Genomic DNA, 119261 nt, shown 5'->3' with positions numbered 1-119261 from the left:
CTGTGCCACCTTACGTGGCTGGTGGTGTGTGTTACCACAATAGTTGTCGTTAGACGTTTTCGCCATACATGATCCTGTTGTTGCTGCGTTTACATCTGTCACTCTGCCATTGTGTCTGTGTCACTCACTGTACTCACTGTTTCGAGTCCCCATCTCTGTGTCATTGTATCTGTATGTGCCGCTCACCGTTTCCTCCTCTGTGCCAAATTCCGCCGATTCCGCGTCTGTGTCGTAAAGAGTCGAATACCAGTCAGAGTCTGTGTTGGAGTATATATATATATATCTGTTTCCGAATTTCTGTTTGTGTTTGTGTATCAAGAAACGTTCCCTTTCTGGTGGCAATTCCGCATATCCCGTCGGTTGTTTTTTCGCTTGTCCTGCGAAATTATGCATGATATATCAAAATTTTGTCCGTGCTGAACCGCTCTTCCGATCTATAAATACAGTAAATAAATGAACCGGGGTAGATGATAAAATCTACAACCCTGCCTATTAACCCTCGTATAGTGATAATAACGGCGGGTTTATTCCCCACACAACATGCACAATGCTTGGCTAAACAAATGAAGAAAATCATAAAAGAAAAGTGCCCTTCCCAAAACCACGAGTTTCCCCGATACAGCGCCGGAAACGACGAATTGAACCCTGAAGACTGGCGCAAAAAGTGATACAACAGATAATTAGCGCCAGATGCTCAACATGAAGTAGTTCATGTGCTATTTGAACAAAAGGGAACTCCCCAGAGCACTTGAGTCACACGATAAGATGTTTCAGAGCACTTGAGTCACTGTTTGAACTGGACAACAGTCCACGGTTGATTGAGTAAGGCTGATTTCAACAATAATCTAAGGCCCAAAGTCAACAGATTGACTCTCTTTTTTTGTTTTCGGGTACTTTTTTTTCTCTCCCTGACTTCCACAGATAATACCAACTCCAGAACCAGAATCAGAACCAATATCTTCACCGAACTGGAAACACCTTCACCAATCAAAAACGATAAAATGATTAATCAACTCATATAAGCCGTCTTTTGCTCAATTCCAACCTCTTGCTCCGCCTCCCTTGTAATCTCGTGCTGACTAATCAAGGACAAGAGGAGTCTGTTGAAGGTGAAGTAGACACTAGAGGTGCTGGATTTGGAGCCGAAATCAGATATGGAGCTCTATAAAGACACTTCAATCATTCAGATAGCTTTTGACCTCTTCTTCCCTCGTCTATCATCCTCAACTCCTCCAGGGAAAACCAGACATTCGCTTACAAGCAAAAGTACAAGTGTAGCATCGTTGCATCTACAGTATTGATAAATCTCCATTCCTAAATTTACCTTGACGACTCTAAAACAAATCATACTTGTGTATCAGACCCTTGTTTTCCTTAGCTCTCTTCGTCCAGGGATGTAAATGGTGGAGTGATTGGAATGCACTTTTGGACACGGTACAAACTGGTTTTGGAACATCTCAAAGTCATGCTGTGAATTGAGCTTCTTGTGGTGTATTTAATATCCCTTTTTGCGCCAGTTTAATGGTCATGAAACACATGTAGGAGAGGTTCCGACTGAGTCACAGTTTGACGACACTCTGAAAGTAGTATTGTGAACCAAAAACTAAGTAATTATCATCTTTTGCAGTCCCCTGAGTCCGTCTAGACTGGCTAAACACCAGTATATCTTCCACCTATGGAGCAGTCTGGATCCCCCAAATCCATGGGTAAAAAAATGAACAAGGAAACCCACCCCAGCAGTTTGTACTTGTTGTGAATCGTACAAACAAGTCTGAAACATTGCTCCAAGCTTTAATTAGCCAGTTGTTAGCTTCTCCATCAACTTGCCAAAGACCCACATCCCGTTTCAGGCGCACTAGAACGCACTTGTACGCCTTATTAGATGCATCGACGCGCATATATGTATAATACAGGGAGGCATTCGACGGTTTGACAAAGCCGGGGACTTGATGATGTGATTTTTGGCATTTGTTTCAGGCCACGTAGACCTTTTCTAGATAGCTGGGGGTATTTCCGGCCGCGTTGGATCCCTATTTGCTTTTTTTATATTTTTTTTTAATTTTGCCTAAATTTTTCAGAACCCGAACAAGAACACAATGAGAGCAATAGAATGACTGGAAGAAATTGGTGGGGATTTTAATCACTTTTCGAGACCGATTCAAACACTCTCCACAACCTCCAAACCAATTCTGACCTCCTCAATTCTACCTAAAAACCCTAGTCGCGTAAGTGAATTTTGTACGACATCAAAGAAGCAATCGAGACGTCGGAAAGTCGGAATTTTTCGTGTCATTATTTCAGGGTGCGTTGATAAACCATCCTGTGCAAATTTCACCGCTTCAAATCCTTAATATCAAAAGTTATGCACCCATCACGTTTTCGTTACGTATACACCCATTTCTTGACGTGATTACAATACTAATAAACCGATTCCGAGGTCAAATATAGTACCATTATCATCATCACGGCTCTGTCGTTCCATTGCTCAAGTTCTCAAAGACGTATCTATACTCTACGCTTCTCAAGATGGTGATTTTTGGTATTTTTCCTCATTTTTTTGTTGTAACTACCTGTACTGTACTCAAAACATTATCGTTAGTATAAATTAAGACTTATGTATCCATCTCCTCATCCGTGTCCTTGTGCCATCCCCTTTATCCTCCACGTCAATTTCCCTTGGACTTTCGAGCCCGTCTAATTCGTCTCAATCGACCCTGCATCAAATGATAACATGCCCGTCGAATGACCACCTCAATCATATATTTGGAGTAGCCGTATTCCTGGACGGTTGAGGCATGGATAAAGTCGACGATTTCCTGTCGAACTGCCGGCGTAGTGTCTCTGATCCAAGTCTGTTCTCCGAGCTTGAACCCACGCGACTTGAGTAGAGATAGGACCCTGTTCTCGCGGTTTCGAGCCTCCTCGGGGTCGTGAGAAAGACCCATGCGTGAAAAAAGCTCGGGTTGCGACATGCGAGACTCGGGCTGCTTGCGGGAAGCCACCGAAACCGAAGACGACGCCGAAGAAGATGCATTGTGAGGGGTGTCGTAATCGGAGGGCGACGTTGTGGCCGACGTAACCGCCTCCATGTAGGGCTGAGTCAGCAGATAATCCGAGGCCGCTGCCGAAGAGGAAGTGTCCAGATAGACGTCTTCATACGGGACTTGCACCGACGAATACAGCTGATAGTTAGACGGCGGAGGCTGGATGGCCGCCACGGTCTGATTTTGAGAATGAGGGGTGGTCATGTGATGATGACTGTTGGTCACGTGAGACGATGACGACGACGCGGACGACGTGGAAGACGAAGAGTTTTGATGATGTTGTTGCAACGGCGAGGGCTGGTCAATGGAGTAGTTGTGGTGGGTCTGGGGTGTCACATGGCCGTGCGAGTGGTGATGCTGCTGCTGTTGCTGCTGCTGGGGCTGCTGGGGCTGCTGGCCAAAGTGCGACAGCATGTTCACGTGACTCTGGGGCTGACTAACGAGTTGCTGCTGGTGCTGGTTGTGGTTGTGGTGCTGGGTCAGGTCATCGTAGGGCAGGTTGTAGGCAAACGAGTTGGTGACCGGGTACTGGATGGAGTTGCCGTATTGGGCCACGTAGTCGTCGCACCAGGGCTCGGTCGCCATTTGGAAAAGGTCAGAGTGGGGATTGTGGTAGTCCATTGTGGTCAACAGGAGGATGTGGTTGGAGATATATATATATGGAAAGTGTGGGAGCAGTGGGGGGGGGGTGGGGGCGTCAGAAATACCGCTGTGGAGAAATAAAGTATATCATTATGTTTGTCAAGGTGTGGAGAATGCACTGGTTTACTTCAAATTTTATTTTGCTTGCAATCTTGTTCTCTGGTGGAGAATTACTACTCAGGGTACACGGCCCGGTTCTGCAGAATCGCTGCATCCAAAACCTAGTTTGTCAAAGTCTATTTGACGAATGCTTAAAGATAATTGGGTTTGTCAAACTTTGAGCGTAAAAATCAGGGTTTTTAAAGGCTAAGAGAAAAGTTGAAAAATTGCAAAAAAGTGAAAAGTGGGAAAATCGAAAAATGAAAGCGGAAAAGCGAGCGAAATCGGCTTTCGCAAAAAACACAAAATAAAAACACAAAAATGGAGAAATGAAATAGAACAAATCATTACCCAACCCTATTTGTCGTCTAATCTGCATGGAACGAGTTCACACTTGTTGCAATCCAGCCCACCATCCCGAGTGGCGGTGGTCCATGACACATAGACCCCGAGTAGGAGAGCAGCAACACGAGTCGAGAACATGTTTTGAGATCGATTTTGAAGATTCCACAAGCCCCACAAGCCACCAATGTAACAATAGAGTCGCCACAGACTCTGCGCAAGAGCCAGTCGGATCCAATCGGTGGCAATCGGCTCCCAAAGCCCTCTCCCCGACTTGCCGTATCTAAGTTCGACAAACAGGGAAACGCAAGGCAAGAAAAAGCAAACCTCTTTCAGTCTTTCAGTGTAGGTCCATCTTACTCCATTGGGAAGAATTAGACGACTCACACGGCCATTTCCACTGGTAAAGTTGTACCACTGCCGTCGTATGTATGAGAGAGATGGTGATAGGGGATTGACTACGGAGTTGGTGAAGTTGGGTTGAGTTGAGTGGAGACACGTGGTGAGAGGGATGATGAGGGTAAGAAATGGAGGTGGAACGAGTTGGGGTGTTGTAGTGTGCTTGTATATATTGTTGAGTACAGATCTCTGTCTGGTAATGTTCCAGTCTGTCGATGTTCCGTCAGTCTGTTGATGTTCCATCAACGGTGCTTTTCTTCCGTCAATGGTGTTTTTCTTCCGTCATCGCGTTTCTTCCGTCATCGCGTTTCTTCCGTTATCACGTTTCTTCTGTCAGCCCGGTGCATGTCCTGACAGTTGATTTTTACTCCGGTTTTTTTCACCACCGTTAGAATCGCTTCAATCGCCTCTTCAAAATGATATTCGTCGGGCCAGTGGTAAACCCTCTCTAGATTACCGTCACGTGATTGAACTTCTACACTTGTACTCTTTGTTGCTGTACTCTTTTGCTGTACTCTTTTGCTGTACTCTTTTGCTGCCTGTCGTTTTTGTTCCCTCGTTTTCCCTCGTTTTTTCCTCACATTTTCCGGACTCGCTTTTTTTCCTTCTCAATTACCCTGCTTCTTGTGCCGTTTCATGTTGGTATCACTTAGTTCCGGCGATTGCAAAGAGACCGAGCGCCGAAAAAGCAGGGTCCACGGAAAAATACTGACACAAAAAAAACACAAAACAAAGAGTCTCCCTGGCTCCAGTGACAACCTCCGACCTGCACAAACCGACCCGTTTTTTTTTGGCACATATTCCCGAACCCAATAGTCCCCCTCCACCAACTATTGTGCTGTACAATCAGCGCCCTGGTGTCATCCCTACCCCCCTCCCGCTGATCCCGATGTGGGCATCTCGTGGTGGGGTTTGGAAAAAGTTAGAATGGGATACTACTCGCTTAGTAAGAATGGGAGTGGTACGAGTAGGGAGGAGATGAGACACCATGGTCTAGGAAAGGTCATCATGGGATGACAACACCATACTCCAGAAATAGGGAGATACGCGGGATATAAAATCAAACCGCCGATCCCTCCAACGGTAATGTCTGATATGTCCATTATGTCTGAACTGTCCATTAACAGTTCCCATTGTGTGTGGACAAAAATGGACGACATAGAGGAAGATCGCAGGACCCTGAGTCAGTCTGATTTAGAGGTCTTAAGTAGGTCTATGCACAGACAGTGAACTAGAAATCCGCCGAGACTTCCTTAACGGCACAGCTCCCATGTCAGCAGGGCCCCGTGCAACTATTGACATGAAGCTGTGTCGACCAGAAATCTGAGGTAGAAACGGCAGTAGGTTGCGTGCGATCAAGGCGAGGGGAAAGTGGGGAGATGCAGAGATGCAGAGAATGTGTACCGTCTCGTACTTACTGTTTTAGATCAGTGCAAGGCTGTATGTGGCGTTTTTTCTGCACAATACGGGTGACAGACACCGCCCCACGAACGTCCGATACTGCACCACAACAAGGAGATGCACCTGCCAGAAGATGGAACCCTTCGAAGCGGCTGCTGACACCTCGTCGAAGCCCTCAAACAACGCACCCTACCGTCTCTCCCCCCTGTCACCTTTTGAGTGTCCCAACATCGATTAACTTTTGTCAAGCCGGGGATTGCGACAAAATCTTCAGATGGCGTTTGACCGTGGAAAATGTCAAACCGGTCATGGAACAAGGGACTCCGAGCAACCGGTCATCCATCCGCCTCAAGACGCCAGTCCGCGGATAGCAGAAAAATGTGCGATTTCACCCATTCACACGGTTTTTGCGTCCACTTAAACCGTCTCCCCAGGCCCAGTAAATCGATAGATAAGCTACACCTGACGCACAGCTCAGCTTCAGAAAGGATGGGGAGGACCACGTGCCTCCTCTTGGCCGTTTCTGTCATTGGTCTCGTATACCCTGGTCAGTTCTTTTAGTGTGTGTCTTGCAGTTCATTCGTTTTTTTTGTTTTTTGTTGGTGTCTTTTTTTGTCCTTTTTTTCTGATGTTTTTTTTGTTTTTGTTTTTCCGAAAATGTTGACATTTTCTTTGTGGGCCACGCCAGCTCAGTATCTAATCAGTATCATCACAGAGCATGGTTTAAGTTGGACTAACAGAAGTCGTTTCTCTTTTCTGAGACTGTCAAACTTGGAGTTGTAGTTTGCAAAGAAGGGAAAAAAGAAGGGAACAAGAAAAGGAAGGGAAACCTCGGTCATAGCACGGCCAGAATTTGTCCAGTCGCCCTTCATCGCCCCACCCCCATTCTCACATGAGCTCGTTCTTCACCCGGTTAGTTATCTGGAAAGAAGATGGCAGAATAAACCCGGGTAGCTCGAACTTCGTCGTGGCTGCTGTTGTTTTTTGACCCCAACCAGACAACAGGATCCCATTCGCACACATGTTTACAACTGCCCAACCTTAGCTGTGCGTATATCCGTGGAACACAGACACTCCAACGGTGACCCCAGTTGCTGTTGGGTGGGTAATCCAACACCACCGTCTTTCTTTCCCAAATGATCCAATTCGGATGTTACCCAAATTGACCCTAATTGACCCAACTTGACAGCATTTCATGAACGAACTTACCCCGGCTTGGCTCATGTCATGTGCCGTCATAGTCCACGTCAAGCCCAACTCACTTGCGAACGGCTCTTTTCGCCACGACGCTAGCCAGCCGGTTTTGTCATACCCGTATCTTATCCGTTCCTAGTTGGTGAACCTCCCGGGCGGGTAGTTCACGGCCCGTATGGTTGCCACACTAAGTCGCTGAGTATCGATACTAGTTGTGATAAGTTGTAGGCTCTTGCGGGCCGCCAGAACGGATGGAGACTGGAGGAAACGTCCACTGATGTTATAGTGGTGTTGCTGTTGGAGAACGTCCTCCACTGACAAACACAGTGGTCTTGTTGTTGGAGAAACGGACTAGATCGAGAAACTGGCCAGCTGGACTTGAGCAGAAGGTGTCGTTTGGTTAATTGTTAGATACACCTGGTTTTGTTTGTGTTGACAGTCTTGTCTGGTCCTCAAATTATTATTTTTTCTGATGTTCTGCCTGTCCTTTCTGAATGCCAAGTAGAGTAACAAAGTGCAGTTGACAGGAATGCACCATTTTGTTTGGTTAGCAAATCAACATTTCAAGTAAATACAATACTGTCAGTATATTTCAGAACGGCACGTAGAGAACAGAACTACTTAACTTGACTCAACTAAACAAGTAAAAAATCCAGAGTCCCGTAAATCACAATTATCCCCTCATCTGCAATTCCCTCAACCACAACGCCGACACAAAGAAACACAAACCCATCATTCCTTGTGTGCCAGCGTCTTATCCTTCTGCTAGGGTCCCAGCCGCTAGTTCCGAATCTCTCTCACGATGCGGCTATCCACGGAGGCTCTATGGTTTCTTCACATAGCTCGCGGCTCGCGAGATGGCGGTTAGTGCCATACTACACTGTTCTTGTAACACTGGCTACTAAGTCGGACTGTGCCTGGACTACGATCCACGTGTGTTGCTGGCAACATACACGAACTGGGCACAGTCGACGATATGGCGCCTTAAGCAGAGAGCCAAGCCGTCGGAGACGCATTGTGAGTCGATATTGCGGCCCGCAAAATACGACGGTGACATGATTGTTTTCGAAGCAATCATCTCAAGCACAATCTGGGGGTCCGGATGCGGAGAAGAGTTATACGTCTTGCATGGTGGGTACAGTGCAGTACGCACAAGGACATGTACTTGTAACGTCGGTACTCAAGTCGGATCGGAACATTGTTGCAAGTTGGGAAAATGAGATTCAATGTTCCAGCTACAGTACAGGCGGGGTCTCATCTTGTCTTTCAGTCGTTGTGTAGTTAAGGGTCCGTATATAGTTAGGGTTATAGCTAGCATTAGATGGGGCTAGTTGGAGATGTAATGTAGATTGGCAAAAATTCGTCACAAGACGGTGAAAACCGGGTCAAACTCTGTGGAGATGTATTGGTGTATTTTTTGTGCAATATTTGTAATACCTTTTTTTTTTTCTTTTTTATGACGAAACTAAAGGTGGGGTTCATGTTTTCTGTTCAACCAAAAAAAAAAAAAAAAAAAAAAAAAAAAAAAAAAGTCTTATTTCTCCTAAATTATATCCCATCATTCAACTTTAATTATTCTGTCATCCCGTTGGATTGAAATTTCTTCTAGTGTTTGTGGGAAAAATCGCACAAAATCTCAATTACAAGTCGCTCCAATCCGTCCAATTTTGCGCCGGAAAAGTGGCTATTTTGGTCTTGGTACCACCCCAAGCTCCGCCGATCCACCCACAACTGTCGCCCTAATGAAGACAGTAGACCCGAATCCCCCAACTCTATCGATCCATCTCCAAATAACGTGATCATCAGATGTAACATTCCGCCAATGTGACAATTGTACGTATGTTCAACTTCGACTCAGCGCTGGTAGGAGCCGGAATGTCCCCCTGGCTGGTTTCTGTTTCGAGCCAGGTCTCACTGCACTTGTTTCTGTGCTCAAACCTGTGGTGAAAAGTCTCGTTTTGTTCAGAAGTACATACTGTACAGTACATACTTGAATGGGACCAGCCCACAATCACCAATCACCAGATGAAGCTATTACATCCGAGATAGGGCTGATCCGTAGCGTTCCACTAGTCCGACTATCTGCTCTTAGGTCGCCGCATAGGTTTTCCAGAGACGTCTAGCGTTGTTTAGGGTGGTGGAGCTAACCAGAGCCGAAAGCTGGGGGAGGGTGCAACATATCATTCTTGTTGATCCAGTGATTAGTGATGGGATTTGGCGGGCTCATTTTACTCAGGAGAGGGCTCCGAATGAAATGATAGTAGTTTGAATCGTGTACCCTTTCTGGATCGCGATCTAGACCCAAAAAAAGCCGATTTGTCCGACACGACTCTGCGAGATTTACTCAGACTCAGGTCTAACAATGCACAACGGTTCTTTCGCAGAAACTAGACCCTACCTGGTGCACGACAATGTCTTGTCTGTCTCTCATTTTCTCCAGCAACGTAACAATAACAATAGCTATGTGACATGGACGGTGTAAGACAAGACTGGGCTTTTGCTTTTGTCGGTCGGGTTTTTGCAGGTCTGGATTTTGTTTTTCTGCCCGTGTAAGACACCTCAGGGCTATTTTTATCGTCGCACACGGCACTCTTGAGACATAGGGCAGCATCGGTGACTTGAATGGTACGACTGCTGCTCTACGATACTGATTATGTCATCACAGATGGTGTGATAGTGGTGCAGACCCAAAATCAGCGCAGAATGACCTCCACACAGATACCACATGGCGGCACAGAAACTGGTATGTATGTTAAGTACAGTATGTACGAATATTTGTACTTGTTTTTATCTAAAACTGGCTTGGCGAAAAAGAAAACTCGACTCTTGAGTTCGGACTCAGATCTGCGTATGGGTGACTATTTTCTCTGGTCTTTTTTCCCCCATTTTTCCCCATTTTTCCCCATTTTTCCCCCATTTTTCCCCATTTTTCCCCATTTTTTTCTATTTTTCCCCATCTTCCCCATTTTTTCAATTTTTTTATTTTCTTTCAAGTGTTTCTTTCTCCCCATTCTCCTAAATTTTACTTCAATTGATCAACTAAACACACAACTCTTCAATCTGCACCAGCAGAGACTAGAATGTCGCCAATCTCGGGCACCTCATTTATCACGACATCCTGTCGCTATAATCAACAACACCGACGTCATTAACTGCCACTAAATTCCTCCAACATCTTCCAAACACAGAGGCTTATTCGGATCAAGCTCATCGGCGTCGGAGAGTGAGGGATAAGTACAGTATCTTGCAACGGTCTCATATTGATCTCCGCTTGGAACTGGGGCACCATATGAAAAAGTGTGGTGGACATTACATAAAGAGCGTGGTGGGCACTACATGAGTTGTGTAATGGGCACTACATGCACTGTGTGGTCACTACATGAGCGTTGTAATGGACACCACATAGCTGCGTGAGCACCATCATACACCCACCGTGAGCACATCCAGCCTTCGTGGTCATCCGTATGATCACGTGCTTCTTAACTCGGCCGTTAATAGTTGCCGAACCCTCTTTCCTCTCTGCCCTTTTTTTTCGCCTTTTTCGTCCATTTAGTCCACTTCCCCGTTCTCACGTATAACGTCTCACCTCCAATGAGCTTAATGCAAGACAGGCACCGACAATCGCCGAATACATGCCAACACCTGTATGTACGGTCAACGTGGACAAACAGTCATGGCATGACCAATGTGATATCCGCCACAAGACCCATGTCATGCCAACCACATGCCTCATGTAATGCCACAACCTGCCTCGTGTAATCCCGCAACAAGGCTCAAGTGTTGGGGGGAGGAGGGACAAAAAATAAAAAATAACAAAATACATCTCGTCCGACATGGGAGTGTTTCATGAGATGGCACGGCACGCCAAGACTTGCTCTCAGCGCCCTGCTTGCTCTGCCTCCATGCATACTGAAACGCATAATATCTTCTTTGTCCGATAGCCGAGATGGGTAGCGGATCCGACGAGCTCAAATCGATATCTGAAATACAAATTGCAAAAGGGAAAAATCAAATATTATCATAACCTCCTCCAAATGTCGATTCGCTTTTTCTCTTTATTTTTCCAATTTTTCTCGATTTTTTCGCGATTTTAATTGCCACTTACTGGTGGTATTTTGCTCGTGCAGGCTCCCTGCATATCAGCAGACTTGTTCCTTTTTTCGATTCGTCTGATCTGATTGTCAAGCGGCGTTTTTTCCAACCAATAATTCGGCATGGTCACTTCCGCAGGTACGAGTACATTACGAGGATGTAAACAAACTGGAATGATGGGGTTTGTGGTCTACGTGCAATTTTTTCTGCATTTTTGTTTTATTGTTTTGTTTTTTATTTTCTTTTCTTCAATTTTTTATTTTGGACCGAAAATGGATCCCTACTTGCCAATTTAGTTCCTATCGGAGTTTAGACCTGATGTCAAGCACCACCCCACCATCCATCATCTGGTCCAACTCCGACACCCCTCATCTGATCCAACGTCTTTCATTTCTTTCATCTGTTTCCGGCTCGTATCTGGGTACTCGTACAGTGATTGCGGTGAAAGTCTGAAAAATGAAGAAAAAAAATTAAATTAAAACATTAAATATTAAAAAAAAATTAAAAAATTAAAAAGTCAACAATGCAAGGCAATACGCATAGAAAAAGCGGAGTGGTTAGTAGAACATGATAAAACGTGTCATTCCAGCAAAACAAATTATGGATCTCATATCCAGATTCTATATAGTTTTTGCGGCCTTTGGTTTTGCAGGGTTTTTTCGTGAGTTTCGAAAAACTATTATTTCCAATTATCATCATTTCATTTTTTTGCCGATCTTTATAAGGAAATTCACAGTACTCTTCTGTACTGAAAATCAAAATCAAATTGTAATAATAATAATAAACTAATCTTCTTTGCGAGGGGGCTCTTCGGTTCCATGCATAAATCGGACAAGTCCTGCAGCCCTAACCCACCGCTGTGAAGTTCCTTTGTTTACCCCAAACCCACAACTATAACCGAAACGTGTATTCAATTTAGACTTTTGATCCACCTAAAATCTTATCTTGTTGGAGCAAAAAGTATTATTATCAGACCCTGGAACCTAAAACACCAAAACGCGATATCATTTTCCAACATTTTCATTGTCGGAACAACGAAATAGACGAGAGTGAAGGAAAGAGCACGTTAGAGAGAATGACATTGTGGGTTTCACAACCGCGGGTTGATTTTCGCCATTGTTGACGGAACTTTAACTGTGTGGCAGAAATCAGCTCTAGGCAGTTATAGATGGCCAATAGATGGCCCTAACCATTTCTGGGGAACAACCGACATTAAGTACGAGTTGCAGGAGCTTTCTAAGGTGATTGATAAGTTGACCAAAATAGTTTTCTAGTTGACGATAGGGAGGACAGATTTTTATTGTATTTTTTCATTATGTTTATTATCATTTTAGTATTATTTACAATTTTTAATTTTTGTCATTTATTTTTGTCATTTATTTTAATTAATCCATTTATTTCATTTATTATTTATTATTCCCACAAAAAAAACCCTGACTCATTTATTAACTTCAAAATTCCCCCAACCAAACCCCCTCCAACCCCACCTGTCATAATCTTGTAACAGCCGCCCAAATTACCCGCGCGTCCGCGGACTCGACGCTCACCTGTCTCTCTCTCTCTCGGCTTGTCATGGTCTTCATGCTGACACTCGTACTCCAGCTGACACTCGTACTCCAGCTGACACTCGTACTCACCTTGTCACACGGACTTGGGCATCACGTGACATGCATATCGGATGGCTCCAAACTCAACACTAAATGTTTCAGAGTCAAAGTCCGAGAGTTTGCTTTAGACACATGTGTGTGAGAGTGTATGTATGGCTATGTGCAGTTGTATACGGCTTGCACTGGGGACTTGATAGTCTTTGGTGTCGATCTTAGGAGTTTATTTGGTGTAGAAATGGAGCGAGTAGCGAGGGAGGGCGTAGTGGGCGGAGTGAGGGCGGAGTGAGGGCGAGTGAGGGCGAGTGGGGGCGAGTGAGGGCGGAGGTATGGGAGGAACTAGGAGGGTCACGTGTTTGGGGTGTGTGGTGGTTGTTCATATTAACTTGACGCTATCTCTCTCTTGACGTTTATTATTTGTATTAGATGTTCCGATGGTTCTACATCCACTTGTAGTAGAACTCGCCTTTCTGAACCACAATTATCTCATCACTGGTACAGCGAAATGCATGGAACTTTTGGGCCACAGTTGAATGCGTCTGGTCGGTGGGCTTCAGCCTCTTTGAAAATAACAAAAAAGCAATCCAATTTCCAATTCGGAACCGCCCCTGTCCCCACTCCTTCTTGTATGGTGTCGGAGGATTGAGTCTGGTGTAGAGTTTGACAGAGGAAAAATGTTAGACGGTTGATTTGTGCTGTTTCAAGCGAGTCGAAAAATGTAGAAAAGAAGACATGAAGTTGATCAGAGTAATTGCAGAGGTCTAATTGACCAATTTTTCAACTTTTGGGTGTCTTGGATCTCTTCAATCGTGCGTTTTGGATGATTCTGTAGTGACCCTTTTTTTTTTTTTTTTTTTTTCCTTTTTTTGCTCTTTTTCCTTTTTCACCTTTTTTTTCTGACAGCCGTCGGAGGGACTTGGGCGCGTCCATTACGCTTCGGAGATATGCCGGAGAATACCCGCGGCTCGAAAAAGCCGTGGTTACTGCTCAGCCGGCATTTGTTCCTCGATTCGCTTGAGCAAGTCGTTTTGAGACAAGGGAATGACGGCTTGACGAATACGCCAGACCAAGAAAAGAGCTGCAGAGAAAATGGAAGAATTTGGGGAATTCGGGGTAAATCAAGGATTGAGGGAAAATAAGGGAGTAGGGAAAATTGAGCAAATTGAGCAAATTGGGGGAAAAAAAACAAAATTAACGAGAAAAAAAAAATTGGCCAAAATGCGGGAGACAAAAAAAATTAAATTAAATTAAATTAAATAATAATAAAAAAATCCCGGTTTGGGCAATTACACAACTGACTGTCGGTAGGATTGCTTGATTGCTCTGTCACGTGATTCCACTCTCTCCGGCAATCAAGATTTCGGCATTTCCTTTTTTTCTTTAGGTTGGTGGAAATCGTTCATCGGTACGATTCAGATTCGGTTGGACTTCATTTGTCAGCGATAAGAGAAAGTTATTTTTTGAGTCTGCGAATGGGAATAAAAGATAATTAAATGATATTTACATTGAAAAAATAAAAAATCAATAAAAAATCAACAAAAAATCAATAAAAAATCAATCTTTTAAACCCACAGTAGCCTAAAATTTGATACTAATTAACAGGTATATTTGTATCTTATTATTTCCCTTCGGTTTTTTCATTTCATCTCATCACCTTCGCTCAAATACTCACGTGAATTCTTGTTTGATCGCCAAAACTTGCCGCCCATTTTCCTCTTTGTGTTTTCGTTTATAGCTTCCTCTTTGGGCTAATCCCGTTTACAGCTTCCATTTCGGGGGCTTGGGTTCCACCTTCTGTTTTGGGACGGCCCGCACAATAAACTACAGCTGACTAAAGAAAAAATCTGACTAATGTGTTTTGTTCGGAATAACGTGACCATTTCAAGGGTCTCGTCGACAATGTCATATACTGTGCCAAATTCCCCCCTGTCACACTGAGTCTCATATCAATTGGAACCGTATTTGACATATACTCAATGTTAATCAGATCAGACAAGCTTAGTTGTCGTGAATGACGCTGGCAATGTCATGGCCATCACATGGGGGACGTGGTTAGTGCGTTCCAGATCTATCTATGTCAAGAGTACGTCATGCCAACGGTTTTTCGGAAAGATTTTGGCCCAAACAAAGTCAGATCACAACCAGATTCTTACTACCGTATGTACGTGTGTATTACTCAGGGTATGTCGGATTCCGATACCAACATTTGTGAAGTGGTGCCCACCCGAACAATGTCATGCCCACCACAGAGCCGATGTAACGCTACCAAAGAGGATTTCGGGTATTGGTCGATCGAAATGAGCTTGCAGACATTTAGGTGTGTTTGTCTGAAGCTATACCATGTGTTCCGTGTAGATCCCTGGTTGGTTTTTGTGTTGCTTATGTAATCGGATGGAAAGAGCGACTGGAATTTTTTGCTGTCACTATGAGCATTGGATTGAGAGTGGTTGATATTCTGTTCGTATTGTCTTAAATTGTTGTTGTCGTCTAGTTTGATTATCTCTTGATGGCTCTTAGATGCTCCTGGAAAGAGGTGGTAACTTGGAGAGTTGTTCATGGAACGAGATTCGGAGTCGCTATGGACGAGAAGTTGATAAAAGTTCTTTTTGAACCAGCTCGATTCGCTATTAGGACTTTCTCCCTCGGTTTATCACAATAGTCAACGATTGGGCGAATCGGATTCAAATCGACGCGACTTTTGATGTTCATCTTCTCGGCAAAACTGAAAGCCAGGGTGTCGTGAAGGAAAGAAATGTTGATCCTTGTTGTCCAGCAGACGAATCAGATCAGACTTGTTTTTGGTCCAGTAATATCTTATAACAGTGTGAGAATGCTGTCGGTTCGTTGTTCATCTGTTCTAAGACGAGCCACCCGAGCAGAATGAAAAGGAGCTGGGTTCTCTACAAGTTGAGTTGTCTATGCGTTGAGTTGTCTACAAGCACAGATATTTATTACGGATTTACTTACCGATATTGCCTTCTTTTTGGTGGGTATAATCTGGAGGCAGTTCTATAGCTCACACTTTGTCTGCAGTCCTCCATCAATCTGCTGAGAATGAAGACATCAACTTGATAGAGACCTGAAGAACGTAATGATAGTAATTTTGATGTTACAAGGCTCTCTTTGATACTCCCCGGTTAGGACGTTTCTGTTTGAACTTGCACTTGTACTTGTATAAGTACTTGTACAGTAGGACATTCACACCCGGATCAGCTCACACTATTTTGTGCACTCTGGAAACACAATAATTTCGGGTTATAACCACCATCTCAGCCAAATAGCGTCAGATAGAACTTGAACACTTGCTTTGGTAGATACGTGTACTTGTACTCCATTACTTGTGCTTGAACAACTTGGAGTCCCTACTTGTACTTGCACCTTTCTTCCAGGACCCTATCAAAGGAAACCTCAATCACTGCTAGAGAGAATGGACTAGTCAACTTGGTTCCGAAATGGAATAGCCAGGTTGGTTCCACGCTCAATCGAACCCTCCACTAGTACATAGTCAGATATTCTCTTGTTGAGTCTTGAGTCTCAGATAGGAAAGACACTTGCTATCGGAACCCCTCGATTGAAAGTCGTCATATACTCGTACCAGTGTTCGATTTTCACTTTACATTCGGATCAGCCTTCAATGTGAAACCTGAAATATCAATGTCAAACTCTGGAAAATCCACACGATACTTTTCATCGAATTTCATCTATCGATTTCTAAGACACACACTACTGGTGAGCTTTAGAATTCGAGTTGCTCCGGGGGGGAAGAAAAACAGTACAAGTACAAGCAAGTTCGGGTGACTCCAAAAAAAGAAATCAGGGTAGGAAAATGAAGAGAAAAAAGTCTAGATGTATGAAATAACAACTCATCATCGCTACCAACAACACAGTCACCAATTTGCCTCGAGAAAAAGCAGTCCTGCGGGTGAAACCAATATACACTATACAAGAAGTAATTCAGCCAACCTAAGCACTAGTACAATATTGCGAAATATCTACTCTAAAACGACAAGAAATATATTCTCGGAATCCCAGAGCTCCAGGAAATACGACAATATAAGTCTGAACACGGAAATGTAACCGATTGATTAGTTACCCTACTTGTTTCACGGGCCAATCACAACTATCAAACCTTATTGAGTCAATATGTGCATATGTTGAGTCAACCAACGAGTCATTTTTGTTTTGTGCATCAACAGATTATCACACTCAATTGTCGTCAGAAGTGGTCCAAAAAAAGAGTGACTGAGACTACAATCGCAAAAAGGCAATATTCGGGATTCTCGTTCAAATTCTGATCATTTTACCGACAGAAAATTAATCAGCCCAACCGAGGTTCGAACACACAACCAGACAAGCTCAACTAAATACTTGAGATTCAAGTAACCTTACTTAGCAGATCGCCATATTCCATTTCGTCATGCCCTTCAACAAGTCCAAAACAGACTACTCAATCTACCTCGTCACCGATTCTGGTCTCGTGCCTGACAACTTTACACTTGAACATCAGGTGGAGCAATCTATTCTAGGAGGAGCAACTCTCATTCAGCTCAGAGAGAAGACGGCGGACACTGGAAAGTTTCTGGAGACCGCCAAACGGATCCACGCCATTACCAAGAAGCATGGTGTGCCCTTGCTGATCAACGACCGGCTGGACATTGCTCTCGCCATTGACTGCGAGGGAGTGCATGTTGGACAAGACGACATGCCCGTGGTGGAATGCCGACGAATGCTGGGAGAGGACAAGATCATTGGCTTGAGTATCACCAACCGGGAGGAGTATGATGCAGCTCTGGAGGCAGACGCAGCCGGTGCGAACCTCGATTACTTTGGAGTGGGTGCTATCTATGGAACCTTCACAAAGAAGCTGAGAGCCGAGCCCCTGGGACTCAGTGGTGCACGAAACCTGTTTGCTTACATCACTGAGAAGGAGAAGTCTCTCTCCCGGCAACACAAGTTTGTCACTATTGGAGGCATCAAGCCTGACAACACGCCATCTGTGCGATACATGTGTGGTGCGACATGTAACGGAGTCGCAGTTGTGAGCTGCATCATCGCTGCTCAGGATGCCAAGCTGGTGACCGAAGTCCTGTCAAAGCAGTGGCATGACGCCATTACTGAGCCTGTTCTTCAAGTGACGACTGAAACTCTCAGCAAGATCAACTCATATTTCGGCACCCCCACATTTGTGCACCACATCACCAACAATGTGGTTAAAAACTGCTCTGCCAACATCACCATCGCCATCGGCTCGCCCCCCGCCATGAGTGAGACTCGGGCAGAATTCCACGAGTTTGCTGGTATCCCCAACGCTTCTCTTCTTCTGAACATGGGCACTGCCACTTCCGATGGAGTTGAGACGTTCCTGGCTGCTGGTCAGGCTTACAATGCTGCTCGTCGACCTGTGGTTTTCGATCCTGTTGGAGGTGGAGCTTCCGAGGCACGAAAGTCGGCCGTCAAGACTCTTCTCAAGGGTATCCGAATGTCTGTCATCAAGGGAAATGACGGTGAAATCTTCTCTGCTGCTGGACTTGCTGGAAAGATGCGGGGAGTCGACAGCATCGGGGAGTCTCTTCTGGACGAGCGTCTCAAGGCCGCCTTCAAGCTGTCTCGTGATGCCAATACCGTTGTTGTCATGACCGGAAAGAAGGATGTCGTTATTGGTCCCTCTGGCCAGTATGTCCTTGTCGATAACGGAGATGAGTTGTTGACTCAGATTACCGGATCGGGTTGCATGCTTGGTTCTGTGATTACCTCTATCGTTGCGGGACATGTTGGCGACGTTTTCGACGCTGCCTTGGCTGGTCTGCTACTGTACACCATTGCTTCCGAAAAGGCCGGTCCTTTGAGCGATGGCCCCGGAACTTTTGTGCCTCGGCTGATTGACGAGATCAGCAAACTGGCCAAGACGGGCGTCCAGGTGGAGGACATCAAGGTCCAGTTTGGAAAAATCTAGTAAACTGGGGAAATGAGGTCAACTGAGTAAAATCCGAGTGAATCTAATAGTATAATGTGCAGAACGAAAATAAAATATACAACCACTCATTATAGATGTGAAAAGTCGAGTCCAATTATATAAATAGAAGGAACATCCCGTAATGATGTTAGAAAACCGTCTCCCTTTCTATATTCAAGTAATTACTGACACAGCCATCGAGCTTTGGATCTCAAGGTCCCGTGAGATCAGTGTCTATCCACACAGATAACTTGTAAACACCAAACCAATGAGTCGATATTGTCCAAGAATAACGAAACATTCCGCCAGACTATCCAAGGTACAACACATGATTCCTTTCGGCCAAGCGGTTTCTGCTTGAATGTTTTTCTTGACCTTTTTGAAAATCCAGCCGCTTGGGTGGGTCTTGGAACCTTTAAATGTCTTCGGTCTTGGGCTCACTTGGCTAGGTCTGTCTGGTTTTATTACGGTACTGTACCGAAACCAAAGTGGCACACGGGTTAGTTGATGTTTTTGAGTCCTTCGCGACGGTGCTATCTCTGACCGCAACTTGATCGAAAGGGGGGGTCTCAGTGCCGACCTAGTCACTAGAGCTCGGGATGAGGGCATCTGTAGAGTGGCGGAAAGGGTTGGCTCGTGCTCATCAACTCCGCTTCTTCTTCCCTCTTTGCAGATCCAATTCGGCTCTTGTTGCCTCTTTTTCTTGGTCTTTGTCGAAACCAGCAACTGGTTTCTCAAGACGCTAAAAAATAGAATTGCTTCATCACTGCCGTCGCCGAGCACCCATGTCACAGTCACGTCCGTCCCGTTGCATGTTCCGCTTTTGTTTTTCGGCAATGTAAGTGGTTGCTCCGGAGCGGAATTCCCGATCTGTGTTTCTGCCGGGTTCTTTCTCCACCCTTCAATCAGCTACAAGTACAGTAGCCTGTTTCGTATTTTTAGTATCCAACTAATGGTGGAAGCAGGTGGGGCACTGACCTGAAGCTAATGTAATGACACTCTAGTCAGTATTATGACTTGAGGGGGGTATTATAGGGGTAAAATGGCCTAGCAGGGACCAAATTGTGCTTGTCTGTGGCCATTCGGTCGGACCGAGGGTGGTCCATTTGCGATACTGACTAGAAATCAGTCAACTTTTTGAATGTAGACTCAGACAGATCGAATATGAACAGTCGTAGAACCCTAGAGGCCGGGAATCCTAGAAAAACCCCTAGAAACTGAGAACCCTAGTGTGTGATGAGATCCGAAAACAAGGGAGGACCTAAAAACAAGACTAAAATAGAGCTAAGGGGTACAAAGGGCGATGGGGGTAGCATCCACTAGCCACTTGTAGCTACCGCAGACTAGACGTTTACATACAATAGGGAAAGATGGATTAATATTTTTCCGCTTGTATGTTGTACGATGGTACAGGATAGAGTAGTGTGGGGGGCGTCGCCGCAACAAGAAATATAGCTCGTTCGGCTAGAGTTACCTTGGTCGAACTCGGGGTCCTCGAGTAAGTAGGTCTATGCATAATTTGTACCTGAATCTCGTCAAACACCAGATGTGACACAGACGGGCCGTCGTTTGTAGCTGGTTATGTAGGACGGGGATGATATGACAGCCTTGCGCGCAGAATCCAAGCCGGGTCAGATGGCGATTTGAGCAGCCGTCTTCTTTTCAAATCGCATTCCGTGGCATTTTTACCTTGCTTAACGTTTGGTAATGGAAGTGTACGGCTGTAGGATCGCAAACCCTGCCAAGCCACTAGCGGGTGTTGTGTGGTGGAAACGGAGAAACCAATGTGGAAGCCGACAACAGACGACATTAGCCGAGAGATGGTCCAAATCCTGGTGAAAAAAACATGTCGCCACGTGCATTCCGGGTGATGTTTCCAGTTGATGGCCCCCTCTGGTGTTGTTTTACTGGTAAGAAGCGCTCACTTTGGATCGGGCTTCTCCGAAGCTAGCCTCATCTCTGCGCAGCGGGGTTACATTATGACGTGAAGACTTCTTCTTTTGTCCAACAACCACTTGTCCAACAAGGAAATGTCAACAATGAATTGTTACCGTGTTTTTGTCTCGGGTTGTGTTCTTTTCTCTCTGTCCGGTTAGTGTTGTTTTTATGTTCAATCTTACTAGATATTTAAAACCCTCCGCATGCGGCTGAAATCGGCTTTGTGTTGGCCTGCATAATCGTGCAGCTGGCAAAACCAAAACTCTATAGAGTGGTGGTAGCTTCTTGTAGAGACCGTTCCCAGTATGATTGCAGTACTGTAGCTAACTATGCACTTTTTTAACTAGTCGGTAATATTTTGCCGATAATAAATTCCCATGTCACCTGCTATAATGCGGGGAAGATGACATCGCACAACTCCGTGGATACGACAGATACAAGCCTGTCAGGTGGGCATTGGCGTGAGTCAAAAAGTGGGCAAGTGGAGCCGTCGAAAGGTGGTTGAAGGACGAGTGTAAGCTGGTCAAGAGATGCTTATCAAAACTCGAGATGAGTACCACTAGAGAAAGATCGATATTGTTAAACGCTATTTTACCTCAGTTATTAACGGCGTCCTACTGTACGAGTACTACCTGTTGGCAATGAAACTCCCCTTGTATCCACCGTTCTGTACATCTCGATATCTTTTTTTAGTCCGTCACCAACCGGTACATGACCCTTTCCCACCCTCTTTCTTGATGACTTACCTTCTACTTGAGGGAAAAGTCTCAGGATGTGCTTGTCTTGTTGCCCATCTCTTGTGTAGAACCCCGGCTTGTAGCCTTTTTCCAGTATTTGTTTAGTCAACATGAGGAGAAACGAGCCTCCAGGCACATGTGATATGAGATCAGATACGACAAAGGCGAAGCACATGAAATATCATTCATCTATCGAAGAATATCATCAAGCAGAGCGGATGCACCGTGTGTCGGTGTGCACATCCGTCAAAGTTCCGAGGACTGTCCAACCCCCAACAATCCATATACATGTACTGTGTTCATTTGAAGTTACTGATCTCAATGATAATAGTAAGTAACTGTGCTATACAATCCCTTGATGAATAATCTTTTCTATACAGGTACCATTTAGTATACTGTTACATACGGCTTTGATACGGCGTACCTTAGCTCGGTCTTATCTCACAGTTTCCTTCCGCACCCTCCCTCATGTGGATGCCGCAGTTTGTTTCTGTTTGTCCAGCAACTCCCCTCTGGTACAAGTACAAGTACAAGCACAATTGTAATAAGGCAATGGTCAGTTACAGCTGGAAATATTATGTCCAAGACGTGACATGTTTGTGTGCAGCACTTTATCTCTTTGTATTTCTTCTCAAAACAGGACACTCCCTGCCCACGGTCTCTCTTACTCACGCTCGCCACACTAGAGGACTGATCATCAGGACTAAAGGGGCTGCTTTTTATAAATTTAACATTCTAGTAACGCCAACTGTGTCAGATGGTGCGTAGATCGTCAGGTCCTTGTGTCAGATCGTCCTTTCTGTATGTATCTTGGTGTCAGACAGACAATGACCCCAGCTGTCACCACCTTCAAAAGATACAATGCCTGTGTAAGATACACTAACGGAGTAAAGTATGGATCCCACAGGGGCCGCGAAGGCCCGCTTGTCAACCAGGGTCGTATCTTTGACGATCCACTTGGCAGTCAAAGCATCTTGGAAGGTGTAGACGACAGTCGTAGACGCAGAAGCGGGACAGTACACGTGGTAGAGAGACAAGACAAGGGCTCTAAGCATCAGAAAAGCCATCTTTTAGAACAGCCCAGCTGGATATTGAAACCTACAGATTCAACCGGTGTTTTGTTTGCGTGGAATTTTACGTATATAGGTGTTCAAGGTGGGCTAAGAACAATACGGTCATGATACAAGTTATCAATTTGGAAGTAAAGAACTTCAAAGCGACAAGTGTAACCACTTCACCAGAATGAAATACCTCCAGATTTGGCTAATAACTATGGTATCTCTACCAGAAAACAACCAACCTTCCGGCAGGTCCAGATACCGGAACTTATCCATTCAGCATACCCTGATAACCTTCTCAATACGAGAAACACGCTTCAGTTAGCGTCAGACTAAGGCATCCCCCATTTGATCAAGTTTAGCCTATTGTTTAGCCTATTGTCAAGGTGGTCATTAGCCTACTAAACACGAGAGGCACACTAGCAAGACGACAGGGTCTGTTGATCTGGAACATACCCATGGAGGTACAAGTACCAAGCTATCAAGAGAACTTACTTTCCCTGCCTTAGTGGGGCAGCACAAGCGTACTGCTTCATCGACTTGTAGTCTGGGCACAGCAACGAAGAATGCTCCAACACTTTACAACTACTTGTACGCACGAAAAAAAGCGGAGAAGTCCGATCACTCAGACTAATATGGAAAGATGAACTCCGATATTAACGAAACTGAGATCAAAAGAATAGGACTCTTTAAATAAGGTACAATATACTTGATTGGCAAAGCTATTGTAAGACTGTCTCGGATTAGTGAAAAACGTCACACGTCCTGATGACACCCTAGACTCTTGTACTCTGTCAAACACTAAAGTTCCGATTTGCCAGATAAGGCACCTGTTGTTACCAGTCACTACTCACGGGCCGTCTCGGACCGTGTCCACGGCTCCTTCGGTAGTTTTGAAATGTTTTCTAAAGAAGTGGTATCTTGAAACATTCCGTGCGGGTCTCGGGAGGGATCCCAAAGTGTCTGATATCATCACGCCAACTAATGAGAATATGGGATACTATATTGACTGACTTGTTTACATACTGTACATACTCTGCACTTGTGCAGACTATGGTATTGTAGCTGCAATCATAGATGGGGAACAGTTGCTGGATATTGCTACCGCTACTGTAGTGTAGTCTTCTAATCGATTGAGGTGTTCCATAAGTTGATCTACTGCCTTTTAGTTGTAGTATCAACCAGATTACAAGGGACTTGGGTATTTGGAATCGTTGTGAATGAAAAGCAGCACCGCATCGACAAGTTGCGATAGTTTCCGCCAAGGGTGGACAGGCGCAGCAATATGATGCAGCCATGAATACTCGGCGGGCTCAATTCCCTGGTTTGCACTGTTGCTGTACTAATACTAGTTAGTACAAGAATTGTAGTGTAGCACCCAGGGTATCTCCACAAGCTCTAATCTCCAGCTTCTTGGGTCGGCACTGGTGTAGCGTAATACAGTATTCCAACCTCGGCATGGCATTATTTGACGTATTGTCTTTGTTCGAAGCGCCACTTTTTAGCTACTGTAGGAAGCTCAACCTTAGGATTCTTGTTGACGTAATTTTGTCAGAATTATGGTCTAAATACCTCCCTAATTTCTGTCGAATAGATGTTTGACAGGTGCTGCTAGGAAGCCACTGTAGTTAGACTTTGTTCACTAGCTCCCAACTTTACTTTAGGCTGGTCTAAGTAAAGGACTAAGTAAAGCCCCCCCCCCCCCTAAACTCTGCAGGACAAGGATACTTGACATCTGTTAGCTCCGACTACAGGGACCCTCCAGTTTTCTCCCAGACCCTAGTCAAGACCTGATAAAGAGATTGCCCGAGTAGGAGTCGTATTCGGCCACCCGATGGGCCGAAAAAGTGAGTTTGCGGCCTAAAGCACGGAATTTCTGCGGAAGCCAAAAGCAGGTGGGCGGTGGAGACACTTTATTTTCGGCCACAGACCGTGATCTGCAGTCAAAGAAAAAGCGCACGTGTGTGTGTGAGTGACCTTTTTTTTCGAAAATAAAGCTATCAATTCGGATAAAAAATCACTGATGAAATTGGAAAGCTATGTTAAGGGCTACATTACATTTGCGGGGTTTCTGGGGGATCATTCCATCGACATTTACCTCCAGTGGTGGTCCAACAAACAACTCTGGGAAAGGAAAAAGCAAGCACGATTGGCAAATTCTCCCTCGAAGAGTAAAAAGAAACTGGAGACAATATACAAGTACTTGTACATGATTCGATGTTTTCCAGCGGCTTCACCTCGCGTCCAAACTCTCTACCATCATGTGCATCACAGCGTATCAGTGAAACATTGACTGACAAGTAGAATTGCTTTTGAAGACTGTAAGACAGGATCGGTACATGCTTCCCTAGTCTCGAGTGAGATACAGTCCATAAGGGTATAGTAGCGCGATACCAGTACAAGTGCTCTTATTCTTCCCCCATACCATTCTCCTACATAACTCGAACCATATCGGCTCAGCTAGTTACTGTTTTTTTCTCTATGACGAAGAATCTTTCTACTCCCGGGTACAGTAGGTACTACTGTACAGTACTCACGAGTGGCACCCAAAGTTCTCCCTAAGCTCATATACCTACCACATGGGTTAAAAAGACCAACTGTGAGACATGGTTCTGTTTTACTACTGTTAAGTATTAATTCTGCTTTTGTGAGAGGTCTTGTTGACTAATGACAAGAGTAGTTTAGGGAAACCGTTTATAGAGCATGACATTTTCCTCGTCTCATTCATCTGCCCTGGTCTATTACGTTGTTTGTCGCTCCTGTTCAGGTTCACGTTCACTGATAACTTGTTTCACTTTGAATACAAGCCAAGCCTGCATGGAATCCGCGCCAGTCCGGATTAAAAACTCCAGTCGAATCATCACCAGTTGTTTACTGGAGATAATGTTTGACTCTGTCGGAGTTAACACCATTAAAAATGGGGTTTAGTGCAGGACGATCGTTCCCGTATTAGTCAGCGAGCACGTGAGACGCCGCCCGTGTTCAATCGGCCTCAGAGTTGCCTTGATTTGCCTGGGGATCACCAATTGTGAATGATTGCGGCTCTCAAATTGTGGATAGAACATTGAGAGCCATGCACCATTACCAATTCATTAGTACCACCCCGCGGATAAGTGTCCGACAGCTGCCCAGTCCCTGTGAACACTGCACGCACATGTTCCACGGAACAAAAAGCAACTCCTTCTCAGTTCAGGTTTCAGTTCAAAATAAGGTGTTCGGATAGGCAAGATTTACGATGCTAATTACAGGCTTGTGGAGAATTATGTAACCACCCTGGTCCACTTAGCATGAGCCAGGGCATGTCTGAATCATTCATCGCGGCTAACAGAAGCGATAGGAAAGATGAAAGAGAGAAAGATAAACGGTCAAAAGGAATTATCGAACGATTGTTTGCTTTTCCCAAGTCCCCAATAGCAAAGCTCCGATTGGAACATCTAGACAACCAGAATACGCATTGTATTTTTCAGTCCACAACGTGAGGGTATAGTACAGTACAAGCAAACACCTCCAGTAGAGGCAATGTACATGTATTGTGAATTATCATATCCCTACGTGAAAAAAAAGATATACTTGCACTTGTGAGTACAGTATGTACAGTAGTACAGTACACTTCTCTTGTCTCAAGACGGACTCCACCGTTGAAGGAATAAATAGAATCTGGGGTGGGGAAGTCACAAGAGCTATCCGTAACCATAGTCACAAGAGCTTTTGCTTATCCGAGAACTATAGATTTATCGTATTCCACTAGGTTTCGTTCCAATATAACCTCGCTCTAGTTCTTAATATTATACGTGCAGTGACGCGTTGAGCAATATGAGACATTTCGATCCGAAGACAGTTTAAAGGGAATTATCGTCACATCAAGGAGTATTCCGAGGCTGTGCGAGCTTCACTAGACCATAATGGCAGCCATGATACTGTAGCTGACAAGGGACATCACCTGGTGGGCACTGAGTCCAATAATAGTGAGGTTTATCGTTGTAGTCTCTCACCGAAGACGTTTACCATCAGTGAAGAGCTTCAAAAGGCAACTTCCAGTCCCTGGTCGGGCTCCTCTGGTCTGTCATTGTAAATTTCAAGACTAAAAGACTCAGAACTCTGCAAATCATGTTTCTCAGAATATCAGAAGCTCTGAAGAACAAAGGGCAGTGGAGATACAAGGGTCGAAGATACAAGGGTTACTACAATATTGTGCAAAAAGCAATAATAACGGAGCTTACTCTACAGTGGGCGGTTGATCAACCCCATTGACAGCGTGGAATAAACTCCAATATAGGTGAAACCGAATATGGAGTGGTATGGTGATTTTCGGCATTGTATTGTCCTGTAGCTTCTCGGGGGGGCTTCTCGATTGACAGCAGAGCAGTTTAAAAGACATTACAGTCCCAGGCGTCGAGATTCTGTAGTTGACGTAGCGACCACGTGTCTGTTTGAACGAGACAATCGATCAGATCGGTTCTCATTAGCACAGTCTGGGGACTATAAAGGGATACTGTCCAGATATCTCACAGTAGAGCGAGAGCAGTAGAAAACGTTTGATGTAATCAGGGCGAAAATTAACACTCTTGTTGTATTCAGGTACATACCATACTGGTTTTTTTACGGGGTGCCCCGGGTCTGAAAATCTGTTCAACTACAAGTATCTATTACTTGACATCTTACTGAAGAACTGCACACACTTCCCTTATCTTTGTATCATGAAACCTGATGGTCTCTATATTCAATATACAGTAAATCCACCGATTATTTGATTTCACATGACCATGCTGTTCTTCAACAGCATATGGAATTGCACACAATACCTGTCGATGTCAGTGACTAACATGCAAATTGCTAGGAGAGCCACCAATTGCTGGGAAACGAAGCTATAAGTAGCCGTTACTGCGGGGTTTGGCGCGTAGCCATGATACAAACCGTCTTGGCCCAGGTCCATGAGTCCATTTACTCCCTCCTCAGTCGGTAGTAAGTGTTGAATTGAAAACCTTGACGTGGGTGACAAACCACTAGCTGAATTTGTCAACCTGATGGAGTTCTCGGTCGAATCCTCTACTAGGATGCGGAGACTCTCCTAATGAGTCTATCTGTTAGAGAAAAGAGTCTGGTTTACTGGAACGCCTCCCTGCAAGTGATATGTAAGTCGCTAATGTATTTTCTATATAAAAGTGCATTTTATTCCACAATAAGGACCAAAGTCCCGCCAGTAGAAAGAGTATGTACAATGGAAGGACAACCAGAAAAGAGATCAATTGACGTTTCCAAATTGATGTATGTTTTCTCCCTCGATAAGCACATTGCTATGTTATCGTAACACTTGCACCAGTGAATAAATTTTGTCTCAACAAAATATTGAAGAATATCCAGGGCTGGAGAGATGTTAGAGAGAAAAAAAGGAGAAAACCTCCGCATCATGGTTGGTACTGGGCTCTGGTGCTTGACTATGGCTGATCGGACGAAGTCGTCTATATGACAGGACCATGGAAACTTCAGTTCGATTCTCGGTCATGGCAGTATCACACAGTTACTGTAGCATCTATTTTGCTCCCCTATCAGAAGCATATCTGTGTGTTCAACATGGTGCCGCCTCTGGTACCATGATCTTGTCATAAGTATCGTAGAGATAGGCTGTACTTTAGTGAGTGAAACTTCAGCAAAACTCTCAACTGTAAAGCTGCACCTTTTTTTAAGACTAAGCATCGATTATGCAAGCACTTTAAAACAAAGAAACCCAGTCATACAGTAGCTATACGACTTCGAATCGAACGTCACATATAAATGTTATAAGAGCCTGTTTCAGAGATAGTAGAAACGAGTTTCAACTTTTTTTAAGTCTTTGAGGATCAAGCCGTGGTAGGTACTGTACTTATACAATCTGTTCCTGCTTACAAGTATGTACTGTGCATACCGTTGTAGTCTTAACTGTAAACTATGCCGACTGAGAATGGGTACTATATACGGTTTTTTTGTCATGATATAAGGCTATAATCACTTACATCCTCAAAAAATATTGATAGAATGTCACTGTGATATGTCATGATTTGGACCTATTATTTCATTTATACAATTTTTTTTTTCTTTAGTCATGTCGAACTATTTGCTGTTGTGGTATTCCTTTATCATTTCTTTAGTTACTTAGCTAATTTGAGTGTTTTTCTGTCTAGTAGTTTGAGAGTCGGATCAGGGTCACACCAGAATGACAGAAAATGAACTACTGTATGTACATGTACTCTACAATGTCGGTTCTCGTTGTCACCGGTTGGAAATCGTTGGAGGACTGAAATCGGCGTTGTGGAAAGAAACTAACATTCAAGTTGGAGTTCCCTAAGGGCAAGGGCAAGGGCCAGGAGTGGTGTTTTGATGTCAATAGCAAACTTAGTGAAAGAAGGCCTTCGATACCAAGTATAACAACGATGCCCCTTCGACCCCAGTTCCCCAGTTCTCTACAGTAGCTCGAATCGCATAATTCCGCATAGTAACTACTCTACTGTTCTGTACTGTAATGTCATTCAACTATTGTCAGAACACATTGAAATCGACAAATGGATGCTTAATCAGTTGTGTATGGGATTGGTAATCCGCCCTTGCGTTCCTCTTCTTCTATTAAGAGCTTCATGATCCAACAATCAAATAACATATAAACGGTAACTCTTTTTTCCAGCGTACTCCGGAACGGGCTGATAGTATCGTGGGAAAAGAGATACCGGGTGCCCTCCAGGTGTATAATCAGATCCTATTTCGTTGAGGGTTAGAGATTCAAGGTGTACTGCATCTTCAAGGAACGTTACTGTGGCTACTGTACCAGTACAAGTACAATGTGAATCAGGCAGACACTGCATCTGTCTTACGGAACTCATACTTCCATCAGAAAGGCAGTGTGAATCTAAAAGTATTCGACGGGGCTGCTATCCATTGTTGCATAAATGTCCATACCAATATAAGTGCATATACAAACATCGGGTCCGAAACCCCTGACCAACTTTCGTTCAGAGTAAACAGGATGGTATAAAGTGCATAGCTTAGGTTTTACAGAGTTGTGTTCCTCCATCCATCTCTCGTTTACTGCTCCATTCTCTGGTTTTCTGAGGATTCACTACGTTTGCCAGGTACCCGTCTTCGGACTTTAGTCCAAGGGATAGGGACACATCACATGAAAGTCTAGACCATGGGCAATTCCCTTCCAGTGTATACTTAGTCGGTTTTAATGACTTTTAGGGAATTGGCAAATTACTTCGGGTATTGGTCGAGCACATGTTGATATCAGCTATTTGTAGGTAAGACTACTGGGTAATGCGCTACCATGGGTACAGTACTGTATTGTCAAGCGCATTGGGTTACCTGAGTCTCAAATTCAACTGCATTAGCACGCTTAGTCTCCATCGTTACCCCTTCGTATATTACACCCGCCTGAACAGTTGTATCATAGCTGGCATATATAGGTGAGCACGTAACACTGCATCATGCGTGAGCCAACACGTGAAAAGTGTACTAAAAACGTCCGGCAATGCTCCTCAAGGTCGATTTTGTACCACATTAGTACAAAATTTTTATACCATCCTGAACCGATATGGCTTCCCATCTCTTCTCGACAATATCTTTCGTAGGATCTAAGCATGGCTGTACCGATCTTGGAAGCATAACATAAGCATCTATTGACGTACTTTTGGAGAATGTAATAATCGCAGTGAAAACTTATCTAGGAGTATATTTGGCAGTCTCAGATCCCCCTTTCAAGTTTCTTCGCCCTCCCAGATCCCTTTTTAGTGCCAATATCCTACCAATCGCGACTCGGTTGCGCTAGCCCATAAATTCCATTTATGCGTCGTCGTGACATCGAGGCGTTGGAGGGGGGTTCCCAGTCGAGACACGGGAAACAGCGCTGGTATGAACATTAGACAAAGTAATTTTGACGTACTTGCAGCTCCACACAGGTGCAACTTGATAGCCCACGGCCTGTCTTTCTCTCAAACGGTTGTTATTCAATGTCTCTCCCGAACTTTTCCCCTGTTACAAATAGGTACGAGTACAGCACAGTATTGTACTTGTACTACGTTACGTGGATCTATAGAAATAAACATCTGAAGTAAAGTACCGTATTGTAACAAAATGTTGGGCGTTACATGAGGTATCGTATGTTCACATTCCATACGTTGCAGCATTATATCAGACAAGATAGCATGCATGAAACAATTGCGAGGGTTTTGTATAAGGACAATTGAAAGAACATGTGAAAGAATCCTGGATAATCCTGACTTCTTGTAGATGTCCTACGGTGGTCTTGGATGTGCTTTAATATCGTTTCTTTTGATATGTAGTTCTAACCATGTATGAAATGCCCATCCAGATCAGGTATCGGTTTTTGAATCCCCATACTTTTTTCTCCCAAAGTAGATGTAAACATAATGGTTTGAGAAAAAGTTGGTTCGCATTTGGTGCCATCATTCCGGATGTGCAACTTCTGTGCAAGATAATCGTGCCTTGTCCAGGCTGGGTTGCATGGAACGTAAGTAAGAGGAAAGGGTAGTAAAAGTGCTATTGCAGGAAGGCAGTACAAGTTCTCGTAGATAAATTACAGTACCTTCTCCAATACTTTTTAGCGAGGGACAAAGTGGTCTCAATGATCGACAGACTTGCGATGAGTTATAAACAAGCATGTTTCGCTGATCACTCTTCTTCGGATCACGGATAGTTCGTCTGACAGCTAGATACTACCCATGTTAAATAATGAGAGACTTGTAACCTGCCCATATTTATGTAATAAACAATTACATACTGCACTGTGCCCCTCTTAGTATCCATATTCGGTATGAATTTCTAATAGATGGCGAACTATGAAACAAACGCGTCTGAGTCGAGGGACACAGGCTTGGCGGATCAGGAACTTCCCTTTCGGAACTTCACTTTCGGAGCTTCACTTTCAATGGGCGCAAGAACGAAATAAAACAGGGTCATCTGAGTCATCAGAGTCATCAGAGTAATGAAGGCCCAATCACTATCTCTTTGAGACAAAATCGCTATCAAGAGAACCAAACCAACTTTTTGGTTTATCACCAGAAGGGTAACCCCCTAACATGTAACACGCAATGCTACATCAATAACTGTGTTTGAATTACTATTACAAATGAACGTAAAAACCCACTGATAACAATAAATGCTTCTGCCTGAAGCAAGTCCATTAGTACAAATTTGAGCACACTGGCCCCGCTATTAATTGTTTGGATAAAGTATAGGCTTTTCTTCACCAGATATATATGTCTCGGGTGTCTCGCAGTCTTGGGGTCGTAAGCGATGAAGTTCAGCAAATTTGTCCTGTTTGGCTTGGTGTTTTTCACCACAGCCAATTCTCACCCCTCAGAGGCTTACAAATCCATCAAGTCGATTGTCCGTGAGCACAGCTTGAAGTTGGAGCACGTCATTAGCAAACGACAGGTCTCTCCCGATACCAAGTCATTCATTATTTCCTTCCCTGGTGCTTCAATTGACGACATCTCCCAGCACATTTCTTCCATCGACAACCTGGTCGCAGGAAAGTCCGAACAAGGCATTACTGCTGACTTCGATTTGTCTGAGAGTCCTGAAAACCCTACCATTATTGGAGTTGCGGCTGTACTCGATGAGAGTGTGGCTGAAGCAGTGGAGCATCTTCCCTTTGCTCTCGTTGAGCCTGACGGAAAAATTTACTTGTGGGACTCACTAGAGCGAAATTCAGATGGTGTTGTCTACTGTGATCAGCTCCCTGGTTATGGGCAGCCTGGATTTGAGCCCTTCTATGATGATGATCTGTTGGCGGAATTGTCCGCTCCTACTGGTGACAGCAAAGTCCAAGTGGCTACTATTACTACTGAGATCATTGGTGTAACATCCGTTGATGGACAAGCTACGACCATTACATCAACCATCACCTTTACCAGTACTTTGAGTGAGTGTGTGAGGTAATAATGCGTTGTTACGAACACCTGGAGCATGGTCGCTGGTTATTCATCCTGTCTGTTGGGTTCTAAAGTCATCCACTGCTGGTGGCTAGAACAAGCGGTGCATATTTAAGGTTGCGATACCATAAATAAGCTTATCGAGACAGGATGGGTGCAGCACGAAAATTACCCTCTTCACCATACTAACACAGAACACGCCGGATACACCCGTGAGTAAAGCAGAGAGCAGAGAGCTTTTAAGCAAAAAAAAAAAAAATCACATTTTCTGCTTTCGCACACACAATGGAATCCCATCTAACACAGTATTGGCCGAACCCACCACAGCTGGTGCTAGTGAGTACCTCAGCACAAACCCCCGGGCCCACCATCCTACTAACACAGAAGCCGACGCAAATGACAACAACAACGTCAATGTCAACAGCAACAACAACATTGATGACAATGATGTCATTACCGGTGACCGTGCTGAGGCCGTGATCGTCTACACTGACGACCAAGGAGAGCCGTGTGTGGCCATTCGTGAGTATCCGTTATGATGACAGAGAATAAGTTTGGCTTGGCGATGAAGATTTTGAGCTATAAGTGGCGCATTGCTCAGTCGACAGAGCGCTCTAATATTTTGGCAACCCTTCATAGTAATTCATACTGACACAGCTACACCCACATACGAGCCTACTTGCGGCTGTACCAAGACATACTATGTGATTCGAAAGCTCACCGAAGATCACACAATGACCAGCACAAACAGTAATAAAGGTGAGTAAGAACATCATGGTTTATTGAGTTGAAAAAAACCTAACACAGTCTCTCCTACAGGCTCCAACCATGGCAGCTCTGGATCGAACGGAAACACAGCTGTCGACAACGGCAACAATGGGAACAGCAACAGCAACGACAATGGCAACAACATCAACGGAAACGACAAAAGTGGCAACGATGTCACCTCTTTCATCGATGACATTCGTGTTTCTAACTCAACTCCTACCGCAGTCGAGTCCACTCAATTGTCTCAATCATCTGCTAGCTCGTCACCCATTCTTACCAACTCGAGTCAGTCTTTGGATTCAATTGCATTTTCGGATTCTCAATTCATCAGTCCAATTGTGTTATCTACAACGCCCAACTCTGGCAGTACAACGCCTTCTAACTCTGGTACCATTACCGGCTCGGAGGTGACCTCTTCCACCTCTCCCACCTCTTCTAGTGGCTCCAGCAGTTCCAGTACGATTCTCCCTTCAAGCTCTTCCGCTAGCCCTTCAAGTAGGCCTTCAAGTAGCTCCGCCCCAGTTTCCTCTAGCTCTCCAGTTTCCTCTAGCTCTCCCAGCTCTTCCAACCCCGGTTCTTCCAGCTCTAGTTCTCCCAGCTCTTATTCTCCCAGCTCCCAGCTCCAGTTCTCCCAGCTCCAGCTCCCCAGCTCCAGTTCTCCCCACTCCAGCTTCCCAGCTCCAGCTCTAAGTTCTCCCCGCCCCAGCTCCAGCTCTAGTTCCCCCAGCTCCACTCCAGCCTAAGTTCCCCAGCTTCCCAGCTCCAGCTCCCAGCTCTAGTTTTCCCAGCTCCAGCTCCAGCTCTAGTTCTTCCAGCTCCAGCTCTAGTTCTCCCAGTGCCAGCTCAAGCTCTTCCAGTTCCACTTCTCTCAGTTCCAGTTCTAGCTCAAGCTCTTCCTCTAGCTCTAGCGCTCCCCTCCCACTTGTTACGCAACAAGGCATGCCTTGGGGTCTCTCTCGTATTTCTCACCAGTCGCCTGAGATGGCTCCCTACCAAGATCCCATGGTAGGAGAATATATTCACCAACAGTTTGTGGACCCCAATCCCAAGGTGGTCGTGTACGTCGTTGATTCAGGCGTGAATATCAATCACGATAACTTTGCGACCAAACCCATTTGGCTTGCGAATTATGCTGACAGTGACGACTCTGATGCCAATGGCCATGGAACATTTGTGGCAGGTGTTGTAGCTGGCACCAGATCAGGTGTGGACCCCAACCTGCAAGTCAAGAGTATCAAGGTATTTTCTGGCGAGACTACCGACGCGTCTATTCTTATGTCAGGTATTACTCGTGCCATTAATGATTTCAAGGCTGACACCACTCCAGGTAAGAAAGCTGTGTTGAATCTGTCGCTTGGTGGAGACGTATCTACTGCGTTAGATTCTTTGATTAAGCAGGCTGTTGCTGAAGGTATGTTTGTTGCTATTGCTGCCGGAAACAACATGGAAAATGCTTGCAACAATTCTCCGGGACGAGTTTCCACCTCTACCCCTGGTTCTGTTACGGTTGGTTCAATTGACAGAAGCGACAAATTATCTGTTTACGCTGGAAACAACAAGGGAACTGCTTGGGGAACGTGTATTACTGGCTTTGCCCCTGGTTCTGATATTATGTCCTCTATGAATACTCCTAATGATGGATATGGAATCGGATCCGGAACCTCATTTGCTACTCCTATGGTGGCCGGAATTGCCGGCTACTTGATGAGTCAGGAAGGTACCAAAGATCTAACTCCTGCGGAGCTCGAGTCAAGAATCATGAACAGCAATGATGGTAGAATTCAGGGTGATCTGAAGAACTCACCTAACAAGATAGCCTACAACGGCGTATAGTGTATGTAATGGTTTTGTGAGCGTTAATAATACAGAACAGATAGCAAGTGCAATCAACAGTATGATAAAATACAGGTTTTTAAGAAAACATACAATCACTGTACAGTTGTATACTTGTGTGTGTTCTACGTTCTTTGTCATATCGTCCAGATAATATTATTCTAACAAGCCTTCACTACAGTACATACATACTGTACTTTCGTGCAGCTCTCAGATCTGTTTTCAGTTGAAGTCCCCAAATGGAAGATAATAGCAAACATTTACGTTTGTGAAGCTTCGACATTTGAAGAATCTGAGGTGATCATTGGTTTGATTATCGTGATTGGTTGCTCCACTCTTGAAAGTATCTCTTCTGAATATCTAGAGTTTAATATCCGTATGGGCGTTGAAATTTGTCTGGTGCAGTACATACTGTGTGTAACTGTATCGTGATGCGTGTGCCGTAGTGTCTTGGAGCATCAACAAAGTTGTTCCAGAATTCTACGATTGGTGTTCAATTATGACGACAGGGATTGCATGTGCGATACTGTACGTAAGTGCGTTCCTCAAGGAGACACTTGCTCGCGGCTGATACATGAACATAAAGACATCTCTGGCTTACAATATTGCATATAACAGGGCTACACTTGTTTCTCCACTTCAGCTCGTATCCTTGACTCAGACGGTGGCTACAATGACTCAAGTTTCTGCGCCGTACAGCATGACAGTGGCTGACGTGAGCGCTGCAGTAGTTCCGCAGAAACGTTTGATGTTGATAGACGTGCAGAAATTCTCATCTTATTAATCTTTTTCTAAGACATTTTCGCTTGACGTGGACGCGGGGGCCACAAGTGTACCCCGCGGACTTTAAGTTGTGGGCCCATTGTTGTCATCAAGCTGAGTTCACAGTTGCATTGTTTCTTTATAACAGAAAGTTCAACGAAACGTCCTGTTCTGGATTTGAGTGCGTGTCTGCACTTATCTGTCGATGGTGACAGGTTCCTTGGTAATTGAGAGTGTAACAGTGTACTCAGTGACGCGGTAAAAATGAAAAAATGACTCAGGCATGTATTGCTTGACGATTGGACTAGATTTACACCTCTCTACGAAATAACGACCGTAGGCTATCACGCAGGAACAGCCAACATCTGAGACACTCGATGCATTTACATACAGTACACAGTATTATAGATTCAAGACCCAGGTTAGAGGGCTGCTGTGGGTTCTCTTGTGATAAATACGAGTAATCGATTGCTATCACATAATTGCCGGAAGCGCGCTAATGAGTTACAGTACGCTAGTTTTAGGCTTCCCGAGCTTGGCGGACATTAGTTAGTCCGGGATTTGACACATCAAGCTCAATCGTAGTTCTGTAAGCACAATACTTGTGATTAAAAAAAAAAAAAAATTACTGTGCAAGTAACGATATGTACCGGAACTAGGAAGGTGTCAGTTTTCACTTGTAAATGCAGTACAATGTAATGTTGCAGATGTATTATTTGTCATTTTGCGTTGTTTTGGTTGCAGTACAGTAGACATCAAGTGCATGACCAGATGTGTGGTGAACACTATGGTGGAAAACTGGCCCATATATATTAGATCTCGTGGTTGATAGTAGTTTTGTAGTTATTTCCGTTATAGGTGGTTCATGTATCATGCTCCAACAGTTACGTCTACCAGCCAGGCGAGCAAATTTGTATAGTGACTGGGCTTTTCTGTATCGAAGTTGGCATACATTGATAAAAGGTCGATCAAACTGCTGGTATAAGTCCTTTAGTGTATGAACAGTTAGCTTCAAATGTAAGAATCATTTATCTAATTATTCCAACTATCTATCACTGTTACAATATGTACATACTGTACATGCTACTGTACGCAATTGACTGCAGAGTTGTTCTCTTTTTCTAACTGTGCCGGACACAGAACCGTGTAGGAAGGCTGACAGTTGCACCTGGAACTGGGTCTAACTGACTCAAGAGTCATCCCGTAACGTCTTGATTCGTCATCTTCATCAGATAGTGCATGGGAATGGACGTTTTAGACTTGACATCATGAGAGACAGAGCCGTTTGTAAATTGTAAGAGTTCGTGAAAGACCCCTGCTATGTCTGTAGTACACCTGAACTCCTTTGGACCTATGGGTGGGTGCGCTGAAGAAACCATTATGAATCAAATCAAATCGCCCTGTTTAAGGCTACAGTGCCTGGCTTTATGTGCTCTACAGCTACAAATGACTAGCTCGCTACCCATTGAAAGTTGGCACGAAACCAGTTCTCAGTATGTACTGTACTAAAAGTGCTGGTACGCAATACAAGTAGCGATTTCGAACGTGCAATTTCAGTTCGAGATCAAATCATCTCGGTGAGTAATGACTGAAAGAGACGCTCGCTAAAAATTTCGCCAGTGTCATAGGCACGAACTGCGCGACTAACATGTGAAACAATGCAGAGAGCAAACCCAGCTGGGCTACAGTAGTTTGCAGTGGGACATGATGTATATTTGTTCACCGTAGCACTCGGGCTTGAATGTGTATTTTTTTATACATGTTCCATACAGTTCGATAGTTGCTTCAACAAAATCTCCATTCCATGATGGGAGAGAGAAACCAGGGATAGCTATGTACGAGACAACCCAGCTAACCTATGAGCCCGTCAGACAATGTGCTTCTCTAACGGACAGCGTCGGTCACTACAAGTAGTGTGCAGCACTCTACACATCCGGATAGTCTTCACGGAAGGCAACTTTGGAGCGCTTATGACCATCATGGTAGAGATGGTCGGTGTGGTTGTGGTTGTGGTTTGTTATGTGGTGTGAGTGAGTGAGAATCACAGTATGAGTATAATATATTCGCTTTGGACATGCGGAAGATGGCGATGGAGCTGTTCCTCCTCTGACTCCCTCGTTCCAGAGCAACATTCACATTACAGTACTGCACTACAAGATCATGTTTCAGTGTATATTGTAGCTGTTGTCTCAGTTTTTACCGTGATGGAAACTGCGTATCTATACTAATGTTCTTATATTGCTATAATGTACAGTACGTACAGTATTGTAATAATTAGTCACAGTGTGAACCGTCGTGGCATAGCGATACATCTTGGGTATACCTTGGATACACGTGGCCTGCTTAATACCATCATTTGGGATGGGTCAACTGAGAAAGCCAAACGAGACATTTTGCAAGAGCTGTCTGGTTCCGCTATTTTTGCTCTAAACCCTCAGTGAAACAAACCTCACTTCTTCGACTGTGAAATTCGGATTCCGTTAGTGTCGATTTAGCACCAACTTACTTCACATTGCAATAAACGGACCCGGGATTTGAGGGATGAAAAGCAATTTTTAGAGTATTTTATTGCCTTCTCCAATCAACAGCTCTATAGTCACTTTACTAACACTGAGTCATTACTTCACATTCGAGAATACGAGCTGGGTCAAATTGGAAAACCAGTGGTAATACACAAATGATTACTGTCGAGTGATGCTCTGGTAGAACTCTCATATTGCTTGCTATGTAATTGCCGCACGCTGTTATTGTTTGGTTTTTTGATATTGAAACATTTCCATACAGGTTCCTTTGGTCCTTAAAGCCGCGACGTTAGCTGACTACAAGTAGGCCAGACCAACACTGCTCAGTAAATGTACAGTAGATGAATGGTCTTATAATGTGACATAGCGAAGAAGTTCTCGCCTTAATCCTGAGCAATCCTCCACGTCGTACCATGTGGGTACTCGTACAATATTGTATTAATACTGCGGTTCATGGCAAGGGGTGCTCCCCTGGCCTGCTGGCATGGACATGTCTATGCACAAGAGTAACCAAGCAAGTTTTATTGTCAAATACCCATTGTTGTTTCGTGCCACCCTGGCCACTTCATTATCGACAGAGATGTTTCTTGAGTCCTACGTTGTACATACCAGCATTGCCAGCATGGAAGCTCACGTCATTGGTTGGTTCTAAACGACACCTGAGACGCACATCCACGGAAAGGTAACGCGACTTCATCTGTTTGGACGTGAGATGTGACTGCGATACTGTTTTCTTGTCTCCCGGGTGTTCCCGCAACCCTGTCCAGCCTCGAGGTATAGCACTCAACAGTTATGATTCCGTCTGCAACTGCTTTATGCAGATATGCATTATGACGACACGTTGTTCACTTTAGATGGTGAATAAGAACGGGTGAAATTCTTATACGAATACATGCGCTAAAGTACTGGTAACTACTCTTACAATAGATCATCGGATTTGAAGAAAAAAAATTCATGGCATCTAACCGACATGTCAAATCTGTGACACTATTAAGGTTCATATGCGGCTGTTAGAGGCAAGTAGGTCGATGGACACAACGGTAAGCGGAAAACCCTACCATACTGTACTTATGATACCAACATCACAAGCGCTAGAACCTAAGGGCCACGGTACCGGGTGGTGAGTCACATTCCAATGACCCATAGCTAACGTGCTCCAGGCGTTCCCTGTATTAAGGGTGCCAAGTGCGGGGTTTGCGCAGTGTTTGACGTATGACAGCTCCCTCCAGTCCAGTGCGGAGAATTATGTTGGGGCAGGGAGAAAGACTGGGGAAACATGCATCACGGATCTACTTTCTTAAATCAGGGGCCACTGTAGTTACCCCTCATTGTTGTTCCGAAGCTATAGTACTGTACTGTATTTCCCCTCATTAGTTCCTTACGTTACATCCCACCATTCCCGCAATGCAGTGAGCTGGGTTTTCATCATAGCTACTGCCAGACTACTTGCCGTTCCCTTTTCCTCTTCAGGTAATATTTGCCATAATGTCCACGGGAATTGTGGGATGCGTATCCGGATGAGACCTGAGTGAGTACAGTACTTCACACACTCAGTTAGTTATCGGATCAAGGTAACACCGAAAGCGCACCTTTTTGCCCTTTATAGAAAATGCCTGAGCCCACTACATATTGATCATCTCAAGTCTCTTTGTTATTTCCATCCCCAGTGCGCATTTCTCCGGCCTATGTCTCACCTCCCCCCTTGTCTCAATATTCCGAGAGCCGTATCACCGGGTTATTCCTTCCGAGATGTGCCGGCTAAGAAGGGGTTTTGTTATGGCGTAGACATGATTCCAATACAGTACGAGTACAGTACCCAAAAAACGCAAGATCCTCTTGAAGAGCTCCACTCCTCCTCTCCTTAGACCGTAATTGTCACCCTGAAACCTCTCCGCTTATTTGTCTGTCTTCCCGTTGCTTTCCCAGCCTCGCATGCCTATTTCCTACTCTAACTTACAGTACATAGTATGGACGAGGAAAAGAAGTATACGACACAAGTCGAGAGGCGCATGCAGGACCAAGTAAACCCGCTTTTGCACTAGTAATACTAATTCCTTTGTCTGGCATAAGTGGGGAAGCGCTAGGCAACTCAACGAGCCCATGACGGGCAAGAGCGAGCAAATCATAGCGCGGCATCTACAAAATTAGCGGAACTTAATTTGAAAGGTGAAGGAGGGCTGTCAGGAGCCAAGTTCCTAGCCAAGCCAGACACGATACATACGCTGGAAGAGCTCGAAAAGGGAATAATACTGACTCCCCCTTTATTACAACTTCCCTTGTGGGTCAGGTGGACTCTAACAACAACTTGGACAACCCATGTGTTTCTCTTGGAAAATATGGCATGCACGGCTAAACCCTGTACACCCTGGCGCGTTAATCACGCCAAGAAGACAAGCAGTATGGGACCGGAAATTCCGGGGAAAATGCGTCTTCATGTGTCATATTCTCTTAGTTAGACCGTGCCAAGAACCCAAATGCCAAGAATCCAAGCCTTGGTGACAAGAGCCCAAGACGAATACGATGTACCAAGATACCAAGCGATGAGCTTGGGGGACGGGCGCCAGAAAGAGCATCGTGAAAGAAAAAAAATGTTCAACTTATGTTTTAAGGAGAAGAGTCACTCTGAAAACCCGCCCGCTCTTGTGAACTCTGACCTTAGGACCCACCTGTCTCAGTCTCAAAAGAGGCCGGGGTAATTTAGGCTACATGAGAGAAGTGGTTGAGTTAGCTTCATGTTATCTATAGCTGGAGACCATACAGATCTCTTTGTTTATGAAAATGCCTTTAAATATGTATCCTGACGATGGAATATAAATAGCACTAGAAAGACCTGACCTTCTTCGTTCGTTCATTCACCACACAACTATCACCATGGATTTGGACAACCTCCCTGCCCCAGATCTTTCGTGGAAGAGCATCAAGCACTACTTGGCAACTCGAGTTACTACATTGAAGCCTCCTAAGCTCTCTGCGGAGGAGAAAAAGCACATCAACCCTATCCCTGCTCTTCGGACTCTTAACAAGAAGCAATGGCTGTTTGTTCTCTGTGGTCTGGCGGGTTGGACTTGGGACTCTTTTGATTTTTTCAGTGTGTCTCTGGTGGCCTCTGATATCGCTAAGGACCTTAATGTGAGCGTCACAGATATCACTTGGGGTATTACTCTTGTTCTTATGCTTCGGTCTGTTGGAGCTATCATCTTCGGTGTTGCTTCTGATCGTTATGGTCGAAAATGGCCATTCATCTTCAACTGTGTTCTATTTATTGTGCTGGAGCTTGGAACGGGTTTTGTCCAGACCTACAAGCAGTTTTTGGGAGTGCGAGCATTGTTTGGAATCGCAATGGGAGGTATTTATGGTAACGCTGCTGCAACTGCCTTGGAGGACTGTCCCCCTGAGGCCCGAGGTGTTATTTCCGGTCTGTTGCAGGAGGGTTATGCGCTGGGTTATTTGCTTTGTGTGATCTTTACTCGAGCTATTGCAGACACATCTCCTCATGGATGGAGAGCTCTCTTCTGGTTTGGATCAGGTCCCCCAGTTCTCATCATCATCTTTCGATTCTTCCTTCCTGAAACCGATACCTACATCCAATCAAAGCAGAACGCCGAGGCCTTGGGCGTCGAGAAACATTTCTGGTTGGGAATCAAAACTACCTTCAAAACTTACTGGCTCATGTTCATCTACCTTGTGGTTCTCATGGCTGGCTTCAACTTCATGTCCCATGGATCTCAGGATCTCTACCCCACTATGCTAAAGGTTCAGCTGGGCTTCTCTCCTGATCGATCTACGGTCACCAACTGTGTTGCTAATCTCGGCGCTATTGCTGGTGGTGTTATCATTGGTCACTTTTCTTCCGTGTTAGGTCGGCGTCTTTCTATCATGATCTCCTGTATTCTTGGTGGAGCCATGATTTACCCTTGGGCCTTTGTGACTAACTCGGGAATTAATGCAGGTGTTTTCTTCTTGCAGTTCTTCGTCCAGGGTGCCTGGGGCGTCATTCCCATTCATCTTACTGAACTGTGTCCCCCAGCTCTTCGATCATCCCTGGTTGGTTTGGCCTATCAGCTTGGTAACCTCGCATCTTCAGCTTCATCCACTATCGAAGCCCAGATTGGCACCCAATTCCCCATCAAAGATGATAATGGGGTCGACCGACCCGGTGTGTACAACTACTCTTTGGTCATGTGCATTTTCATCGCCTGTGTTTTCACCTTTGTTTTCGTGGTTACCTTTCTGGGCCCCGAGAACAGAATGGCTGAGATGGTTGCTCACGAGCATGTTGAGTACACTAAGGAGATGTCTGATGATGAAGAGAAGGGTGTCCAAGAGACTGTCGAGGTCGTCGAGAGAGTTGACACCAATGCTACTAAGTAGTGTAGCAACTAACGTATTGTGTAATGTTATATTGTGGTAAATCTGTAATACTTGTACGCGATTGATGTCTAATATTATACAGTATGTACTTGTACATTTAATATACATATCCCCATTTACTGTAACACTCGTACAAGGGTACTGAATGTAAGGTACAATGTACCAGTAAAGTGCAAGTACGGTGGATTTGGTCAACGAATGTCCAAGCATGCCTTCAAGTGGGAAACACTACATTACTGTACTATCATCGGAAGTCTACAAGTACAGTACAGTATGTACATACAGTACTGCCATTGGGCTCGTTGCACTACGACGGACACGGAAACAGAGCAGCTTAAAAGCAAGTACTTCTTACATAACATTTGGAGGTTCCCCGTTGCAAATGTGAGCTTCATAGTACAAGTAAGATGTTCCTAAAATGTATTACACTGGACACCAGTTGCGAATTTCAATACCCAGCCCAAAAATTGAATTAAGCTTCAATGCCCGTCTGTGCAGAATTACGAACTACAGTTCGGGCAAACAAAGAAAACGTCGTGATATGAACCCTATTGTGAGACAGTATCTACTGAGACTGGAGGAGTCTAGGTGCTCCCTCTGACGCTACTGGTTCAGAACTGACTGCCGGTGCGAGGTGAAATTTGTTGTCATTTAACCCCATTCTTTATCATTGTATTTTATCAATACGAATCCAGTAACAGAAGGTAATAAACCCCACTCATGGCCATTGCTCACAAACTCCTACGAAGTATATTATCGTACCACCATTTGTTATACATACACATACATTATAGGCTATTGAAAGAATTAATCTCATACGATACAAAAGCAACTGTTGGTATCCTTTCGCAGTTTGTTCAACTCACTCAATTCACTGATAATCGTCAACTAATGGACTACACACAACCCTACACCTGCTACAAGCTCGACGGCACAGATGATCTAGTACAGTCACCTTTTGTTGAAGTCGCCCTTAAACCAAAGAAGGGTATCAAAATCAGAGCTCTGATATCACCCCATTCAAATGTTTCTCTGGTAGACAGAAGGACTCTCGTCGAACACAGGCTCTTTCAGCACCTCGAAATCGATGGAGAGGGCACTGTCATCAGCCGCCCTGGAGGATCTTCGACCAGCACTGAAATCCAAGCCATCGGAACATTGATTCTGAACTTCAACATGGGTCAGTTTGCACTCTCTCATTGCTTCTACGTTGTTAACAACATTACCCCAAAGGTCGTTCTGGGATCTGACTTTCTGGCCTCGTTGAACCTGAAGCTGGATGTCAAGGGCGCGAGGTTGAGATACAAGAACGTATGGGTGAAGCTCGTGAATCAGCATGGAGAAGGTGCATTCGACGAAGTCACAGAGTTGCACAAAGAAAATTCTCCAGACGGTAGGGCAGGACTGATGACAACACAGCAGCCAGTTGCTCAGGGTTTTGATGGAGTCGCTATGGAAACCATCCTTACTGAGCGTGTCTACCAAGACGGCGTCGCCACCGAAACCATGACCAGAGAAACCATCATGAAACCGAATCTCGAGACTTCTGTACGGGAAGAGTTAGCTTCGCCTACTACACCTCACCCGCTTCCCGAAATTCCGCAATACGAATCTGATGGTGATGAAGAGTGCGACTATCTCTTTGATCTTGTATCAACCCCCAGTATTAAGCCTAAAACAGAAAATGAAGTCAGAGATTCGACCAGGGAGGAAAATTGTGGGCAGAAATCTGATGGGGTTCCCTCTGACCATCGCCCTTTTATTCCGTTTCGAATTCGTGGTAGACTCACTTACTCGGCCCTCTTCTCCCCCTCTTCCCCTGTCTCAGCCATCTCTGTGCGTATTCTTGAGAGCACTAACATGTTAGGAATGGTGGATTTTGCTGAGATCGAGTTCGATGACCCGGGTGTACGTGGTGTGGGTTCCATTTTGCTCTTCTTCAAGATCGACAATATCAACCTGCTGACTCGCTTCTACGTTGTTGAAGGTATGGAAGAAGATGCAATCCTGGGGTCCGATTTTGTCAAAAATTTTGTAGCACGGGTTGACCACACTCTTAACGTCATTTGGTGGAAGAATCCTGGTAACGCCAACTTCACAAAGTGGCTGGACGGCCCACTGCAGTTATAGGCATACGAATTTGCGATGCTTGCATAATTCAGCTTCATGCGTGCTTTCTAAAGTCGGTCAAAAGGTCGAGAGAGTACCAGTACAGCTACTTGTAGATAATCCTCATGCCCTGTTTGGCAGCGCTTAGAGTGGAGATTCATCACGCCCGCATGTGGAAGAATAAAGCTTTATTATATATATATATAATATATATATATTATATATATATATAATATATTATATCGTGACAATGAACTTCCCAAAAATCCAATCACTTGTATTCTGATTAGTTCCTACTCACTGGCTATTCCTCAGGGGTGATCGGCTGGGGGTACAGTGTATGTACATCTATTAGTCATCAAATGTCGGGTTTTGCATCACCGAAAACTCTTTCATAATATGGTCCTTTTTGCATTTGTACAAGTGCGTACAAGTACTCGTAACTACTGTAACCTAGATATTTCTTTTGTTGTTTGGTTGATGTTGTATTTATCTCTATCTCTATATATTATATCAGGAACAAGCTGCCATAGTCAATCAAACGCCTTTTGCTTGGCCTTCATGAAGCCAGCAAAGCCTGAGTTGATGTATGACTCAGAAGCAGTAAAACTGAAGCCGTTGAAAGAAGGAAAGTCACCGGTCTCAAGAGATTTGTCCCCAGGGGGAGACAGAACCATATCGGTAAAAGTAGTTGAGAAGTTTTCTGCCAGAATTGGGTCGGTAATGAGGGGTTTAATAGGAGGCTCCAGCGAAGGATCTCGTGCCTCTAGAAGATCCCAATCCAGCTTTCGGAAAAATCGCATCTTCTTCACCTTCTCTAAGTCACGTGAGCCGAGACGTCTATTAGGACACTTCTTGAGGCATCCGTTCAGGAAATCCTTCGCATCCTGGGAGAGATAGAAGGGATATCTCATTGCCTTGCACTTGTCAATCTTGGCCAGAATCTTCTGATAGTCATTGCCGGTAAACGGAGGGTTGCCAGTGAGAAGGTCGAAGGTGACAGCTCCCAGACTCCACCAGTCGACCGAATAGTCATACTCCTTACCTTGGAGCACCTCAGGGGCCATGTACTCAGGAGTTCCAGAAAAGGTTGTGCATGTGTCATTGGTTGCAACCTTCGAAAGACCGAAATCTGTTAGCACAAGGTGTCCATCTTGGTCAAGCATACAGTTTTCGGGCTTCAGATCTCGGTAGACGACACCGACATTCAGGTGCAGATGGGACAGGGCCAGGATCATTTCGGCCACGTAGAAGGAGGCCGTCTGCTCAGGGAGCATATGCTCAGTAGCAAGGTGATGGAACAGCTCGCCACCCTGTGCATACTCAAGGATAAGATAGAGCTTCTCCTGGTCCTGTAGGGCATAGAAGAGTTTAACAATGTAGGGGTGTCGCACGCTCTCCAGGATAGCCCGCTCGGTTTTTGTCTGCAGAGCCTTCTTCTCCACAATCATGGAGGCTTTCTTGAGCTGCTTCTGAGCGTAGAGATGACCAGTTGATTTCTCACGGACCAGCAGGACCTTGCCGAAGGCTCCACATCCAAGTACTTTGATGGGTTCAAAGTCAGAGGTAGTCAGCTTTCCACGAGACGACTGTGTCAACATGTCAGAGCCGCAAGGCTCGACACTGGGATCGTCACAGCAATCACCGGGTACGCTGCTAGGGCTGTTGGAAGAGACATAGTTTGAAAAGATCCCTACTTCATAAGACTTGCCCAGACGGTGGGAAAGGTGGGACGCGCCAAAAGAGCCATTTCTTTGGTGGCTATTAGACTTGTTGGGAGTAAGAATGGGAATGGATGCGCTTGAAGCGTTAGTCGATTCGTTGGCAGACTCGACACAGGCCACAGTCTCTCCAGACTCGGTGGAGGTGATCTTGATAGCATTAAAGTCGGTAATGTAGGACTCGTCAGACGCCGAAGTTGATGCCAGCGGAGCCGATGCGGTGCCAGTGAAATCAATAAACACGCTCATTGTTGGTTAAGTGGGTAGTGTTTTTGGTATGGCAGTACGCTTTGTACCGTCGGGTAGTCAGTGTTAGGTCTGTTTCTTGACCTTAGGGGGGCTCTTTTGGAACCTGGTGAATGACCGGAACAACGATTTGTGGCACTTTGAAGATGAGTGAGAGGGATCGTTGGGGTTTCTTCCAGTGTCGTTGCTATGGAAAGTAGCTTGTAGTGTCGTTCTTAGGAGTCACAGCTAATAGCAGTCGGGAAGTGGAGACGCAGATTAATGCTGACGATACTTGCCACCTTGATGTTGTGTTTGATAACAATAGTTATCAGAGAAGCAGTTTGAGAAGGCTTGGTGTGGATTAAGAGGTCCGACCAGTATCAGTTTCTAGTGATAAGTGACGTTAGGTGCTTGTAGTCTCTGACTCTTGAGAAGAAGTGTGTCCGATATTCCTTAGAAAGCCAGGTGGTAGTTGAGTGTTGTCTGAGGCAAGTGAGCCTTTTAGCGCGAACGGTGTGGAGATAAGGGATTTCAGATGCACTGAGGTGTGAGAGGGAGGACTTGTCGCGTAATAGTGTGTCGGATACCTATGTGTCGCAGTTGTACGGACGCGTTCAGAATATCTTTACCTCAAACTGAAGTACTTCACTTGTAGCTCTTCTCTGCTCATCGCATAATACACACTTCACACCTAAAAAAAAGGGATTTAAGTTCAGCAATTTTCTCTGCATGCACGTGTATTGCTCTGGAACACAGCGCGAAAACGCACAACGGCGTTGCACGCGTGTCACACATACGGTGGGGCTTTTCCTTGTGGGTTGAAAGAATATTATGATTGGGTATCGCATTGTTTTTATCCCCCTGAATGAGCAGAAGCTATATTCCAATGTTCTTTTCCCGGCCGACTAATATTACGCTAGCATTCCCCAAAAAAGCTAATTATTTGTAACATCCGAGAACTCATATATACATGTACGATATTCGTATGTACTTATACAAATATCAGAGATAAAAATACGATACTGTATGTTACTGTTACTTATAGGCTAACAAAACAGAGCTATTAATCGAGCGCGACCAGAAAAAACGTTCACCATGGAAACAGCGCAAGCCCAAGCTTCGGCGGGTAACTCCTTGGGCGCTCCGAACCCCCCACCTCCTGATTTATCGCGAGGTGATGGAGCCACCTCAACCGAAACCCCCAACCAAACCGACATTGAAAAAATCCAAAAAAACGACAAAAACGATGAAAACAACAAAAAAAACGACAAAAACGACAAAAACGACAAAAAAAACGACAACAATATCACCCTCAACGCCTGGAAGAGCAAGGCCGAAGTCAAGGCTCTCCTGACATCGAACCCCTCCACACTCAAATTCAACCTCAACAAGGAGCGAATTTCGGAGCCCCTTGCGGCGCCGAATGGTAGGCATACCTCCGGCCGTTTCAACGTGTCCTATGTAGCCAGCAAGGAAAACTTCTTCCGAAGAGCTCTTGACCGCTCCGCCACCCCTGATTGGAATCTTCCTATCTCCATGTTCCTCGAGCACCTCGATAACGCCGCTGAAGTCGACGAGAAGGACACCATCAGTGTCCTCGAGGGCGTCATCGAAAAGTTCGACGAGATCAAGGGTCAGGTTGGTCTGGCGGAGTTTGACCTGTCCAGGCACAACCTAGACATCGTCCCCCACCTGATCGACCAGATTAACTTAGAACAGGACCCTGAAGACTGCTACCAAGTGGGAAATGGTTGGCACTACCTGACGTCGGACGCCCTCACTGACCCCCACGAACAACGAATGGCTGTCATTCTGGAGACAGTTAGTCTCATTGTTGAGGCCAATACTCAAGATTATCGCATCATGAGGAAGGGCTCGGCTAACCCTGCTGGACGAAGAGTACTTTACTACTTCAACCTACCCTCGTACATGAAGATGGAGCGTCAGACGGAGGATGCTTTCAAGATCCACCTCAACGCTATTCTCAACCAGTTCGACGTAGACATTGATCAGGCCATTCCAGGTTCCTCCCTCTTGAGTGGCACCCTTCTGATGACCTCTGCCAACCATCAGAACATCTCGGGTCCTGTGATCGCAGTTCGTGCTCTCCTAGGCTCCACCCTGCCCCAGACCATCCCCGACTTCTTCGTCAACCTGGATCCCACCAAGGCTAGGCTTACCGGCTCAAAGTTGATCAAGATGCACTTCGCCAACGGCGATAACATCTGTGTTAAGTGCAAGAGCACTAAGCACATCCGGGAGGCCTGCCCCGAGAAAGACATGGTCACTCCCAAGATCTTCCGCACCCGCGCTCACCAGGGTACCCTCCCACAGAGAGGTAAAGCCCTTGCTTCCATCCATGCCCCATCCACCGTGGAGCCCCCGGTCCAAACTCGCAAGTTCCACCACACGCCTGCTACTCACCAGTGGGAGACCGTCGGCACTAAGTCCCCTAGACATAGACGGACTCGAGACACGTCCCCCCAACCCACCGGTCAGAAGCCCCTCCGATCTTACTACAACTTTGAAGTCTTGAGCGACAAAACCGGAGAGGACACACCCGAAGAGACCGAGCAAACTAACCAGCTGCCCTCTACGAACCAGCAGCATGGAACTCAGAATCTACCCATCAACATCCCCGCCTCCGAGGAAGACACAGTTCCCGACGACCAGGAAACGGAACAGGCTGACGTATCCATGAACGGCTTTGACACCCAGCCTGACGCACTTGCTCACCCTGAAGTAGCCCCTGATGTCACCCAGTTTCTTCCCCCCGCTACCCCGCTTAACACCGAGGCCACCAACAACGGCCTTCCCCACGACCACACCAGTCCCAACACGACCAACCAAACACAACCCCCCCCCGGAAGTATCCACGAGGGCCGACCCCGAGGAGGGCACACCACCTCCAGTTTCTCTGGCGAGCCCTCTCACACCACGCTCGGCAAGAAGCACATTGCGGTCTTCCAGACCGCCTCGAGCGAGGTTCCGGTGCAAATCCTGAACCCGGACAGGTCGGAGAACAGACTCTGCTGGCTGCCTTCTCAGGAGGTAGCAAAGTTCATTGACGGGAGGTGCCCGACATTCCTGTCTACATGCCACTTCAAAGTTTTCCACGACGGTGCGACACTCAGCTCGGTAGACGAGATTGTAGAACCCCCGAACAGTCCCCCGAACCCCCCTAGGGTGACCACTCTCCATGAGGTGGACACAATGCTCCGACCGGGGCAGAACCAGTAAGCATGTCTTTCACCTCTACTACCACCCCTTCTAAAGCCCCATGTAAGAGCACCCAGGCCAAAATGAAATCTCCGAATGTTAAAGTCATCACGGCTAACATCGGCGGTTTTAAGATGGCGGAAGCGCTTAACCGATTACCCGACACCATTGTAAACATTATTCGAACTACTCACTACCCCGATCTCGTCCTTCTTCAAGAGACGAACTGGGTGGACTCCTCCCTACAAACCGCTCAACAAATCATTTCAAACTCGCCCTACCCGGGGGGCAGACACTACACCCTCCTCGGCTCCACAGCTGGTGTTTCTAATAGAAGCGTCGGCGTGGGGCTAGTCTATTCCGACAACGTCACCATCACAAACTTTACAACAGTTTTTGAATACTTCCCAGCCCTAGACAACAGACTGTGTTTGGCCGACGTGCACATCAAAGGCACCGACAGACACCTATCGCTGATCAACGTATACGCACCAAACGAGCAGGGAGCCTCCCCCTTCACTAACCGGCAGTTCTACCAGTCACTAGACGACTATCTACGCCTCCATCCCTGCCAATACCCCCTGATAGCGGCAGGCGATTGGAACGCGGTCGCCTCCAACGACGGCAGGATTGGCGAAAAAGTGACGACTCACCTTAAGGACTTCTTAGCTAACTGGGACTTACTAGACACCTACACTCTAATCAGCAAACACAGAAAAGGCCTCTACACTCACACCAACAACAGCCGCGGAGCTGGCAGGCGCCTGGATCAGCTGCACATCTCTTCGACACTCTCACAGTGGATCAAATCCACACAACTGGTAACCAACAAGCAGGGTCACAACATCACGAAGTCCTCTCACCACGCGGTCCAATTCGTCTTTAACTTTGGCAACCTCACCCAGCGACAAGACAGAGGCCCAGGCACCTGGAGGATGCCCTGGTGGGTTTTTGATACAGAGTACATTGCTTGGCTCAAGTTCCACGTCAAATCCATTCTGAAGCGATATGGTCCTTTGAAGCCCAGCCTGAAGCTGCAATGCCTGAAAGAAAACATTAAGGTCACCATCCAACAGGAAGCCAAAAACCGCGCACTTCGAGATTCCAACCACCCAGACAACAGACGCCGCGAGGCCCTCATGGCAACAGCCTCAGACTGGCAAGCCTACCCAGCTAACGAGCCATACCCGATGCTCCATGCTCGGGTCGAACAATCCAAGCAACAGATGGAGATCCACTCCCTACGGAACCACCAAGGCCGAGTGAAGACCGACACCTCCTCTCTCTGCGACATCTCAGCTCGATACTTTGACAACATCTTCGACAGAGCTGCCGATATCAACGACACCGACGACAGCGCCTTTTTAGACCTCTTCCCCGAAGAAACCCGGAGGGTGAATACAGCTAACCCAAGCCTGGACTCGTCTTTTACCAAGGAGGAGATCTTCGATACCATCAAGGCGTCTACGCACAACAGCGCGCCAGGGCCAGACGGCATCCCGTACAGGTTCTACCGCGACTGCTGGGATGAGCTGGGGGACTTGATGACGGACGTCTACAACGAAGCTGGAGCCGACTCGCCCATCAGCACCGAACGCAACACCGCTATCATCAAACTACTGTACAAGTCGGGAGATCAGGCCGACATCTCCAACTACAGGCCTATTTCTTTGATCAACACAGAGGTGAAGATCTACACACAGCTCATTAACAAAGCCATCCAGAACATTCTTCCGGACAGCATTCACGGCGCCCAAAACGGTTTCGTACCGGGTCGACACATCACTAACAATCTCGACACCATGGATCATTTTTGCAACGCCTACTCCCAGCTGAACATGGGTTGGGTCGTAGGATCACTGGACTTCCGGAAAGCCTACGACACTATCAGCCAGAGTTGGGTGATAAAGACGCTTCGAAATGTGGGTGTCTCGGAACTGATGATCAACCGTATCCTAGCTGTACAACAGAACGCAGTAACGAGAATCAACATCAGAGGTGTCCTATCTCGCCCAGTCCGCATCAAGATCGGAGTGAGACAAGGATGCCCTCTCTCTCCAACCCTCTTCATCATCGCAGTAGACGCACTTGTGCGTCGTCTGGACCGAGAGATGTTTGGACTGGCCCCAGGCCTGCCACTATCCCACCACCACACCACTGGGCACAGGCCGCCACAACCCCCTACTCACCCGGAGGCAGTGGCAGCTGGACACATGAAGGTGTCGGCTTTCGCGGACGACATAGCGGTGTTCCTCAACAACATCCAGGACGTGGCCACGGTTGGTAGAGTGCTCTGCCTCTTCCAACGGGTCTCAGGCCTCACACTAAACCCGTCAAAGACGGTGCTTCAGAAGATCGGCCCCCCCGATTGTTTTGTTCCACTAACCTTTATTGACGCAGAATGGCAGCGAACAATTGACGCCACCTGGCCAACCGACAACAACACACGACAGGCCCCGACGCTCCGGACATCTGACAACATTTTCCGGTACCTCGGAGTACACTTCGGAAATCGCGAAAGGTTGGACACGCACTACGCTCAGATCAAGGAGGACCTCAAGGAGTCGCTGCGACGCCTTTCACTATGGGGTCTCCCCTATTACAGCAAGGCGTGGATGATCAACATCTACTTCTTCTCGAAACTGAATTTCCTTGGACCCTACGTCAGCCAGATCGACAACACCTTCATCCGAGAGCTGAACGAACTAGCGTGCGACAAGATCAACAAATTATCACCCGACAAAACACGCAAAACCTTCAGCAATGGTTTCATCCAAACTCCGGTAGGCAGAGGAGGACTGAACCTGCGGGACATGGGACGTTTCATGGTGTGCCTGAAGGCCGCTCGGGCTTACAGGTTCTTCCATGGCTCATCGCCGGCCCTTTGGGACTGCACCTTCCAGTTCTACAGCAGAACTCACAGTCTCACACAGGAAAAGCCACACCAGCGCGTCGACTGCCGCTTTCCGACAGGCCAAGCTTGGGGCTACGCAGCCTCCCCCACCATGCGAGACGCAATCAGAGCTTCTTTCGAGCTCAACAAGCCCCTCACCGCGGAACATGCCAACCCTCGAGAAGATCACGAGCCCTCTACAACAGACACAGTTAATCACAGAATCTGGGAACGAAACCAGGTGAACGTGAGAGCAGCAGAATCTTTCCGGGAAGCACACGTCGACATCGCAGCCGCGAGACGATACCATCCGGTCAGAATGGTGTCCACAGCGGAAATCGACCACCTCCGGTGGAGCATGGGACCACTTACTCTAGAGAACTTCATGTTTCACAAGACCTCGTCTCCCGACTTGCCAAACTTCCCACACACACTTGCACGACCGAAGAAGTGGACTCAACGAAGCGACTACGGGGGCATCTCTGACGACATGGTCTGGCAGGAGGTAATGCATGACCTTCGAAAACACTACATCGCCGACGCCAACAAAGCACAAGTTCTTCACCTCATGCGGATATCTCGACTTCCGCTCGTGAAATGGAGATACCCTGACGACCACGTTTTCACCAAGAAGAATCCAGGATGCGGGCTCTGTGATAAGGCCATCATTCAGGATCTGCACGAGCATATCTTCTGCAAGTGCGAAGTTCTTCTTTCCATGTTGACCAGGATGAAGATTCCGTCAGTGGACTCTCTAAAGGACTGGATCTTTACCGAGTCGAAATGTGGAGTACTCCCCTCTTTCCCAGGGCATGTGAACAGTGACGCCCCCCGGAAACATCAACAAGTCAAGACACGCAAATATCTGCGGGAATTGGCTTATGGGATCTGGAAGATGGAGAGATCCCTCCGGTACTCAGGGGACGACGCCACCCTGGGACATGTCCAACAGGGTTTGCTTCAATTCCTGAAGGAAGCCCAGATGTGTTTCTACGATGGACAACCGCCAGCACTTCACGATGAGCGAGAGTAGACACAGTAGCAAGCGTAAAAGGCGGCCGAGGCCACCGAGAGAACAGCGTAGCAGGGCGCGTAGTCACCACAGGGGACGCAGAACCAAACCAATGACGAAGAAGAACCACAAGGAGAAGTTTTCAAAGGCAATGCAAATGAAGAGGGCAATGGAAGGATTGAGATTAGAGAACTGGAGACTGGAGTGGCGTTTTCCCGATGAACGAACAAACACGCGAAGCTATGTGGACCAACATACAACACGGACTGAACCAGGTTTTTTTATGATTTTTTTACTGGAAATAGGTACGTGCCAAGTTGGACCATGACACTAAACGTGTTTAATTAGTAATATTCGTGTAAGCGTACATTCATTTCAAAGGTTATTCTTTCACGGCAAAGTTATAATTAAATGAATGTATATGCAGAAAAAAAAAAAAAAAAAAAAAGCTACGTACACTGTGTTGTACTAGCACGCACTTGTATTATATGAAAAGTAGCTTCTACAAAGAATGCTTGTTAATACCGTACACTACAAGAGCTGGATACGCTGAGCACACGAAGTGGGACGTCTATGTAGTTTTGACGCGACTTGCAAAGTAGTACATAGATTAATTAGGAAGCCAGAAAGCGATCAAATATGCCTTGAACTTACAGGTGAAATTCGTTACCCACGCTTGCATAAATAAGGGCTTAACGGCGTTTGTCCCGGTCTGAGACCGGGCTTTGCAGCATGGCAAGTGTACCGACATACATGCTCGAATGTATAATACTGTAGGTACAGTACACTAGACTCAAGTGCTCATACAGTACTCGTACATCTGGGGTACAGGTTGTATCGTATCCTACGGTGTGTAGGGCGCCTCGATCGTGCAACACTACTGTACATACTCAGTACCTGCTGTACAGGGATAGTCGTACTGGAATACTGTGATAATAATGACTTTTGTGGAGCACATTACTGTAATAAGGAAAAAATAATTGTACAAGTACTCGTACACACAGTAACTATTATATAATACAGAAAGTAAGGTGTCAACATCCATCGTGTCGCCCGCCGTTCAGTGTACGTTAGTACATTCTGGTACACTGATGTAAGTACAGTGTGTTCCTACTGTACATACATAATACAAACAGTAAGTACACAGTATGGACAAGTATAGTATATATCGTTACTTGAAGTTGTTTTTCTGGGTTCCGCCCGCCCACTCCATGTGTTGTCGTTACTGCCAGTAGTGTTTCCTGTACTGGGTATTCTCTATGGGTTCCTTACAAACGAATATCTCTTTCTCATGTATCGTACAGTATGTATTTGTAGATGTACTACATGTATATATCTTGAATGAAAGAACCAGTGAAATGATAATAGTTCTAGAAGTAAAGCTGTATCAGGCGTGTGCGTGCAAAATGTCCATAGCAACGTTGATTAACATCGTAGTATGATTTCCAAAAACAATGACTGCCTCGGCATGATTATTCTGCTGAATTATTAGGAAGCTCATTGGAGTGTTGGGAAATCATAGTGGTTCCGCATTAGGTCTATAACAGCACTTCAAGGGTTAGGTTCCAATGCAGAAAACTGCCACGTACAAGTACTGTACACTATGTACTATACCCTACTGTACAGTACTGTACTTGTACAAGTACTCGTCCAAACGTTTCGTCCACACACCTCCAAATGCTTTCAACACTTTCGAAATCTTTTAATGTCACATGCGTCAGCAACACGTCTTTAACCAGTTTTCAGAATTTATCTAATTATAACTATAATTATCGTACTGCGTCGGGAAACACCATACCCATGAAGAAGGTCTTGCTATGGACGTTTCTTACAACAACTCAAAAAGAAGGGAAAAAAATTATATGAAAAAACTTATAAAAATAACTGTGAGACATATTTATCATTCGTGGAAGAAGGCGCAGATCCCCCACATTGAGTTTAGAAGAGGTTTTACATACCCGTCGATTATTTGGTTACCTATCTATCTCATCGAGGTACTATTGGCATGTCCAGTGTCAGGTGTCGCGCTTGCAGCTACTTATACCCAGTTATATACGCCCCTGAGTTGATTGAGTCAGCTACGTCATGATGCATTTGGTGCGCCATGCAAGCGCCAGCCCTCAGTGAAACTAATACCGAAATGTGCGTGTCTGGAGGAGCCATGGTCCAAGGTGAACAAATGAGTCTTCACATTGATTCCAATGAGTTGTCACAGTATTACTGTCTATCATAGGGAAGTCCAGTTCATCATCAGGTTCCTCACCCTATCTGTAGACATCTTATGCACAAGATGACTCAGTTGACTCGTTATGCACAGTACAGGTGCTTGTAGCCCAAGCATCTAAAATTGGGCGAACAGAGCAGTCAAAGCCACGGCAGAGAAACTAAAATATTGGTGTTTGAGAAGGCAAATTATTGAACCATTTTCAGCATTCACAAGCGAGCTGGAAATAAAATTCAGCTACTCAAAGCTATACGACCCCGGCTGTCCTCGGTTCGCTTGAAACTGAAGTTAACGACTCAAAAAGTTCCGACCAAAAAAAATTGCAGGTCTCAAAATTCTGAAGTTGAGTCGAGATGGATTGTGGGAATTACGTAGAGTATTTCTCACGGTAAGCGTATAAGTACCTGTGATTATTTCTGCAAGTCCGTCCAGAGGAAAATACAATACAGTACCTACACGTCATCATTGCCATCATCATCATGGTTTATCAGTCAGACACGTATGTAGATATGGAAACAATGCAAAGCCATCAGGTCACGTGCCTCTAGCTCAAAAACAACAACTTCTCCTTATAGCCATACCAAAACCAGCAGTGTGATTGAGCAGGCTGAAGAAATGTTCTCATGGCTTCGGCCTCTCCTCTGTGCCGAGCATTAATTGGAACCTTGCCATGAACTGTAATAACTAAGGTTGATAGCCCACTGCTCAGAAGCATAGCAAGTGTCCTGGCAGATAAAAGTGTGGAGAGAAGGGAAGTATTCATCTATATAAATGTCAAAGGGTCTTTCTTTCTGTTCATTAGGTTGTTCAACCCTATCGACAAGTGGCACAAATTTTGTACACTACACAAGAAATTCTAAACAACAAAACAATGATGGCAAAGAACATGATCTTTGTTATGACCCACCCACGGGCAACAAGCACTGCTTTTGAAAGATGCTTTCTCTCCCGTGACGAGCTCCATTGCATCCACGAACCCTTTGGGGATCCATACTATTTTGGGCCTGAGCGTATGAGCAATCGTTTCTCAGCGAAGGAGCTTGAGGGAAACCAATTCGAGAACACTACCTTTGCTGATGTCCTTGAGACCCTAGACGAAGAGGAATCCAATGGCAAGCGAATCATGATGAAGGACATGGCTCAGTACTTCATCCCTCCTCTGGATGGAGCTGTTGAGGGTCTCACCAACCCTCCAGGAGTGGCTAAGAGCATCCTGTCCAGTGAGAAGTGCAAGGAGATGGTTGAGGGTCTCGAGGAGGTTCCGGAAGCACTAGCCCAGGTAAACCCCACCAACCTCCCAGCTAACGTTCTCTCCAACCTTGACTATGTCTTTCTGATCAGGCCCCCTCATTTGTCGGTGCCCTCGTACTATCGATGTTGCATCCCACCTCGAGTGGAAGAAACTGGCTGGACTCACTACAGATCCTCGGAAGCAGGCTACAGAGAATTGCGACTCATGTACGACTATGTTTGCAAGCTCCGAAAAGAGAGAGGCTTGCCCGCTCCTATTGTTGTCGACTCGACTGACCTCATCGGCAACCCTGAAGTGACTTTGCAGAAGGTCTGCAAAGCTCTTGACCTTGAGTGGGATCCTCAAATGCTGGTTTGGGGCGAGAACCGTGAAAAGGATGTTAAGCTGTTCGAGAAATGGAAGGGCTTCCACGATGATGCCCTGGGATCGTCCGGATTCCGCCCCAACCCCAAGCTGATCCAAAAGGGTGAATATGAGACTGACTTCCCTGCTTGGGAGAAGAGTTGGACTGAAAAGTTCGGACCTGAAGGCTGCAAGATCATCTCTGATTCCGTCAAGGAGCATATTGATGACTACAACTATCTGAGACAGTTTAAGTCTGGTGTATAGTTAGGTGTATATAAGTAGTTTTGAAGCTTCTCGAGACCGATGATCCAACTGGCATTGTCATCATGTATAGACAATGTCTTTATTGCACCCCTGTAAGAAACATTCCTGCGGTACAAGTAGCTGTTAGTGAGTTTGTTGCTGCTGTGTTGTATCGTGTGGACCACTTATACCAGTACATACTTGTATAAGTAGCTCGTTCTCAAAATTTATTATGCTATACGTATGTAACATCCTAACCACTGGTGATAGCAAGACCCAAAACGGGCTTGGCATCCTTGTTTTTCGTATCCTTGTTATTGTCAATGTCAATTTCAGCAAGGCTCTGTGTGAGGTCTTTGAGGTTGTCTCGTGAGGTCAGAGGGGTCGTATCTGCGGTCACGCTATGATCGTCTCCTGCAGGTTCCTCACTTAGGACAGAGGTAGTGCTAGGGTTCACAGAATTCTCCTCATAAATAGACGCAAACTTTCGCGTATGATGTCGGCCAGCTCCAGGAGTGTAATGGAAAGGAGGGGGCTGGTGGTTGTACTGTCGGCTCCCGTTACCATCATCCGACACCGTATCATCCTCACCGGAGTCACCAGATCCGTTCAAACCTACTAGAGTGCCACTGTACGCTGCGTAATGGTCCATTTGGGCCTTCGCAAGATACTGGGCCAACGCTTGGTTTCCGGGCGTGTGAGGTGCCGGCACCTGAAAGCTCATACCGAAGGGGTTCTGCACGGGGTAGAGTCCAGTGTTGTCAAGCACATGCTGGTAATCGTACTGGTAGTGCTGCTGAGGTTGGGACTGGTGTCGCTGGTGGTGCTGATTGTGCTGTGCCTGCTGCTGTGCCTGCTGCGCCTGCTGCTGTGTATGTTGGGTCTGCTGCCCAAGGTGTTGCTGTGGTTGTTGCTGCTGCTGTTGCTGAGTATGCTGAGAAGGTTGCTGCTGGGACTGGGACTGGTTAAGTTGTGGGCCTTGTTGGGGTTGAGACTCATATTCTTCAGAAGAGCCTCGATCCGATCGTGACCGAGACAGGCTTTGTCGGTGCTTGTGGCCCTGCTGATGGTGTGCCTGATTCTGCTGTTGCTGGGGATACATTCGAGGAGGGTTGCCGCATCGATCCTTGCCAAAATTTATCTTGAACTGCTGGTACTCGCTCTTCTGTTTGATACCTTCGATGGCCTTAATGGCATTGGCCAAATTGGTGAAATTGACGAAGGCACATGACTTCTCTTTGAGAAAATTGATTTGCTCGATGTCACCGAACTCAGAGAAGTCAGCACGCAGTTTAGATTCCGGCCAATTGTCGTCGATATCTCCAATGTAAACATTTCTGGACGCGCCAGCAGTGACAGCAAGGGCAATGGGTGTGGGAAGAGGACCTGAGTGTTTTCCCCAGCCAATTTTTAGTCGCTTGTTGTGAATAGTCAATCCCTGGAGGTTGGATAGAGCAAAGAACTGAGCGGCTGCAGTAGGGTCCACAAAAGTCACAAAACAAATGTGACGCTCAGGAATGTACCGAATATGATGCAGCAGACCTCCTCGAACCACATTACAGATCTCCTCCGTAGAGGTCTCAGGATGAACATTTCCCAGATACACAGTTCTATTACCAGCATTGCCGGCTCCACCGGCCGCAGCAGCCACGGCGTTGGCAGCAGCTGACTGCTGGGAAAGCACATTCGTAAGGGCGTCTCTGTCCGTAGCAGCGGCCATCTGTTCATATCCAGGGGCGAGGCCAAGGTACTGAGCAGCGTTCTGTTGCTGGGTTTTGCTGACGTATGCACACCGATCCTTGCCGTAATGCACCTTCCGTTGAGACCAAATCGGATCAGCTTTTAGTTGTTGCACGACCTTGACAGCAGTGGAGATGGACAAAAAGTGCACAAAGCCGTATTTCCGATCGCTAATAAGCTTCACAGTGTCGATAGGGCCGAATTTGGCAAGCTCATCACGGAGGGCGGCTTGGTCCATTTCGTCAGGGAGGTTTCCAAGGTAGACGTTTCGAGAGGCTCCCTCCTGCGAGACAGCAATTGCGATGGAGGGGTGAACCGTTGTAGGCTTGCCCCAGCCAATCTTAATATCCTGGCCATGGATGGTGAGCTTCTTCAAAATCGCGTCCGAGTGGAAATGTGCAGCTGAGTTTTGGTCGTAAAAGGAAACAAAGGCACATGTCTTCTCTGGTAGCATGCGAACATTTTCTACCATGCCGGATCGTACATGATTCAAAAGCTCTTCAGGAGTGCACTCGGTAGGCACATTTCCAAGGTACACAGTTCGAGAGGGCTGGCCTTGGTCGTCAGAAACGCCACCGGAGCCGTTGGCGGTACCGTTTTGTTGATGAGCTTGGTGGGGTTGGTGAGGCATAATATAGCCCATATGACCGAAGCTGTCGTGAGGGTAGTCGAAAGTAGGGTACATGTAGTTAGATCCGATTCTGGGTGAGGTGCGCAGCAGCGGCTGCCGCTGCTGCTGCCGCTGCCGCCGTGGGAAAAGGTCCAAACTGGGGACCAGGAGAAAACTGACCTCCGGTGGGGGTTCCTGGGTTGAAGGGAGACCCCACAAGTAGCTGCGAAGGCAGCAAGGGTGTAAACTGCATGTCCATGGTGAAAAGTAGCGAAGAAGAGAAGTGATGGGAATGAAGGTGTAGATAATGGCGCCGGTATGAAGTGGCCGTGGAAAAAAGAGAAGTGGTGTAAGAAGAGTGAAGAGCTCAGCCAAGTTTATGGCGTCTTGGGGATGAAAGAACACCGGGTTTCAGAAGCCCGGAAGAAACTGGAAAAGCAGAGCACGTCCACGTGAAAAGGCACGTCGTCAAGCACGTTGAAGAAGAAAAAAGAGAACGTCGATGCGGTGAAGGTAAAAAAGAGTGTCCTTTTGACCGTTCGGTGACAAGTGTGAATGTGTACAAAATTTAGTTGCACTAACTTGCACCTCACTCACCCCTATTCCCACGATAACTAAGGTTTCTAAATATAAACGCGGCAGGGTGAATGAGACAAAATGATCGTGGCCCCAACACGCGTCTAAAAGTCCTTTAAATGCTAGCACTAATACTTTTGATCTTTTTATTCATTCTCTTAGGTTACCATTTTGAATCGCATTCTAGAGAATCCATTCATGATCATATTGGACAATGGATCCACTTGTCGATCTAGTTAGGCACAACAGCAGTTCAACGTGTTCAACCGCAGCAGCACGAGCCCAAAAGCCAAAATCGGGTCTAGGATGCTGCCAGCTTGGACTTGCGTCTCTAGGGCCATTACGCAATAAAAAGCAGTTACAAGCACAGTTCCATACATTATCAACTATGCGTGAAAATTTGTTGATACAACAACAGGGCGAGATAGCTTGGTCAGATTTAGTTATACACCTGGTATTGTACCGAACCGACTTATGCGTACATACCATGGTCGTCTCCAGGATTGTGTTTTTCATTCACAATGTTGTTTTGGTCGCGGGCGCATTCCGACTTCGCCCCATCCTTCTGCCTAAAGCCGCGTGTCAAGGGATGCCACATGCATATCTCAGGTGTCTGAACTCTGAACCCGTAACCATCGAGTTTCATATTTGGAACAAGGCTTGCTGATGCAAGAAAACAGACAACCCGTAGACACTCGTACTTCCAGGTACAGGTACAAGTACAGTACGATACCAGTCAAGCAAAATTACGAATGGGATACCACGACCGCCAAGGACTATCCTAATTTAATACAGGTGAAGTACCGGATGTACTGTACTAGCTCACATCAACTCCAAGTCGGGCTCTCGAAACTATTTTTGACCTGCAAGGTGGGGTTTGACAAATTAGACCGCCAATAATACTTGTACTTAGAGCACTAGGAAGCGATGTCCCTTATATGCACTGATATAGCACGGATGTGCAATAGATCTCTTCTGTCACCTGCAAGTGTACATACTCATACTGCTCCAGCATGTTCAAGCACTGTGGACCGTTTTGTGACTGTTGTCGTATGGACACTATAACAAATGATTTTCTTGTACTTCAGCAACAGGTACAGGTACAGAATGTACAGTATGTACAGTACATACCAGTAGTTGTACGAGTATTGTATAGTACATACTGTAGCCGCACGATACCATTGATGCATCTTTTTTTATTCATAATCATCATTCGCACATTTTTTGGCGTTCAATGAAATTAATAGTTGAGACTACAGTACTGTAGAAGTAGTGAAAAGGGTGGACTAGCCATATCAATATGGGCAGAGCGATATCACACTTGTCTGACTTGCTCTCTCCTCCCGTTTATGCACATACGGAAATGTGTTGATTATGGACTCTCACCTTGGCAGGTTCCTCACTCATGAGAGAAACTAGCTGGTCGTGGACGAGCTGTCTGTCCTGTAGATGGTGTATCTGCTGATATAGAATCTATTTCTAGAATGAGCATGCACACTTCTGGTGTGTGCTACTATCGGAACGTGGTGTTCCAAGAAGTGGGTTGTGGAAGTCGTTAAAAAAAAATTCTAATTGATCATTCATACATAGGATCTTCACACCTCCCGTATTATATAGTATTGTATCAGAGATTTAGACCTATGGTCTCTCTACTCGTACCGCGGAGGAAAAACAAGCGGTCATTACTTTTGAAGAGGATATTGATAGAAGAATGTGTAATCCTTGTAGTTGTACTGTATGTACTAGTACATACTTCTCGTATAAGCACTCATCTACTTACTGTACCAGTAAGATGCCCTGTACATACTGTGCTGTACTTGTACAAGTATGTATGTACTGTATTGTACTTGTACCTGTACAAGACAGCACATTAATCACTCTCGACTGTGGCATCGGAATCCAGTTCGATGGGCTCCTTTGGGTCAGGGTTAAGAAGGCCTTCCGAGATCGTCTCTTCCTCCTTCACCATCATTGCAGGTGAGTTGGGTTTGAAAGGCGGGAGATGCTCGACCTTTTCAGCTAACTCAGGAATGACGAATTCCTCCTTCTTCACGTAGTCGCCGAATCCATCGCTAAACTCCCCTTCGAACTGACGCATCTTTCTCTTCTTTGTATTCAAGAGAGCCGAAAACTTGTTCACCAGTTCCTTCTCATATCTCCTCTTCTCTGCTATGAGGCTCTGCAATTGCTTCTCCAACTCCACGCATCGCCCCTTATACATGTTTGTCTGGATACGCGTTTCCCGTAGAGTCTTCTGAACGTTCGTTCTACTTTCGTCGATACTACGTACCCATGTCATGAGATCCGGATCACCTGTTGACGTCTCCTTCAATTCGATATCACCCAGTCGGGCGACAATGCCGTCGCTTTTTCTCCTTCGGATTGATACACTCAAAGATTTGTCCATGCTATCGTATGAGCATTGAGTAATCACGCTTTCTGCTTCAAATCCCTCTCCGGCTTCGCCCGTAAAAACCCACCGCACTACCTTTTCCCAATCCTCGTCAGATTCCTTGTTTCGTCGATACTTATGCTGTTTCAAGAGACCCTTGTTGATTCGCACTGAGAACACATGTTCGCCTTCGGACCCAGTAACCTCGATGTTGAGCTGTGTAAGATCGCCTTTAGACTGGAACACTGCATATCCGTAGCTGATAGATTCCGATGGAATTGTGAATGTGAACATACCGTGTACTGTGATGATGAGATGCAAACCCAGTATAGTACTCGTATTGTAGATTACAACACGAAATACGATCCTATATACAGTAGTCGGAGAGTGAGCCGCATATACCATGAACCCTTACCCAACACTACAGATAATTTTCGACCTGGCACTCTAAAATGCAGAATGTTGCTACATAGATAAGCCGGATGTCGATGATATTTTAACGTGGTGATATAGGAAGCGCTTTTTGAGTCGACAATTGTTCGTGTACTGTACGTAAATGCGAGCCCGAATGTGGTGATTCATGTGTCTTACAACAATACTGTCATGTAATAAGGTTTTATTAAGTGGTCCCAATACCAGAGTATAAGTATAAGTACAAGTACAGTACAAGTGTATGTATGTACATACTGTACAGTACCTACAGTTGTATGTACTTAAAAATTGATGTGTATTGTGTACTGTATGTACTGTACTCAGATGATGACGATTCTCACCGGCAAAACCCATAACATGTTGCGTCAAAGATAATCAAAAACATATCATTAAATTACATCATGCCAAGGTAGCCCGTCCACCAACATCTGTGGAGGCAGTGCCAGGCGGCATATCGCCACTTCGACCACTGACAAACTGGCTATAGATGCCCTTCAGCTTCAGGAGCTCCTTCTTACTGATGGAAGGAGAAGTCTCATCCAAAGACTTATTCATGTGTTGAGGTTTGATTACAACGACTGCCTTCTTCCGGGGCTTATCATCATCGTTATCGACACCCACAGACATGCCCTTAAACAAGGCTTCCAACTTAGCTGTGACACGAGCCTTCTCGGCTACTGCAGCTCGAGCATTCATTACCTCATTTTGGACAGCTGCAGGATCTTTCTTGGCATCTCCAAGGGTCGTCTGGAAAAATTCAAGACGCTTGTCTTCGAGCGCAGGGGTATCAGCTGCTGTGTCATCAGCAACATCCACAACTTCATGAATAGCCTCAAGATAAGCATTGAACATCACAGCCTGCAGATCAGCCCCAGAAAAGCCGTCGGTCCTTGACGCCACGTATTCCAATTCCACTTCCCCATCCAGGTGCATTTTTCCATCCACAATTGCTCGCAGGATATCCAGCCGGTCTTCATAAGAGGGCAGGTCACAGATAAGCATTTTATCCAGTCGACCAGGACGTAACAGTGCGGGGTCGATGAGGTCGGGTCGCGAAGTGGCAGCCAGAACATAAACACCATCGAGTCCCTCAGCACCATCCATCTGCGTAAGCATCTGATTAACCACTCGGTCAGTAACACCAGTGGAATCGTGTCCTCGCTTGGGAGCAATGGAGTCAAACTCATCAAAGAACAAGATGCAAGGTTTTGCAGCCTGAGCTCGCTCAAAGAGCTCTCGAACACTTTGTTCGGATGCACCAATGTACTTGTTCAGAATCTCAGGACCCTTAATAGAAATGAAGTTGAGACCACATTGCGCAGCAACTGCTGAGGCCAAGTAGGTTTTGCCACAACCAGGGTAACCGTAGAGAAGGAGACCAGAACGCAGACGAAGGGGACAAGATGCAAAAATAGGAGCATACTTGGTGGGCCATTCGAGGGTTTCCAAAAGAACTGCCTTGGTTTCTTTCAGACCACCGATGTCATTCCATTTGACGTTGGATTTTTGTAGCTTAACCCCTCGCAGAGATGATGGCACGAAGTCCTCTAGTGCTTTCATGAAGTCCGCGAGTTGGATTGAAGGGTTTTCAAGTCCAATTTCAATCTGTCTGAGAGCCATTTCATGCTGGGCTCGCTCACTCAGAGTCCACAAGTCCCCAGGCAGGTATCCATCGACCTGAGAAGCAATTTCGAGAACATCATTCTGTGAAAAGGAAACATTCTGGTCCATCAGCTTAACCGCCTCTGACAAGATGGCCAGACGAGCCTCCTTATCGGGAGATTTGAGATGGAAAAGCTCTTCAAACACATGGCCAGTCACAAGATTCATATGAAGGGACTCTTTGGCCTGTGCAGAAGCCACAACGGAAACATGGCGAGACTTCATGATGGGCAATGCCAACTCCAAAAATAGCTGCGTCAACTGTCTTGTTCGCGAAGAATCAGCGTGTTCGACTTCGGCAGGCATCAATGCATCAATATCATCCAAGAACAAGACTGAGGGGGAAAACCAGGATGCCTCAAGAAATGCCTTGGTGAGAATCTCTCTCACAGCCTGGACCCTGTCTTGGGCAATGAGACCGCAGGCAATGGAGACCGTGTGAGTGTGTGACACTTTACATTCCTTCTTGATGTGGTTCAGAACAGCACTTTTACCAGAGCCCCTGGATCCGTAAACCAGGCACCCAATAGAGTCACGAGACAGAACCTCGTTAATTTTGTTCAGCATATTGTCCAAGCCAACAACACGCTTGTCCTCAGATTCGATATTTGAAGGGGACAGGGACGATTCTGATCTTAGAATTTCAGAACCAGAAACAAACGGTATGGGCTCCTCGCCGAGGTAGCCTCCTTGGATCCAGCCCTCTGAGTTTTGCAAACCGATGACACCACCCAAAGGAAGCAGCTCGGGAATAGGAGGTAGGCGCTGAAAATTCGTAATAGGCCCTTCAAGCATCTGCAGCTTTTTGAGCTCTTCCAGCAAAGAGAACTGGTCGTCGGCTGAAACACCATCGTCGGCGTTCTTCTCTCCCTTCAATCGGAGTGATTTTTGCTCTGCAGCCCCCACTGTCTTAGTGATGAAACGATGAATCACCAGCGCTCCAGGCTTTTGAGAAAGAGGCTTAGATGCAGATTCAAATCTAATTACGTGGCCCACAGAGCTAGGGATCCCCAGTGCGTCGGCAAGTGCATAACTTAGCTTAGCATGACCAGTGGGAGAAGTAGTATCGTTAACGAGAGTCGCAACGATCTCGGAAGCAGGATTGATGATATCCGGAGGAACCTCAACCTTAGGCTCAGAAGAGGGTGGCTTGTTTTGAGACAAACTCTCCTCTGACTTTTCCTCTACTGCGATAGAGGCTGCTTGCTGAGGGGACGCTAAATTGGGCGGTGTAATGACCTTGATGGAAACATTTTTCAGCTGGTGAAACTCAGGGGGCAGCTGGGAGACATCCAGGGACACCTCCAAACGTAGATGGCCATCGAAGTCTTCACTAATAGCTCGCCTCAGAGCGTGGGGGCCTCGGCCACCTTTTCTCTTCTGAGATCCAGTAGATCTCGCACTTCCGGACCGTTTCTTCACTTGTTTCTCCTCCTTCTTTCGCTGCTTGGGAGCTACCACAACTTCAGAGTCTGGCGATAGCTTGGCGAATCCTGCTGCTCCTAAATCTGGCTCGATTCGAATAACCTTCAGCGTAGCAGACGTGGTGGAGGACGGGTATACCGTGACTGGCTGGTTGGGGGATACAGCTCGAACCTGATTAATCATCCGAGACTCAAGGTATGCAGCATGTAGTTCGACAATTTCCCAGTCAGCCACGGTGACAGGTTCCAAGTGAATGGTGTGTGCGATCTTGGGATTCAGCTGAATGTCAATGACCACCTGAGTATTGGGCAGTAGATCGATGGATTTGGCAAAAACCGGGTCGAGTTCAATCTTGTCTTTTCCAGAATAATCAGACTTGGATGTCATACCAGTCCATCCGACATAGGCAGTCTGTGTGGTTCTGGTTCCGGATACCGACGGTTTAGACTGCCATGACAGTGATAAAATGACATCTTGAATTGACTGCGTTAGTTTTTCCACGAGGCGTTCATTCGTTGGAGACCATTTTGGTTCTCAGATCAGCGACTCGTGTACAGGACCATCCGCTGAGGGCTTCCTCAAGAGTGTATCACTAATGTGATAGGTAGTCACCCAACAATTATGGGATATCTCAGGTCGTAACAGCAACTCTTCTGATCACCACTAAATGGTCTTGCCAAAAGAGACCATAGGATCTAGGATCGCTCTGGCTCTGGCCCAACGGTCTCATGATCTGTCCTTCATAGTTGATACTCACCACTCCACTGTTGAAAATTAGCGAGGAAAGCGATGTCGGAATGTTAACAAGCCCCGACCTTAAAGGCGCGTACCCTACTAGAGCTGAATGTGCCATGGTTCTGGAGGTGCGCGAGATGCTAGGCTTGTGATGAGAAGTGGCACCCCACTTGGGACAGATGTGGGGGAAACGTGAAAAGAACCTTAATTTTCAGAAAGAAATGCCGAGGTAAATTACCGACTATAGAGGGTGGATATTCTGATGAAGTGATAACAAGTACAATCTCAATGAGATTGTTTCTTACCAGATACGCGTAATTCAGAGCGCCTTCCTATAGCGTAACATTCCATTGAAGATCATGGGGCAATATGGAAAAGACCGGGACGACGCTTTCACAATGGACAGTGGAGTTAAACTTTCGGGAATACTTGGGGTCATCTATTTTGCGTTGGCAATTACTCATGATCATGTATCGGTAAGCTACAAGTAATTACTGGTACAAGTAGCTACTGTCCGTACAGTACTCTTACTGTGCTGTACATACGAATGCAGATTCAAGACCATATTGTCAGGTGCTATGGGTCTCCCGAAAAGTATTATCATAACCTGTCTACGATACATGATGCATGCGTGGCCTATGAGTACACCTGTACAGACGGCGAATACCAGTACAATACCGGTACAGTACTGTACTGTACAGTATGTACTCTGTACTTGTAGCATGTTCTACTGATTTATGATCCCAGGCATGCAATACTGTATGTATGTACTGTACTGTACTGTACATACTGTACTTGTCTGGAAATACTTGTAGGCATGTAGGGGTTGGGGGAGGACCCCATTCTGAGTTTTCACTAATAGAATCTGAGAATCTCGTTGTCGGAAGGTGTCCCTTTCAACTGATGTGTGAGCTGTTATCATATTACACAATATAGAATATAATTAGAAGTACCGGTACGAGTACAAGTAAGTAGCTATTGTACCTGTATGTACTGTACATACAGTAACTACTTGTACTACAGTAAGATAGTAAACGGTACGTTCATGATGTACAGTAAGTACGAGTACAGTACACATAGTCTAATCCACAAATCCACAATTAGAAACACTATCCCGCACCCACAGGCAACAGCGACTGAAAGGCACACAACGTGATGCAATTTCTGGTCATAGTGTCATCCGTTCTTGGGTGGACGTATTTTGCACTATGGAGCTTCTCCTTCTATCCTCCGATCTTGCTGAACATCAAATTGAAGTCTGTGGAAGGTATCTCACTCGATTTTCTCTACCTCAACACACTTGGGTACATTTGCTACACGATATCAACAGTGCTCCTCTATTACAATCACACAATTCGGGAGCAATATGCTGCACGTCATTCTGATCCTTCGGGTGTTAAACATTACCCACTCGTCCGTCTCAACGACGTGTGGTTTGGCATTCACGGTTGCTTCCTCACCCTCCTGACACTCAGTCAAGTGTACTTTTGGGGCTTTAGTCGATCACCACTACAGCGGTTGTCCAAATGGGGCCTATCATTGCTAATCTTCGGTATCGGAATATCACTCGGAACGGCGCTTCTTGTGTATCTGTTCGGCAATTCGGACCCCAGCATTGGACTACAATGGTTGGATGTTACATATGTCACAGGATCCGTCAAGGTTCTCATGAGCACCAGTAAATACTTCCCGCAACTTCTATGGAACTTCCGACGTAAGTCCACGAAGGGATGGTCAATTGTTTCCATTTTGTGTGATTTCGGAGGAGGCATTTTATCGTTGGCACAGCTAATCTTGGATGGTTATATCAATCACGATTATGAGGGTATCTTCAAGAATGTGCCAAAGCTTCTATTATCATTGGTAAGTATTGATTTCTACCGAGACCTGCAGAGCTCTCTCAACTAACACAGATCACGTTAATTTTCGACATCATGTTCATGCTACAGCATTACGTCTGGTACAACGACAGTAATTTCCAAGTAAGTCCAGGAGGCATAGAAAGCCAAAACCACCACTACCACAATCAGCATCATCGTCATCATCATCATCATCATCATCATCGCGAGCACAGCAATCACCACCGCCCATCCTCGCAGAGATTGGGCTACGGTTCTGTGAGCGAAGACAGCGAAGAAGAGCCCAGCCGACTGATGCTGGCCTGAATCGGGGGAAACTAACTTAGCTACCAAAGGTGGAGTAGGTACCTCCATAGATTAGAAAGACAATGCGCTTCTCAAGTTGAACTTGCGTGGTGTAAATGGTGTTCGTGTATATTAAGCTATGTTGTCATGCCCTTCGCCTGACGACTGATTTCACTGTGGCACCATCAAGGTGTGATGGCTTGAAATCCCTACTAGAAAGCAGTCCAGCACTCTCATAGATTCTATGATACTCCTGGTCTTGCGGCAACCCCAGGCGAGTCCACATTTCTCGGACATCACTTATGAGTTGTTGGCCACCAGCTGCAGAAAATGTATTCACCATGATAACTTGTCGAGAGAAATACTCAGACAAAACCTTTGAGAAGTCCTTGAGGATCTGATACATGTCTTCTGCAGATAGACACTTCCTCATAATTCCAAGATATTTGTCCATCGTCTGAATAGGAAGAGACAGCTGGGAGCTGGGCGGCACATTTTCGGGGTCAGGATAATCAACGTTCTTGGACCAGTCGTTCAGCTTGAAGTATTCCTTCATTCCATCCTGCATTCGCTTCTCCAAAAATGCCTTTGCAGTCTGGTACACACGGTCCTGTAAAGACGTATATCCTTTGATGGTGTCATCGAACAGGGTTCCCTCGTCGCTTTCATCCGTGGGTAGCGTAGCGGAGGTCTGCATGGCATCATTGTCGATACCACCTTCTTTTCGCGAGGAGTTGTTGAGAGAGGTTATATCGCGCCAAAGTTCCAGAAAAAAGACGTCCTCACCCCAAACTTGGAGGGTCTCTATCATGAACTTCGCACTTCCAAAAATTCTGCACACCCTCCAGATACCCTCTGATCCCCCCGTTTTCTGTTTATCAGCGGCTCCCACAAGAGCCCTCGACAATAGAGATATGTTCGATTCCAGAAGCAGATTTTGTTCATGCAGTTGCTCGTGATAAAGATCCAAAATTGTCGTCTGAATACCTATCAAGAACTTGAGTCTGTATGTGACACTAGCCAGACTTCTGTAGTGGTCAGTGACACCCTCCAGCAGATCTTTGACCATTAGCGCACTCTTCGTTGGTTTGGTCGCACCTCTTTCCACGCCATCAAAGTCAATTTCCCAAGCGTCGGGAAGCTGAATAATAGCGTGAAACCGCGAAACCGCAAAATTTCGTTCAACATTGAGCCAAATATCAAACCTCGAAGGCGTGAGAATAGACCCTGAAATTCCCACCCAGTTTCCTCTGTTGGGGCTGTAGAAATAACGCTCTTTAAGAGCGGTCTCAAACACTACTGTTTCGTAGAGGAGATGGGATAGCTCTGTAGATGTATCACGGAGAGCATCGAACAACACCGAGGCTTTGCGGATTGCCGATGGAATCAATGCACAGATGAACTCATTGAGAGCTACTTTGTCGCTGTCACCCAACAGAGGTTGCATGTGTTCCTGCAAGAAGTTTTCCTGCTCCTCAACAATGTCTAGAAAGTAAGAATAAAACCATTCAGGCTTGTCAGGTTGGTTCGTATCTTTGTTTCCTTCGAAATGGAACCGTAATCTGATATCATAAGGCGCAGTCAAAACCAAGAAAGCCTGCAGCGGCACCCCTTGGGGGTCAGCTGTCGACTGGGTTCTAAGAGAGCTGTCAAGGAATATCATTTCTTCTAGAGTCGATAGCAGCCGTTCTGATGGCTGAAACTCCTTTGAAGGGTACTGGCAGTTCACCAGCTCCTCTTCTGCCTCCTGCGAAAGTCTTTGAAGCTCAGTGTGCGCGGACCTCTGAAGCTTTTTCCTCCATTGCTTATGTAAAGCTTCCACCGCAGTAGGAACATCTCTGCGGTTCAATTCCAGATATTCTTGAATTGCGCTTTTGATCCTGGCACTTGAATCGGTTTCCGTTGAAGTGTTGTAGTTTTGTTGCAAAGACAGGAGGTTGCCGATGTGGTGTTCAGAGGATGCCAGGTTCTCGGCTTTCTTGATTGCAGTCTGTACATCCTTGTTGGTGTCGACCAGCTCATGCTTGCTGAGGTCTTCCAGTGCCGCAATGATTGATTTCTTGTCACCCTCTTCAACCGAGTCGTGGACTGCCTGTGCATGTTGTACAAGCAAACTGGAGGCTTCATTGTGTGCTTCAGTGATGTCAATGTTCAACCGCTCCTCCTTCTCCAGAAGCTCGGATTCAAGCTGGTCCAAAGACTCTAGATCGGCCAACGTAGCAAATTGCCCATCAAGAAACAACTTCCCAGATATCTTCCCAATATGACCGCTCATGTTCTGTGTTGGTGGTTTTGAGTTGTGTCCGTGATGACAAACAGGCCAATCTGGTATGTAACCTTAATCCCGCTTAAAATTATCACACGCATCTTGAACCACCACTTGAATTTGACATCAGATCAGAAGAGAACACAACATGGCTGGTAGGTATTGTTGGCGCCCACAGAAACCTCCCCCTGCTTTACTAACACAGTACGAAGCAAGAACACTGTCATCAAACTCTTTTCTTCGGCGAAAACCGGTGTCATGCGAACCGTTTTCCGACCTCGTGTGGCTCGTCCCATCACTCAAGTGAAGTATGACCCTATAGGTGAGTTACTGGAAAGATGAGGCTGTCGAGGGCTGAGACCCGTTGCAGTGGATGAGGTGATCGCAGTGGTGTCGCGATGCAGCATCGGCTAGTGGGTGTGGCACTGGACGCTCGATTTCTCGTGATCGTCTCCATGAGATCGTGGTCCCAGAGAGCTGACCACGCCAGTTTACTAACTCAGTTAAACGAATGGTTCTTTTCGAGGAGACGAAGACCCGACGAGGAGCCGTTGAGCCTCGAGGCAAGGAGCCTAAGAAGTCCGATGACTAAGCCATGATTTGTACATAGTTAATTATAGATGTGAAGAGGTAGGATGCTTGTATTTCGTTGTACTGTGACTGGGTCGTAGTTTGGTGACCATGCCCTCTGCGTGATAGGTTAGGGATGTGTGGCTGTACGGTGTTTGCTCTCCATTCCATGTGCTATTGTGCAAATGGGTTCGCGTGAATGCTCACACTCCTGATGAATACAGGGGCGACTGGTCGATTCTTTTTGTCTACCTCAACTCCTTCGAGTTTCACTAGAGCGTCCTCACCATCGATCATTTTCCCAAACACAGTGTAATTGCCATCCAGACTCAAGTGCTTGTCGTAAGTTATAAAGAACTGGCTTCCATTTGTGTTGGGGCCGGAGTTGACCATGGAGAGTATGCCTCTGGAGTTGTGTCGCAGCGTCGGCTTGATTTCGTCTTCAAATTTGCCGCCCCAAATCGACTCCCCGCCTTTGCCTGTACCTGTGGGATCACCCATCTGTACCATGAATGCTTGCGTTAGTCACTCTCTCAGAGGTTTAATGGCACCTAACATAATAGAACGTCGCTTCAGGCTGTATGGTGTGGTTTTACTCACTCTTGATGTTCCTGTGTATCTTTGTTTCATCATATGTGCCCGACGCGCACAGGGCCAGGAAATTCTGTGTTAATAATTGCACGACCACACTGTCACAGTGCCACTCACTTTTGCAGCCTTCGGTACAGCCTCGCAAAATACTTCGACCTTGATATCACCGGCATCCGTATGAAGAGTTACGGACATGTCTGATGAGTTTCGTACTGGTGCCGGTTCTCGTATTTGTAAGGTTATTGGTACGAGTACAAGTACAAGTACATTGTAATATACACTACAGTAAATGAACCCTATAGCTTCATGCTGGATCCCAATATTACACCCAAGTAGCATGCATAAGCTAAAAGTAACTCGCAGCGCACACCGTGCAGATTCATAAGTCTATGATTAATTGAACGCCAATAACCCGGCTTACTACAAGTACAAGTAGGTATACATAGCGGTAATGAATCATTAGAAAAAAAAAAAACAAAAAAAAACAAAACAAACTGTTGTGGATGCATCAACAGTAGTACATAGTTGTACGATGTACTTGTACTTGTAAAAGCAAAAATGTACAATATCTCAGGGAGCGCAACTTTTACGTTCGAAGAACAATGTACCGCGTACCGCATTCTGGATTCTGCGGAACGTCTAACCTGGAAATACGATTTTTTTTTTCTTTCATTTTTTTTGCTTCTTCAAAAGTATGGTAATTTCCTACCATTACAGTTGACACTGAACGAGGGGGGATTGAATTTAAGCAAAAAATTAAATCAAAATACCTTTATGTATCCAGCCCATGTAATAAACAAAAGGATTATATAACAAGAAATAAATATATACCTTTAATGGATCATTAGAATAAAAATAATAAATACGAGAAGCACACCAGAGAAGCTTTTTGATTGCCACTATACCGCTACTTTGGTATATTCTTATTATAATTGTTGAATTTGCAAGATAGAATGTGCCATTCATTGGAGAGAAATCCAAGGAATATGTGGGATGAAATGACTAGAAGTATGAACAATGAGAATAGTACATACTTGTACCTGTATTTCTAGAAGAGAGAAAGACAGTTGAGTGTGTGATTCTCGTCCAATAATAATCTCAATAGTAACGTGTGAATAGCTGTTCTTTGATAGTTGATATTTCTCGATGACTATTTATGTTGTACAAGGGATTTTTTTCGTTGCTGTTGATTTCGAATTAGGCAATGCAGATATCATTTATGCTATCCATATTTAAGATTTCCCATACGCATTTATAACATTTATTCTACATAAATTGTTAAATGAACGAACTGCCATTATAAATTGTTTCCTAAATAGGAAGTGTTTTTCATAAAGCAAGTAAGTTGTCTAATAATACTAAGTAATAAAAATAAGTTCATACAATATATTTTGAGAACATCATTTGGAGGCGGTAGATGGAGTCTGTTTATTATTAAACAATATTATATAACACGATTTTTTTAAATTATTGGCCCGAAAATTAATCAGTGTAGACTGGATCACCTTACAATATTGTGTTAGAAATATAATCTAATGTGTTACGGAAGTATGTGGTATGGTATATACTGGTTGCAAAATTTCCATTTTGAGTCATCTCCAAAAAAATTGATTGTAAAAATTAGAGATTTATGTAAGAATATTTCCACTATGTTTATTTTAATAAATATTTGATATTTTTTATATTAGTACAGTAGATATAATAAATAGTTATACTACTGCTAAATAAGCACCCAATATTTTTATGTCATAAACTTCTCGGAAGATCATTGGACCCCACATGCCGCACCCGTAATGAAGTTGGCCCCAATTTAGGTAATGTTAGCCAATTTAGGTTATGTTAGCCCATTTAGGTATTTTGTTTTCTAGTTATGCCTTTTATGTTTCTTTACTTTTAGTCATATTAACCCTAAAACTACTCTGTGTTCTAATTTTTGTTTAAAAACAAATCGAAATATTTTTTCTGGTGGTTTTTCCGTCTATCTTACAACTTATTATTTGAGCTTTGTTATTATGTATTCTTATCAAACTACTGTAGTCGTTTATACTACTCCGCGGTTTGCTACTGCTTTTTTTTATGTTTTTTATATTTTTTTTTTAAATTTTAATTTTCAAGATACTTGTGTGAATAAAATTTGCCTGTACGACTACGAGTACTACAAATTGAAATATTGTATTCTGCTCATACCAGTAGTTATAGTGTTGTGTTTTTGTTGTATTGATATTTTTTGTTGTATTGATATTTTTTGTTGTATTGATTTTTTTTGTTGTATTGATTTAATGTTGATTTGATTTTGATTTTGATTTTGTGGTACAGTTAGTTTTTCGCCGATCTTTTTTTTTTTTTTCCACCAATTGTACAAACGACATTGGCATTTTTTTAGGTTTAACGTACATAAATATAAGTACGAGTGCACTTGTGCATGCAAGCATTTGATTTGTCTTGTCTACTCTTACCAGATCTTGAGTGCATTCGTGAACAACATTGAAGAATGCTGTGTCGTCAATTTATCAGGACTGCCCTGGGATCCAAAGTGCGTTTACGTCCTTTCCACAGCAGCTCAACATTGCTCGCGAAGAAGCCGGCTAAGGCAGGCAAATCAACAGGTGGTAAAGGGAAGAAAGGGAAAAATACTGAGAAGAAACTCCTCCTTGGTCGTCCGTCCAACAATCTCAAAGGGGGTATTGTCGGTCTTGCGAACGTCGGAAAATCCTCAATTTTCCAAGCAATTTCGAAATCCCATCTAGGGAATCCAGCGAACTATCCCTTTGCTACCATCGATCCCGAAGAGGCTCGAGTGATCGTTCCTTCTGACCGTTTTGACAAACTATGTGACGTTTACAAACCAGAAAATGCCGTGCCAGCGACTTTGACTCTTTTCGACATCGCAGGACTTGTGAAGGGTGCTAGCAAAGGAGAAGGTCTGGGGAATGCATTCTTGGCGAACATTCGGGCGGTCGATGGCCTATTTCAAGTAGTGAGAGCATTTGATGATCCTGAGATTACGCACATTGAAGGCTCCATCGACCCTACACGTGACCTGGAAATTGTGACGCATGAGCTGTTAGAGAAGGATATTGAATTCGTTCTTCGTGCTCTGGAAACAGCAGAGAGATCTGTAAAGGCTGCTGCATCTCAAAAGAACTCCATGGTGTTGACCGAAAGGAAATTTGAACAATCTGTTTGCGGTAAAATACTTGAGCACCTTGAATCTGGGAAGAAAGTGTACCACGGGGACTGGACAAACGACGAAATCCGGTTCATCAACACTCTGACACTACTAACTGCGAAGCCAACGGCATATATTGCTAATGTTTCTTTCGCAGACTACAAAGCTTTTATCACGGGAGGCAAAAAACTAGATAACATCAAGTATCTGTCAAGCATTCGGAGGTGGATCGATGAAAACTCTCCTGGCGACCTATTAGTGCCTGTGTGTGTCGAATATGAAGTGAGACTTTTCGAGAGCTCTGAAGCAGGCGAGGAGCTTGACACTGCTTCAACTGTTCCAAGTGCCATCGGACCCGCAATTTCTTCTCTTAGAAAAGCTCTGAACCTCATCTCATTTTTCACTGGCTCGCCCCGGGAAGTTCGAGAATGGACAATTCGACAAGGCTCCACAGCACCTGAAGCAGCTGGTGTCATCCATGGGGATCTTGAAAAGACGTTCATTGTTGCTCAAGTTACAAAATTTGATGATGTAATCTCCCACAAGGGTGACGAAGCGTCCCTCAAGTCTGGAGGTAAAATTGCGAACAAGGGCAAAGACTACGAAATGGAAGACGCAGACTGCGTTATTTTCAAGGCCGCCAACGGCAAGAAGTAATATCCTCTTCATGCTATATCATGTACATAAATAATTCTATCACATTTTCTTTGTTAAGGCAAGTTCCATCTTGTTTACAAAACGGATAAGAAAGTGGGGAGCTACATGGTGTGCTTATACTTGCAATTTGTACGAGCACAGTATATACTGGTCGTAATCGCTCCCAAGAATAATACCTGGTGTAGAATGCAGTATATATAATCGCAAGGGCACAGTTTTACAGGAAATAGGCACTAATCACGACACTGAGAAAAGATAATAAATATTGCTATGTATCGTAAGGCTTCCATGAACAGCCCGCCTTAACAGTAGCTTCGACCATCAGAACCGGTTCCAGATGAGCACGAGTTGGAAGACGACATACAAATTCGAGGAGACCAGTGGTCTTTTCCGGGGATGGAACCAGATACCTGGTAAATAGTGTTTCCAGGGTTGGTGCCCTGGACGACATGCGATGCATCCTGCGTAAGGCGGTAGAAGGCACCAGCTCGACATTTGTTCTGAGTTCTCCCGTTCCATCCATTCTGACTTCTGAACTTACAGTCGTTGTATGTGTAATAGAAGGAGCCGGAGAGGGTTCCATCAGCCCACATGTGATCAATGTAATCAGTGCATTCGCCAAGGCAGACCCAGTTAACACTTGATGTTTGGGGATAGAAGAAGTCATTGTAGTAGTGAATATCCATGGGTTCGAGGCCAACGTCCCCAGGCCAGTACATGCTGCAACCTCCACGCTTCTGAAGATGAGCAGGGCTCTGTAGAGTGTAGTTCTGGGTGGTGTGGATAGTCACATGAGTATCGATGGCTATGTTCTGGAAGGACTGGGCTGACTCCGCGGACTCATCAGCTTGGTCACGCTCAAAATCACGCTTAAGGGACAAGTAACCGGCCAAATCTCCAGAGTCTAGCTTAGCTTTGAGAGTCTCAGCAAGATCGGCTTCGGGCTCTCCGGAGGCACTTCGAATGAAAATAGACAGAGCAGACTCAGTGTCAGAAGGAGTTATCGAGGTAGCATTTTCACAAGGTTGGACAGCCAAGAGTACTTGGTCTCCACTCTTCTGGTGGTCCACACAAAGTGATGCCAGTGCTGTGGACACCAAAACGGTCAGAATCAAGTTTCTGGAGATCATGTTGGTTTGGTGTAGTTGATGCTTCCGAAATAATGATCGACTGGAAAAAGTCACTTATATGTATGGCAAGGGAAAAAAATAATAATGACCGTCTTTCTCCTGTTTAAAATTTGCGCTGATGCTTGAACAGGTTGTGTACATCTTGGTGTCGATCGTTGTTGTCGATCTTAGCAGGGGGAATTGCCGTACAAGTACTCGTCGTAGCTAAGTGTCAGGGAGATCTTACTTTGCTCCATTGAAAAAAATTAAGCCACGACAAGACAGAGCCGTGACGATCAGTTTTTCCCATTAAGTCTAGAAGGCTGATTATTTTTCGAGGGATAAGTCACTCTCTCTACACGGCACCGTGTACAACGTGCGTCGTGGGGTTATTACTTATAGGGGTATGTATATGTATGCAGTTGTCAAAGAGCTTAAATAGTGATCATCACACGAAATGCTGATGAACCGACTCTGAGTGCTCTTAGTAGGGGAATGATCTTCACACATAGCATCTTGGCAGCAAGGAAAAGTGGATAGGGGCGTTTTTTACAAGTCCCTGAGGAGCACTGATTTGTTCAAGTGGGAAGCGTGAGTATTGTATGTACTCGCACAGTCAAGTATTTCCAACTTCAGGGAGGCTTGGAGAGTGGTGAGTACAAGGAGTTCTGTTCCTGTAGTGGTATATCTCTGTGTCATAAACTGGGTTAACAAGGGTTGGAGGAAACAATGTCTCAGTACAACTACTGTACAAGAACGGTACGAGTACCTACAGTACCGGGTATAAGGACCGTATCTATTGTACGCTAAAGCATGACTCAGGTGAAAGGACTTGGCGACATACAAATCAACGTGCGCCATCCTGACAATGTCGACATACAAAGGTCTTTTCAACATCTATATGATGTTGTAGTATTACCGATACATTGTGAACGAACGGGAAAGGGCTGAATGTTTCACGCGTGCCTAAGACGCGATGGACTTGTGGAAGGCAGGTTCAACCTATCTGTGAGTGATGTTCGTATGCTGCACGTTTTTCCTTGGATCGTCTTTTTTAGCGAGTATCTTTTCACGATTCAAGTACATAATTATTGTACATACTGTACTTTTACTTTTATGAGTACTGTACTGTAAGTTGAAAATAAAGAACTTATAAATGGGTGATGCCACGTATAAGCCATCTCCTTGTGTCGCCCCGGGACAAAATGTATACGAGCGAGCCTGAATGGCCTCCCCAAGTGGTACTCTTACGATAGAAGTACGAGTGTACTCGTTCTGTATTGTAAATAATGATACAAGTACTGTCGGAGTGAAGAGCCACGACCTCAAATACTGCTATACGTTTTGCAGTACATGCATACTGTACAGAATACGGTGCAGTGTACTTCTGGTGTTTATGGACGCAAACTCAGGGATAATGAAAACTGGTACAAGTACAATATATAAACACTGGAAGTGCTGATACCACCAGGTATTGAGGTTCATAAGTATTATTTGATTAGATATAGTCAATGTAACGACTTACAACTCACTTCTAGGGACATCACGTTCTGACAGAAGGGTGTGTGCTTGCTCATTTACTAGAAAGAGATTGAACGCCGTGTCCCTAGAAGTGGGTTGTAAGTTGTTAATTAACTATATCACATCAATAATACTTATGATCTTCAATAGTATGTACTCTGTACCTCCTGTAGAAACCGTGTTAAGATGTTTTTTTTAAAAAAAATAAATAAATACATAAATTCAGAGGATTATATCCAAGAATGATCATCGTGGGCAGCCAAATACAGTCTACTAATTAATTACAAACCCCATCTGTTCCCAGGAATGCCACCTACATCGTGAACGTTTCGCGCTCTCGATACTGACGTGTGACTTTGTCTAACCTACATCTATGCACAACTAGATGAGCTGAGGATATATCTGAGCCCCAGGGAGGGATATGTATACTCTACCACACGTATGTGCTTGGTGCTGCCACGAGACAGAGGAGTTGATCGTGATTATCATGCCTGACATAGTTCGGACCCATTCAGGCGCGAGCACGATACAATGTCAGATTTTAAATACTTCACTGATCGTGGTGCACATCAGGAAGCCGTATCATTTACCGCTACTGCAACATCCTGGACGATATTTCAAAAGTGACTAACATTAATTAGTCATGGTGGATGATTTGGGTTAGAACACGATACAGATGAATGTCGATACTTCGAGGATGCCAAACGTGTCATTTGTGCATTATATCTTACCACCACTCACTGCGGTATCGTACGACGGTGAGGTATCATTTCAGTGGCTGTGGAAGTCCCGTTGCTTCCGCATTAACGCCGGAAGCGTGTCATGCTCCGGGGAAGTGCTTTATCAGATTCTTATCTGCTGAACTTACTGAGAGTGCATACCGAGAACTTCACGGAACCCACATTGAAAGGGAGCTTGTGTCTCAACTGATGATTGGAACACAGCGACACAGTTGTAATCGTGTTTTATCCAATGATAAATTCTTAATTTGGATAACTCAAGTAGAAGCGATAGGTATGAGCTACTGAGTATTTACTACTCTCCTATATCTCCAGACTACAAGTAGATGGCCGCCTGGAGTTGGTCATCAGTGTATCGTGTGTAACCCAATTTGGAACGTGCAGTCCGTATTTGTAAGGATTATGGACTCCATATTATTTGCCGCGCTAAGGCTGCAGATATTATTACAAGTGAGGTGTATATTTTTCAGGAGATCAAATTAGAAGTAATATACACGTAGCATGGTGCGGACGGGTCACTCAATTTCATTGTTGCAAAATTTATTACTCAGCGATTACAAAGAAGCAACACGTAAAACACGTTTGCGGAACACAAAGCGCTGGGGCCGTTCATTACAACTGTAACATTATAAACTCTAAGTTGTAGCCGTTTCCGAAGTATAGCTTGGAGATGAAACATTGTGGCTATCTATCTATACAGCAGCGGAAACACTCTTGGTGTGAAACTGGACCCTGGAAGATGCAACATTGTGTGCAGTTGTCCGTCTTGTATCGTTTCCGAGATGGTGTGCAAGTACAGTAGTTCCTGAGTGGCACTTCAGGGTGCGCAAGGACTCGTAACCGCGCATATAACTTTACTTTAGAACATAAAAACTGACATTCGGAAAGAGCTATAAACAACAACTTCGAAGCAAAGATTTCGCCACATTACAAGAGTGAAACACATCGCACCTTATAAGCACGCCAACTTCGTCTCATTTTGCCTGCTACTTTTACATTTTGCCTACACAACACCGTCAAGACTTGAGATCGATACAGCCAGCTTGAACTCGAAATAAACAGCAACTCAGAGCCGTGCTATCTACTCTGAGGATAACCATCTTGCCATTAATCTGGTGCGTCCATCACTGCCAGCTTGGCTCAACCTACACCGACTTCACAATAAAATGGGTCTCCTCGACAAGTTCAAAACTCTGAGTTTGGCCAACACAGCCTCGGAAAAATTCAGCGCAGAAGCTGAAATTTCCAAAATCGTTCCCATCGCAGACTGCTCTCCTACAGATTGTGACTCATGTGTATTAGACACACGTTACCCTCCCATGGACATTGATCAGTCGCCTCTCTACAACACCGCTAAGCCTTTTGGGCTACATCTGGTTGTAGCTACAGGCTTAAGTGACTGGAAGAAGAAGTACTTGGACGACAAGTCATCAGTAGCAGGAGCTTTGGATGATCCGGACGTGGCAGAGGCGGTTGCGACAACGATGAAAAAGTTTTATCCTACAAAGCCTCTATCAGACTTGGGCACCAAGATCTCGAACTCCAGTTTACCACCACCAGACGAGTATTACATGTATGACGACAAACGCCCTTCATCCTCAGAGTCTGTTTCTGCTATGGAACGTGGGAAGGGGGTGATCGAAGATAGCTACGGCAAGCCAAAAGATTCTTCTAACGATCTGATGACACGACCCACAAAGGTCCTTCTCCTTCCTCTGTTCCTTGAGATCACGCTCACTCCAGAAAATGCTAGGAGCGAATTGGTAGAGGCTCTGGGAAATCTCCATGAGCAGCCTAAAAAGCTGACAAAGAATACCAAGCGTGCCTACGTTCTATTGTGTTCCCACAAAACTGTGGATAAACGATGTGCCATTACCTCTAAGATTCTGAAGAAAGAATTTGATGCGCAACTACGTGATAAGCAGATTCACGATGTGGAGGTGGCATTCGTTTCTCATGTCGGCGGCCACAAGTTTGCTGCGAATGCCCTTATCTATCTATCCACAGGCGAATCCATTTGGTTGGCTCGTGTCGGCCCAGAGCACGTCTGTGCGATCATAGACGAAGTCATCGAAAAGGGTAAAGTTTTTCCAGAACTCGTCAGGAGCGTGGCTAAGTGCCAACTTGATTGGTAAACTTATAATCCTGTATAAACCATAGACTACTTAGATTGATTCGCTACTGACGTACAAGTACAAGTAAAAGTGATGAAATGTAATAATAATGGAACGACGGTGAGATAATGTTACAAGTACAAGTACAGTACATACATACTGTAATTATCACCGTTAGAGCGAAAATCGCCACAGGCTTTTATTTAACTCTGTATCCATAAAGCCCATATGACCATGAAGTTTTTGCTCACATGCTGTCTACATTGTAGGCATCCTTGTGTGCAATGAGCATCTCCAGCCCTGTTTCATGATATAGAGAACAGTGTGATTTTGTTTCTCAAATTCGCATATTGATGACTTCATATGAGTTATGGCTTGAACGTCGCGTAAAAGTTTGCCTTCTACAGCATGCAGGAGATAATGTACAGACGGACGTCTCATGGTGTAAACTTGTATTTCGGTAGGATACGATGTGGGTAGTTGACGTCTCGATGACTTTAGGGACCCATCAGCAGCGTTTTCTATTAAGAATGTAAAGCATCGTCGTCGATCTAAGATATATGTCTATCGAGTTATTTGCTCATCGTTGCAGAAAGCTCGCCATTCTCGCGCCTCACTACAAGCGGAGGGGTGAACAACCTTAACCACAAAGGTCCTCCGAAACCCTAAAAAAGCCACTCTTCAAGGAATCGTGTACATATCGCAGAAGCCATATATATAAGACAGCTTCCACAACATCGCGCCAATTTTGGATACTCCCCTGATGACGCTTTTACTTCTGCGCCGACTCGCTCTACGACAAGCTGCTAAAGGTGACTTATAGAGGTCTCAGCATCTCAGCAGCATCGATCACCAACACACCGTATGGGTTTACGAACACCAGGTCTCACCACAATTTCCTCAAGCACCCTCAAGCATCAAGGCTTTCTTAGTTTTCCCATGTCGCGACAGGTGCCAATGTGTTTGGAACGAAGTCCAGCGATGCTGTGAGTATACAGGCTATGACAGTGTGGGTATGGAATATGATCACGTGATTATATCTCTGTCGCCAACTTTATTGATATTTACAAGAACAAGTGGACCTAAGGGCTGCTATGAGCAAGTATCACCAAAATCCCCATCTTCGCAAGAAACTATGACAAACAGTCCTGGCTCCCAGTGGCGTTGACGAGATAATGATACAAATGAAACAGGTTGGGCGCCAATTAAGAAGAGGAATCGGAGAACACATCACCGACACACGCATGGGGGTGCAGCGCCTCAATGACGTCATAGCAAGAGTTGAGGTGTATGGTAAACCCTCCATGGTAACTCAATGAAAATCGAGCGGAAAAACGAGTAAGATATGTCCGATAAACGAATGATTCCAGATACAACCATAATACCCAGCGATACCCGCATAGATCCATGACCATTAAGATCAATGCTATTGGACCATGCATGGATGCAAGACTGCCCTGGGATCTGCAGGATTGGTGTAGTTGCTTGGCAGGGAGACGGCAATTTGTGGAGTTTCTCTTCGTGTTTCCATAACAACATCTCATTTTGAAACCATCATGCTGTTACCAACGCTGCCAAGAGGCATGTTTTTCTAAACTCGGTATGCATGTTGCAGAAGGGTAAGGAAACAGGAAATATGACTCCTAGCAGTTGCAATAGAGAGGCCGGGATTTTAAGGACTCATAACGTGACGAAGATGAACCACTCAGAGACTCTCCGGCTGGGACAACCCTTGGTTATTTTTAGTGTCCTTCCTGTCTGTTCTTTCGCCATTCAATGAAGACCAATACATAGTGTCCCACTTGGCATAAAGGCTATTTATGATGCCGAGCTTCCGCCCAATGGAATACTGGGATACTAAAAGCGAAACCAACCTTTGGTGTGTTTGATGGTGTCGGTGTGATCGCGGTAATTTTGCCTTCTGCTGCCTGGTTTTGTCTATAGTTAGCTGAGCCAAGGAATATTGCGAAGTATGGATGCCCATACCAGTGATCATACACCAAACTGCACTCTGACGTTGCGTACTTTGTGCCATTGGCTGACACGCACGGTGGGGGAGAAAGTGGAAATTCTAACTCGATTACGGTTCGGGGTGGTGACTTAGTTTGTGAGATACACACGAACTTAGCGATAATGCGAATCACTATAAAAGGGACACGAGTCTGCACTTGACAGTATCTTAACCAACACCAACACCAACTACTACGAAATGGCCTGCTCTACCAACTGTTCCTGCCCTAAGCCCTGCACTAACTGCGCCTGCGAGAAGGCTTGCACTTGCTCTCCTTGCTCCTGTGAGTCTTGTAAGTGCGCTAAGGCCTGCGAGTGTGAGAAGTCCACCACTTGCAAGTGTGAGTCTTGCAAGTGCGAGGGCTCCTGCAAGTGCTAGATCGACTCAGTCAAGATAACATGATTCGGGTCGAAATGAGGTCAGATTTTGTACATGACGAGATAGGAAGTCATGGTACAAAATCGCGACTCTCAGTCACTTAATTAATAACAAAAAATGGATTATCAAGTGTACATGAACTGAGTGCGTTTTACTCTACAGTGTATTTCTATTCGACATCATGTGTTTGTAATCATATGGCCGGGACATACTGTACCAGTACAATTACATACCGTACATGTACAGTATGTACTGTTAGTAACAGCTGAGGGCAAGAGAGGGAGACAGGTGGAGAGCTTCATTTGTTCATCTATATGAAAGGACTTCTGATCGTCGTAGAAACCTACAAGTAGATGGTATATCTCGATAATACAAATAATGTACGTACTGTTCATCGGAATTGCCTCCTTCTAGTTATTCAGCTGAGCATATTTGTGTGTGTAGCTCTGTACTTGTACTTGCAAAACCATTTTCCACGGCGAGTTATGAATATGTTTGGTATTTGAATGTGCAACTCTTGTAGCTGCTGTATATCAGGAGCTTGAACAATGTCGTTACATTCAGAGCCCAAAAAGATGGTTACTTGTAGTACAAGTACTGTACTGTAGTACTTTTATATGGCAACAGATGCCATCAACGGACTACCCAAGTCCAAGTGTCAAGCCCCCTGGGAAACATTATTCAAGAATGATCAGGATTTGATTTTCTGGCCCATTCTTCAAATACAGCCTTGAATTTTGGAGGGATATCGCACTTTTGGCTTCCATTAGCACTATCAACGGTCACAAGTGTTTCTTTGATCCGGCATGCCACGCTTCTAGATTGATGAGAAACAATGACACCTTTGAGAACGTATCTGTCAGGTGCAGTTAACGGCTCAATCTTGTGAATAACAGAGATCCTGTCTGGGTATTGAATGGGCCTTCTCCATTGGATCTCAGCGCTGCGAAATACTGAAACGATTCCCTTAGGACTCATAAGATCATTGAAGGCAAGCCCCCTTGATTTAAACATTTCCATAAGGAAATGAAACCGGCCTGTTTCAAAATACTTGATGTAGGTCACGCTATTGACGTGGTCATTAGAGTCTTGGTCGCCCCAGGCAACGGGCTGTCCTAGCAATCCAGCATCGTTCACATCGTACCCTGTACCCTCTGACACATCCAGCAGAGGCTGTAGCCATTCAGGTGGTACCGTTTCCGGAGAGTTGTGTGGTTGAATCGGAGACGTAGTACATCGCAATGCTGAGCGTTTAAACGTATCGTTGAAATGTCGAACCCTGTTTCTCAATACCCTTCCACCATTGCAACGCTTCACTCCGCGACCGATCATGTTAGAATGGGTGTATCAACGGCAGCTCGATGATATATCCGGATGCTTGCTTATGTATTAACAATTTAAGTGCGGTCAATCTAGCTTACCCACGCCGTGGAACCAACGGGGGTGTCTTCTGTGGGGCGGGGAGAAACTTTGATGCACACATAAGCTGGAGAAACAACCACAACTGTTTAAATACTGTACAGTACTGTATTAATCACAAGACGCACATGGCCGTATCTCCTACTGGATGTCCTGCTACACTCCTTGAAAGCAGTTTGTTATAGAATAAACAGTACTTGTAGCAGAGTGTCGCGTGGATCTACTTGTAGGAAAGTTCACCCCTCAACATGCCGAAGAGTCGCCGAGAATCTACTCGTACGTGTAATCATGTATGACTTTAAAATATAAAAGTACAAGTACTTGTACAAATACCGGTATACTGTAGTACTGTACATGTACTTGTGCAGACTAATGGTCATGACTGTCGAACCAGCAAACCTCCTGTAGATTTTTTGAAGCCTGTCGTGCGATGCTCTATTTGGATCTTTCAACTTGACGTGGCTACAAGTAGCTACGAATAGACCATACATGAGTCGCTTTGGCATTCCATCCACAGCCGATTATCCCATTGTTTCATAAGTAGTTATAATCATCTGGTGGTCGCTTCGGTACAATGGCTTCCCTGTTCATTTTTGAGGATTAACCATTCTATGATCAGGGCGGGAAGCAGTAACCCAATGCACTTAGAGGGGAGTTCGACTTACAATACAGTAAGTATAGTACTCGTACTCGTACTGTACTGTAAGGGTAAGGTGGGACTGAAGTGCTGGTTAGGTTGAGACGAAGAGAGCCTACAGTATGTTGTCTACCTTTCAGAAAGGGTAGACAATACTTGTAATTAGTGCCAGTATGGATAATTTTGAGTTTTTCACAACAGTCACTCACAAATGCTATCATTACAAGTTCTAGGCTGACTCCGAAACCTCCTAAAATGCCCTAACCCTAACCTTGCATTGTGAAAAATGGATATTACTCACACGAGACCAGACAACATATACACCCACGATCGCACGAAAAATGTCCCAGACTGTGGAGCAGAAGTACGACTTGATCTCGCGTAACCTCCAGGAGGTTCTCAACAAGCAGATCATTCTTGACACTCTCAAGGAGCGAGAGCTCAAGATCTACTGGGGTACTGCACCAACTGGAAAACCTCATTGTGGTTACTTTGTACCCATGACTAAAATTGCCGACTTTCTGGCGGCTGGCTGTGAAGTCAAGATTCTGCTCGCTGACTTGCATGCTTTTCTCGACAACATGAAGGCCCCTCTTGAGTTGGTTCAGCACCGAGTGCAGTACTACGAGTACATGATCAAGGCCATCCTTCGATCTATTGGTGTTCCCCTTGACAAGTTGACTTTCGTTATTGGTCGATCTTTCGAGCTCAGCGCTGAGTACACCATGGACCTTTTCAAGCTGTCCAACCGTGTCTCCGTCAATGACGCCAAGCGAGCTGGTGCTGATGTTGTCAAGCAGGTTGATAACCCTCTGCTCTCTGGTCTCATCTACCCCCTGATGCAGGCTCTCGATGAGGAGTACCTGGGTGTTGATGCGCAGTTCGGCGGTGTTGACCAGCGAAAGATTTTTGTTCTTGCTGAGGAGAACCTAACTTCCATTGGTTACAAGAAGCGAGCACACATGATGAACCCCATGGTTCCCGGACTTACTCAGGGTGGTAAGATGTCTGCCTCTGACCCTAACTCCAAGATTGATCTGCTTGAGGACACCAAGACTATCAAGAAGAAGATCAACGCTGCCTACTGTGCTGCTGGCGAAGTTGAGGGTAACGGCTTGCTTTCTTTCGTTGAGTATGTCGTTTTCCCTATTGCCGAGCTTAAGAACAAGGGCAAGGCCACTTTTAACATCGAGCGACCTGAGCAGTACGGAGGAAATGTCTCTTTCAACTCTGTCGCCGAGCTCAAGGAGGCTTTCGCTGCTGAGAAGCTGTCTCCTGTTGACCTTAAGACCGGTGTGGCCGCTGCCATCGACGGCCTGCTTAAGCCCATCCGTGATGAGTTTGTTAACAACGAGGAGTTCCAGAAGATTGAGAAGCTGGCTTACCCTCCTCCTGTTGCTGCCCCCAAGAAGGAGAAGAAGGTCAAAAACAAGGGTTCTCGATACCCTGGTGGCGCAAAGCCTGCCGAGGGTGATGCCGCTGAGTCTGTTGCACAGAAGCTGGAGGAGACCAAGCTCGAGTAAGCATTCTGCCCTAGCACATAAACAATATAATTAAAAATCATTAACCACACGCAGTATGACGGTGATACTGTACACTGCACTGAAACTACTACTACGAGACAAGTAATCTTCTAACTAGAAGCCAATCAATAATAAATAGTAATACATTTTACATACAAATTACATGTAGCCTTCTTCCCCTCTTGGGAAGACGCGCTGAATATCATCCACTCCAATTTCAAAATGCCGTAGCCACTGCTCTCCGAGGTCATGGAAGCCATACTCGGTGGGAGCATTAGTCAACTCTGGGAACAGGTCCCAGTTCTTGGGAGACGAGGGGTTGGTGATATTGACCTGTGGAGGCAAAGAAGCAGGAGCCTCGACACCATAAATGGGAGGGTTTGAGAAGCTAGGATATAGAACATTTTTCAACATGTTCAGATCAGTGTCTTCGGCATGAGTCCTTGGGGAGGCCGCGGGGGTGTTGGTCTTTGACACAGATTGCAGAGCTTGAGGCAGAGCAAACGACATGTTGTTGGCTGCGGAGCCCATCTCAGTGAAAACGCTCATCAAAACAGGCGTGGACGGAATGGATGGGGTTTTGACACTGGGTGGCTTGGTCTCTGCCATGGATGCTGTAGCCTGGGACCAAGTGTTTGCCTCCTTAGGTATCCCCGAATTCTCTTGGGTTTGTGTCTTTTGACGCATAGCAGCCGCGGCCACTTTGCGCTTGTCTATCTCCCCAGACTTGAATTTTGCGTTGGTGGGGGTGTAATGGTGGTTGTAAATCAGGGGCTCCTCGGTCTTTCCAGAACGACGACCGCCCTCCACCTGTTGCAACTTCTCAGAATATCGCTCTCTGATAGTCGAACACCACATTGATACCACCTGCCAGTAGTCCTTGAGATTGATGAGTAACCTGAGGTTGAGTGCGAGATTATGCTGGGCGGCAGCTGCTGTCTGCGTATCCTGACTGAAAGTGTTGGCGATGTGAACGGGGGATGTCGAGAAAATGCAGAAGCCGACGAACGGGGCAGGGACCATGTTGTGGTGCAGCAACTGCTGGGCTACAGATGAAATAACGCCAGCTGAGTTGACAATATTGATAGCTGCCGTCTCAATGAAGCATCGAGGGATAGCCTCCACTTGTTTAGTTGTGTACAGAGAGGTATTGAGAGGATACACGGTCTGGTATAGGGTACAAATGGTCTGTTGCAATACGCAATGGACATGCACAAACATGCCATGAATCCCCTGAACTGTGGCAGCCTGCAGGTTCTCAGCACTCAGCTGCAGATGAGGCGGGATCTTTTCTTGGATCTTTGCAATCAAAGATGCAAGGGTCTGGAAATCAGAGCCATTTTGCCAGGGTAGGAGGTCGTCTTTTGTGGGCGTGGCGCTTTTTTCCTTGATGATACTATCGGTGGACTTGGAGTCCTCCTTGATCGCTGTAACATCATTTTTGCCACTCTTTGCACCCTTTCTCAAGGCGCCGTCGTTTGCATACTTAGTAACCCGCGACCAAGCCTCCACAATCAAGATGTGCAGCGAGAAAATGTTGTACTCGTACTCTTTTGGCGACGCCACTTTTGATTCCTTATCCTCATCCAGAGCAATATCGGACTCACGACCATCCAAAAAAACAGTTCGGGTCTGTCGGTTGTTCTCAAAGTCTTCGCGGGAGCAAGGGAGCTGTACTTCGAAATGTTCTGGAGGGATTAGCAGTGTCCAGTTAGTGCCGTGCGCGAGTCTATCAAGAACTACTATGCTCCACCAGGTTCGTCGACGCAATTCTCTCTCCTGCCAAGTGCTTGTCTCAAGTTCCGGACCCTCCAGCTCCTTGAATAATGACAAGTGGGAAGCCATGCGGATAGCCAAGCCAATGTAGATCATAGACTTGGATCCATTGGCCAGAAAAAACTCGTATTGGACGACACAAATTGATGCCTGTACCGTCTCGATATCGGGCTCTTCCAGCTGTGATCGGATCAGCTTCCTCGCTTGTGTGATGTACTGGGCACCCAAATAGTCTTTGGCTCCAGGTTCGATCAACGGGTGGTTTGAAAATCTACAGCAGAGACCACAAACGGCATAGACAAGGGCTTTGTTGACTGTTCCATTGCGTATTCTCTCCTCAAAATGTGGCCTGTAAAGATAAGAGTATGTGTGATTGTGAATATGCTTGAAGTAGAGCGACACAAAGTGGTCCGTCAACTCTGGAGATGGCAACTTAATTGTGAGTGTACTCTCGTCTGAAGCATTGGATTCCGCATACCGGGGGGTTTCGGGCGAATGACCCGGGGGCACAGACGAGGGTGGCTGTGGTGTCGCGTGTTGTGGTGGCGGTTGCTGAGGTGGCGGTTGTGACTGTGCCTGACAAGGATATACTGGGACAAGCTTGATGACGCCGCTCAGGCCATTTTTAGCGTCCTGACTGAGCAAACAATTCTCCAAGCTTCCAAGTCGTTTCTCCAGGTATCCAGAGTATCCAAAACGCGATCCGCGGTTGCGGATCAGCGGGTACTCGCATGGAACACCCAACCTGAGGCAGTTCTTGCATGCCGGTTTGTCCGAAGAGCATTTCACCTTTTTAGCCCGGCAAGCCATGCAGGCAACCACCAATTTTTTCTTCTTGTCATCCTTGCCGCCCTTCTTGTCCACGGACGCGGCGAGGGATGATGGGGTGTCCGACAGCTTCCTGGTTTGTGGCGGTTTCTTGACACTCATTGTGTATGGTTCGGTTTCGGGTTTGTGGCAGTACTGTCACTGATTCTGTAACCTGGTCTCTCAGTCGTGTCTGTCGTTCCTCGTCCTAATCCTTTGTCGCGAATCTCGGCAATCGAGTGGTCAAGTGGCACTCGCGATATTGTGCACGGCCTGTCGTGTCTTGTCGTGTCTTGTCGTGTAGGTCTGTTTGATTGACAGTGTAGCTGAGCTGAGCTGTCGTAGTCTCCAAAAAGCACTCAACTTGATCCTTTTTCGTACCCACCCGTACCACCTTCCCTCACCGTAGTTATATTGCAAACTCGGGTGAACCTTATGTCTGCCTGGAAGCACGGGGTAAAACCAATAGTCTGACACACAGGTTGCATTGCACTGCAGAGAGGTTAATGCAATGAGAGAGAGAGGTGGGGATAGATTTGTTAGGAGAACATTGGACGAAATTGCGACCCACCTGGTAGGATTTATTCTTTCGTTATCGCGAAATCTCGGATATGGTTCATTTCTAGTCTCAAATTTACCTCTCACTACTTGTAGTAAGACTACAGCAGGAGTCATGTCACGCCCGTTGTGTGACAAAAAATTTGGATACCAAAAAAAAAACAAAGTCGAACACTGGAGAACGGAAAAAAGACGTCATGGGACCTGAATGAACCGCATCTCTCGTATGAGTAGATTTTCATCCTCATTCAACCACTTCGAGAAAAGTAACTCAACATTTTGTCCCCCAAGATGAGCCATAAAACATAAATCCACCCCGCACCCCTAACCCCTAGTTGGATCACTAGTGTTGCAACTACCCTTAGCATACGAAAAGGACCCAATAGTGCGAATTGGTTGGTCAGTTATATTGTGAAAATGGCTTCCAGACATCAAGGGCAAATTCGTGACACACCGGAAATTATAACATCATTTTCGTCTTTCCCCAATATGCACATGTGCACGTTGCTGCCTCAATTCTGCAATGTACATTTACCCCACGATTCTGGCTTGGCTCCATGCATACCTGAAAATCATACAAGGCCATCTCCATTTTTGTGATTGGGGCAGGTCGAAAAAAAGTACCCACACTCCCCATTCCACTTTTTATTCAATCATATCAATGTGTTAATGACAATGCTGGGAAGAGATACGGTCGTGTCGCCCTATACAAGTACCTGGCACTCGTATGGGATTGGTGTGCTGCGTGTTATGTTTTTCAGATTCTTATCGAGCCATAGAGACCTTGTACAAGTATTAAACTCCGGGATGATGCGTGGTGCTAAGTGGTAGCCAAGTCCCCACGGGGTTTGACATGGGGCGCAGAGTGGGGCCGTTCTTTGTCTAAGGTCACGTGATGGCATAGGTGGGTGCGTTGTCATCTCAGACAAATGCCGTTTATGGCTGGTTGAACACTAATGACGTTTGTCGCACAATGGACATTGTTGTAGGAATGAATGAAGAGCCACAGATGTGTGCTGACCACAGAGGAAGGCTATGGAAGACCTATTGCGTTTTGATGCTTGTGGCTATATATTTGACCCAGGGGACCAATCTAATCTTCTATATTTATTATCTCCGGAATAAATAAGCTGACAAATGGCCCTATGATTCAGGAATTTACTCATTTTTCGTCATGACGGGTTCGAACTTACAGCAATATTTGAAGATCACGTGAAAACTTTATGACTGGGTGGGGTAATGCCATACATGCCACTCGATGATGTGAACGCCTTGTCTAGCTGTGTGTCACTGTTTTTAGATTCCTTGACTTAGTCGATTATTTAACGATTTTCGTTGTTGTAAAAATGTTCCACATCTCCTTTTTACCCCAACTATCGTACATACATGTGTTTTTATACCCATGTTTTCAATTTAATCAGTAAATAATTTATTTTCGATAACCGCTGATCCGCGTTATCCGCGTTCTGACCCAAACCCTTCCTCCCTCCGAGAATTCTCCGAAGCTTGTCGCACACATCTCGGGACACTTCTAGCCGGCATATTGAGCACAATTCTCTAAAAGCCTGCCCAACAAAATATATTCGTACAAGCAAAATAATCAGGGGTGAGTCATTTTTTCAGGAAGTAAACACTTTTCACCACATTATTTGCTAGAAGACAAGGGAGAGTCGGACGAGTGGACGAAAGAGACCGACGAAATTTCATTTCGTGAGACTGGGCCCAGGTCATCAAACTATTCCCGACAAGGCTGCAATTCAAGTACGATGCGGGTATGTTACTACATGTATTTAATGTGTGGTGCTTGTAGAAATTCCAACTGCGTGTGGTTCTGAAGAAGCCATCCACAACTATGGCCGTATATTGCATGTGTGTGCTTCTACTTGTACTTCTATTGTATCCTACAAGTAGTATGATATGACACCATAACGGGTGTCATACAACGCATGTACCAAGAAATGCAATGTTCTCGTATCTGGGATGCTCGGAAAATCCATACATTACCAGTTGAAAGTGAAATTGATTATGTTACATAGGCGTATGTCCTAAGGAGTCCACAGGACTCCTTCACCTCTCTTGACGAAGTCAGGATCTGATGGTCTCTGCGCATTACGCTTTTTGCCTGGGGTGCCGTGTGAGGATGGGGTACCACGGTCCATATTTGCACGTGATCTATTTGCGGACCGGGGCTCTCCACGTGACTTGCGCGTCGGGGTACCACTGGTAGAATTGCTATTCTTGGTGGTCTTGGATGGTGCAGTGTTGGCTCGTCTCTGCTTGGGAGGTTTATTGGGAGTAGTCGTTGAGATGCTCGCAGTCGTCGGCTCGGCTGCTCCACTACTTGTAGCTCCACCAGCTGTTTCATTGATACCGTCATAGCCCTCCACTCGCAGTACCTCTTTTAGTTGTCTCTCCACACTCTTTATGTCGTCTGTTTCTGCAACATCACCTTCATCTAGGAAATCGAACGAATTGAAATGAGAAAAGTCATTCGTGTCTGCCTGACCACAGTTCGATGTCACTGTACGTATGTCTTCTCCAAACTCAGGTGTAGAGTTCTGTGCCGGTGTGCCTGTCAAGGAATTTGTGCCTTGACTTAAGGTGGGACCAGTGTCAGGGGCGTTTTTGGACTGACCAAAGCCTGTCTGGTGCGTGTATCCTTGGCTAGGATAGGCGTGATTCCCGTAGTTGTAGTTGCTATTGTAGTAAGGGTCATACGGGTCCCATGGTCCGATGGAGTAGTCCATGCCAGTGAAAGGGTCCACCCCTGGCATATTAGGATAGACAGGAAAATTTTGAGGCGGTCCAAACTGGCCGTAGGCGGAATAGTTGTGGTTCATCATATGGCTTGGTGGCACAGGAGGAAATCCAAGTCCTACTCCGCCAGCAGGTTCTTGTTGAAGAAACCCTGACTGTAGTGCCATATCATTCCAGCCTGAATTAGAGTCGCTCCAGATGTTATTTCCACCAGCTAGAGGAGGTGCAACGGCAGTGTGTGCAGTGGGTGGAGGTTGTTGAGGCGAGTTAGTGGGGAGAACAGCCTTTGAGGGACCATCGTGTCCATTTCCCCCCGCAGATGTTGACGAGACCTTAGCGGAAACAGGAATGTTTGTGCTAGTGCCTCTTTGGTTGACTGGCTGGGTAATTGTCTCTGCCCCTGCTGCTCTAACTCTGCGTTCTCGCACCCTCTGTCTGTACTCTTGTTCAACCTCCGCAGGCGAAAGAGATCTGATTCCATAAGCCCTGCACCATATGCTGACAAGAGGATCTTCTGTAACAACCCACCAGTTGCGAGACTCTTCCGTGGATTTGCGCCAAATGGCGCATCGTATGAAAGGCTTTACACTACCCGGACATTCGGTGTTAGAATTCTTGCTTCCCATCTCTGTCTCCTTCATAGTAGCGTTGTTGATCAGGTTGAGCTCTTCCGGTGAAGGCTGCTCCACAAGATGAGACTGGCACATCTTCCACGGCATGAACTCGTCATTATGCTGGATAATGAGTTTCCCAGGGTTGGGGTGATCTGCCCGGGTGTTATTGGAGCGAACCCATTCAATGTAGCTGATCGCTCCACGGGCGTTCATGTTGAGCGGTAGAAATCCATTCTTGCGCTGATCCAGTACCTCGAGGGTCTTTTTTGGGATCAGAATGGTTGCAGCACGTTCCTCCAGCCAAGTCTTGACATTAGGAAGGCTCGAGGAACACAATACGGACGCATCAATGACAAGGGAGAACCGTGTAGAAACAGCAGAACGAGTCTTGGACTCGAGCTGAGTAATGCGAGATTGGAGGTCGTGCGACCTGAGTTGGGATGCTAGGTTCTAGATTAGTCTCGAGTAACGGGAGATCAGCGATGGAACGTAAGGCGATCTGATTTACCACATTATCTAAGCCACAGCGTGGTTTGTCAAACACCAGTTCAGCTATAGGATTGCAGCAGATCTGTCATCAGTTCCATGTGAGAAGTCAACTATACGGCAAACGTCACGGAACTTCAACTGTAGGTAGCTGAGCTCAGGACATCAGACGTAACACGACAAATATGTTTAGTGTGTACCAAACTCCAGGTTCTGAAGACACTTCCATCTATGACACACTTGTTGCCAAGAATAAATCGCTTCATCACTCCAATACTCACTTTTCTGCGGCTGTGCGCATTATGCTCTTCAAAACCATTTAGATCACGTGAAGTCATTTCTCCATTTCACGTGACTGGCTGTATATATGGTCGTTAGCAGCACAGGCTTTCGTTGGCTCCTTGAGTATCAAAACAAGGTGATCTTGTTTGGTGAATATGCCACTAATTAATGGTTACTGAGAATGTTTGTGTGTACTTGCTAATTAGAGTTTTAAGACTGCGGTGAACTTTGTACAGGTTATGAGTGATGATTCTCGACACAACTGGACAAGTTCATGTCAATCATCTTGAAGAAAAGCTTACAGGTTACGTCACTTTGAAAATACATTCGATATTACAGCATGGATTACAGCATGATATCTAGAAGTCTTATGCTGACTCTCACCAAGAATGTTGGTGAAAGGTCTGAGTATCACGGAAACCCAGGATTTTTAGCCCGTAATGCTACTACTTGTAATATGTACATTCTACAAGTTGAGATTATCCTGTTCTCTACAATTCACTTCAACTCATTCACTATCTTAGAGGTATATGTTGCTGTATTGATTTGTTGCTCTTGCCCCTACGCCTTATTGTTTTTGTTTTTATATTCTCGTTATTCTAGAGATTTTATTTATTTATTTATTTAATCACATAGTGATGTGACACTATACACGGCAGGAGAGAGTCCCAGAGTCCATGTTGTAAGTGCGGAGAACACTCAATTAACCCGTCCATCATCATTTCGATCCATAGTTGCCATGCTCGTTGTTTTGATTATTACTCAAGTATTATGCAGTATGTACCAGGTACAGCATAATGTATTACCACGCATCTTTGGGAGGAATGCTTAGTCACAGGTCGAAACTAAGGATGGACGCTCACTCCAGGCTACAGTAATATCTGACGGTTGTCGTTACAAACTTGTCAATGGACCGAACGCAATTGTGGTTGGTCCATACTGATCCCCTCCACTCCGCCGTTTTTGTCACCCTTTCGCATCCGGAGTCAACCCACTCCACTCTTGGAGCCTGCTCTGGAACCGACCCAAATTGAAGTTACCAGACTAACTCAATCCCTGTGGTGCTTTATGCTTGTGAGCCGTATATGCGCTACGCACAGTCCACTTTAGTCATTTGGACGCCCTTTTCGTAGTGATGATCTCTGTGGTTGCCAAAAACAACCATGACCGTATCTTGCGAAACAACAGGTTGGGCAACCGTTAGGTAAGCAGAGTTCGCAGTTCCCCTTGCAGCCATCCCATTTGGGCAAATAATATCCCTTTTACAACCCAAATAATATCTGAAACGCCGCTGAAAGAAGCAAATATTATAATAAAACAGCCACTGGAAATAGCTCACTCCAATTCAGCCCATCCGACCATGGGAACTGTCAATCAGGGGTAAAAATAAAATACACAAATTGGGTGGACTGTCTGCCCCACACCACAACCACGTTAAGACATCTGGGCACATAGCCTTGTGTGAAACGCTCCTAGTCTGAAGTACAGGTATCGTAGTGAGTACGATAGATTTAATATTTCTACTACGTCTTGGCATTGGTCGTATATGAGGTGAGCTATTTAATGACATTTCGTCACGTGTGTCCTCGTATCACGTCTTCTTTCAACATGGAGGCGTTTCCCCCTTGCGTCAGACTACTTTTTTCCTAGTGCGGCCCTCTGTGGTGTCCCATGGCAATGAGTTGGGGCGCAAAGAAAGTCAATAGCTTAATCCCACACCCACGCGTCCATCAGGGTTGGACAATAATGAGAATAATCATAATATAACATGATAATATTGTACGAATTGGGGACAAATGGTGTTATATCCACCTCCACGTCGTAACCTAGGCCTCAATTAGGTGTGGATGGGTCCAATACTCGGAGAACAGAGGGTTTCGGTGGGTCAACATACGTCAGCAGAACCCACCACCACATATATTTCAACAACCTTAGTCTGTCGTAGCAATCATGCTGGCAGCAGCGGTTGTGTGTACCATTGCATGTACGTACTGGTACATACTATTCTCGTACATAGGGCATCGACATTTTCCTGGAAGCAGCGACAACAAACCATAGAGAAAACGAACCTGCGGGAGATTTATATGCTTTTGTGTCATGTCTTGTCATGTCTTTTACTTGTACCGGCTTTTATTTCGCATCTTACGTTCTTTTGACCTCTCTACAGCCCGCAATATCGTAGCTGTGTCGCACACTTTTGATTGCCACCTGTGAGCCTTCGGTCGCTAAATCTGCTGCAGCTTCTCGCACCACCACAAAAAGTGAAAAATACACGCGCCACGCGCATCTACACGCGCATTTACTTTGTGTAAAAAGCACACACACACAACATGTCAGTTTGCCAATAACATGCCGAGGTGGGCTAACACGAAAGGGATAATTGACAAAGGAAGGGTTGATACGGCATGGTATCCAAGAGGAGAGAAAAAGGCAGTTGTTGGTGCCGAAACACCAGGGCTAGTTTAACGGCATTTATCTATTTTTTTCCTATTGGTCCGTTTTTGAGGGTAATTAATAGCTGTCTGTGGTCAACTCAGCAAGTATTATATGTGGGATGCACTTAGTTGTGTGCGTAGGCCCGTTTCTAGTGTGTGTGAAAACGTCGGATGGAAATATTCGGTTCCGGCTGGTCTCAAAATTAGACCCATGGTCTTGACGGAAAATTTTCACTGCGGCGATATAAAACAAGAGCAGCTGTTGATTGGGGTAATAGTTATACCATCTTCTTCCACGCACTTTGCCCACCAAAGCTGTCAAAACAGCTTTTCGTTTACTCCTCTACAGCTTCCATGAACCTCCCCTTCCTCGACGAGATATTGAGCTTTGCGAACACTGTAAAAATAAAGTTCCAATATGTTGCCAGAGTATCGGCCTGACATGTGTGATGCAGAATGATGGTATGCGATAACGAGGTGGTCAAGGAACGCTAGGAAAAAATACAGGCAGGTGGCAGAATCTGTGTCATCTGCGAGAAGAATCTCTTCCATCATTTCCTGACCGGAGATCTCAAGTGCTGTGGGCTAGTACAGGGCTAAAATTATCACATGGTTCTAAACACGAATATACCCGACCCGTCACATCCCTCCCAATGTACATCACAACCAAGGGATAACCCCTTGCCAGCAAAACGCCCATCCAACTTGGAAACCCTAACCCCAAAACCATTGGTTCCCCACAGCCAGCCCATCCTCAGAGTGTAATTTTCGGTCCGCATGGCAAAACCAATCTGTTGTCAAGGTGACGGATCAAGACGAAATCCTGAGATACCAACATTCTGTTACCGGAAAAAGTGGCATTATAATCTAGGGGCGCTCTTGAGCAATCCTATCTAATTATCTCTCCCATTGGTGGCTCAATGGTCCTATTACGGACTGGCCAAAATATCTTCGTTTCAACGTCCAACAAATAGAGTTCGGGGTGGGCAGAGATCTGTGAAAAATGGTTGTACCTGTATCTCGGCTTTGAGAGGAGATATTCGCTCGGTCAAAACGGTCTTATTATATTTTGGGCCTCGACTTGGTTTCCTGTGATTTTCGGCTTAATCGCATCAGTAACAGTTCTCTTTTGAGAGACCGAATCTACCTGCCCCTTCACACAAAACCCACACTGCTAACCCTCGCCCTCGGATTTAAACTCTTGATGCAGTCCGCCCTTTGGTGCAGTCTTGGTTTAAGTGATTGTGCTTGTGTTCTTTGCTGGCCCCTTCTTTTTATACCGTCCTGCATCCTCCCAGCTCCTACTTTTGAGTGCTGCGTACGAGATTGTCAAACATCTCTTGACACAAAAACTTACACCCACCTCTTCTTCTTGCACTACCTTCTCTTCATTTCATTTTTCAGCATTATTTATTTCTTCTTGCACACCGAATCAACCAACTCACTGTGACACTCATCTAGGAAGGAACATTCAACATTCATTCACGACCCTCAACGGCATCACATCATTCATTTCCTACAAGACCACAAGCACACCACACAAAAACACTCCCACTTCGTGTTGACCGCGATCTTGACAATCCACCTTTTTCATTCATAAAATTGCATTTGCATCAATGGCCTGGAGCTGTAAGTATTTTGGTTTTGAGGGAGGAACAGGATGATTCACACGTTTGGCAGGTTTCCAGCCCAAGCCGGTGAGAAATAGTATCGTTGGACTCTTCGTGGGTTCCTCTCCTAAAGCGAGACCTATTTTGTTCCCTCACTTGTCTAGTCGAGCTGGCTAAATCGTGGATGCAAGGTAACTTGGGCAGGACAGGCTGTGTGACACTAAATTCTGCAGCTGGAAAATACAGGGAGCCGTATTTCTGATGCAGCAGAAAATGTCAATGACTTTATGCGGGTCTGCTTTCGGGTGGGAAAAAAAACTTGCACAGCGTGACCTACCCTCTGAAGACGATATGTTTGTCTATATGTCTCACCGGATGGTGAGAAACATGACGAGACATGGAATCATGCAAGGGTATGCATGCGTGAAAAGTTTATTTAGGGTTTTGGTGGTAATAAGAGGGGGGGAAAAGGGGATGCTCAGCAGACTACTCCTAGAGATGAAAAAGCGACATCGACTACAAAAACTGTGTGGTGGGACCATGACGATAAAAGGATCTCAGGTTGCAGTGTTGACATGACTTTCTACAGTGCACTATACAGTGTCTACATACTGCATACACCCTTGCATTGCGTTGGCCTGGATCTGATTCAACCCGACACAATCGCAGCATTGACGTCACAATCATCATACTAGCACCATCATCGTCGTCGTGATCTCTTGGACTCGTTCCTGTCGCACTGTCAGACACGTTGGTGTCCCTGTCACTGACGCTGGCTGTGAGTAACCCACCCCTAGTTGCCGCCACCTAACCCCATATGCGTTTGTCACTGCCTCAACATCGCCTTCATCACACTGCTCAAGTAACATCCTCGTGAACACACACTAACCCAGATTGCTAAACGACATGTTCATGACACCTTCCCAAACTACTATGCAAACTCTTTCGGAGTTTGCTGATCGACACGCATTCCACTCCGCCTCCGACTCTGTGGCTCTCTACCACTCTATCCCCCAACACCAGCGCCCTGCCCAGGCCACACTGAAGCTTCGTGAACGGGCCTTGTCTGCTGACAATGAACACGAGTACGCCGACGACATGATCGCACACATGCACATGCTGGAGAAGGCGTACAGCTGCGACACAGACATGATGCGTCAGCAACCCCACGTGACCTTTGCAAACAGACGAGAAGCTCTGGAAGATGTGGTCAATTCACACAGATACTTTGACCTCTCTTCGGATACCCTTTTCACTGCGGTGGCTCTCTTGGATCGGTACACCAGTAAATGCATTATTGTGGATGGCTACTACCCCCTTGTGGCCCTGGCTGCCCTATGGATCGCAGCCAAGTATGTTGAGAGAAAGGTCGCAGTCCCTACTCTCGACCAGCTGCACCGTTTGCAGCCCGCTTACTCCAAGCGTGAGTACCTCCAGATGGAGGGCTACATGCTCAACGTCTTGGAGTGGTCTGTCTCCGCACCCACTGCAGACGCGTTCCTGGACATGTTCATTGGTACCACGGATCCCATTTTCGACGACAAGTTCCGAACACTTCGTCTGTTTGGCCTGTACCTGTGTGAGTGTGCTCTTTTCAATGAGCAGCTCATTGATGCTCGAAAGTCGTCCGTGGCCATGGCAGCTCAGCTGCTCGCCATGTACTACACTCATGGTATCCCAGACTATCCCGTGTCTCCTCGTCCAGACGTCAACTTCATTATTAACCAGCTTGAGACCCAAGCTGTCCCCGCATGTATTCAGTCAAAATACGCCTCTACCAAATTCGAGTTCATGCGAAATGCAATTGGGCTACGAGGTGGTGAAACCCCCGACCCTGAGGATGTCATGATGACTCCTCCCGTTACTCCTGAGCGAAGTAAGCGATATGGCTTTGTTGGTGCCCAGAACCAACCCCAAACCCAACCCCAAACCCAGGCCATCCCCAAGCAACCATACGACTATGGCTACAACCAGGGGTACTATCATTCCTAAAAAGTTTCAAAAAAGTCCATCGGAGATACTTATTTAGCATAATATATTTATTGCATCCATCCACTGCTTCGTATTTGTAATTTGTGTTCTTTTTGCCTCAGAACCTCGAGACTCTGGGCCAGATCACACAATATACGTCGATATCAAAAATGTTGGAGTGCCAAGCTCGTATAAAAATACTCTATCGACGGGGAAAGATGCTGGTGGGCGAGGGGTGGGAGAAAAATCTTCAGTGAGTGCAGAAAATGATGGGTCGTTCTTCTCCTGAGACGAACTACGCTCTGTGGATAGACTACTGCTTACAGTGGTAGGATATTTTGTTTCTCTGCATGGTGCTGTTACTGTTGGAGGTCACTCTTACCAGCCATGACGTCATGCACAATATGACTCAGGTGCATGACTGGAGTCATTTCCCACAGGATGCTTAAATAATAAGGTTCAATTTGTAATGGTAGGGTAAGCCATTTTCAGCCAATCATGCGGGCTGAAACTAGATAAGCATTGGACATCGAAGCCGTGCATAGAAAACTCACCAGATGGGATGATGTTGCAGATGAGCAGATAAATGTGCACACTGCTGAGCCGTGAGAGAGAATGCCGGGTTGCCGCGCAAAAATCACGGATCACTCCGGATGAACGGGGGATAATTGGGGGATGATTGGGGGATGATTGTGGGATGATTGGGGGAGGATATTTAACGGCTCGGTCGTATCGAAACATTGATTCTATGAGTTTCACTTGCAAGTACATTTTGGACACTGCAAAATAGAGTCAGGTCTGACTCTCGTTGTTATCTTGCGCAATTAACTCTAATTGTACTGGACTGGTACATACTGTAGCGATCTTGTGCGATTTTATATTACAGAAGTGACTGGCGATGGAGTGCTGGGTGGTCGTGTCACGGAGATTTGCCTTGTCTCGACCTCTGGTTTGCAAGTTGACTACTTGTAGTTTAGTCTTTTTTGAAGGCTGTCTAAATCACTTGTATGAGTCTACTACTTATAGTGCCGGTACAGTATGTACAGTACTCGTACTTGTACTTACTCTGTAGCGAGATGAATGACTTGGAGACACTCAAGGTCTCTCGGCACTCTTTAGAGTTGATAATTGCTGGACACATGCTGAAACGATGATGTTTACAGATAATCCAAAGCACGTGACCTGACGGAAGCAGGCGAGTGGTTGTGCAACACTGAGAGAGCGACTCTCAAGACCCGTGGAGCTGTCCGGGCAGAAACAAGAGTAGCAATTGGCTGTATTCCCGTATTATCTACTCAAGTTACAACTCCGGCTTGTTGGTTTTGTGTTAGATCACAATAACTGGTTTTTTACCACCAGAAGGCCATCGATTAAGGACCCAAGTACTGTACCAGAATAAGTACAAGTATGTACGTACAGTATGTACTTGTACGATGTATGTACACTGTGCACTTGAAGAATTGTCCCTGAGAAATGCCACTTGTGCTGCAGAAACTCATGTCAATGGAGAACCCGTACTCGTTGTCAGAGTCGTGTATTTTTCGGTTTCCATTTTAGTATGGCGCACTAGATATCTACTTTGGGAAGTGACTTCTTTTTCCCTTTTCAATAGCGACCTTAGACTGAAAAAATTGTGTGCTAAAATTGAACAACCTTGTCTCCCCAGTTTGGCTCAGCGTTTTGTCTCATTGGAACCTTCGGTGGATAGTTCTGAAATCTGGGGGTCTTACCACCAGTATAATACGGTAGATAGTGGATATTTGCTGGAGCTGTAGGAAATACCACAAAGACATTTTTTGTTCTGAAAGTTCTAAGGTGTATATGTGACAGAAAATAATATTTAGGAATGCGCAAGTCCCAGTGTTAGTCTCAAAGCGTTGTGTGCTCCAGCCGATGTGGAGCTCAATCTGTACAGTCGCCTTCCCCCTAATTTTCTTTTCCTGCGTCATAAAAATAGCCTATGGTGGTTACCCGGCCCCAACGCAAATAGACATGTCGTTAATCTCATTGTAGAGAATGCTATTTAAGGTTCAACTCACCCTTTGGGTTAGTCTCAGTGAGAAGCCAATTCAAGTTCCAGATTTTTATAAGGAGACAGACGGACTTGTACGGATTCCATAGATCGTTTTTTATATACAGTCTCAATGCAACCTGTTCAATGTATAGTATAGCCCTTGTATGTATAAGTTGAAAACGGGTTTTTCCCTTCAGCATGTCTCAAGTCAACCGTATATGTGTCGGGGTGCACGCACTTGACTCGATCGGTTTATCAGGTTTGCAGCTACGGTTTCAGATGAGAGGCGCAGCAAAAGATCCCGTTACTGCTGGTAGACTAAACCAAACAGGATTCGAGCCAATGGCGGGAGCAACTAACTGGCAGGTATGAAGCACAGTCGTCTGCAAGTGTGATGGGACCTGTGGGGGGTAAGAGAAGGCATCTTCAACCCGCAGGATGACTCTATGGGGAGGGCGATAGAAGGACTCCAGGAGGGGACTAATTGCGTAGCAATCATGTGGAAGACTGAGGGGTACTTATCAATAGGGGGTCTGGCTCTCGGCCTGGCCTTACGGGTCTCTGCGACGTATGCGGTCCTCATGGTTTTTGGTTCTGAGGAATTATGGGTGGCTCTACTTGTGGTTGGAGGTCGAGAAACGAGGAACAGTGGCTACTGCACATATTGGCTGAAGAATAGGTCAATATTTAGAGTATTACCATCGTGAGGCTTTTACAAAACAGCCAGGGTATCTGTATTTCTTGGTTTATGACCTGGTCTAAGTGGGCCTTAGTCTAGAACACGCAACTTTGAAGAAAGAGCAGATAGCTGGAGAGCTATTCGTGCTACAGCTACAGCTAGATAACCAGTGGTGTCATGGGAATCAGCTGATGCTCTTAGATGACCCCACTGGTCACATAGAGGAATAATACTCCGGTTCTGGATTATATATGATACCCCGCTTAAGTTGTCACTTTATTTCGAATACGACACGACAAATAAAGCCTGCGAATACGACTCTTTCGTCGCAGATATTTCCCACCGGCTATTGCCAGCACGGTCGGATTCAATGTCTGGGTTAGACCCAATAGCTGAACATGTGGTATCAATAAATTTGTGATGACAGATTATATCCCATAACTGTGGTTTGGTTGCTATTTAGTTTAACATTGATGGCACTGTTACAATTTTCGTCTTTTCTTCCCTCCCCTGTTGCAATACAGAACATACTGTAGTGCGCGGTTCGATCGAACCCCCCCCACGTGTGGCTTAATTTCTGACAATCCTATTGATGCAATTGTGTGCATGCGCATCTTTGAGTTGGGTGGGCATTGCGAGAGAGCATGGGTCCTGTGAGTATCGAAACACACACAACAGGTCGGAGCCCGAGGTGGCAAAAAAGAGCGAGCTTAGCAAGAATTTATTATTTGGCCTTCAGGCCAAGCATTGCGCAATGCTACCTGAAGACCCTTATGTGGCCAAAGATCCTGCTTGCCCAACGTTGCACTAAAAGATGGGATTATCCTACTGTGCGTACATGCGCACCTGAGTCGGTCTACGGTATCATAGTGTGTGTACTGGCTGGCACACCACACTAAGTTACATACAACAAAGTTCTGGAGGAACCACCATATTGTCTATTAATAGGCTTTTAGGTTGGGTTCTGTTATCGGATAGACAGATTATCCAGTGAGAGGGGTTCATTGGAGGTAAGAGATTTTACATGCAATAGATAAGGTAGAGTATAGATATAAATAGTTATATATATTCGAGAGGTACTACACATTAATATCAACTTTTATTTGTTGTATCTGGAAAATCGGCCATTCTATGAAGACTTAAAAAAACATGAATCCCTCCTCTCACCCAAACTCTGAAAGAGCCCATGATATACACTTGTGTAAGTTTAGGACGTCTGAGGGGAATGATAATTGTACTTTGAGCACGTGGAAATTGATTCTGTTATTGTAGCTGTTCTGAGAGATATTGCTCAATTGTGAAAGCTGAATCCTTATCTGTGGCATGGCGAGAATACTTTTGACTGTCTCTGGTTCTCTATGGCTTCATGGAACCTTTTGAATCTGGCCTAGCCTTTTTTTTGCACACACAGCACACAGTACAACAAGCTTGAACCTTGTTGTAAGCGACCAAATGTTTGTATAATTCATGCGTCGTGCAGTTGCCTAAAACGTCCACATTTGCATGAGACAAAGAAAGTGAAATGTCTCAAGGGCGCCTTTATAAAAAATGGCTGATGGCATTTGAAGCGATATCTAAGCAGAACGATCTGGTCTTGGATTTCAGCATCAGACCAGCCATTTCCGACACATCACACAACCATGCTCGACAACATTTCCCAGGCCTGTATCGATGTTCTCAACATCACTAATGGTCTCACGGTCAAGCAAATGATCCACTCGATCGAAAGCAATTATCCAACTGTGGATTTGTCGCCTAATCCTTCGATTCTGGTGGCTGCTCGCATCAATTCTTACATCCGACGGCTGGAATTGGGCCAATTGGACACAGACTCCACGTTTGTGCAAAAAAAGCTGTCCGACAACCACCCCAAGCGAATGATCTACACCATCATTGACCGTCCTGAGCCTGAGGAGATTGAGCGGGAGCGACGAGAGAGGGAGAAGGAAAAGGAGCGAAAGAGGGAGCGAGCTGGAGGACGGGACACTGCGGATGCGACTTCCAACAAACGACGACGATCCTCTAACGAATCGATCAACACAAACAGCGAGGAGGCTGAAGAGGAGGAGGTTTCACCAATCCAGTCTACCTTCCCTAGCCCCTCGTCTCCTCTGTACATGACCTCCCCACAGCGATACTCATTCCACCTGCCGTCGGACGATGATCTCTCTTCTCTGGACGACTCTGATGATGAGGAGTCTCGTCTGGAGGTGTCTTCCACCGCGGCAACCACTCCTATTAATCAGGACGACGAGGATGAACAAGAAGAAATCAAAATGGCACCCATCATGACCCACGTGACCCCCAAGCAGCGTGGGCTCGACCAGACTCTTGCCCCTTCCCCCGATCTCTCTCTGGATATCACCAAACTCTTCAACCCATACTACGACACCCTTAAAGAGCCCCATCATGCAGGTATTGGTCATCTTGGCTGGATCAATGATGAAGAGGATGTTGGATGTCCCGAGGAGATGAGCCTAGGCGACCTGGAGGAATGGGTTAGATAGAGGACGATGAACACCCGCAATCACAATCTCACAAAATCATGAGCGGTTCTGTGCACTGGATGTATGGGACTTGGCACGATGACTCTCAACAGTCAACTAACAAACATTCCAAACTATTTATTAACAATGTATTCTATTTATATCTGTGGGTATCGTACTTGTGCTGTTCGAAGACATTATCGCTTTTGTTTTGTATCCTCACTTGTCAGCCATCACTCCTAATGGAATGGAATGTGACTAAATTTTTTTCCTGCACATAAATGACGTCACCGGTAGCAGCTATCAATGAAGCATGCTGGTGTGACAGTTCCAGACGGTGCGAGAATGTCTCAGATGAGAAGACAGGAGACAGGCTCCGCCACCAATTACGAAATCTACTACGAGTAGTACATACTGTGTCAGTACCAGGGCGAGTACGAGGGCGAGTACGAGTACTTCGTAGAAATCTGCAGAAGAAGACTTTTCCAGACATCAGTTCTATGGACCACCACAGCTACCGTGCATATTTAGTGTATCATACTACTTGTAGTCGGATGCTGTGTGTGTGCCGTTTCTTGGACACATGGTCGTCCCATACAATTAAAAGACGTTCTTGTCGCACTAAGAACTACACTTCCGCTGGTGGAAGCTGTCAAAAATTACGTCGCCAGGCCGATATCTGTCCGTCCTGTCACATCCAAATATGCCGATAAGTGTCAGAGCAGATAATATCAGCACGATTGCGACCCGAGCCAAGAGCTGGCGACCTGTGTGACAGGTTCCGGTCGCCACGGGTATCGTAACTAGAACGGAGCTGGCCTTCCACACGTTCGTCCCAAATGGGCAACCATGCGCCCTGAATTAAGGTTGTGGGTCTATTTTCCTACAGTACTGTAGCTCGAGGTGAGCGGGTAACCTGGTATTAAGGTTTATGGCGGTGTACAAAAACAGGTGACACTGAGGAGAAGGAGGAGAAGGAGGAGTTCGTGCAGAGCATGAAATTACGGATCGGATGAGGAGGTTATTGCAAGTTGGAATATCGAGTGGGTTGGTTCATTTTTGTGGCTTTCTGTGATCCCATTGTCACTATTATCCCCTTTCACTAGCACCGGTCAAGTTGGGCTGATTTAGGGGCCTTAGTTGGACTGCATATGCCCAACGAGATGCGGTGAAGAGACATGTCCTATTGATTCCAGTTGTGATTACTCGTGCTACTTGTACTTGTAGCAATCACCAAGCCATCACCTTGCATTCGGGAGCAAGTATATCAGGCGACATGACAAGTGTGTGTACGACGGCGCACTCGTATAACTTGAAACATCGTCAGCTTCTCAACATGCCAGAGCGCGCCGATGGGGCTTGTCATTCTAGGCCCAAGATATGACCACAAGTAACAGTCGAACATGACCGAGAAGTCCATGCATCGCTGCATGGAAATCCCTGCAATGCTGCCAATTGCCAATGTTTCTTTGTCTGCCTGTATGGCCAGATCTGCTCTGGATGTCTGCCTGCACAATCTAAGAGCATTGTGCGTTCGAAAATGTCGGGTCACTTGGCCGGGAAATCTTCCTTACGTCGTACAAGTAAGACCTGTATCGTCTCATGTCAATGCCGTTTAGAGCAACAACAAGCGATAAGGACGTACGTCGTAAGACAGAGGCCCGGTAGTCGAGTCACCGTACGGGAGGGGGAACCGGTCACATGGTGTCTCTATTCCGGTCTTTACAGCTCACTTGCCCAATTCTGCCGTCTGTCGAGACGATGAACGGATGTTACTCACCGAAGTTGTACTCCATACGAGTGCTCGTCAAGGTATGAACAAGTTGTACCAATTTCCGTCCAGCAAAACTTCAAAATACGCAACACCACACAGGACCACGAGTTGCATTTAATATGCACAACACCAAGACATAATCAGGTAGCGAGTACGAGTATGAGTACGAAAACACGACAGAGGAGAGACAAGATCGGTACCCTGTGAATAGCTCTACGTGATACCATAATATAATTCATGAGATACAGATGGAAGACTGCAACTCGCTGTTGCTGCGCCTCCACTGTAATCCATGCCTACACAGGGTCATTATACTACATACTGTACAAGTATGATAGCTACTTCACAGGCTTTTGGTGACATAATTCGTTAAATATTTACAGTAAACTTCTGAAAGAACAGGAACAGCTCAAATATGCCATCCATGCCTTACAATCCTCCTCTGGGTTTCATCAAGCCTCCAACAATATCGAAACTCCCTTGACAGGCCTTGAATAGCTCACTGACACCGAATCCCTGACCTGTAGACGAGTATTTTTGGGCTGTATTCTGAAGAGCTCGAGAGTTTACAAATCCGTTACAATCAATGGACCCGTTTTTGTGCAGCTCCTCATAGGCGTCCAACGCAGCTTGACGAATCACGTTTCCAGGGACCTCTCCAGAAGAACCCCATAGTCGGTTTCCAGGGGTGCTCGACGACGCGATACCGGAGTAAGAAGAATTCCAGGGATCAAATCGGTGCTGAGAGATTGGAAGAGTGGTTGAGGGTGGAGAAATGGGCTGACTAATGGGTTGTTCGGGTGGATTCACCAGACCGATACTTCCCACAGTGCCCACGTTTCCGACGTGTCCAATGTTACCCACTGGGAGGTTCACTTGACCTGGAGTCACAGGACCCTGGGATAGGTGGTTCATATGTCCAGGATGAACATGAAGGGGCTGCTGGTTAACCTGACCGGGGCTTCCAATGGTACCGATAGCACCAACAGGCGCAACATGGCTGATGGATGATCTGGGGGTACCTGGGCCTGGAGGCGGTGTGCTTGGGCCTTGTGCAGGTCGCAAAAGCGAGTCCAACAGCGTTTTAGCGTTACTAGTGGTACTTCCGGGGCTAGGGGTATGCCGTTCGGGAGTCATTCTGCTTGTGGGGTCAGGAGTGAGTCTGTCCAGCAGAATCTGTGATTGGGCCACGTGTTGAGTGAGACCAGGAGGAAGTTGAGGAGATGGAGACTGCGGCATCATTGCTACAGGGGCCACAGGAGCCGCCTGTGGCACAGGCTGTTGAAGACCTCCAAGAGAAGTACCCGGCTGGCTTGCAGGGATTTGAGTCTTTCCGGGAAGAGGTTTGGAAAGAGGAATTGACATGGATGCACGCTTTTCACGCTCTTCTTCCAATTTCTGCTTTTCTCGCTCCTCCTTGATTCTCTGTCGTTCTTTTTCCTCCTCCAATCTCTGCTGCTCTCGCTCCTTTTCAAGCCTCTCGTTTTCGATTCTCTCGGCCTCTAATCTCTCGTTTTCGATTCTCTCTTCCTCCAACCTCTCCTTCTCCCTCCTCTCATCCTCCTCCTGTTGCTGACGCGCTCTAAGTTCCTCCTTCTCCCTCTCCTCCTTTTCCTTGGCCAATCTCATGCGTTCTTCCATCTCTCTGATTCGAGCGAGTCGTTTTTCCTCCTTTTCACGGGCAAGTCGTGCCTGCTCTTCTTGACGGGCCTTCTGCTTAGCCTCGGAAGCGGCCTTTCGAGCGGCCTTTTCCCTTTCCTTTTCCTGCTGCTTTCGCTCGGCCTCCAAACGCAGTCGTTCAGCCTCTTCAGCTTCACGTTTCTCACGCTCTTCTCGCTCAGCGGCAGCCTTTCTTTTTTCCTCCTCCTTGATAGCCTTCTGAGCGCGCTTTTTCTCCTTTTTACGCTCTCGTCGCTGCTGATCACGGGCCTCCTTCTCAAGGTCTAATGTTTTCTTCTCCTCCTCCATCTGCTGCAGCTCAGCCTTGACCTGTGCAGCCACGCTCTGCTTGTAGGCATGCAAAACCCGCTGCTCAAACATACGAGCGGCAAATATCTGGAACATGCGACGTCCCTCCTCCATGCGCTGGTCAGCAGTAAGAGACTCCCCAGTCTGGGAATACTCCGAGGAGTAGTCCGAGTAGTCCGAGTCATTTTCGTACTCTTCATCGTCATTGTCGTCTTCCACCACCACGGGTTCCTCATCCTCTCCATCCCTAATTTCCTCAATGCGACCCGCCCGTTTCTCTGCCAAACGCTCCATCATTTCAATGAACTTCTTGCCGTCATTGGTCAGCAGATCGTCAGCCACAGATGAAACATCAAGGCTCTGCACATCTTCGCCCTCCTCAAACCCATAGGGTTCGTCCTCCTCAGTATCGCCTTCCTCGTCAATTTCCTTGCCCAGATTCTGTGGCAAAGGTCGAGTTGTTGCAGTTGTCGCTGGTGCTATCGAGAGTCGGTTGGTAGCCTCACTAAGCTCCTCCGTGGTGTTGCCGTCCTGATGCCCTCCTCGCAACACATCGTCAGCCTGGAAAAAACCCATGCTAGGTAGTGGCAACAATGGTAGGTCCTTGGACTCGGCCAGAGCGTCCAGCTCCTTGTAGTAGTCGGCATACAATGTTTCCAGCTCCTGTTCAATGGCCACGCGCTTCCGTCCACAAATGTCGCATTCACACGTGTTCTTCTGTTGGCGTTTCATCTTGTTCAACACCGCCTCTTTTTCCACCTGAACCAATTCCCGTCGCTGCTCGGACGTCAGAGAGAGCCAGAAATACTTGATAGTCTGTCGTTCCATGCTAGGCGAAAGCCCTGAAGCCGGAGACGGTGGAAAGGTATCATTGACCGACTTCTTCAGACGCGCCAACTTTTCAGCCTTCATCTTGGCTTCCATGACTCCGTGAACAATGCTGCGTTCATCCAGATCGATGCTGTCGATAATCACCTGCTGACCCTTTGACTTCCTCTTCTTCTTCTTTTTCGATTTGGGCTTGGAGTCGTCCGCACCCCACTCGAAACTCACGTTTTCCGTCTTGAACGTCTCGCGGGACTTGAGGTTGATCACCCGCTTGCCATCCTTGGAATAAATGGCCTTTTCCATCGTACCGGTGTGTAGCTGTGCTTTTTCAGTTGTCCAAGGCACATGGACTACTACTTTAGCTTTCATGGCGAAAACGAATCTTAGGTTTGGGAAGGTTCACCCGAAACAGATTATGAGCGGAGGCAATGGAGCTAGACTGCCCACCTCAATTCGTATCTGTCGAGCTGCGAGCGTCGGAAAAACCCCCTATCCAGTAACTACCAAGGTACATAATCCCTCATTGCAGGTCCTCTAACTCGTTAATAAGCAGCTAAAGAACCCTAATCCGCTCCCTACCTGACATATTGACCAAGGTCTCGTACCTCATGTGACCAGAGAGCGAAGTTAAGCAACAACAACAGCGTTATATGTGCTCGCTTTTGGGTCTAAAAGTTCAAAAATCGGCCACATAGTCCTTGTTTTGTCTTGCTGGCGTCAAATTGGATCCAGTGGCACCGTCACCTGCAGCTTCTGCAAAACCTGGAATTTGCCACTCTAAATTTTATTCAAATCAAATCTTCAAAAGTCGCTTTTAAATCGAGAAAAAAAAAATGAGTACTCTGGAAAAACCCAGGAATAGTGTGAGTGAATATAAAGATTCTTTATTACAAAACATTATGTATCTTCTTTGTCTGGGGGGCATTTACGCTTACTTTTATCTCATTCTGAACTACTATTCATTCCCTCGGGAAAGCTTACATAATCAACCCGATGCATCCATCCATGCATGACAAACCTTGATTATATTTTTATCTGGGTCAGGCATATCAGACCCGATCTCGACCGAAAGACACACAATAAAATGCGCTCCACGAGAGCCATATTGCGACAAGCGGGCAAGTCGAAGCGCTCAAAGCCTTTTAAACCCCGGAAAACCGAACCACTTTTGAGAGAACAATATCCTGCCACCAAGGATGGTCTCTTCAGACAGGCCAGCTACGTTGATCGGTTGAAGATGTACCTAGAAATGCGGATCGAAGACCCTCTACTTGCTGAAAAACGTGCCGGGCTAGAGTACGCCTGGAAACTTGCGTTTGACACAAATTACGTGCCTCTACCCAAACGAAAACATAAGGCGTCGAGTCTCAGCTCAGTGGTTAGTATCAGCCAGAAGGAACGAGATCTGGAGGAAGGATTGATGGCCCTAGCAAATCAGCAGGACCCTGGCGAAAACTTTCGAAAAATCCGAGATGAACTCGCACTACCGTCATACCAGGCTCAATGGGTGGGCATGGCTATCACCACTTACGAGGCTGAGGAGGCTATCAAGCCGTACCGGAGGGTTCCTGAAGGATGGACCCGAGAGAAGAATCTCGTTTCTCGAGATCACACATTTGTCAAGTCCTCACCCACCATTGAAGACATCAACCGCCCTCCGAGAGTTGGCGATCTTATTGACGTGTCTATCAAGAAGAATCTTTCCGAGATTGGTATCATTGGCGAGGTCTTATCATCTGGAGGATTCAACGTGATTATGATTAGTGGAGAATGTCGACACATCGAAGGCGGCGTGGCATTTAAGATGCCGTTCACCAACCCGGCTATTATGGAGCAATTTTCAATCACTGTTGATGATACACAAATGACCCACGTCGGCATCAGACCTGCTTTGGTGCAAGAAATGACAGAGTTCTTGCGAAGAGCCAATCTTGCGAAGACGAGAGTGTTGGATATTCTTCAGAAGACAGTCATTTCCCAAAGAGTCATCACTCTCAATGACCTGGTGGAAAGAATGTCTCCACACGTCGCTCTACACGACTCGCCTCTGACTCCAGCGATGATGTATTACGCCACATACCTCGCAGTTCGAAGCATTCCTGCTCGGTGGGTAATTGGTCCTGGTCAGGACTCTGCTATTCAGTTACTCTACATCAACGCCCTGGATGTCGCAGCATCGGAAACCGCCATCAACACTATCAGAGAAGGAGGATTAACTCTAGACAAGATTATCAGCCGGTTTGAAGATGTGCTTGCTGGTACTGTAACACTTGACTCGTTGCTCCTCACTCCTCAAGAGCGGGCAATATTGTTGCTCGTTAAGCGTTTCGCCCTTAGCGAGGTTTCACACAACGATATGGCTGCAAAAGCCAACGTGGGTGTATTTATGCGCAAGCTGGAGGATTATGGTCAGGTAATTATTACCCAGACATTATGCATGGAGTTCCTGCGTCGACTCGGGTACATTCCTGATGACATCAACCCCTGGAAGAAAGCGTTCAAGCTGCAGATCCCTTACCAGGGCTCCTCTGAGCAACAGGACGAGATTCAGACCATGTACGACAGGCTCACTAGCTCTGACTTTACCGAAGATCTTTCTGAAAAGGCTCGTGAAGACTGGGTTGGGGAGAAGAAGCGACCATTCTCACACTTTTATTGTATTGACGGTCCAGATGCTCACGAGATCGATGATGGTGTTGCTCTGGAGTCCCGATCTGACGGGTCCAAGTACGTACACGTTCTTGTGGCAGACCCCGCCTCATATTTCGGAGTCTCCAGTGATGTGGCCCATGCTGCCCAAAGCCGAGTTACCACCGCCTACTACCCTTCAGGTGTTGTAGGAATGTTACCTCAGGTCGTGCAGGAGTTTGGATTGTTACAGAAAGGAGCAGTTAGATCCTTGGTGATCTCTGCAAAGCTCAACGACAAAGCCGCTGCAAAGGATCCAATTGACATGAACAGTGTGGAGATCAGACTTACAAAGGTCGATGGAGGAGTGGGGTTGACTTATGAGCATGTAGAGAGTGTCTTGAACGGCTCACAGGAGTCTGAGCACAAGTCTGATATCAAGGACTTGCATGCACTTTCGTCTAGACTTCGTAAGCATCGAATTGAATCTGGAGCTGTCAACCTAGATGTGCCCAAGGTTCGGCTTAATACAGAGACAGGACAACTTGATCATGTGTCGGAACGCAACCCCGAAGCAACTCTTCTTGTCTCGGAGCTCATGATCCTCGCTAATTCTCTGGTTGCTTCGTTCGGTGCCAAACACAAGATCCCCCTAATGTACCGGTACCAGAATATGGAAGAGGAGAACAAGGGCACGCTTGAGTCGCGTGACCCTGTTACAGGTGTGATTCCTTTCCGAGAGGGAGTTTCCATGTGGTCTACCATTGAGATGGCATACATTTCAGCCGACCCCAAGCCTCATTTTTCTCTGGCTATCCCGATGTATGCACAGTCCACCAGTCCTCTTCGACGTTATGGTGATCTGCTCAACCATTTCCAGCTGCATGCACACTTGCAGGGCCAAAACCCTCCTTTCTCTCACTCTGATGTCCAGAAGATCATTCCTCACGTGTTTGCTCGTCAGCGAACAGTGAAGAAGGGACAGGAAGACATGGAGTCATACCGATTGAAGGAGTGGCTCCTCAAGCGACTGAAATCTGGAGAGCTCTATCCAATCAACTGGACTGGACTGGTGTTGGAGCCTAGAAGGCAGGAAATGGTGCGTGTAATGGTGATGGAGCTAGGTATGATTGCCGACTACCATCTAACCAACCCAGATGTCGAGTTGGGTGATATGCTTAAGATTGGCAAGATTGTAGATATTGATCTGATGGAGAGACAAGTTGAGGTGGCCGAAAAGTAGCTGTCTCGTGTAAATAGTCTGGATATGTATATAGTAATCGATTTAGAACTCATAGAAACAGGTTACTGTACATACAGTAATGGTGCAGTCACAGTATTCCTCTTGCTGTATCTTGGTAAATAATGACAGTAGTCCTACTGCGGGTTTGAAGAACAAAATGAGAAAATGTAGACTGTCTTGCGTGCAGAGAACTCGCGATGTCCACCAATGTTGACACGCACTGTGAGTGCGCAAACAAGATGTCAGGACACCGACAGTTGCGCCCGAGCGCCCATCTCCATCTCATCTCCAACATACAGTAGTGCCTCACAATAATGCGGTGCGGTAGTGTCTATATGAACAACCTGGGGTGTCTTCTCTCACATGTGAGTTTTTGGATCCGGGACGCTGGGTTGAAGTCTTTTTCATACGGAAAAATTCAGATTCATTCAATATTTCATATCAAAATGCTCCTGTTGTGGCCCTATTGCGGAGAAAGACGTTATTATTAAGCTCCCGGGCCCTTTTCCAATGCTGCTAGATTATTTAACGATACGAAACCTTCCTTTTGCACAGTTCGAGACGGAACTTTTGAAGACAGCGAGGGATCTGGGATGCCATGATGAAAGAATATGGCTGTTCATGGGAGACTCAATGTACCGTACAAAGAAGTGGGTCCATATTGGACCCACGCACACATACACTTGGCTTGTCGTTGAGTCATTCCCCCCCATCAACAGTCCATCGGGGGTCGTGGAACAACTGTACGTTACGGTCAGCAGGACATTGACCAGGTCATGGCATTCTGTCTCTATGAAAAGTTGTACGGACGTACTGTAGATGAAATAGTACTCCTGGTACTCGTCACACATTGCATCATTGTTCCTAGATCTACTGGCAGCCTTACCGGCGCTGTCGCTGCAATACTATCCAAGATTCGCATCCACGGTAATATTGGATAGAGCAGACACACTTATACCTCATCCTCAAGATATTTGGCCTATCAAATACAGGATTTTCTTACACATTCGAAAGTAGCCGGACTCAAGAGCGCTCACTCCGGTGTATGCCCGATACCTTTTGGTGAAACATGATGAACTCCTATATCACCTAAAATATGCACATCTACTAGCTCAGTCTTCCAAGGGTAGACAGAGGAGTCCACCATTTACCAGTTCTTATGCCTTGGATATTATCATAGACACAGCCATCAAGGAGACGCTCTCTGAATTCCGGAATGATCCCCGAATTAGTCAGCCGTATCTGTATGAAGGACTCCGTACAATGTTACGTGCAGTACGTACGAACAAAATCACATTGATAGGTGATAAAAGAAGCCCTACCATTCGCAGCCTATTGCACTTGTAGGTCTTGGCTCATTGCACTACAAGTACAGTACATACCGTACACTGGACTGTGCACTGGGATAGTCTGGAAGAAACACCGAGAATTACCACCGGGGAAAAACAAAGCCCCAGGAATCACGTGATCTATACGGGTGAGAATAGTCACGTGACTCACACGGGCCGGGGGCGGCTCTCACGAGGAGAAGAACAAGACAAATCAAGCTTCCCCCTGGTAGACTCTAATCTCCTTTAGAAATGATGTGTTGCTGTTGATGTCAAAAGTATGGGGCAAGTTGAGGTACATGTACTGTACCGAGATACAACTTCACAAGTGCGAGTATTGTACTGTACGTGCAGTACCTGACGTATGAGGCTAGATTACGCGAATAAATGATGAGAGGTTGGCAATACATGGAGGAATTTGTGTTTCTCAATTGTCTCGACAATCTTCCCAAATCTCTCCAGATCCAGTTGGGGTTGGGAGGTCGCCAATTATGACAAAAAAACGCGGTACATATTTTGGTTTATTACTTATTCCGTTCTTGAGGAAAACCCGCACCTAATAAATCCGCGTTTAACAGCCGTAATAGGAAATACCCAAAAAAGAAAATGAAGCTGCGTTCTTGAAAGATATTACAAAGAGACGGGATGTAATCTACTTGTACTACTGTACTTGTAGTAGTACCAAGACGAGGAAAAATGAATTGCTGGCATTCTGTGACGTGGCAAAATAAATGGGGAAACTACGTGACATTTTCTCAGAGTTACTGTACTGTAAAAGTAGCCAACACTACAATGTTGTAGCACACACCCTATTGGCAATATCGCTGCAACCCCTGTTATAAAATATGGAGCTACAAGAACGCGGGGTACAGTATACCTTTTTTATTTTTTTTGTTTGCCTAACTCTAACAACTTGGCAACACACGCAAGAGAAATATCTCCTACTTTTCAGCCATTGACGAGTGAACCACGTACAGAGTAATTCATAGAACCAATGTGCTCAGCTATTACGAGGTTGCTGCACGATACTTGGAAGCATACATGACCAATGTACTGTACCGGTACATGTACAGTACAAGTATTGTGTTGCAATATGCGCACGTCCCTTGCATGTGAGAAGAATGGACGAGACAAAATCTACACAAAAAGGCAGCTACAATTAACGGTTTGGCATTAATGACTCATTGATTCAGTTGTGTTAGTTATTTTTATATGTTAGTATGTCTTTTTACCCCAGGTTCACCTTGTGAAGCTCAATGACCACCGAGTCCTCCTCGGTCAGAGACTCTGAGCTGTGTCTGTAGGTGTCTGTAGCGGGCTTTTGGAACTCGTAAATGTCGGTAGTCCAGCATCCGAACCAGCCGTTGGGGCCAGCAGAGATTTTTCGAACGTCGTGCCATCCCATTTCCTTAATCCACTCATCGTAAGGCCCGGATCCGGAAGGTCGCAGATCAGTGATTATGATATAACCTCCAGGCTTGCAAACACGAGCCATCTCTCGCAGAATTTCCTTCTGAGTGTCCCGATCGTATGACCGTAGAGCCCAGGGAGATGTAACCAGCGAAAATGTGTCCGTGGAGTAGGGCAAGTTGGTGAGCTCAGCAGAAGTGAGGGTCACGAGGTCGGTGTACTCCTTTGCCTTGATGTTGTTAATGATCTTTTTGAGCTGGCCCTTCTTCTTGTCATAGTTGTCCACAGCCGTGATTCCGTCAATGTGATAGTTGGAAGCCTTCTGTACCTCTCGCTTCTTCTTGCAAAGCTTCATAAGCGACACACCGGATCCACTGCCCACGTCTAGAATGGGACCAGTAAAGTAGAGGTCGTCGTTGTTTAGGATGGTGCGCCACACCTCATGGCGTCCACGGTAGTTGGCATGCAGAAAAACAGACTCCCAGGCGAGAACGGCTCGGTAAGGGGTCTCAAAGTGGTACTTTGTGGAGAGCTTTTCATTGTGGTCTTTGGGGTGTACTTTGATAGTCTGGTATTCGGAGCCGTGTAGAGGTGCTGTAATAGTGTATGTCTGTGTCATGTGATTGTGTGTGTGATGTAGTTTGTAGTGTTTGGTGTCAGTGACTTTTTGACTTCGACGTGGGGACACAGAGATATATATATATTCCAGGGCTCTCTCCCTCTCCATCTACCTACAGTACAAGAGGTTAGTGGTTTTGTGTCACAGCCTGCATGAGATAAAGTGGCGGTAATAAAGTTACCTCACAGTTCCACCACGAAGTTTGTTTGGAAGCTTAAATCGAAACCTAGTGCTGTCCCTCTTTTTTTTAAGGTGTTTGAGTAACGGTGCGGTGCAAGGTGCAAGGTGCAAGGCGGGGTAAAAAAGAGCGTAAAAAACCTGAAAAAGTCTGAACTCCGAATCACAATAGTAGGAGTACCATTTTCCTCCTTACTTCTCCCAAATAAGACACGTGATGCATTGTACTAACATTCATACAAGTTAATTTGGGTACTGCTGTAGCTATTTTAGTTCACAGGTAGGGTAACACTCGGGGTTTGACCGTTCTTTGTTATCATGTAAGAATGCACGTGACATAATACTGGAACGAAGAATGGCTCGAACTGGAAATCCAGAGACTGAGGAGTAAAAAAACAGGCACCATTACAAAATTCAAGTCTCTAGCATTCGATAGATAGTGCTGAAGAACCATTTCATCCT

At 45.8% G+C, this 119261-nt stretch overlaps 36 protein-coding genes across 36 annotated transcripts; 20 read left to right on the top strand and 16 right to left on the bottom strand.

Moving 5' to 3' along the window:
- Positions 1-2666: 2666 nt before the first annotated feature.
- On the bottom strand, positions 2667-3665 carry YALI1_C22322g (uncharacterized protein; the record flags this gene model as incomplete). The annotated part of the gene is made up of 1 exon (XM_066094092.2): positions 2667-3665. The coding sequence occupies one exon, from the start codon at positions 3663-3665 to the stop codon at positions 2667-2669; it is 999 nt and encodes a 332-aa protein (XP_065950164.2).
- A 477-nt stretch (positions 3666-4142) lies between these two features.
- On the bottom strand, positions 4143-4769 carry YALI1_C22311g (uncharacterized protein; the record flags this gene model as incomplete). The annotated part of the gene is made up of 1 exon (XM_068282421.1): positions 4143-4769. The coding sequence occupies one exon, from the start codon at positions 4767-4769 to the stop codon at positions 4143-4145; it is 627 nt and encodes a 208-aa protein (XP_068138522.1).
- A 2199-nt stretch (positions 4770-6968) lies between these two features.
- Positions 6969-7659, bottom strand: YALI1_C22282g (uncharacterized protein; the record flags this gene model as incomplete). The annotated part of the gene is made up of 4 exons (XM_068282420.1): positions 6969-7245; positions 7290-7493; positions 7537-7607; positions 7657-7659. The coding sequence occupies 4 exons, from the start codon at positions 7657-7659 to the stop codon at positions 6969-6971; spliced, it is 555 nt and encodes a 184-aa protein (XP_068138521.1).
- Positions 7660-7923: 264 nt separating this feature from the next.
- YALI1_C22278g (uncharacterized protein) lies at positions 7924-8341 on the top strand (the record flags this gene model as incomplete). The annotated part of the gene is made up of 2 exons (XM_068282419.1): positions 7924-7984; positions 8028-8341. The coding sequence occupies 2 exons, from the start codon at positions 7924-7926 to the stop codon at positions 8339-8341; spliced, it is 375 nt and encodes a 124-aa protein (XP_068138520.1).
- A 1483-nt stretch (positions 8342-9824) lies between these two features.
- Positions 9825-10283, top strand: YALI1_C22260g (uncharacterized protein; the record flags this gene model as incomplete). The annotated part of the gene is made up of 1 exon (XM_068282418.1): positions 9825-10283. The coding sequence occupies one exon, from the start codon at positions 9825-9827 to the stop codon at positions 10281-10283; it is 459 nt and encodes a 152-aa protein (XP_068138519.1).
- Positions 10284-17234: 6951 nt separating this feature from the next.
- YALI1_C22186g (uncharacterized protein) lies at positions 17235-18770 on the top strand (the record flags this gene model as incomplete). The annotated part of the gene is made up of 1 exon (XM_501873.3): positions 17235-18770. One exon carries the CDS (start codon positions 17235-17237, stop codon positions 18768-18770), a length of 1536 nt encoding a protein of 511 aa, XP_501873.2.
- Positions 18771-31785: 13015 nt separating this feature from the next.
- YALI1_C22019g (uncharacterized protein) lies at positions 31786-35027 on the top strand (the record flags this gene model as incomplete). The annotated part of the gene is made up of 8 exons (XM_068282417.1): positions 31786-32416; positions 32621-32638; positions 32733-32762; positions 32811-32948; positions 33084-33185; positions 33234-33650; positions 33830-33911; positions 33974-35027. 8 exons carry the CDS (start codon positions 31786-31788, stop codon positions 35025-35027), a joined length of 2472 nt encoding a protein of 823 aa, XP_068138518.1.
- Positions 35028-41182: 6155 nt separating this feature from the next.
- YALI1_C21946g (uncharacterized protein) lies at positions 41183-42682 on the top strand (the record flags this gene model as incomplete). Its single annotated transcript, XM_501871.3, has 1 exon — positions 41183-42682. The coding sequence occupies one exon, from the start codon at positions 41183-41185 to the stop codon at positions 42680-42682; it is 1500 nt and encodes a 499-aa protein (XP_501871.3).
- A 720-nt stretch (positions 42683-43402) lies between these two features.
- On the top strand, positions 43403-44812 carry YALI1_C21924g (uncharacterized protein; the record flags this gene model as incomplete). The annotated part of the gene is made up of 1 exon (XM_501870.2): positions 43403-44812. The coding sequence occupies one exon, from the start codon at positions 43403-43405 to the stop codon at positions 44810-44812; it is 1410 nt and encodes a 469-aa protein (XP_501870.2).
- A 512-nt stretch (positions 44813-45324) lies between these two features.
- Positions 45325-46761, bottom strand: YALI1_C21891g (AGC family protein serine/threonine kinase domain-containing protein; the record flags this gene model as incomplete). The annotated part of the gene is made up of 1 exon (XM_501869.3): positions 45325-46761. The coding sequence occupies one exon, from the start codon at positions 46759-46761 to the stop codon at positions 45325-45327; it is 1437 nt and encodes a 478-aa protein (XP_501869.3).
- A 1074-nt stretch (positions 46762-47835) lies between these two features.
- YALI1_C21880t (uncharacterized protein) lies at positions 47836-49980 on the top strand (the record flags this gene model as incomplete). Its single annotated transcript, XM_068282416.1, has 1 exon — positions 47836-49980. The coding sequence occupies one exon, from the start codon at positions 47836-47838 to the stop codon at positions 49978-49980; it is 2145 nt and encodes a 714-aa protein (XP_068138517.1).
- Positions 49981-49982: 2 nt separating this feature from the next.
- YALI1_C21858t (uncharacterized protein) lies at positions 49983-53885 on the top strand (the record flags this gene model as incomplete). Its single annotated transcript, XM_068282415.1, has 1 exon — positions 49983-53885. One exon carries the CDS (start codon positions 49983-49985, stop codon positions 53883-53885), a length of 3903 nt encoding a protein of 1300 aa, XP_068138516.1.
- Positions 53886-56959: 3074 nt separating this feature from the next.
- Positions 56960-57949, top strand: YALI1_C21789g (uncharacterized protein; the record flags this gene model as incomplete). The annotated part of the gene is made up of 1 exon (XM_501868.1): positions 56960-57949. One exon carries the CDS (start codon positions 56960-56962, stop codon positions 57947-57949), a length of 990 nt encoding a protein of 329 aa, XP_501868.1.
- Positions 57950-58181: 232 nt separating this feature from the next.
- Positions 58182-60353, bottom strand: YALI1_C21755g (uncharacterized protein; the record flags this gene model as incomplete). Its single annotated transcript, XM_501867.2, has 1 exon — positions 58182-60353. The coding sequence occupies one exon, from the start codon at positions 60351-60353 to the stop codon at positions 58182-58184; it is 2172 nt and encodes a 723-aa protein (XP_501867.2).
- Positions 60354-60357: 4 nt separating this feature from the next.
- On the bottom strand, positions 60358-62659 carry YALI1_C21732g (uncharacterized protein; the record flags this gene model as incomplete). The annotated part of the gene is made up of 2 exons (XM_068282414.1): positions 60358-60644; positions 62635-62659. 2 exons carry the CDS (start codon positions 62657-62659, stop codon positions 60358-60360), a joined length of 312 nt encoding a protein of 103 aa, XP_068138515.1.
- A 65-nt stretch (positions 62660-62724) lies between these two features.
- On the bottom strand, positions 62725-63651 carry YALI1_C21722g (uncharacterized protein; the record flags this gene model as incomplete). The annotated part of the gene is made up of 1 exon (XM_501866.3): positions 62725-63651. The coding sequence occupies one exon, from the start codon at positions 63649-63651 to the stop codon at positions 62725-62727; it is 927 nt and encodes a 308-aa protein (XP_501866.3).
- Positions 63652-64077: 426 nt separating this feature from the next.
- YALI1_C21682g (uncharacterized protein) lies at positions 64078-67618 on the bottom strand (the record flags this gene model as incomplete). The annotated part of the gene is made up of 2 exons (XM_501865.3): positions 64078-67248; positions 67523-67618. 2 exons carry the CDS (start codon positions 67616-67618, stop codon positions 64078-64080), a joined length of 3267 nt encoding a protein of 1088 aa, XP_501865.2.
- Positions 67619-68655: 1037 nt separating this feature from the next.
- Positions 68656-69665, top strand: YALI1_C21664g (uncharacterized protein; the record flags this gene model as incomplete). Its single annotated transcript, XM_068282413.1, has 2 exons — positions 68656-69363; positions 69414-69665. 2 exons carry the CDS (start codon positions 68656-68658, stop codon positions 69663-69665), a joined length of 960 nt encoding a protein of 319 aa, XP_068138514.1.
- Positions 69666-69789: 124 nt separating this feature from the next.
- Positions 69790-71919, bottom strand: YALI1_C21639g (uncharacterized protein; the record flags this gene model as incomplete). The annotated part of the gene is made up of 1 exon (XM_501864.3): positions 69790-71919. The coding sequence occupies one exon, from the start codon at positions 71917-71919 to the stop codon at positions 69790-69792; it is 2130 nt and encodes a 709-aa protein (XP_501864.3).
- Positions 71920-72058: 139 nt separating this feature from the next.
- Positions 72059-72502, top strand: YALI1_C21634g (mitochondrial 54S ribosomal protein bL33m; the record flags this gene model as incomplete). Its single annotated transcript, XM_002142997.3, has 3 exons — positions 72059-72065; positions 72116-72232; positions 72414-72502. The coding sequence occupies 3 exons, from the start codon at positions 72059-72061 to the stop codon at positions 72500-72502; spliced, it is 213 nt and encodes a 70-aa protein (XP_002143033.1).
- Positions 72503-72654: 152 nt separating this feature from the next.
- Positions 72655-73266, bottom strand: YALI1_C21626g (uncharacterized protein; the record flags this gene model as incomplete). Its single annotated transcript, XM_068282412.1, has 3 exons — positions 72655-72995; positions 73081-73144; positions 73189-73266. 3 exons carry the CDS (start codon positions 73264-73266, stop codon positions 72655-72657), a joined length of 483 nt encoding a protein of 160 aa, XP_068138513.1.
- Positions 73267-75562: 2296 nt separating this feature from the next.
- Positions 75563-76897, top strand: YALI1_C21603g (uncharacterized protein; the record flags this gene model as incomplete). The annotated part of the gene is made up of 1 exon (XM_068282411.1): positions 75563-76897. One exon carries the CDS (start codon positions 75563-75565, stop codon positions 76895-76897), a length of 1335 nt encoding a protein of 444 aa, XP_068138512.1.
- Positions 76898-77199: 302 nt separating this feature from the next.
- On the bottom strand, positions 77200-78027 carry YALI1_C21578g (uncharacterized protein; the record flags this gene model as incomplete). Its single annotated transcript, XM_501861.3, has 1 exon — positions 77200-78027. The coding sequence occupies one exon, from the start codon at positions 78025-78027 to the stop codon at positions 77200-77202; it is 828 nt and encodes a 275-aa protein (XP_501861.1).
- Positions 78028-81433: 3406 nt separating this feature from the next.
- YALI1_C21544g (uncharacterized protein) lies at positions 81434-82402 on the top strand (the record flags this gene model as incomplete). The annotated part of the gene is made up of 1 exon (XM_501860.1): positions 81434-82402. One exon carries the CDS (start codon positions 81434-81436, stop codon positions 82400-82402), a length of 969 nt encoding a protein of 322 aa, XP_501860.1.
- Positions 82403-83987: 1585 nt separating this feature from the next.
- YALI1_C21516g (uncharacterized protein) lies at positions 83988-84325 on the top strand (the record flags this gene model as incomplete). The annotated part of the gene is made up of 2 exons (XM_068282410.1): positions 83988-84141; positions 84213-84325. The coding sequence occupies 2 exons, from the start codon at positions 83988-83990 to the stop codon at positions 84323-84325; spliced, it is 267 nt and encodes an 88-aa protein (XP_068138511.1).
- A 28-nt stretch (positions 84326-84353) lies between these two features.
- Positions 84354-84770, top strand: YALI1_C21513g (uncharacterized protein; the record flags this gene model as incomplete). Its single annotated transcript, XM_068282409.1, has 2 exons — positions 84354-84476; positions 84534-84770. The coding sequence occupies 2 exons, from the start codon at positions 84354-84356 to the stop codon at positions 84768-84770; spliced, it is 360 nt and encodes a 119-aa protein (XP_068138510.1).
- Positions 84771-85451: 681 nt separating this feature from the next.
- YALI1_C21497g (uncharacterized protein) lies at positions 85452-86102 on the bottom strand (the record flags this gene model as incomplete). The annotated part of the gene is made up of 1 exon (XM_068282408.1): positions 85452-86102. One exon carries the CDS (start codon positions 86100-86102, stop codon positions 85452-85454), a length of 651 nt encoding a protein of 216 aa, XP_068138509.1.
- Positions 86103-87167: 1065 nt separating this feature from the next.
- On the top strand, positions 87168-88349 carry YALI1_C21487g (uncharacterized protein; the record flags this gene model as incomplete). The annotated part of the gene is made up of 1 exon (XM_501859.3): positions 87168-88349. The coding sequence occupies one exon, from the start codon at positions 87168-87170 to the stop codon at positions 88347-88349; it is 1182 nt and encodes a 393-aa protein (XP_501859.1).
- A 159-nt stretch (positions 88350-88508) lies between these two features.
- YALI1_C21448g (uncharacterized protein) lies at positions 88509-91055 on the bottom strand (the record flags this gene model as incomplete). The annotated part of the gene is made up of 1 exon (XM_501858.2): positions 88509-91055. One exon carries the CDS (start codon positions 91053-91055, stop codon positions 88509-88511), a length of 2547 nt encoding a protein of 848 aa, XP_501858.1.
- Positions 91056-93535: 2480 nt separating this feature from the next.
- YALI1_C21401g (uncharacterized protein) lies at positions 93536-95685 on the bottom strand (the record flags this gene model as incomplete). Its single annotated transcript, XM_501855.2, has 2 exons — positions 93536-95311; positions 95629-95685. 2 exons carry the CDS (start codon positions 95683-95685, stop codon positions 93536-93538), a joined length of 1833 nt encoding a protein of 610 aa, XP_501855.2.
- A 4806-nt stretch (positions 95686-100491) lies between these two features.
- YALI1_C21353g (uncharacterized protein) lies at positions 100492-101666 on the top strand (the record flags this gene model as incomplete). The annotated part of the gene is made up of 2 exons (XM_068282407.1): positions 100492-100499; positions 100568-101666. 2 exons carry the CDS (start codon positions 100492-100494, stop codon positions 101664-101666), a joined length of 1107 nt encoding a protein of 368 aa, XP_068138508.1.
- Positions 101667-105978: 4312 nt separating this feature from the next.
- YALI1_C21298g (uncharacterized protein) lies at positions 105979-106845 on the top strand (the record flags this gene model as incomplete). The annotated part of the gene is made up of 1 exon (XM_501853.3): positions 105979-106845. One exon carries the CDS (start codon positions 105979-105981, stop codon positions 106843-106845), a length of 867 nt encoding a protein of 288 aa, XP_501853.1.
- A 1680-nt stretch (positions 106846-108525) lies between these two features.
- On the top strand, positions 108526-108805 carry YALI1_C21272g (uncharacterized protein; the record flags this gene model as incomplete). Its single annotated transcript, XM_068282406.1, has 2 exons — positions 108526-108624; positions 108668-108805. 2 exons carry the CDS (start codon positions 108526-108528, stop codon positions 108803-108805), a joined length of 237 nt encoding a protein of 78 aa, XP_068138507.1.
- Positions 108806-109027: 222 nt separating this feature from the next.
- YALI1_C21241g (uncharacterized protein) lies at positions 109028-111763 on the bottom strand (the record flags this gene model as incomplete). Its single annotated transcript, XM_501852.3, has 1 exon — positions 109028-111763. The coding sequence occupies one exon, from the start codon at positions 111761-111763 to the stop codon at positions 109028-109030; it is 2736 nt and encodes a 911-aa protein (XP_501852.3).
- A 640-nt stretch (positions 111764-112403) lies between these two features.
- YALI1_C21234g (uncharacterized protein) lies at positions 112404-115265 on the top strand (the record flags this gene model as incomplete). Its single annotated transcript, XM_501851.3, has 1 exon — positions 112404-115265. One exon carries the CDS (start codon positions 112404-112406, stop codon positions 115263-115265), a length of 2862 nt encoding a protein of 953 aa, XP_501851.2.
- Positions 115266-117821: 2556 nt separating this feature from the next.
- Positions 117822-118730, bottom strand: YALI1_C21171g (uncharacterized protein; the record flags this gene model as incomplete). Its single annotated transcript, XM_501850.3, has 1 exon — positions 117822-118730. The coding sequence occupies one exon, from the start codon at positions 118728-118730 to the stop codon at positions 117822-117824; it is 909 nt and encodes a 302-aa protein (XP_501850.3).
- Between the last annotated feature and the right edge of the window lie 531 nt (positions 118731-119261).

Source organism: Yarrowia lipolytica, chromosome 1C (genome assembly GCF_001761485.1).
Source record: "Yarrowia lipolytica chromosome 1C, complete sequence".
Taxonomy (NCBI): Eukaryota; Fungi; Ascomycota; class Dipodascomycetes; order Dipodascales; genus Yarrowia; species Yarrowia lipolytica.
Note: the sequence above shows the minus strand (reverse complement) of the source record. Positions and strands in the feature narration are given on the sequence as shown.